The 144,179-nt window shown below is 35.5% G+C and overlaps 1 protein-coding gene across 5 annotated transcripts; it reads left to right on the top strand.

Annotated features, from left to right (window-relative positions):
- The first annotated feature begins 23,786 nt into the window (after nt 1-23,786).
- GABRG2 (gamma-aminobutyric acid type A receptor subunit gamma2) lies at nt 23,787-117,330 on the top strand. Of its 5 annotated transcripts, none has more exons than XM_034960920.3 (10): nt 23,787-24,007; nt 55,878-56,029; nt 57,546-57,613; nt 59,691-59,911; nt 63,289-63,371; nt 65,973-66,110; nt 104,230-104,382; nt 110,874-111,079; nt 113,535-113,558; nt 114,895-117,330. In XM_034960920.3, the coding sequence occupies exons 3-10, from the start codon at nt 57,572-57,574 to the stop codon at nt 115,168-115,170; spliced, it is 1,143 nt and encodes a 380-aa protein (XP_034816811.1). In that variant the 5' UTR covers nt 23,787-24,007; nt 55,878-56,029; nt 57,546-57,571; the 3' UTR covers nt 115,171-117,330. The 5 variants fall into 5 exon arrangements, with proteins under 5 accessions (XP_034816811.1, XP_063460765.1, XP_063460766.1 ...); XM_003808007.5 differs by lacking the exon at nt 23,787-24,007 and adding an exon at nt 29,547-30,157; XM_003808008.5 differs by lacking the exons at nt 23,787-24,007; nt 113,535-113,558 and adding an exon at nt 29,549-30,157.
- Nucleotides 117,331-144,179: the final 26,849 nt, after the last annotated feature.

Raw genomic sequence — 144,179 nt, forward strand, 5'->3', positions numbered from 1 at the left:
ATGTGTTTCATAAATTATAACCATATTATTTGATAATATATCACTACCATTGCATTGTAAATTATCAATTACAAGAAGAGTCAAGTCATCAGGCCCCCAAAATAGAGTTGTGGGAAGTAGAAAGCATTACAGTCAAAAACGCTTATGTTTCTCCTTTCTGTATTACATGTCATATGACCAAGGTCCACCTCACTATGTCTTCAACACTCTGTGTCTAGCCTAGGCTAGAGATTTAACCAAGCTCAGTTCATTAACTAATCGATTTCACTTAACACAAATTCTGCCAACATGTTTTCAGGGGCAAACAAATTTTGGAAATACCTTGTCAACCACAGGTAACAAGTTCCTTCACTACTGATTTAGAGGATGTAAAACAATAAACTGTATTTTGATTCTTCATTAAATGGGGAACATTATACACATTTTTTTCCAAATTCATTTGATTTTGATGGTTATTCCCCTCCCTCAAAGATCTACCTCAAAGGACTAGTGATTTTGTGGAATGGACTTTGGGAAATGCTGCTACAAGTTATTCTATTCTATTCTGTACCTGTCTCTAAAACGGTATGGTAATTAGAAAATCCAGGATGTGTTAATAGAATATTAGCATATATCATGGAGTAGCAGAATGGGCACAGAAGCTGCTATTGTTTTAATGTGTCCCACAGATAGTCATGTGTCGGAAACTGAATCCCTAATGTAATAGTGTTGGAAAGTGAGACCTAAAAGGATGTGTTTAGGTCATGAGGGCAGAACCCTCATGAATAGATTAATGTCATTATAAAAAAACAAGTTCAACCCCCTCTTGGGGTTTTGCCCTTCAGCCCTCCGTCATGTGATGGCACATCACAAAAGTCTTAGCCAGATGCAGATGTCTTGATCTTGAACTTCCCAGACTCCTGAAGTATGAACCAACAAATTTGTGTTTATTATGAATTACCCAGTGTCAAGTATTCCGTTATAGCAGTGCAAAACAGACTTAGACAGAAGTGAGCAGAAGTAAGCTGAAGCAAAAGTTTCAATATATATATATATATTTAAACTTTGAATATATAAATATATATAGTCTATAAAATATATAAAACTTTGAATATATGTAGTATATAAAATATTTAAAAAGTATTTTATAAAATGTAACTTCCCCCATGATCTTTGAGGATACTATTAAAGACAGCCTTTGCCTTTAATATTTACTTGTAGCTTTTTTCCCCTCTTCTAAATCCCCCAAAATTAATCTGGCATCTAATGGTTAAAAAAATGGTATTCTAGTTAGATTCAACTTCTCTTTAATCAGGCCAAAGAATTTTCACCTTAATTATAGAAGAAGGTCTCACTCAAGTTTCTCTACAAATATCATGTGACCCATATCCTACTTGGTTGTTTTTAGATTATTAGTCTCCATAAAAGAACAAGACCAAAAGGTGAGAAAAGTCAGGTGAATGTTCTGAATGGAATGTAATAAAAAGAATCTAACACTCCATATGGAACTAAGTTTTCCTTAAGTGTGAAAATGAGAGAAAAATAACGTATAATGTTGTTATGATTGCCTGTAGGATTTTAGAAGTTTCAACGCTAATTTACACATACCACTTTCCTCCAAAACTTTATGTAAATTGTACTTATACTTATGGGATTATAATTTTTTCCCACATAAGGATGATAAACGTCAAAACACAAAACATTTAGATTACCTGTATAAAGCCACAAGGAATACTATGACATTCATACAGTGAGAGAGCAGGATTAGATGTGTATCAGGAGCTGATCAAGATCTAACACTATTGGATTCTATAATGTGCCGATATTTCTTCCAGTCACATCTTGCTTTCAGCAACATGAAGGAGGATGACAACAGCAAACACATCAAGGTTATTTCTCATGAATAGTCTCAATACTAACCACACTCAACACCTTGATTAATTTCTAAATCAACCATTCATCTTTGGGTCAAATATGGTAGTATGGAGTGACTGAGCTGGAGTCCATTGCTTCTGCCCTACTTGCCTGCACGCAGGCAGACGGTGTAGCACTGCTGGTCTGCAATAGTGGTATGTAGAATTCTGCCTGTTACCAGTACATGAACGAAAATACAATGGCATGCAGGTGCTTAATAGATTAAATAAATATACAATATGTAAAACAAGCAAATATTTTTGGTTTGTTTGGTTCAATAATTGGAATGTTTGGTTCAATTATTCCTGGAATATCAATTGGGAAAGATTGATAGCTTTGTAGAACTGGAAAACTAACACACAAAATGACTCCTTGCCACTTATCCACCATCAGACCAAATATGTGCTCTAAAGTCTTTAGTAAATGAAGTTTGTTGGTAATGTCAGGCACCTGTTAACCTCAATTGGCATGGATATTTGATAATGTCTATTGCAATTTCTGCTTGAATTGTCTGTACAGATGAGCACCAGATAATCCGGTGTCAAGAAGGGAAAAGTATAAAAAATATAGGGGACTAACATGTCTCCATTTCTTAGCTTGTTCAGAAACTGCTCTGCAGAGTGAAAACTGGAAGCAAGTCTTTGGTTACAAAGTGCGTTTCTTGAAAAGATTGGGTAGATTTTGCCAAAATAAAAATGGAGAATAATACATCCCAATATTTTCATGTGTTTATGTTTTTTAGGCCTTTAAAACAGTTCTAAGCTATTATTCCCATTGTGTAGTACAGGAAGCCAAATCTGAGACAGGTTAAGTAACCTAGCCAAGATTTACAAACCAAAAATGGCAAATCCAGAATTCTAACTCAAATATTTCTTACTACAACACCCACTACCTTTTTTTTAAAATTTGTGTGGGTACATAGTAGGTATATATATTTATGGGATACATGAAATATTTTGATATGGGCATTCACAGTGAAATAAGCACATCATGAAGAATGAGGTTTCCATCCCCTCAAGCATTTATCCTTTGAGTTACAAACAATCCAATTACACTTTTTAAGTTATTTTTTAAATGCACAATTAAGTTATTATTAATTATAGTTACCGTGTTGTATGATAAAATAGTAGGTCTTATTCATTCTTTCTGGCTACTTCTTGTACCCATTAACTATACCTGCCTCTCCCCCACCTCCTACTACCCTCCCTAGTAACCATCCTGTTACTCTCTATCTTCATGAGTTGAATTGTTTTGAATTTTAGATCCCACAAATAAGTGAAAATATGTGATGTTTGTCTTTCTGTGCCTGGTTTATTTCACTTAGCATAAGCCCTCCAGTTCCATTCATGTTGTTGCAGATGACTGGATCTTATTCTTTTTTATGGCTGAATAGTACTTTATTGTGTATAAGTACTACATTTTCTTTATTCATTCATCTGCTGATGGACCAGGTTGCTTTCAAATTTTGAGTATTGTGAACATCGCTGCAACCTCAGTGTCTTAAGCACTAAGGTTTTTGCCCCTAAATAAATGAGAAGCCTCACATAATGTAGAGGAGGACTTTTCTGAAACTCTGAAATTGTATTATTCTAATTTGTACTAACTGAAAAGACAATTGTGTGTCACTCCCATTTTATCTCACATATCTCAAAATGCAGAGCAACTTAGCGATATATAGAGGTAAAATTCAGAATGTTGGATTCTTTTCTACCTGTGAGAACTGGGCAAGTCACATACCCCTTTCAGAACTCAGTTTCTGCCTTAATAAAATAAAAAGGCAGGAACTATGATCTTTAAGGTCCCTTTTATATTAAGCACTGTTCAAAATTCCATCATCATTTTTCCTTTATGCCTAAGAATATGATTTTAGAACTCTTCTAATACATAATTCTTTGGTAAAATGGAATTGTACTATGAATAAATACATAAATAAATTTGCATTGACATTAAAATAAGTCTTTCCAAGTTATGTATTATAGATCTGTCTTATCTATTTTAAACATGTCACAGTGCCTCAAGTTTATTTAGATATACTTCCATACAAGGGTATTTATTATTATTTCCAGTGTTTTATTTCTGTTTTTTTTTCTTTTTGCTTTTACAAGTAAGGCTGATGTGTGCATGTGTTGTGTGAAATTAGACCATATATATGCAATATATATATATGTATCAAATATATGACATAGATATATTCATCTATCTATTTATATGCACTATTTAATTTGGATAGATTCCTAAGATTCCTAGTATTAGTAGCTGGGTCAAAAGAGATGAACACTTTAATTTACTTACATTTATTTGCTGATAATTATCCAAAAATGTTGCAATAATTTACATTACCATCCACTGTTTGAGGTATTGTATCAGGTTACTTTGGGTTGCAAATAAAAGAAAATGTCAATTTAAGTTTATTTAAATGAGAAAATTCACTTTGTCATGTAACAGAAAGTTCAGAGGATGAAGAGGGCTGTGCTGTGGCCTATTTTTCCTCCTGTTATCCTATTCTCATAGAGCTCTCCAAGGTGATTTCAAGATGACAGCTGCAGCTTTTCCTGGTGTCCATGCTAGGCCTGACACCATTCAGAGACAGAAATGGGCCTCTTGACCTGTTTTTTAAGAGTGTGCAAATCTTCTGCAGAATTTTTTTTAGCAGATTTCTCCTCTCTTATTTCCCTGAATTATGTGAAAAATCCATGCTTAAACCAATTACTGGGAAAGGGAATGACTCATGAGGATTTAACCCAGATTCGGATCTATGGCCAGCATATTCTAAAGTGTATGAGTATACTAAGAGGAGAAAAAAACTGAACAAAATTTGTTGTTTTTAGAAACGATGTAGTTGGTTGTGGTTAGGCAAGCAATAATGTCTGCAACAGATATTTTTGGTCTTGAGGAAAGGATTTATAACTATATCATGGGCATAATGGTAGATGTTTTAATATGCATATCCCTGGTTACTAGTGTACTTGAGCCTTTTTTTCATATATTTATTGACCTTTATCAATTCTTCTCGGTTAAAATTCTTTTTGTATCCCTTTATCATTATATTAAAAAGAAACACTTGTCAATTAATAGGAGCTCTTTGAAGAATAATATTTTCAGACTTTTTGTGTTAAATATTTTGCAAAAAATTCATAGTCTGTAGTTAGACGTTGATTTCTTTTACATTTTTTTCATGAAGATTTCTATCTCATCATTTTCCTTTATGAATTTTGGATATGTGTCTTGCTTAAGAAACCATAAGTTATAAAAATATTTTCCTGTGACTGGGCAAGTAAAATCTAAGCTATTCATTTTTTGATCTTCATCTCTTTTGACATAAAAGTATTATGATAAATTTGAGGGAAGTTGCGTTAGCCAATTATTTATCAAGATATATGAAGGATTAGAAAGCAGGATTTGTTCAGGATTTAATAAGGCCTTTCCTGAGCCCAACTTCAATGTAAACATGTCTTCTACCATGTTACTAGTTTTCATTACAACTTAGTTTATTTAGTTCTTATAATAATTCTTTAGCTCATATTTATTTACTACTATGTGTTTTTCTGTTTAATATCTATCTCCCAAACTAGAAAATTAGACCAAAGAAGAAAATGACTACATTGCTTTATTCATTGCTCAGTCTTCAGGATACCTAGGGATTGTTGCCTAATGCACAGTAAATGTTCAATAGTGTGATGAAATGAATTAATTGAAACAAAGTTAAGTAAGGAAAGGTAAGAAAGGACAGTGAGCCCTGCATTGCAAGCAAATGCAAGAATGGAGATACTACTGTGGAGAGGCCTTTTGGTTTTTTTTTTTTTTTGAGACGGAGTCTTGCACTCTCGCGAGGTTGAAGTGCAGTGGTGCCATCTCGGCTGACTGCAAGCTCTGCTTCCCAGGTTCACGCCATTCTCCTGGGAGAGGCCTTTTCTGAGACCTAGTTGCCAAATTGTTGCAATTTGACAGTACAGCTTAAAAATGGAGAATTATAAAAATGCTTTTGTCCTTTGACTCAATAATTTGGTAACAATAAATTATCCTATGGGAATGAGTAGAGTGACAATCAAAGATTTGTGTATAATAAAATTTTTAAATTTTATTTTCCTTATATTTCCCAAATATTCCACCTGTATCATGGGTTCTTTTTGTAATCAGTAAAAAGTAAATATTATAAAATGTATGAAGACACATTTCTCAGAAATAACACTGGCATAGCCAGGTTTTTCTAAAGCAGGGAATTATATGTAATTGTTTTCCACTCCTGCCCACCCACTCAACTACATCCAGTTCACTCGAATCTCCCTAATCTCCTGCCAGTGAGTGGTATTGTTTCTCACATTCTGTTTGATATTTAATATAGATTTTTTATCACCCTACTTTCAATAACTGTATTTAATAAAGGAAAAGGAGAGAGAGAGAGAGAGAGAGAGAGATGAAGACCTCTGTCTAAATGCAGGCACACGAAGCAAGTAGAATATTTCACTCAATTAATTTTCTTCAAGATGTTCCACATAGTTCTGGGAAATTAAAATATGTATTATATATAAGTCTCCATTTTTTCTCACCTTTGATGCATAAAATAAAGATAAGAAACAACTAGTTAGATTTTAAAAGATTTGTGAATATTAGACCAAACACAAAGGAAGGCCCTCATAGGAGTAAGCCTCTAATCAGAACTGGACCAATTTCCTTTTGTTTTCACTTCTGAAATGTATCTTTCTAGTACTTATTTCTATTCTCTAACAACATAAAGCAGCAATGATATTTGCCACTTGTTAATCTTTATATAAAGATAAACATTCTGAGAAGGTAGTTATACAAATATAGACCTATTCAAAAAGACACAAAGTCAAAGAGTAATGAAATATACAATTTTATGAAAAAAAAAACCTCAAAATGTAAAAGATCTTAAGTGTACCAGTCTTTCTGTTATATGGATTGGAGAGTTAAAATATAATACTCTATTAAAATGTGTGGTACCCCTTAAGTATCAAGCTGAACGCTTTAGCACGTAAGTATCTTTCTAAAGAGTATTTATAGAATTTCTAGCAAAACATCTAAAGTACTAAATATAGTTAGCAGTAAAAAAATACCTTGATAAGGCCAGGCACAGTGGTTCAGGCCTGTAACTCCAGCACTTTGGGAGGCTGAGGCAGGTGGATCACGAGGTCAGGAATTCAAGGCAAGCCTGATCAAGATGGTGAAACCCCATCTCTACTAAAAATAAAAAAAAATTAGGTGGGCGTGGTGGCGGGCACCTGTAGTCCCAGCTACTCTGGAGGCTGAGGCAGAGAATTGCTTGAATCCGGGAGGTGGAGGTTTCAATGAGCAGAGAAAGTGCCACTGCACTCCAGCCTGGGTGACAGAGCAAGACTCTGTCTCAAAAAAACAAAACAAAACAAAACAAAACAAAAAAACCACACCTTGATGATTTCACTTAATCTTACAACTTTTGTTTATTAATGCATAGACGGTGTGAATGGATTAAATTATAAATGCAGGCAGTTTTTAGGCTAGTGTTTTTTCTTCAGGATCTAGCCGTAGAAACAACTTAAAGGGCAGAAGAAGGAGAGGGAAAGGAGTAATAGCGTGTGTGGCAAAGGATCTGAAATAATTTCTTCTAACAGTACGGAGTAGTGGTGAGGGACACAGTCTGACATCATGAAGATTTAGTTTCTCGGCCGACCTCTACTACTGTCTTGGCAATATAATCTGTCTAAACCTCAGTTTTCTATTCACTATTATATTAAATATAACACTGTTCCCTACTTCATTAAGTTGTGATGCTTAAATGAAACAGTGCATATGAATCAGTTAACCGAGTGATTGGCACAAAGCATTCTCCAATTCCTTCTCTGAGGCGGGTGATATTAAAAGTCTATGCCTGTGACTATTTCTGTATCTATGACCCAGTCATTTGGTCAAATGCCTTGATTTCACAATGACATATATCTTAGACATATTGTCTTATGTATTTCACTTTTCAGAAATTCGATTTTTAGAATAGAAACACAGCAACACGGAGCCATAGAAAGTATCATATTAAAGTGGGATCTAGCAAGCATTATGAGGTTTCCAGAACTGGTCTGTTTTCCTTTCTTTCTAGCTGTTAGTTATTCAAGTCTTTATATCTATAAGATGTATTAAGAGTCTTCTGCCGAGCATGGTGGCTCACACTTGTAACCCCAGCACTTTGGCAGGCTGAGGTGGGAGGATTGCTTAAGGCAAGAGTTCAGTAATAGCCTGGGGAAAATAACAAGACCCCCATCTATACAAAAAAAGAATAAAAAAAATATATTGGCCAGGTGTGGTGATGTGTACCTGTAGTGCCAGCTATTCAGGAGGCTGAGGTGGGAGGATCACTTGAGCCCAGAAGTTTGAGGCTGTAGTGAGCTATTATCACACTATTGTACACCAGCCTGAGCAACAGAAAGAGACCCCAACTCTTAAAAAAGAAAAGATCTTCTAATATTTTGTTTTAGGTAAGACAACAAGAGTTTGTAACTCAAAGAGGCTCAATTATTAATAGTATAAAACTGCTGTACATGCTAGTTACTGTAGCTTGTAACTAAAAGAACCTCAACTAGTAGTACAAGACTAAGAAAATGTTCCAGTTCTCATGTGCATATTCAAATTTCTATTTTTATCTAGAGTGGCAAACAAAATTAATGTTTTAAAGAACATGATATTGAGAAGTGAGACATGAGAAAGAAAGAGGAAGAAAATAAAATTCAGGAAGAGCAACATCTCAGAAGTTGGAGAATTGACTAAATGCATCCCCCAGCTAATTCCCTACTGCATGTTTTTCCTTCACTTTTCTTTCCTTTGTAAAGGATGAATAATAAATAACATACAAAATGGCTATTTTTAAACTTTTATTCCTTTCACCTTAGAGGATTTATAACAAATTGGCAGCTACAGGAAAAAAAAAGGATTCTTTTTAAATAAAATTTAAATGTTTTTTTAACTTTATAGCTTAGAAAAATTATTTGAGAATTACTGCACTATTATTAACCTCTTGTTACCTCTTTTTAAACATATTTTAATTTCTTAATTCCTTATCTCTGATTATAGCAAAAAATACCTTTTGGAAAGATTGCAAATAACAACTACTTGCAATTTTTTTTCATTGCATATTTGTGTGACAACACTCAAATATCCGTGTTGTGGAGGTTTACTATAGTGAAAAATGGAAAACAACCTAGGGGAAGAGGAGTTAAATAAATTATGATATATCCATTCCTTGTGATATTAGTCTGCACTTACCTAGAATAAGATAAATTTATATTTTGTCATGAAGCAATAGTGCTTTTAAGGCAAAAAAATTAAAAACTACAAAACAATATGTATAATATAATCAAAACTTTATATAAAAAATTAAAAAAGCTTTCCACTTCCTAATACCATCACATCGGGGATTCAAACTTTAACATATGAACTCTGAGAGGACACATGCATTTGGTCTATCACATTTTACCACTGGCCCTTACAAGCCCTCTCCTTCTCACATGCAAAATACCCTCATTTCATCTCAACAATCCCAAAAGTCTTAACTCATTTTGGCATCAACTCTAAAGTCTAAAGTCTCTTCTAAATACTGCTAAATAAGATATAGGTGAGACTCCAAGTATAATTCATATAATTCTTCCAGAGACAAAGATCCTCTTCATCTGTGAACCTGTGAAACCAGATTAGTTACCTGTTTCCAAAACCCCAAGGGCACGCACAGCAATTTGCCTCAAATGGCCTGCTAAAAAACAGCCTCCCTATTGCCATTGACACTTCAAGCATTACTGGATTTGCTAGATCATAAGGTCGAAGCAGTAACACATCTTTCACAGCAGCCTGAACCTCTTGCAGAGCCTTTTCTTGTTCTGGGTCCCACTCAAAACTAGCACCTTTTTGGATTACTTAGTAAATTGACCAGAGTAACACACCCAAATGTAGAATATGTTCAAAAATTCAAATAGGTCCCTAGACATTGTTCCTTTTTTTTTTTTTTTTTTTTATCTCAGCATGCCCTATATCATTGGACCCCAAGAAATTTTGCTGAGGTAGAAAGCCCCTGAATTTTTATCTGATTTATTTTCTACTCTTTACGTGCAGATGTCTTACCAATAAGTCCAGAATAGTTGCTACTTCTTGCACTCTAGGTCCAATCAGCATATATTATCAATATAAGGGACCAGTGTGATATCTTGCAGAAGGAAAAGGTGACCCACATCTCTGTGAAATAATTAGGACATAGGGCTGGAGGGTTAGTAGATTCTTAAGGGTTGTAACTGTGCCAGTCACAGTATGAGATGCTGCATGTAATTTTCAGTCACCTCAGACTTGTGGCTATAGAAGATGAGGATCTCCTCTAGAGCACTCAGAGAATCTTTCAGGTTAGTTATGTGGCACTCAAACTGGGAAACTGAATCCCTGAGCTCATCTTTTTCTGCCATCATTTTGTCCAGCAACACTAGGAGCAACCATTTTCACAATATTCCTTTTTTTCCGAAAAATGTCTAAATATAATATAGAGTCATTCTGATTCTTGCTTTTTATAAGTGGTGGTTGATTAGGAGTATCATTATCTATAGTTATTACTTTTATTTAATTACAATTTTTAGTGGGTTTTTTTTGGCTTAATACTCTTAAGTAAAAGGGAACAATTGCTTGCGAATAGTTGAGGTCACAAACAAGGTATCATATTGAACAATTTGCTCATAACTGGCAATATGGCTACCTCAGATAAAATATATTGAATACAAGAAGGAGAATTCTATTCTTATGACAATGAAAAATTGTAAAAACTATAAGGTACAATCCCTATTTTTAAGAAGCTTAAAGTTTCCTTAGTAAGATGAGAAACTATATTGACGCAGTAGTATTTCTTAAAAAATAATTTTAACAGTGTATTCAGGTTTCACACACACATGCACATATGTACACAAATGTACCCACACACAACTCTCTAGTCACAGAAACACATTATTATTATTATTATTATTATTATTACTATTATTTTGAGACAAAGTTTCGTTCTTGTTGCCCGGGCTGGAGTATAATGGCAGGATCTCAGCTCACTGCAACCTCCACCCCTGGGTTCAAGTGATTCTTCTGCCTCAGCCTCCCAAGTAGCTGGAATTACAGGTATGTGCCACCAAACCCGGCTAATTTTGTATTTTTAGTAGAGGCAGGGTTTCACCATGTTGGTCAGACTGGTCTTGAACTCCTAACCTCAGGTGATCCACCCACCTCGGTCTCTCAAAGTCCTGGGATTATAGGTGTGAACCACTGTGCCCGGCACATTGTTTTTTAATATTACTAACATGTTAAAGTTATCTTTGATATTACTGCTTGAAGATTTACAGACTGAGGTATTTAAATATGCAAAAAATATAATTTTCTGTAGGGTTCAAAGATACTTATTTTTCACTTCCGTGTATAGGTTAATATGAGAGAGACAGGCAGACAAAGGGATCTGAATGATATCTGCCATGAGGCAGTATAGTCCCAGAAGAGGGAAACTTTAAAATTATGAGAAGAAAGTAGGCATGGCTTCAAAGAAGAGGTACTCAAAGCATGGTATTAGAGAAAAATCAGAAGGCTGTTGTTTGCTTCTATCATGCTTTTATTGTGTAGTCTTTGGCAAATCATTTAGCATTTTCAGAATTCAAGTTGTTTCTTAGTATAATAAAAAAGGTTGAATTGAATTATCTGTCACTAGGATTCCTTCAACAAACAATCATGTGTGGGTGTATTCGAGAAAAAAGTATACATTTTACAATTCATTTTATTTAATTGTGGGGATAATAGGTTTTCAATTTTGCATGTAAGTTAAATTTTAAGAATGGTTAAAATAACCTTAAAAATACCAAAATTACCCATGAAATTTAAATATATATGCTGACATTAAATCAGGTAGAATGCTCACATTGTGAGCAGCATGTGGGAAATGAAGATAAATAAGGCAGTAAACAATTCACTTAATTCATTCTCTGCTTCCTCTTGGAATCAATGGCAGAGATTAAGGGAAAAATCTCCTGGACTCTACCTTCTCTTCTTTGATCTTTCACTATCTAACTCTTGAATTTGTACTCACCCTCTCTGGTTTGCACTTTTCACCCACTGTAATTAAACTTGCCTTCCTCTGTAACTTTATAAGTATCACAATACCTGCAGATGTCTGTATCTCTCTCACAAACCTACACATAGTTGGGGATTAATAAATGTTTATTGAAACAACAATCAAATTTAAAATTTAAAATTTTATGCTTACAATGAGGCGCAATTAAATATGTAATATAAAAATGTACGTATAAATCATATTAAATAAAATGCCTATACATGTATACATATAGATGGTAATAATAATACACAAGTGAACACTTACTGCTATGATATGGCTAGTTATGTACCTGCCAGTATGCTAAGCACTTGACTAGAATTACCTTATTTTATTCATAATAGCCTACGAACTAGTTATTGGTATTACCTACATTTTACAAATGGGAAAAATAAGGCTCAGAGAGACTTTATGTAACCATAATACACAATTAATTAACCTAGAACTAGTAAATTTTCAGCCAATATTCAAACAATCTGTGTAATTCTAGCAGCTACAATTTATTCTAAGTGTCAGTCTGTCTACCACCCATCCATCCATCTGTTCTTTATGTCTGCATCAGTTCATCTATCTATAATCTGTAACTTAATTAAAATCATGTAAGGTATATCTTCTAAATCCTGCTTACTTATTTAGCAATATACTATCAACATATTTTACATCATTAAGTATTTTAATATTGTCTTAATGACACATATATTTCCCTCTGTTTTTAACACTATCTACCTCCTTCTTTAAAAAAAAATCTTTATTTCCTTGCTACTTAATCTATATCTTAACACAACTTAAGCTTTTAGCTTCCTAAAAATACCCTAGAAAAATGGCATTTTACTCAAGAATATTTCATAAGATAAGTCAGATGTGTCCCTGAATTTAATTATGTACTCATGAGTTAATTATTATTCAAAAAGTCTAGTCAATTAGCTATGTATCACATTGGAGTTTGAATTCTCCAGCAATTTTTTATTCATTTAAAGTCTGAAGCCAAAAGTCTAAAATAAAATGCTAAATGACTACATGGGTTCTCTGTAAGGCAACTGGAGATGACAAGGCTAAGATGGTCTAAATGAAAATGAAAAATATTTGGAAAAATGAATTTTTGTGTTGAAAGGGAACATTTTGTTTTTCTTTCTTTTTTTTAGTTTTTTTTTTTTTTTTGCTCATACTAAATGCTTTATGCCAGCCTAGTTGAAACAAGCATATTTTTCTCAAATGAAAATAAAACTTAAAATCACCACTTATATTTTCGTACACTTCAGGTATATAAAGTACTGTTTAAAATTTGGCTAAAATAAAATGGTTGTCACTTGAGTAAGATTCCAAGAAATGCAATCAACATTCCAAGAAAGGAAAATAAAATGAAAGCTATCTTTCTGAAGAGATGAGTAAAAGAATGCCACCAGCTCAATGGTTCAAACCAATTCCATCATTAAACTTAATTCTTAGCCAAGCAAAACTCCCAAACTGAAAGCCCCACCCTATGCATTGCACTAATAAGCAATCCTTTGTTCTTCATCCCCAATACTGTAAAATGATAAATGGAATATTGTTACATTGAATAATTAAATATCATGACTTAACTAAAAGCATATCATCCTTTAAAGACTGAATTAAATAAACAAGAAACAGTTTTATGTATTTCAGAGTATTTAGTAAGAAGAATTGAATCACAAATACTTTATGACCATAATATTCACCTTTGTCTTAAACTATAAATTGAAGTCGTTTACAGGGATGTGAAGACAAAATGAGGCCTGGTAGTGAATTTGCATTTCCTATCTTAATTCTGTTATTAGTCATCTGGGTAATTTTCAATCAGTCATTTATCCTCTCTGGGCCAAATTTATATATTTTTTATTCACAGAGAAACTTTGGTCAGGCATTTTCCTAAGGTCACGTTCAGGTCTGGAATTACATTTGATAACTTTCACACTGAGTAATCCATTTGATATTGATTAAGGAAAATGAGCAGAAAGTAAGAAAGTTGATAAACTATCAAATTCTATAGGAATTATATTGATGGACTCCAGAATTTTTTTTAAAAGTTTTAGTTGCAATTCTATTTAATATCTAATCCCCACAATCTGCCATGAATAATCTCTTAGAATGCCAATAAATATTTCATCTTCTTAAATCATTTTTATAAAATGCAGTACCCCAAAAAATTTGTCACCACACTGCTTTTCTCATGTAATTATAAGGGACTTGAGGGCAAATGTCATGACTTACTCACCTCTGCATTCTCCAGCACCTGGCAGTGTCTGACACCTTAATGACAATTAACAGTATTTGTTAAATGAATGAATAAAAATGAATAAATGAATGAATGAATGAATGAATGATAACCTGACTTGAAAGCACACTGGTTTGCCCAGGTTTTTGGAGAACTAGGTTTGAAAAATTTTTCTGTTAGAAATTGAATATTAAAATAGTTTCTACTATTTTATTACAAAACTTATAATAACCCTATGATATATAATGTTCCTTGGTTTAAAATGTTCCATGTGTTAAGATTATTTGATATAACTACACATAAATCGTACAATATTTTGCCATTATCTTTTAAATGCGATCAACTTGAAACTTATTTAATGTGCAAATAAGAGCAGAAAATCAAGAAATTGGGGAAAACACAAGCAGTGAGATTTGGACATGAGTCACGCAGTCATTTAACTATTAGGCCACCAAGGAAACGCTACTAGACCATCTTTTGCAGAATGTATGTTTTAACTGGAGAGACAAGCATTAAATAAACATTTAATTAAGTATGGAATTATAATCATTTATATTTGAAATGATGATAAATCCAGGATGATATGAAGCATGTTTAATGGAGACGTAACCTAATTTGTGGGTGAGGGAAGGCTGCACTGAAGAAAATATGTTTCAGATGACATCTGCATAGTGTGTAGGAGACAACCAGGCAAATAGGAAAACATTATAATGCAGAGACAACAGCATGAGCCAAGGTCCAGGGCCTAGAAAAGCCTTTTGTACTGTAAAGTATCAGTGTGGTTAGAAAGCCATTACAAAATGGGTCTGAGAAAGCCATTACAAAAGAGGTCTAAAAATAGACAGATGGGTAGGGTTAGCTCATTCGGGACTTGGGCATGTTAAGAGTCCTTAATTTTATCTTACTATGGCAGAGGAGATGTATTAAATTAGCTTAGCAAAGTATGTGATTTCATACAATTTGTGTTTTTACAAGATCACACTAAGTATTCTAAGAGCAGCAATGGATATGTGGTCAATATATAAGGATATTGAACAATAATAGGTGAAAAAATGACGAGGATCCATATTAGGGGATTTGCAGAGGGAAGGAGAGTAGTATGGATTAAAGTTAAATTTAAAAACAATAATTGAGAAGACTGTGTTTGAATGTGAAGGATGAAGGAAAGAGTTATCAAAGATGACTCCAGGTTTATGCCTTGATTTGCTAGTTAATATTATATGAGCAATCATCTGTCTTGAAACTGGCTGAGGTCCCAAAGCTGATAAAATACAAAGAGTTTCAGACCTCCTTTGCAGAGTATACTGAAAAAAAAAAAGGGGGAGTAAAACTGATATTATAATCCTCAGTGAGTATTTTTCAAAGGGGCAATTTTGGAAATGTGTGGGATGATTCTGGCTATTACAACCATTTGAATGCCTCTATATATGCTGCTGTGTGCTAAATGATACAACCTTATGAAGAATCATTCTTCATCCCACAAAACTAAACTACTATATATATTGATAAAAGAAAAACTTCAGTCGAATTAAGTTTAAAGGAGTTTAAAGGAAGAATGAATTATTTGTGAATCCGGCAGCCCCCAGAATCACAGCAGATTCACAGAGACTCCAGGGGTGACTCGTGGTCAGAACATATTTATAGACAAAAAAGGTAAAGTGACGTACAGGAATCAACATGAGGTACAGAAACAGCGAGACTGGTTACAGCTCAGTGTTTGCCATATTTGAATGCAGTCTGAACGCTCAGAAGACTATGAGTGGTTGAAGTATGGCTGCTGGGATTGCCCAACACTCGACTATTGTTATAGGTGCACACTATTAAGTTAGGTTTTCAATTTTATCTGACTATTAAACTAGGTTACACAGTTCATCCACAAGGACTCAAATATGGAAGTATGGAGTCCTTCTCAGGCCATGTTTACTTTGCTTTAACAATAGAAATCATATTTCTTAATGTTAATACTAGAATCTCATCTGGGCATGGTGGCTCATGTTTGTGATCCTAGAACATTGGGAGGGCAAGATGAGAGGATTACTTGAGACCAGAAGTTTGAGAACAGCCTGGGCAACATAGGGAGACCTCCTCTCCAGAAAAAAATTTAAAAATTAGCACAGTGTGGTGGCACATGCCTGTAGTCCTAGCTACTTGGGAGGTCAGGAGGGAGGATTGTTTGAGCCCGGGATGTCAAGGCTGCAGTGAACCCTGATCACACCACTGCACTCCAGCTACAGCCTGGGCAACAGAGTAAGACCTTATCTCTAAAAAAGCAAAAAACTATAACCTTTTAGGTTACATGAAAAGCTAGCTATTAAACAAACAAATAACAAAAAAAATTTATTGAGATGGAAATTAATGGAAAGAAGATATGATGTAGAAAATTTGTTCATGGGGCATATTATTAATGCTGAAGACAATTTACAATATAACATTTCTAACTCCATATTTGCTTGGCAATATTGCAGCGCAATAGTGCAATAACTGTAAAAGGAAACTAATTGCATCGTTGCAAATATGACATCGATCCCCTAAAAGAAAATTAGATCCAATGATTAAGTTAGTAGTGACAAATGCAACATTTCAATCTTATTAGACTTTAGCAATATTTTTTTGTCTTAAAATTGTTTTATACTTTCTCACACAGTTAATTTTTGTGGACCCCCCAAAAACAAAAGATATGCATCACTAAAGTTACATGCTAAAATTCTATTTAAATATAATTTTGTTGTTGGTTTTTGCTTACTTTTAGTCTTACCTGCTCCTATCCTCACTGACACAATTTTTTTTTGTGTGTGTATGTGTGTTTTATGTTTCTTTCTTTTTTTATTATACTTTAAGTTCTAGGGTACATGTGCACAACATGCAGGTTTGTTACATATGTATACATGTGTCATGTTGGTGTGCTGCACCCATTAACTTGTCATTTACATTAGGTATATCTCCTAATGCTATCCCTGCCCCTCTCCTCACCCCACAACAGGCCCCAGTGTGTGATGTTCCCCTTCCTATGTCCAAGTGTTCTCATTGTTCAATTCCCACCTATGAGTGAGAACATGTGGTGTTGGTTTTTTTTGTCCTTGCGATAGCTTGCTGAGAATGATGGTTTCCAGCTTCATCCATGTCCCTACAAAGGACATTAACTCATCCTTTTTCATGGCTGCATAGTATTCCATGGTGTATATGTGCCACATTTTCTTAATCCCGTCTATCATTGATGGACATTTGGATTGGTGCCAAGTCTTTGTTATTGTGAATAGTGCTGCAATAAACGTACGTGTGCATGTGTCTTTATAGCAGCATGATTTATAATCCTTTGGGTACATACCCAGTAATGGGATGGCTGGGTCAAATGGTATTTCTAGTTCTAGATCCTTGAGGAATCGCCACACTGTCTTCCACAGAATTCTTACATGGTGTCTTAAGTTCTTTTCTTGTCAATCCTGTGTTTTTTGTTCTTTTCCTTTCTCTTTTCCCTTCTCTTCAATCAGACTGAAAAAAAATGGGCAAAAAATCTTAACAGACACCTCGCGAGTGAAGGTGTACAAATTCCAAGTAAGCATTTAAAAAGATGCTCAACACCATTAGGAATGTGCACACTAAAAACAGAATAAGATACTATCACTCCTATTAGAATGGTGAAAATCCAAATCCAAAACCCTGACAACACGAAGAAAGGCTGGTAAGGACGTGGAGCTGCAAGAATTCACATTCTTTGCCTGTGGGAATGAAAACTGGCACAGAGACTTTGGAAGAGAGTTTGACAGATTCTTATACAACAAAATGTACGATTAGTATATCATCCAGAAACTGTGTTCCTCAGCATTTACCCAAGTGAGTTGAAATTTATGTCCACACAAACCTGCACATCATTTTTAAACTAACTTTATTCATAATTGCCAAAACTTGGAAAAAACAAAATATTCTTCAGTATGTGAATGGATAAGTAACCTGCAGTACATCCATATGATGAAATAGTATTCAGTGCTAAAAAGAAATGAGCTATCATGCAGCAAAAAGGCATGGAGGAAACACATTTTACTAAGAAAAAGAAGCCCATCTGTAGGATTCCAACTATATGACTTTCTGGAAAAGGCAAAACTACAGAGACAGTGAAAGATCAGGGACTGCGGGAGTTTTGGGGGGAGAAAGGAATGAATAAGTAGAGCACAAGGAATTTTTATGACAGTGAAACACCTCTTATGATACTGTAATAGTGACTATATGCCATTATACATTTGTCAAAATCCATAGAATATACAACACAAAGAGTGAACCCTAATGTAAACTATGGACTTTGGTTAATAATGATATGGGCTGGGCACAGTGGCTCACACCTGTAATCCCGGCACTTTGGGATGCTGAGGCAGGCGGATCACCTGAGGTCAAAAGTTCAAGACCAACCTGGACAACACGGTGAAACCCCATCTCTACTAAAAATATAAAAATTAGCCTGGCGACAGAGGTTGCAGTGAGCCGATTTCAGCCACCACACTCCAGCCTAGGAAACGGAGCGAGACTCAGTCTCAAATAATAATAATAATAATACGTCGGCTGGGCACAGTGGCTCACGCCTGTAATCCCAACATTTTGCGAGGCTGAGGGGGGCAAATCACTTGAGGTCAGGAGTTTGAGACCAGCCTAGCCAACATGGCGAAACGCTGTCTCTAAAAATACAAACAATTGTTGGGTGTGGTGGCAGGCACCTGTAATCCTAGCTACTTGGGAGGCTGAGGCAGGAGAATCGCTCAAACCCAGGAGGTGGAGGTTGTAGTGAGCAGAGATTGCACCACTCCCCTCCAGCCTGGGTGGCAGAGCGAGACTCTGTCTCTAAATAAATAAATAATATGTCAATGTTGGTTCCTCAGTTGTAACAAATGTATCACACCGGTGCAGACTCTTGATGGTTGAGGAGGCTACCTGTGAAAGAGAAAGAAAGAAAAAGGGGTATGTGGGAACTATTTACTTCCTGGTCAATTTTACGGTGAACAAAAGGCTGCTGTAAAACATAAACCTATTATTTTTTACAAATATTGATTTCTTTATATCTTTTATGATAGTCATGCCTTGGTGTTTACAAGTTGGAAATATATTTGTATTATATATTACTTTACTTTTATTTTACATTATATTACTCTTAGGAAAGTATTTTTTAATTATTGGCTAGGTTGGGGTGGTTTTGAATTGTATTATAAGATAGTCCATGGATGAATAAAAAAAATTAGTTAACAGAAAAAGTGATTAGGTTTGATACAGTATCAAGCCATTAGAAAGGTAATTCACACTACAATTCCAGTGCCTGTCTGTCCCACAGGCACTTCTGTGACTCAAATGTCTACAAGGAAGTCCTTTGGAGGAATATCATTAGCAATAAGATGATAGCCTGGGAAAAATTTGCTTAAGTATGTAGTAATTGCCCAGAACATCTTAGAATCATTACAAGGTAATTCACAGCATTGATCAAGTTTTTACATTGTGTGCCATACCAAGTAAAATATTGAGAGTGGCTAGGAGTTTTCAGACTATATTTTTGGCATTTTAAAAAATGATAAACCTGGTGATTTCAAAAGAATAGTCAAATTGGCATTCACACATTTGTTTCAAATGTATATGGACAATATTTCTGGAGTATATTTTATGGGTCAACTTTTAGACTTCGACAAATATTCAGTGAGCATATGCAGTTTGTGCCAGGCCCTGCTGTAGGTGCTGCATTGAAGACAAGTAAAGCCCCTGTTGTCACAGAAGACTAACATTCTCACATGATGGCAGGAGCATGAGAACAAAGATGGAAGAGGCAATGGCCTTGGAGGCCCAGACTTCAGAACTTACATATCTGTATATTCTCTTGAACAAAGCAAATCATGAGGGCAGCCCAAGCTCAAAGCATGGAAAAAATGAGTCGACCTCTCAATCTGGCTCATCTAGTATTCTCCTGAGCCATGGGGAAGTACTTTGACTCTCCTATGAAATTTAAGAACACTAAGCTTAAGATGAGTAAGCAAAGCATTTTTTCCAGTTTTTCTTTTAGTGAAATAACGTGGACATTGACCCCATTAATGTCATGGTCTAATTAAACAAGCTAATTTATCTGGAGGAGTTATAGATATTTTGTCTCATGGTCAGTGAATGCTATAATTTTAAGGTTTGTGTCTATCTCCTATACCATCCCCTCATTGTATTGATGAGAAAATCATATCTGAAAAATGCAGTAATTTTTTCAACGTCACAGAGTTAATGACAGAATCAAGATTCCTGACTCTGAATTACATACTTTCTGTATCATAGCATCTTTTCACTAAAGTTTTGTTATAGCTAATGATTAGAGAAGTGAATTGACAAAAATGATATTTATTACAATCATATTATTAAAACACTGTATACATTTATGCTTAAGTGTGCAAATTTTAAAATCAGATTTTCCAGGTTTCAAACTTGCTCTACCATGAACTATATGAATTCTATGGGCAAGCAATTTAACCTTCATAAACTTTAATCTTCTCTATAGTAAACTTTAATAATAATAGTATCTGCTTTGTAGGAATTTTTAAATAAGGATCAAATAAGGTCTGTCACCTAGCACTCAGCCTGGCATAGAAAAAATGCTTAATGATTAAGATAATATTTATTAATCAAATTTGTAATCAAGACTAAATTGACACATAGTGAAAATGCTTAGATCTTAAGTATATAATTCAATTAGTTTATAAGTATTTAAACCTATTTATAACTTCCTATAAAAATGTGGACTATTACTTCACTCAATAAATTTCTCCTGTGCCTCAACCAGTGAATTGCTACCTATTATAGGCAACTTTTGTGCTGATTTTAATCACATAGACTTATTTTGCTACTCTTGAAGATTATATAAATGGAATTAGGCAATATGTACTGTTTTTGTTCTTTGTTTAACATAATATTTTTGATATTGAACAATGTGATTGAATGTGTAATATTAATGAGTTTTTCATAAGGTTATTGCTGAATGGTATTCCATTGTATACGTATCCTGGAATCTGATTATTTGGTTTCCTGTTGATGACATTTCCAGTTTGAATATATCTATACAAATCTTTATTAGAAGGGCTTTATTAGAGATATGTATTTTGACTTAAAAAATAAATATCTTGAAGTAGAATCACTTAGTTTTATGATAAATGAGTAATTAACATTGCTAGAAGCTCCAATATATTTTGCAATTTGTTGTACCATTTTACATTTTCACCAGAAGTGTTTCAGTTTTTGTTACTCTATATCCTCAAAATAAAATTGGTATTACCAGTTTTGTTCATTGTGACTATTATAGTGAATATAAAAAGCAAAAACTGAAAGCATTCCCTTTGAAAACTGGCACAAGACAAGGATGCCCTCTCTCACCATTCTTATTCAACATAGTATTGGAAGTTCTGGCCAGGGCAATCAGGCAAGAGAAGGAAACAAATTGTAGTCAAATAGGAAGAGAGGAAGTCAAATTGTCTCTGTTTGCAGATGACATGATTTTATATTTAAAAAATCCCATCGTCTCAGCCCAAAATCTTCTTAAGCTGATAAGCAACTTCAGCAAAGTCTCAGGATACAAAATCAATGTGCAAAAATCACAAGCATTCCTATACACCAATAACAGACAAATAGAGAGCCAAATCATGAGGCTTATTTTGTAAGAAGTTGAAAATAATGCACATTTTATAGTTTACTCTGCAATTATTGGATGTAGTATTCTATACATGTCAAGTCAGAAAACTTCTGTTAATAATTCCAAGTATGATTATGGGATTTGTCTATTTCTCCTGCTCTCACTGCTTTTACTGCCTTTACTTTGAAGCTCTATGATCAGACATATAATTTCTTATAATTTGTATGTCTCCTTGGTGAGTTAATCTTATCATTATAATAAACCTCTCATTATCTTTCATAATACCCCTTAGGTTCATATCTACTTTCAGCCACAATTTTGCTATTTGGATTTTGTTTGTCCCATTATTTTCCTCCTCTGCTCTGTACTTTCTGCCTTCTTTTTCATATATTAAATTATTTTTTAGTTTTTATGTTTTAATTTCTGTGTTTTTAAATATATCTTTTTTGTATTATTTTTATTGGTACTTTCAGGATTGCCATTTTCATATTTAATGTATCAAAGTCTATTTATAGTTACTATTGTATCACTTCATGAGATAAGCAAGAAACTTAAAACAGTAGAATTTTATTTGTCTCCAACTCCAGAAAATGTTAAGTACAAATTATAGGAGGCTATTATTTTGGACTAAGCTCTTACACTAGGCCCTAACAGACCAGAATAAAAATCAAATTGGAGTAATTTATGCTAAAGTTCCAGATTACCAAACCTAAACTAAGTTGTTATCTGACCTTTAGAGAAATGAGAAGAGACAGATAACAGCCAATTTCTCAAAGAGGCCAATTGAAATCTTCAGGTGACAAGATAATGACATTTTCTCTACTTTAATCTTTACACACACAAAAAGGTAACCAAGGCAGGATGTACTGGCTCATGTCTGTAATTCCAGCACTTTGGGAGGCTTAGGCAAAAGAATTGCTTGAGGCCAGGAGTATGACACCAGTCTGGGCGGCATAGTGAGGCTGTATCTCTTTAAAGAAAAATAAAAATTAGCCAGGTGTGGTGGTGCGTACCTATAGTCCCAGCTACTTGGGAGGCTGAAGTGGGAGGATCAACTGAGCCCAGGAGTTCTAGGCTGCAGTGAGTTATGATTATACCACTACACTGCAGCCTGGACAATAAAGTTAGACCTTGTCTCTAAAAAATAAAACAAAACAAAAGAGTTAGCTTCAAGTAATCTGATGTTAAATAATGTTATTTTTCTATTGTTTTTCCCCCTGTCCCCACCTTACAAGAAAAGTAAACTTTGAAAGGACTACGGACTCATTGTTCACTTCTGCTTCCTTCAGCCCCTCTCTATGAAACCAATCTCTTCTCATTGGAACAGATTCTACTTCATGAAATGAAGCATTGCCTAATTCTAGAATCACAATAAAACCAATTGACATCTTTAAATTCGTTGTAATTTCATCCTGTGGCACTACTTTGTGCTATTGTTAACATATATTTTATATGTGTTATAAACTCAAAAATGCACTGTTACGGTTTTTGCATTAAAAAGTCAGGTGCCTTTTAAAGATATCAAGATAAAATATATCCTCTTTTTCTGTTTTCTCACATATTAACCATTTTCAGTGCTCCTCACTCCTTTTTCTAGATCTGGGTTTCCATCTGGTCTCACTTGCAGCATAAAGAATTTCTGTAGCATTATTTTTAGTTCAGTTTCACTGGTGACAAATTCTCTCAGCCTTCATTTATTTGAAAATGTCTTTATTTTGCTTTTATTTTTGAAGGATTTATTTACTAGATATAGAATTCTATGTATACATTTTATTTCAGCACTTTAAAGTTGTTGTCATCCAAAAAGCCGGCATGGTGGTGCATGCCTGTCATCACTACTACTTGGGAAGCTGAGGCACAATCGCCTGAGCCCTGGAGTTCCAAGCTGTAGTGGGCAATGATTGTGCCTAAGAATAGCCACTGTGCTCCAGCCTGGAAAACATAGCAAGACAAAAAAAGAAAGAGAAAGAAAGAAAAAAAAGAAAGAAAAAGAAAGAAAGAAAGAAGAAAGAAAGAAAGAAAGAAAGAAAGAAAGAAAGAAAGAAAGAAAAGAGAAGAGAAAAGAAGGAAAAGACAGAAAAGAAAGAAAAGAAAAGAAAAGAAAAAGAAGAAAAAAGAAGTTGTCATCCACTATTTCCAGGGCTCACTTGTTTTGGTAAGTCACTATATTATTGGCCTCTCTAGCAATTGTAATGGTTCATGTTTCTCTGGGTACTTTCCAAAATTTCAATGTATCTTTAGTTTCTGGATGTGTGACTATAAAGTCCCTACATGTTGATTTTACAGTGTTGACTCTGCTTTGGGTCTACTAAGCTTCTTGGATCTATATGTTAATATTTTCCAGCAATTTGGGGAAAATTTTGCCCATTATTATGTTGAATATTTTTCTGCTTAATTCTTCCTTTCTTCTCCCTCTACACAACTTCATTAGGATGTTTGATGCTATCTCACAGCCAGTATCTCTTATTTTTGTTTTTCATATTTTTTTAATTGGATAATTTTTATTAATCTGTCTTCAAGTTTTGCTGATCTTTCTTCAACTGCTATTCTGTAATTGCCAACCTGCTATGAAAACTTATGCAGTGACTTGTTCCTTCCAGGCCTTATAAATTTCAGTTCTGCAATTTCTATTTTGCTTAAAAAAAAAACAACATTCCAACCAGTCTCAGTGGCTCAATCCTATAATCCCAGCACTTTGGGAGGCTAAGGCCGGCAGATCACCTGAGGTCAGGGGTTCAAGACCAGCCTGGCCAAGATGATGAAATCCCGTGTCTACTAAAAATACAAAAATTAGCTGGGCATGGTGGCATGCACTAATAGTCCCAGATGCTTGGGAGGCAGAGACAGGAGAATCACTTGAACTTGGAAGGAGAAGGTTACAGTGAGCCAAGATCATGCCACTGCACTCCAGTTTGGGTGACACAGCAAGACTCTGTAGTAATAATAACAATAATAATAATAATAATTTCCATTTATCTGCTGAGATTCACTACTGCTAACTTATTTGACCATAAAAACATCATTACCAAATTTTTCTTTAAGTTCTTTAACTACTTTATAGTGGCTGCTTGAATATCCTTATCTGCCAACTGCAGTATCTGGAACTTCTCAGGTTTTGCCTGTTTCTATTGACTGTATTAAAAAAATACATACCCACATATACAAATATATATGTATATGTATATATATTTATCCTATTATCTTATACTGTTTTGTGACTTTTTTAAACAATGTACAAGACATTTTGTATATCAATGACATTCTGATTTGTTATATTCCTCTGATTGATTCCTGTTGATTTTTATTATCAATATTATGAGTTAAATTATCGATAAATTAATCTTGGGGAGGATTCATTTTATACTCTTTTCAGGTTGGTCAATCTCATTTTCGTCCTTAGAGTAAATCCATTGTTATAGAACAGAGAAAAGTTATGGTCCTTCTAGGGTTTTGAAGGAATGTCAGAGAGGTTTATGAAGACCCCCTCACTTATTGGAATTCAAACTTCAAACTCTGTGTCTCCTGCAGTGAGTGGCAGCTGAAATATTTGCTCAACGTTTTAAGTCTCTCAATTTTTGCTTTCATCTGGACTTCTTGAAGTCTTTTCTCCTTTTCCACACAAAAGCAAACAAAATTTAAGGGAAGTTTACATACAGATGTGAAGTCTTATACTTCTGTCTGTGATTTTCCTGCTCAAGTGAGCAGCTCTGGTAGCCCCAAAGTTTCCTCTTAAACCTCAAGCCAATAAGATTGCTGCCTTCTGCTGATTCTAACCATCCTGCATTTTTGGGATGGAAGGACTTTCTGGATGTTGGACTTTCTGTGCTAAAAACCGGGAAGTTTCCACAGGGGAAAAGCCACAAAATCTTAGATCTCATCCAATTCAATTTATTTATTTATTTATTTATTTATTTATTTAGACAGAGTTTTGCTATTTTCGCCCAGGCTGGAGTGCAATGGCATGATCTCAGCTCACTGCAATCTCCCCCTCCCAGGTTCAAGCGTTGCTCTTGCCTCAGCCTCCCAAGTAGCTGGGACTACAGGCACGCACCACTACGCCCAGCTGATTTTTTGTATTTTTACGAGAGATGGGGTTTCACCATGCTGGCCAGGCTGGTCTTGAACCTCAGGGTATTCGCCCACCTCGGCCTCCCAAAGTGCTGGGATTACAGGCCTGAGCCACCTCACCCAGCCTCAATTTCGTCTCTTATTGGCCATATCGTCACACTTTCTGCCTGCTTTCAGTAGCATCCTACTACTTCACATATTTGCTTATTTAATATTTTGTCCAATAGTAATAATTATTACCTACAAAATGGTCAACTTTGTCACTACCAGAAGTAGAATATAAATAATATATTTTACTTTTCCAAGTAATGAGAGATTTGATATCAACAACCAAACTTGTCCAACTTATAACCTCATAATTCACTTCTGGGTGTAGTAACTATCACAAAAATAGTAGTAATAATACAATGTCAAATTATAAGCAAAAAAAAAAAACTTTATTCATAGAGAATTAACTTGTAAAACAATTTTCCAACATATTGGCAAGGCCTCTTTGGATGAGTGGATTTGGGTGGTAGTTTTCTTCTTTTACTTTCCAATGTTTTTCAAATGTTAGTATAATTAAATAAATACACACACATATACACATATATGCAGCAACTTGGCATACTGAGGATTTTAAACTGAAGGAAATTGAGAAGACCACAGAAGCAAGAAGGTCTTTCTGACCTTCTTCTGCACCCCTTCTCTCCTGAATCAGGCCATGGAAACTATAGAGAATTTCCTTCGCTCCTTTTCCCCTGCAGTGGGCCATAAAACCTAGTTGACCTTCCACTGAAAATAGGTCATAAGGCCCTCAACCAAGGGATGTCCTCCCTGTGCCTGGAGAAAAACAATGTCTTTATCTCTGAAGACACAGAGACATGGAGAAGAATCTGAACTAGCAGGCCTCTCTGAGTTCCCCCGTTTATGCCCTTTAGATCATATTTGTTTTTGTCCAATAATGTTTCTGCACAACTATCCACTTCTTTATTTGATTTAGCATAAAATATATAATTTTCCCTGTTTCTTTTGAGCTTTCATTTCTAAAGGCTCCCATGTCACATAAAATTTGTATGAAGTAAATATTTATGCCTTTCTATTGTTAATCTGTCATTTGTTATAGGGATCTCAGATATAAAATTTGTATCGGATAGGAAAATATATTATATATTTCCTCTATAATATATACATATATACTATGTGCAATGAGAAGGTAGCATCATGTTTATCAAATAAAGGTTACTTTATTGATTATAAGTATAATCTTAAAAAGGGGCAAGAGTATACCTCAAAGTTGATAACAGAAGTAATTACTAGATCTCTTATAAACACCATTGAATATAACACATGTTGTAAAATCTTAGGAAATATATTAAAATACTTTTTTTTCAGACAGCAGTCAGCAAATAAGAAAGATCCACAGAGGCATACTGACACCTACTAGCTATGAATGGCACAATTAAATTTGTACTCAGATACTATAAATAGTAAAATTACCTCTATGGTTTCTCTTAATATGCTGGGCAAAATTCCATCATTCAATAGCTTCTAATTGATAGGGGCCATTATAAGACTGATAAGGGATTAGTATATGAATCAGTTATTTGTGAATGTGACAGCATTCATTTTCACAGCTTCATTATGCTTGACAATAAATAAACTCACTTGAGAAACTTAACACAAAAAAATTGGAAATGTCATGTATGGTAGATATTTTATATAGTCTGCAAAAATTGCAACCTTGTGGCCTGGATGCCTACTTGGTTTGGCCTCCTTTGCATTTTAAAAATTAGAACATTTTATTCTGCAATTCTTATTTCCATTTCTTCTGGCAATTCTGACTGGAACTGAACAGTGGCAGCTCCATTTGGATGGAGTATTGGCACTTCAGTGTGCATGGTTTCCACCACTTTACTGATTCATAAACTGCCAATGTCTTCCATTTATCTCACTTGCTTGGGTTTTGTAGGCACTTAAGTAAATACACACATACACACACACACACATACATCTTAGCCTACAAAAGTGTGATTGAATAATTTCACTAAGAAAATATATACAGCTATAAACAAACTAGGCTCTTTGGAATAAAAATTGTGAACATAAGAAGGGGCATGACATTAGACAGGCATAGTGATGTAGTCCTATAGTCCCAGCTACTTAGGAGGTTGAAGTAGGAGGATTGCTTCAGCCCACGAGTTCGAGGCTGCAGTGAGCTATGATTGTCCCACTGTACTCCAGGCTGGGTAACAGAGCAAGACCTTGTCACTAAATTAAATAAATAAACAAATAAGTAAAAATCAAAGAAGGGGAAAATACCTTCACGGTGCAGCAAAGAACAAGAGCATTATATAAAAAGGGGATTATGTTTGCTCTGCCTCCATTTTAGTCACAATGGAAAGAAGTCAAAACTGCATTTGAACATGGTTTTCATTGGATTTTTGTCTAAATGCCTTAAGAATAACTCTGCCTAAGGCAGAATTATGAAGCCATGCAGGATTCCAGGTGGGTCTGTCAGGCCTTTTTTGCTTCATTGTCAGGATGCATCTCCTCAGCCCATGTGATGGGCAGCAGCCACTGGTAATTCTTTCTGCTCCTTGGATATACTTTAGTGTTAGTGATGGAGTGTGGACCTGATTTTCTCATGTTCTATTCCTATGTCTCCTGGACTCCTTACCCAAGTTCCGTTCCTGGAAGACTTTTTTCTTGCAAGAAAGGCACTTATTTTGAAACAACTCCTTGTCACTTTCCACAAAGGGCTAAGATTTTTCCTCATCACTACTACTGCTTCCTGCATACTTTCAATGTGGTATCTTGACTATAAAGAACCATGAAACACTCCCCCACTTTATTTTTCATGATTAATGAAAGGGATTTCCTCTGTGGTGGATGAACTGGTTTGGCATAAAGGGGGTATCTTCTACATATTAGTATCTATAGTAACATTCTAGGCAAGAAAGAAGCATACTAATACCACTCATCCAACCTAAAAACTTTCGGGATTATTACCAAGAACAAAAAATCAACCCGCCACATGACAAACAGAAATCCCTTTGCATTGTTAAATGACCTCCTGATTATACCCCTCTGCCCACCCTTCCTTCAAAAAACAGCCCTCCTATTTTGTGATGTGTAATCTTTATTCAAGCAGCTATCCCCACGCAATTACATTTGTCAAACTTCAAGCAGTTTTGTGTCTGTGCATTTTCACTGGGGTTGGAGAACTGACAAGGGAGGAATGAATCCTGAGTAGCATAGAATTTCTCCATGTCCTTTAATTCTATCAATGTTTTCTTCTCTCATTCAAATTGAATTCACCAAATCTGTCTGCCTACAGGATGACTTACTGAGACACTCACACCTCCCCCACTGTCTGCTCCCCCAGCTCTAACAATGCAACCATGATTTCTAAGACTGTACGAGTTTAAAATAAGGATTCTTGGCAGATCTGACGACCACAAACCTTCTGTCATTGATGATGTAGCTTCTGGGCTTGCTAAAGCATCTCTTGTCCCCATGAATGCCAGTCCTTGCATGCTGGTGTGTGCAGTAAAGGGTTAAAAAGCTTTGGAAAGACACCACGCATGTGTTAATTCGTGCTGCAGCAGCGTGCATCACTTCCACTTTGACCTCATAGTTAATCTGCGTGATAGTTAATCACACAGAGTCTCTAGTGATTTTTTTCCTATTTATTTTAAATACACACACCACAGGGTTCTGCCCCCTGTAAAAGAAAAAAAAATCAAAACAAACAAATAACCCCAAAGAGATGGACCCAGGGGAGAACGCGTAAGTGTGAGGGGCATGAGTATACACGAGTGTGCGTGTCTTTCCCTCTCCCTTATTTGTCTCCGTATGAGTCTCTCCTTGTACCCTCCCCCTGCCTCGATGATATTACTCCCCCAGACTTGGAAGCCGCTGCCAGAGTGACGCTTTGATGGTATCTGCAAGCGTTTGTGCTGATCTTATCTCTGCCCCCTGAATATTAATTCCCTAATCTGGTAGCAATCCATCTCCCCAGTGAAGGACCTACTAGAGGCAGGTGGGGGGAGCCACCATCAGATCATAAGCATAAGAATAATACAAAGGGGAGGGATTCTTCTGCAACCAAGAGGCAAGAGGCGAGAGAAGGAAAAAAAAAAAAAGCGATGAGTTCGCCAAATATATGGAGCACAGGAAGCTCAGTCTACTCGACTCCTGTATTTTCACAGAAAATGACGGTGTGGATTCTGCTCCTGCTGTCGCTCTACCCTGGGTAAGATGTGCCCTTTTTGGCGTCGTTTTGTTCTGAAGAGGTGGGGGGAAGGTGTGGGGAGGGGTAACTCGGGAGACCACCCAGATTTAAAACACTCTCCTAGGATGTGAGGCTTTACAATTTAGGGGAGAGCGAATATATGGGGCGGGGACTGGAGGGAGGAAAGTGGAAGGTCACTTTCGTTAATGTATTCATTTATTGGATTTTATTTTATTTTTTGTTTGGTTTTAGAGTGGAAAAGGTAACCTCATAAAGACTAAATATTTAGGGAGTAGCATTTTGACATTATTGCAATCTGATGTCGGAGTGGGCTGTGCTGATACACGCCGGCATTTGAGGCCGTGTTGCAAGCATTTTGGGTGGGGGTCTGATGGAGAAATTTACAAATGGGTCCTGGCGCACACCGGAGAGATATGTGTGAGGGAGTTGGGGGGAGGGGCGGCGGGCGGCCCTGTTCCTGTGTACTAAGGCATCGCATGCTTCTGCACCTGGCATTCTTAAGGTCAGTCAGCCAGGTTTTGCATCCAGTCCCATTGACCCAACAGCCAACTACCCGTGTGCAAACATGGTTCAGCACCAGGGACAGCAGTCCTGGTGAGGGCCAAAGGGATAGAGGCTTGTCTAACCTGATAGAACGTCTCTAAATATACTCGGGGCATCCACAGAGTCAGAGAGAAGGCCAATGAAGCCACGGGGCACTAATGAAATATAGAGATCCTGATCTGATTACCTCTACTCCCTCCTTGATATGGGAAGGGGACTATTGGGCATAGGGTGGAGAACGTAGTTAAATGATGGCATAGGGGAATATACGTGTGGAAAAGAGTTGGCCTTGCTGCAGTGTTGGAAAATATGCTGAACCAGGTGAATGTGATGCCAAAATCGTGAAGTACACATTAATGTTTTAAAACCTTGCTGCACTGAATAGAAAAAAGAGGTAAGGCTGGAGACTGGACTCCTGAAAACCCTGAGAATGTGTATGCCCTGAAGTGCCTAGCATTTAAATTTACTTGAACTTTCCTGAGCTAAGAGTATTAGAGGAGCAACCATCCATGCAGCCTAGCTGACTATTCGTCTACCTACCTAAGCACCTCCCCCGCTCTCCAAGCTTTCTAACTAGGACCAAAGCCATGTTAGAGGTCCACTATTTACATTACTTGCATTCTTCTATACTTTCATTTTGAAATAAAGTTCTATAAATATACCTCTCATATCCTACCAATATAAAGAAAGACACAAACAAAAACTAGCTATAGAAAATATCAAGACAGTGCCCTAACATTTTTTTGTGGGTCGACAATCTTACATGGTAGTTGTAACAAAAGCAGCTGAAAAGGATGGAGGTTAAACTAGTTTTTAAAAAAATTATTGAAACTAGGCAACTTCTCTGGCCCCCTCTTCTGTAAGATGGGTAATAAGACAGATAGATTTATGATAAAGAGACCCAGGCAAAACAAAGAGTGAAAGCCTCACTTTGGAGTTTCTAAACAGAGAGAGGGTCTGCTTAACTCTTCCAGCACTTTTTGTACCTTACTAATTTACTATAAAAATAGAATGTATTTTCACTAGGATTATAACATTTCAGTAGCTTTCTCAGAATATGAGAGGGCCTTTTACTGGAAACAGTCTTATATGTAATACAATTTGGTGAAATCCTGAAAAAAGTAATTTTTTGATTCAAAATTTGAACTCATTTTTATACTTAAGGTTGTGGATAGCTATTAATTTGTTTCAGAAATTAGAAAACAGTTACTTACTAAAAGAAAATATCTTTCCCCTATTTCTACCATTAATGAAACCTGTGGATTAAAATCTAGACAAGACACAAGGGAATGTCTTTCTTTTTGACTCGTCTCCATCTTAGTAAACAGTTGTCTAACTTAATAGATAAAATATTATGTGTTTTCTCTCCAGTAACCCTATTTTAACCTAAACATGTTTAACTTTACTATAGTTTATAAGAAAATAGTATTTAAGATGTCTTCTTGTTGCCACAGCCCCACCTTTTCCATTTCAATGTCTTATACAAAGTAAATTTGATGATACATTTTAATTTTCAATTTGTAACAGACTATCTTAGATGAGTTTTTTAAAAGAGCTCTATAAATATGAGCTATCTGTAATGGAAACTCCCAAAAGTGGTAATTTTTACATTCTCTCATAGTGACAGAGAATGGAGTCATTGCTGTTTGGTGCAGAGAATGTGATCAGAGTTTCAGTCTGCTGCAATCCCATAAAAAAAGTCATTTGAATCGTTGAGTAGGACTGGAGGTAAATAGAAGCTCTGATTTATAAAGTTGATCCTGAGGAAGGACAATAAATAACTGGGAAATATTTGAGACATGAGGAGCTCATAGGAAATGGTACTTATGAAATAATACTTTTGTGGTAGACAGTAGTAGCAGAACCACCTAGAAAGTTAAAGATAAATACAAAAAAATTGGTTTTCTATTTATGTAACTCAAAAGATTGTTTTCGCCCTCATTAAGTGACAAAATTTATTAGTCTATGTCTTTACAAAAGTGGAACAAAGAGAAAAATAAAGCATCGTAGTGAGAATATTAATAACTAATATCTCTTCTTATAAGTGAAATAGTTAATTTCTGAAACCCAAAATTTTTGAAACATTCACATAGCTTGTGCTGTCATAAAAAATAACCTGGGGAACTTACTAAAATGGAGATTCCTACACTATACACTGAATGCTTTTGAATCATTATGTCTGGGGAGAAAAGGAATATTCAACAGGAATATTTTCAACAAGTACCCTAGACCTCACTTTGAAGAAAAGTGGTCTATACTTTGCTGATTTCCAAAAGTTTATCATCATATTTAATATTTAAAGGTGTTTTGATTATTCATACTTTATTATTCAGTTGGGCAGAATGAATCAATTTAACATCAATAATCTTTTATTTGTATGTAAATCATTGAGAATATTATACATATAACAAAGCACAAGGAATAGTATAAAGAATACACCAACATTAGTTATAAGAAGATATTGGCTCCAAAAAAATAAAACATATATACACATATAAATGTGTATGTGATTATATTGAAAAACTATATATATATACCACATATATATGCATAGAGATTTTAAAACAAATCTTATAACTTTATAAACTTTTTCAGTGTAATTTTATTCCATCTCAGAGTAAAAATACCCTAAAGGGAAAAAAAATATATAGAAAAACATAAAAAATAATTTAGAGTAAATAAGAATAACTGAAACATAAAATGTTTTTATTTTATTAGAATAAAACAAGATTTTGTAATATACTTAGAGTGACAAATAATTATTTTTCAAGGATAAATTGAGCAGAAATAAAATGGACTGAATTTTTGATGATCTGTCTAAACTTTACTTTTAAGTGCTCATTCTGAATTTTTAAAAAGAAAATACAGTTAATGGTTTATACATATTTTCTATTTTTATCTGTTGCCTAAACAAAGATGCTTTTGATGATGTTTCTTATGAGCTGCTAAAGTGTTTGTATTCCATAATTTTATTTTACATGTTTCTTTAACTGGCTAGGACTATGCATGTAGAAAAAAATATTTTGATTCTTCAATATACCCTTATTTGTTTACAGAATTAATCTCTACAGACAAGCTTGTTATTCCCTATCTTTCTAAATGCCCCATCTGGTATCCACTAGAAAAATCTTTATTTCCTCAGCGTACTAAATTGCTTTAGTTGTAGACAAAACACTTCAAATAGTCTATCCTGAGGTAGACTGGGTAGACTATTTGAATGGTAGGGACTCTACCTTTCAAATTCAAAAGGTTACCCTGAGGCCATTAACCTGAAAAAAAAAATAAAGAAAAACAGAACGTAAATACTCATCACCCAGTATTTCCCAGAACCCAGTCGCCCACTACTACCTAAACAAAACACCTGAATTGTAGGCAGAAGTTGAAAATTGGCTTGTAATTTAAATAATGAGTTACATAAATGTCTCTTTCACGTCCTAGATTCATTTAGATCAGGTAATTTCCTCAAAATAATTGATTTAAAGCATATATATTTTAATGATAGAGGTCTCTGTTCTATACTTCAAAAAATTGTTTCATTCCAAGGATTTCCGTTCAAATTGGAAGGAAGTTAAGACTAATTTTAGATACTGTATCTCTTTGCTATAAATATTATGTTACTAGGGTCCTGGCTACCTCTCTACTACAATTTCCCAGCCATTCCAAGACAGGCTTTTCAGTTTAGGTACAAGTAGGCTTTACTGGAATTATACATACTTATTGTTCTCCAAACACTTCTGCCAAATTGGCTGATTAAGAAGATTGAATTATAACTAAAAGTTATAATCAGAGTAGTTTGGAGATTGTTTGACCACTATGGGTGTCAGCACAATTCAAATGCTTAAAGATTCATGATTTCAATTGAGATGAATATTCCAGATGTGATACTTTATTCAGGTAGACATGCAGAAGACAATACGTCTTTCTGCTGCCAGGGGATCAGACACCTATGTGACCTCTTCAAAGCCAGAAACCAAATAGCCATAAGATAATATCAATTTTATGCCCTGCTTGTGTCATGTTATACATACACGCTGAATCAAATAATACACACACACACAAACACACATACACAGACACAATCCTGTGACTCCGCAAAGTATTTATCATCAACCACATTTGAGAGACTAGGAAAACAAGATTATAGATAGATTAAATGACTTACTTAAACACAATAGATAATTAGAAGCAACATACTATAATAAGTATGAATGTGGATATAAGTAAACATGTATACATATATAATGATGTTTATATATGTGTATACATATGAATCATAACAACTCGGGTTTTTAGATCTGTCAATATTATCTTATGTGTTTTTATAATCAGTTTGGGGTCTCAATCCATCAATAGTGTTCCTAGAAGTGTAATAGGTAGACTGGATTATCTATAAGTTATTTACTAGTTTTAATATTCATGATTCTCTCATTCTGTCTTCAGTTAATAGAATCTACAACAGATAGTTTACATCCATTCAGCCCACTGAATAAATCAAAATGTCGAATCTATAGAAGGACATGGTTTAAGATACTCAGTCTCCACCAATAACATCACTATTACATTATGTTTTATTGTTTTGATTGAAAGGTCTAGACAGAAATGCTTAGCAGCAGTCTGAAATTAGGTTTTTTTTTTAACTTAAGAGCATATTAAATGGAATTATTTAGAGCTGAACAAATATTATGTTTAGAATATATATTTCCTCATTGTTTGTGTCTATGTAAGTAAAGCATAGTTTAATCTGCACTTAATTATTCATCCAGAAACTTAACTATAGCATGTCATTCCATTTTTAAAGAGGAGATCTTGCTTTTTATTGAGCAAATCTATAGGAAACTTGCTCAATGTTGTCCTCCAGTTTTCTTACAAAAATTCTTAGAAAAGTGGAAGACAAAAGTGAAGCAACGATACTCAATATTAAAGTAGAAATAATATTACAACTTCATATTTGGATATGTATAGTTTTAATATATAGATATTCAAAGATGACATATTTTTAATCACCCCAATCATACTAGCAACTGGTTAATCAATGTTACTATGTGGTAACAACAGAAAAGCTCTTATGTTTTAATTTCTAGAGTAATAAGAAGCTATAATTTCTAGAAAGTAATAGGGATTTTACAGTTTTACAGAAACATTTGCATTCACAGTTTTATTCTCTCAGTAGACTCATGAATTAGATGAAAAAGATAATATTTTCTTCTGACAACTGTAGAAAATGAGATATTGAGAGATTAAGGAACTTCTTCAAGGATCTTTTACTATTGGCTGTAGAACAGAGTTAAAACCCCCTCCTTGAATTCATAGCGCAATACATCACATTGCACAAGTATAGTCACCCCCTGGCTTTTTTTATCTAAATGTAAGAAAATACTTTGGTTGTTTAGAGATGTAAAAGTCCTCTCTAACTTGCATTACTAGGGACGGTTATTTCCCATTCATTTGTCCCCCATACTAGAGAATAAATTTCCTTTAAAAAATGAAATAAAAAGCTCCTTTTAAGTTACACATTAGTGGTTTAGGGTAAAAATAAAACTTAACTCTAAATCATATTAATCCCTACAGTATTATGATATAAGAGCACAAACTATGGCAATAATTCTATATTATTATAAAAATCATTGTATAACTCTCCATAGATAAAATACCATGTAAATGCTAAATAAGTAGCACTGATACAACACTCTCCACCCATTCATAAAGAAAACCATGTAAGTACCAAACAACATAATCGCGGAGAAAACAAGGGTTGTTTTAAAGCAAAGATCCTTTGTTATAATTGAAACCCTGCCATGAACCCAAGTGTTGCTGTAAAGCCAAAGTCTACCTAGTAAGACAAATATACAGTGTGTATTTGCTTAAATACATCTAAAGAAATTGCAGAACTTACTGTATATTTATATAAATAAAATGGCAAAAACAAGCTGAATATAATATGTCATTATAATCTTGATAGGAAAAAATGATTGATGCTTTCACGTGTTCTTTTTTTGTTGGTTATCAGTTCTTTTTTATAAATTGCTTTTGAAAACACACTTGAGATACATAATTGAGGAAAGTAACTCTAAACATAAAAGTAGAAATTAATGTATAATTTCTTAATTAATTTATGAAACGAATATCATTTGAGCCAATTCTGGGATTTTTGCATTATAGAGAATACAGGCCAAATTTCCCCAGGAATTTTCTAACCACTCTTGTTTAGAGAATGCTAAGAGGTTGTAAAAGTTTTTGTGTTTGTAGTAGAGATAAGAATTGGCCTCTTAGTCTTTTTTTATGGTGGACATTTAAGAGTGAATTACCTGATTTCCATAGGCAGAAGTGGAGCTACCTCCCACTATGGTAGGAGATAAGTAATTGAACAGTTCCTTCTATTGCTAAGCAAATAACCCTCTTCCACAAGTACTCCTCTGTCATTTAATCCTTAAACTTCTATCACCTAGCTGCGAGGAGGGGGAAGGAAAGAAAAGGCACTGAGAGCTGTTTTACTAATCTTTTATAGAAAGTTCTATTCCTTCTTAGCAGTGTACCACATCTATATTAAATGAGAATATGATGTTTGTCATCTTCTTTTCTCAGTATCGGGAAATTAGTCATGATAACATAGGGAAAATTTTGTATAATATTGTGTTGCCTGTGCAATGTGTTTCACATATCCACTGATTAACTCACCTTTTTGAAGTTTTTGCTCAGATCTCACCTTCTCAATAAAGCCTGCACCTACCACTCAGAGTAATATTGCAAACTCCACTCCACCCTGTACTCCTAAGTCCTCTAATCCTCTCTGCTTTACTTTGCCCTAGTACTTACTTATAGCCTTTAGTAATTAATCAGAAAAAAAATGTTATTTATTGGTTTATTCTTTTTACTTTTTTATTTTCTATCTCTCTCAGCTAGAAGCCAGGGCCCACAACAGAAGAGATGCCATTGATACAACTCACCTTTCATAGCATGCCTAGCCTCTAACGGATGTTCAATAATTATATGCTTAATTAAGTAATAAAAATTGCACTCATTTCCTCCCAAATTTTATTCTTTTCCTAAAAAGGATATATTTTCAACTTTTTTTTACAGTATCTCACTGTAAGTCAGCATATATGGCTGTCAGGAAAAAAAAAATAAAAGAAAATGAACAAACAAACCGTTTCCACAGCATAGTATACTTGTTAATAGCATAAGCTCTTCAGACACACTTGATCAGGGTTCGGTCTGATGACACTCAGTCAACCAGTTTCACTCTGTCTTTTCATATTAAAAAAGGAAGATTTGGGAAGCTGAGGCAGGAGGATCGCTTGTGCCCAGGCATTCCAAACTGGCCTGGGCAACATGGTGTGACCCTATTTCAAGAAAAAAAAAAAAAAATTAACTGGGTGTGGTAGTGCACGCCTGTGGTCCTAGCTTCTTGGGAGGCTAATTCAGGAGGATCACTTCAGCCCAGGAGTTCAAGTCTGCAGTGAGCCATGTTTGCACCACTGTACTCAAGCCTGGGTGACAGAGTGAGACCCCGTCTCAAATAAAAAGGAAGATAATAATTTTTCTTAAGTTTATTTTGAGTAGGAATTGATATAATACATATTAAGGGGCACATAGTTAGTGACCTTTACGTGGTGTTATTTTTGTTACTCTTATTGTTATTGTTTTTTGTTATTAATACAGGACATTATTTATCCCCTGATATATCACCAGAGGCACAAGTAGGCTCCCCATCCCTGCTAAACTCTGAACTTTGTGGGAGTGTAGAAGAGGGACTTTTTTAAATACAACTTTTCTAATTCTTCAGTTTCCTGCTTTGACTTGCATGAGATAAACAAATTGGGTAGAGGTCCCTGAATTTTGAGAATGCCTGTGTAAACATTGAACTTAATAATATCTCTAACAATGTGAAATAGCTTCTGTTTAAATGAGAAAATACATCCTGTCATACAAGACTCCTTCCTGAAGATAATTTTGTTACTGTATGTAAAGAAGGATATTTTCCCAAAGACATTGTAAAACATTATCCCTGAGTTGCTAGGCAAATTTATTCAACTCATTATTCAGAGCAAACTCAGGTTGCTACTCTTAATGGTCAGGTCTATATTGGACAGCATGAAGTGGAAGCAGTGGTTGTGGAATCTGGAGAGTAATGAGGAAGGAAACAATCTAAGCTGGTATTTTGCTATTCAGGGTCATGACTAACTTTTCATTTTTCTTTGTGCTTCATACATCTGATCATATAACAAAATTCAACATCATCTGTCACCTGGGTCACTACAACACTGCCCAAAATACCTTTCTGAATATGTTTTTGCTACCTTCCAATTCACTCACCACATAATAGACTTTTCCCCTGCAACTATTTTTAAATAAAGACATAATATAGATTCAATAAATTATTCAGAATTTAATATACAGTTAGATGAAGTGTTTTCCAAATGTATGCAGTATTATAACAACTACCCCTGTGTGTGTGTGTGTGTGTGTGTGATGTTTCTATCACATCAGTATATTTTATTGTGCTTCTTTAATAATCATCATTCTTCCTCTCTCCAATCCCTGCTTGCCCCTGGTAGCCTCTTTTCCAATTTCTTTCACCATAGATTATATTTTTCTGTTGCACAACTTCATAATAATGAAATTAACAATGTGCTTTACCTTTTTAACCCAGCTTCTTTTGCTCAACATAATATTTCTGAGATATAATACTTATGCATATGAGTTCTTATTATTATGAATTCCATGGTATGAATTACAGTGCATTTACCCAGTATCCCCTTGATGCTTCTAGTTTTAGGCTAATTGAAAACAAACTGTCATGAATGTTATTGTACAAGTGTTGCTGTAGGCATCTGTTATTATTCTTGATGAAATGTCTAGGATGTAGCATAGATGTATTTTATTATAAGAAACTTAGCAAAACACTATTTCAGTGTATGACAGTTTAAGTTACTTTAAGTCATTGCAACCTTACATATCATCTGTCTTTGCATTAGTTATCTATGTCTACATTACCAGTTATCCAAAAGTTAGCAGTTTAAAATAAGAAACATGTCTTATTTTGCAGTGTCTGAGGAGCAGGAATCCAATAATGGGTAGCTTGGTAATTGCAGTTTAGGATCTCTCATAAGATTGCAGTCAAGTTGTTTAGCAGGGTCCTGGCCATCTTAAGGTGCTAGAAAATCAACTTTCATGCTCACTCCAGTGTGGCTATTAAAAGGAAGTTCCCGTTTCTTGTCTTTTGAGCTCTACATGGGGTTGGAGAGTTGGAGAGAGGAGACAGAGAGGATTGGGGGAGGAAAGAAGGAGGGAGGAAGGGAGTGGGAGAGAGGGCTTTCAAGATGAAAGCCATAGTCTTTACAAGAAAGTGTCAAAAATTATACACCATCGCTTCTGTCATATGCTGTTGGTGATACAGACCTATCCTGATGCATAATGGGAGGGATCTACATGAAGCTGATTCCTACTTAGTAGGAAGTAGCTTCTGCTACTAAAACAAAACACCATAGAATACATGGCTTATAAACAACAGAAATGTGTTTCTCACAGTTCTAGAGGCTGGAAGTCTGAGATCAGGATGCCACCATGGCTGGGTTCTGGTGAGGGCCTTCCTCTGGTTTGCAAATTGCTCTTCTCATTGTATCCTCACAAATAGTATTATGCCACACTAAACTTAATCAGATCCCTTTAAACACTGGGTTTATTTTCCTGTCACCTTTACAGGCATTACTTTCAGAGCATCTTACCATACACACACACACACACACACGCATATATATATATATATATATATATATATATATATAATTTTTTTTTTTTTTTTTGAGACGGAGTCTCGCTCTGTCGCCCAGGCTGGAGTGCAGTGGCTTGATCTCCGCTCACTGCAAGCTGCGCCTCCCAGGTTCACGCATTCTCCCACTTCAGCCTCCTGAGTATCTGGGACTACAGGTGCCTGCCACCATGCCCGGATAATTTTTTATATTTTTAGTAGAGACGAGTTTTCACCATGTTAGCCAGGATGGTCTCAATCTCCTGACCTCATGATCCTCCCGCCTTCGCCTCCCAAAATGCTGGGATTACAGGTATGAGCCACCGTGCCCGGCCACTCCTGACCTATTATTTTTTAAGCATGTCATCTTCAATACAGAATTTTCATCAGTGTGATGGCTCAGGATTTGAGATATAATTTTGTTATAGATATTTTCCGTTTAAAGTTTAAAAAGCGAGGTCATACATGGAACGATATTTAACTAAGTGGATTATTGTATTTTAAAGCCTGAATAATAAAAGTGACTTTGTCTAGATAAACAAAAGTCTACAACCTTTCAGTCACATTGCATGTCACTTCATAAAAAATCTTTTATATATTAATAATTAAATTTATTTACTTTGTTTAAATTAAATAGATTAATATTATATAATTAATGATTTAAAATGAAATAAAATGAACTCAGTGTCATAAAAACAAAAATATGTGAGTACTCACATACTCCTCAAAACATCTATTACAGTTGATTGTAATTTTCCAGGTACTCTTGTGGTCAACAGGCCATTTACAGTTTCCATGGTCCATGATGGAAGTCCTCTTGGGAGACTGACTTCCCTTTGCACGTGCAGCTCAATTTCTCTGATGACCAAGCATCACAGTAAATTCTAGAAACTCATATGAAGATGGAGAGATTTCTTGATTCAATTTTAGTCTCCTTTACTTCAGGTTGTAAGTGATATATACCAAGCAGATTCTTAGCAGTTGTTTAAGTTTCAATAAAATATATCAGAAAAGTGCACATGCACGTAAAGCGCAAAATTAGAGGTTGTAGTTTATACTCTGATTCAGGTGACCTACACTGTATTATACTCTCCTGAATTCCTATTTATTTTGTTAATCACGTTTTATTAATTCCTACCCACTATGTTGCTAGCACCATGCCAGCTGCTGAAGATATAGTGCTGAACAAGGCAAACATAATCCTTGCTCTTTTAAAGCCTATATTCTAGGAGAAGGACATAATTAAAAAAAATAATATATTATATATAATGTGATAATATATAACACTGCTTTTATAAATTTACTTGTAGACAATGTCATACCTATATATTTATTTACTTCCCTTATTGATTCTGATACAAGGTAATTGTGTACCCAGATATATATCTTATACTCAAACATTATTTATTTTTATTTTATTTACTTATTTTTATTGAGACAGGGTCTCGCTCTGTCGCCCAGGCTGGAGTGCAGTGGTGCGATAGCTCACTGCAGCCTCTGTCTCCTGGGTTCAAGCAATTCTCCCACCTCAGCCTCCTGAGTAGCTGAGATTACAGGGGTGCACCAGCATGCTCAGCTAATTTTTGCATTTTTAAACCCATAAACGCCCATGATTCTGTTCATTTTTCCCCTGAAATAAGCTAACATAAGATACCATTTGGCCCTTGTTGAGCTCTGAAGTACTGTGTTAAATGTAGAATGAATATAAATGCAAGGTGGACAAATTCCTTCCCGCCTGCTTCCTATCTTCCTGTCTTCGATAAATGTTTATTGAGTTTCTAATACTTGCATGCCACTGTACTAGGAAATAGACCTTGATGTCTGGGGGAAAGCAGACAGTAAACAAACAAACTAAATAAGCTTCAAATTGTGATAGTGTTGAGGAAATAACTTACAAGTGTGGTGTGTTGAAAATAATCAAATAAATTTTACTTTGCATATACTGGCCAGGGAAGGCAATTATGAATAATGGATAAGAAGTTGAGACTATGAGAGAAGGAAAGGAGCCCAGCATGAAAATGTTGAAGGGAAGACCATTATCATCATAGGTAACAGCAGGTACAAGGATCCCCAAAGAAATAAGCACTTGGTGTAATTTAAGAATGAAAGGAAGGTCCAGGTGACTGGAAGATTGATTGAGAATGAAAAAGTCCGGGGGAAGAACTTGGGAGGCAGAAAGCTATTTCCTAATGTATGGTCTCAAAACCATTGTAAGTAATTTGAATTGCATTCTAGGTAAGGAGTTTGGATGAGGAGTAAGACTTCATATACTAATACCATCAATTTCATTCTCAGGGAAAAGTGTACCTATATGATCTGGGGAATGGTGAGGGTTGCATTTTACCTACCAGTTTTCAGTTGCTTGGCAATTAACTCAACTGCTGACTTGTAGCTTCATCAGAGTTATATAACGTGTTGTTCTACATCCTACTGCAAAATCTTAGCGAGACCAAGAACCAGTTATTGATTTTACTATTATGTCAATGATTTAAAACATACTTATTTTATGGCATTGTAATGAAATTATTGCATTATATTTAACTAATGTGTGTAAATAGATTTGTTTTTACAGAGCTAAATACTTTGCATCTAATAAATGGCAAAGACTTGCTAAATTCCAACTTAATTATTATGATTTGTGCATTAATTGAATGTTTAAAATTTTAAGGGATTCTCATAGAGACCATTGACAAAAGTATACTTATTTCCTACCGATAAAATTTGTTATTGAACTTAATCTGTGTATACATCCAGGCAAATAGTAAAAAAGAGATTAAAAATTGTATACAAAATTAATAGGAAACCAGAGTACTAGTTCATTAATGAAATTTTATTTCTCCCAAAAAAGTTTTTAAAATTTTAAGCCCAATTATCTCATACTTTATTATTAGGAAATTTCCACAAATATCTAATGGCAGAGAATATTTTTTAAAGTTTAATGATTAGGTTACAGAATAATAGTTGTATTTTTAAGTTATCATACAGCATAATTGACCTCTTAGTATATACTTACATATATTTTAACACATATATTAGTTCTCTTGAGTACCATAAGCACAGCCCAAATCAGTATTCTTGGTTTGAGTGGTACTTATGGTACTCACAAGAACAAAACAAAAGCAAACAACAACAACAACTACAAAATCCTTTACTCCTTAAAACTGATCTGTTACTCATCATTGAAGATTTTTCTTTCAAGAATATAATTAGAGACACATACAGTTCATTTAGCATAATACTTTTGAGATTCATCTAAGTTGTTGAGGTGTCAAATAAGCACAGGAAAAGAGGTTCAACATCATTAGCCATTACCCATTATGCAAATGCAAATTAAAATCATAATATGATATCACTACACATCTATTAGAATGGGCAAAATAAAAACCACTCTAGCAAGACCAAGTATGGTGAGGATGTGAAGCAACTCGAACTACATAGCTAGTGTGAATGAAAATGGTATAGCTACTCAGGAAAACAGTTTAGGATTTTCTTATAAGGTTAAACATACACCTAACATATTACACAGTAATTCCATGCCTAAATATTTACATGGGATAATTAAAAACTTGTCTTACAGAATAACAGATTTTAAAACACAGTGACTATCTAGCTAAGTTTTTTTCCAGAAACGCTAACATAAAAAATGATCACATTCAGTTTTCTAGACAAAATGGAGTTTTTTTCCCCTTGAGAGTACATACTTGATTGAATTAATTATGAACTTTTCAGTGCTTATGTGTTCTGCCTTGATACTACTGGTGATTATGTACCCAATGGATATTAGAAAGACTAGAGAAAGTAATAATAGGGAAGGTGGGGGAAGAAACATTGATTCTATAAGAGCCTAATTTTACAATATGCACATTAGTGTTGCAGCCGTTTGTAAGAGATGATAATATACTGCCAGAAAAGACAGTACTTTATTTTGTTATTTCATTAAGGAACTCTCATTTTGTAATATGAATTCATAATAATTTAAGGCTTTTAGCCTTATTGTGTGTTGAAAGATCTAAACTTGTAAATCTGTAAATTACACAAACAGCCCTCTTCTATTATATAAACCTTTTTGACGTAACACATGCTTAAAATTGGTGTGAAGTTAGAATGTTTTCAGATTTCATTGGGGATTTTTTATATTGTTCCAGAATTCCAGGAACAAATGTAATTTTGGACTTTCCAAAATGGGTTCATGAAGAACTAATTTGTTCACTCTCAATATGGAACTTTTTAAAAAAAGTAATAATTCTAAGTGCTAAGAATAGTGCTTAGCTCATAAGAGATGTCTGTGAATAAACACAAATGAGTGAATGAACACAAATTTCTATAATCTGGAGTATTCATAATTCCTAGTTATGTAAATTCATATTATATAGAGATAAAAATAAGCTATTTATATAACGAGAGTAGGAGGAAGGAGGAACAAGAACAGTACTAACAACAAGAAGAAAAAATTAGAAAAGACTTGATTAACTTTTAAAGCGAACAATAAAACCTTGATTTTGAGAAAATATTTTATCTATAAAGAGTCGATGAAAACTTAGTAGTAGTCTTCTAGAATTGGCCATGACCACGAGGGCAGATTTGGCATTTGTTTACCTTGAATCTAAAGATGAATTTTTAGCACAATTTTAGAAAAGAAAGAAACAAACAGAAAAGTATAAAAAAAGACGAACAAGAAAAATTTCCAGAATTGTGGTCATTCAGATGTATGTACACATGTTGTTAAAACTAGTGTATGAAAATGAAAATTTAATCAACTATCTGAAAAATTTTGCTCCACCATTTCAAATATCTAAACATGAAAATAAAATTGGAATATTTCATTTCCTGTCACCATAGATCAATATGAATTTTCAAATACATTCGATACATTTGAATATCTGCCTAAATATGGAACCAGCCTTCATTTTCATACACTTGTTCTCAGTGACCTTTAAATGATTCTAAATCTGAGACAGTTTAATCTTTTGTTCATGTGTCATGTCAAAGTGCACAGAAAATCTCCTATCCATCTGTGGACTCCTTGCAAATATTTAAAAAATTATGCATGTTTGTATATATGAACGTTTTTGCTACAGAAAAAATCAAAAGTTTTATCGGTTCCTCAAAATATTTTGTATTCCAGAAGAAAACTTTCTTCTTACCCACGTAAATTGAGATTTGAAAATGAATTAAGAAAAACATTGATAGAAATAACCTCAATATCAAGTTGGAGATCCTGACAGAGCTAAGTCATATTCTACATTGTGAGAACGCTTTTAGTATTGTCTTGCATTGTTATTTAAGCGTTGTTTTTTTCCTAGCTGTTCAGGTATTTGTCTCCTTAAATAGATGAGGAGTGTTTTGATATCAGCATTATACTTTGTACTTCTTTCCATCTGCACTGTTTTCAAAAAAGAGTCTCAAATATAAGCCGTTTAATGAAGGATCAAGAAATCTAAATCTGTAAGTCACTGTTTCCCAAGTTCAACGTTTTTTGCCACATCTAAGTAATACGTGGTTATTTATGACTGAACTTTTTTCATAAAACAAAGTATTTTTTCAGTAAAATTATTTTATTTAATGCATTTAATAAAAACAATACAAACTGGAAATCAGTGTCACTTTTCATATTAGAAGACAACTGCAAATAAATTCAATGGTACCAGAACAATGTAATCAAATTTTAATTATGTATTTTGTCTCCCAGATATGCCAAGCTTGCTCTTGCTCTCTTCAGAAGGCAGATTAGCAAATTGAAAAGAGTGGCTAAAGACAAATTAGAAATAAACTGAGACTTTGCCCTCAATATAATTAGATATGCTGAAGGAAAATTAAAAAGGGAAAAACTTTCTAATTATATGTTTCAATGTCTTTTAATACCGTACCTATGTGACACTTAATTAAAATTGTCTGTGTACTAGAGCAGATGTCCCAAGCTTTAGGAAATGCTAATACGGGGCTATCTTAATGTCACAAAAATATTGAAGATGATGCTATTTTGAATTTTCAGTTTACCATGAAACACTATAGCAAGTGACATCTGACTTACCTAAAAGCAGTTACCAAAGTAATTATTTACTCTAAGAAAAGAAAGTCCAGGTGGTTCTATCATATTCTCTTGCAGAAGCTCTTAATTACGGCTGCACCTTAGAATTAGCTGAATACCAAAGTCTTGGTCTCATAGAGACCAATTAAATCAGTATAAAATGTAGGATTTCAGACTGGCATTTCTTTAAAGCCCTCCACTTAATATTAACGTACAGCCAGGGATAAGAATGACTAGCGTATGTCTTATTTTGAAAACTCAGTATATGCCGCACCTTGCATATTTGTAATATGTTAGTCATCATATAAATGAAGAAATACAAAGTATTTCCTACTTGATACATTTCTTGATGGTAAATAATTATGTCCTTCTCTTTTATGGTTTGCATGTCTTCTCTGGTTAAAATTGGTCTTGGATTTTCACAGAACATGGCAAGAAATGCAGTCCATGTGTGTTTCTGGAGTGAAGGAGAGGAAGCCTTCTTTATTACACTGACTTTGTCACCATGTTATCATTACAGTCCAATAACAAGTATAGTGTATAAGTTCTACCATTTGATAAAAAAAAATGCTGCATGAGACTAACGTATTTATGAACCCACTTCAGGTTACTGCCTTTAAAACTTCCATGTTAGTGTGTAGTGTGCAAGACAAGCTGTCCCAGTTTTCCCAAGGTCATGCAGGTTATGAGGCCGTCAATATTGTATGTAGCGATATTTCACAAATTTGCATTGTTGTACGATATTTCATTATATGTACATGCCATATTTTATTTACCCATTTTACTGTTGATTTGAGTTTTATTTCTGTATGTGACAAATAATGCAACTGTGAGCTTCCTTGTACATATATTAAGTGGAACGAGGTCATCTTAGCTTTTATTCTGTAGCAAGGTATACACAAATGAGAAAGTGAAAATACTATTTTTAACATGTTGTAAATAATTCTACTGAAGTGCTTTATAAAGAGATAAATGAGAAATATTCCAGTTTAATAATCATTTGTTAACATTTCTTTCTAACCACAATTTAACATGCACATTTTTCTTTGTGTCCTACCCAGCAGCCATGGACAGTTGACATGACTTTAGGATTTGTTCTTGTGTTAACCTTGGCTTGCTTTGTTTCTTTTTTTTTAGTACTTTTTTTTCTTCTTTTTTTACATTTATTTTGAGTTCAGTGATACAAATGCAGGTTTCTTACATAGGTAAACTTGTGTTATGGGGGTTTGTTGTACAGATTATTTCATCACACAGGTATTAAGTTGGTGCCCATCAGTTATTTTTCCTGATCCTCTCCCTCCTCCTACCCTTCACTCTCTGAAAGGCCCCAGTGTGTGTTGCTCCTCTCTATTTGTCCATGTGTCCTCATTGTTTAGCTCCCACTTATAAGTAAGAATATGTGGTATTTGGTTTTCTGTTCCTGTGTTAGTTTGATAAGGATAGTGGTCTCCAGCTCCATTCATGTCCCTGCAAAGGACATGATCTCATTGTTTTTTTATGGCTGCATACTATTCCATGGTGTATACGTACCACATTTTTTTTTTTTATCCAGTCTATCACTGATGGGCATTTAGGTTGATTCCATGTCTTTGCCATTGTGAATAGTGCTACAATAAACATACTCGTGCATGCTTTGTTTCATTATGGTCTAAAAAATATTTTAAATACATGTCATTTGAGTTTTCCCATGCAGAGAATCATCAGCACTTGAAGAGAGCAATGGCAACCATACAATAGCATGTTACATAGGCATCTCCTTTTAGTATTAACTGTAATTGTTACATGGGCACATATATAAAGAGAGTGAGCCACTTACTAAGTTAATTTCTACAAATATTGAATCTTCTTTTAAAAAATTCATACTCATGTTTTGAAAACTATTCATTGGGTGTCTTGCCAAATGCCCAACACTTACAAAGTTTTAGAAAACAACACCTTTGAAGACAGAAGCAGTTCTTGTCCTTAGGTGCTTAATGCTCTGCTTTTAACCTCCATAGCTAAACTTGATTAGTTTGTTTTCTTATGAAGTATTAATGTTATAAAAAGCATATAAGATTAAAATATAACTCAATGCATTATCAAAAATTGAAATAAAAACCCATGTAATTGCAAAATGTGTCTGAAAATAAAATATTGCCAATGTCCCAGAAAACGTCTTCTTTCCTTCCTAGTTTCTGTCCTCTTTCTCTTACCTCAAATAACTGCTGTCCTAACTTTGAGCACTACAGATAATTTTTCTTGTCATTAAATTTCATGTAACAGAAGTGTTACATATTTGTCCATGTATATAATGTCTAGACATCTTTTGCTTAGATTTTTATTTTTCAAATTTATTTAGCTGCATGTAGCAATATTTCACAAATTTGAACTGTTGTACAATATTTCATTATGTGCATAAGCCATATTTTATTTATCAATTTTACTGTTGACTTGAGTTCTATTTTTTCCTGTATGTGACAAATAATGCAACCGTGTACTTTCTTGTACATGTCTTTAAGTAGACGTGTGAATGCATTTTCTTTTGGAAATAATCAATAGATTAAATTTCTGGGTTATAGAGTACAGAAAATGTTCATTATTAGCAGATAATGCCAAAATATTTTCCCTCCAGCAGTATAGAGTCCTAGTTTCTCTACTTCTTTTCCCTTTTATTTAAGAAGGGTTGAAGCAAAGAATAAAAACAATAAACTATGATAGGGAGGTGTAATCCATAGAAAATGGACTCTAATGATAATTTCAGAACATAACCTGACATTGATTATTTTTTTCTGTTCTGTTCCCCACAATGAGCATAGTCACTGCCTCTCCACGTTTTCCCTCCTCACCTTCTGAACTACCATAATTTTAATTTGGTATCTGTGAAGCTCATGCGCTTTTGGGGAAGCTGTTTTCATATTTTATGCTAGTGGTAGGTTTATATAATGAAGGTTAAATATTTATCATTTTCTCATTCTCTAGCCACTGATATCAGTTTCATGTGGCTGATCTCATTTAGGCTAGTGATATTAGAAAACAGGAGGCTTTTGGGAGGCTTTTAGAAAAGTGGCTATTTTCCTCTTTTAGAGAGAGCTTTTGGAAAAGTTTATCTTTCTGTTTTTGTGGATACATACAAAGAAGCATAGAAGTGAAAAGTTGTTGCCAGAATCTTGTGACCACATAGATACTTCTTTGGGTTGAAGTCAATGCCATGGAAGATAGAAGAGAGAGATAGAAAAAATTCTAAGGTTTTGAATACATAGTTAAGGAACTGAGTCGAAACTCCCAGAAGCTCATCTTACCTTAGGATTTACAATTATAACTGTCAGTGTCTCCCAATTTAGTTTGAATGTTGTGATACTTACAATTGAATTCATCTTAGCTAATAAAATCCCACAGACATTTATTTGATATGCATCATTTGTGGCTGTTAATAAAGTAAACAATTTGCATTTTATATATTGCAAACTAAGTTTCTGTTAATTGATTCAGCCAAACACACCAACAGCTGTTAGCCTAATATAAAAAAAATTAAACAGGATGTGAGGTGAGAAAGTAATTTTAAGTAGGACAATTTGTTAGCAGAATGGTTTACTTTCCTGCTCTAATTCTACCCTCTTTGCATGTATACACTCATATGTACACACTCATGCATAGAGCACCCTCTGAACAGGTTCTGCATAGAGAATTTGCATGTCCTTACTGGGAGGAATAAAATCCCACAGGCCATTGAAGGACCTATATGAAGGAGCAACTAGCGCCCCAATGGCCCCATCCATTGAACACCACTATGTCTCTAAACAGTAGCCAGTCCTCCTAGATAGTACTGAGTGGAGTCCCCCTTCCCATGATCATATACTGAGTTCCCTTTGCCTTCTGAGGATGTACACTCACCTACTCTGCCTGTTCCTACACTGTTTACCAAAGCCCACCTTTTGCAGTGGCTGAAGGACATCCTTTAAATTGAACTAGCTTATATGTGTGCCTTGTCTCTGTTATATACATTGCTGTCCAAACAGAGGAAAGAGTTTAAATGAGGCAGATGATCACATCCATTACGTTAAATTGCAAGCTTTCCTTTTATTCCTCAGTGTGGGGAGATCAAATCATTTGTATCTGCAGTGGCAAGTTTATGAAACCTGAATGTTATTAACCTTGTGCTAAAGGCATCATGTCTTTTATTGGACTCAGGCATAAATTAATTTATTGTCCTAAGGGAAAATGAGCTGGAACAATCATTTATTTTGGATGATCTTATTGTTTAATGCATGTATAGCTGTAGATTCTTTGGTCCTAATTTCTTTCTCAAAGCCATGAAGAATAATGGTTAAATGTTTAGTTTTGGCCAACTAAAGTGACTATTATAACAGTGCTTCTTTACCTGTAAAACAGGAATAATTATGGGAATATCAGTGTTTTGAGGATTAAGTGAGAGAATGTATGTGAAATCTTTAAAGTTATACCTAGAACATAGCGAATATTTTTAATATTATGACTTCTCCGAGGAAAACTGGTGAGCAAAAAATTATTCCCACAAATCTTCATTGAGCACATACTCATGAAATTTATAGTTTAGTAATGAAGACAGACAATAGAGAAGTCAACAAATGCATATTGTGATAAATTCTATGAAACAATCTCTTGGTAGAACATGTGATGGGTGAGTGGGCAACAAATGTAGATAAGATAGTCAGAAATGGTCTCTATGATGGGATGTTTGTATTGAAACATGCTAATTAGTAGATTGAGGAGTGGAGCAGAGGAAAGGTTGAAGGCAGAAAGGACAGTTACATGCAAAGGTTCTGGAGTTTGGCCTGATTTCCAGAACTTAATTAATTCTCGGGTAACATGATGATGTACAGAACAAGAAATTCCTGTATTAATGATACTTTTGGGGCATGGGATTCCCAGTGGACCCTACAGCCTTGTGAGAATCTAGAGTAGCAGTGAGTCCCTGTGCATGCGGTAAAGGAAGGAATATTTATGAGATATAAGTAGTGGATATTCACAATTTAGAGGTGACAATGGAGCAGAAAATCCAATGCATGGGAATTTTTATTAGAAAAGGTCAAAGATATCATTTTCCCGCATGTATGTCTTGATAGATTTATTTTGACCTATAAAATACTTTGCATATGAACTCATTGCACTTATAAAAAAGTAAACCAAAAATTGTACCAAGAAAATATTAGTGACACCAATGTTATGAAAGGAAACATTAAAAATATAAAAATAGTTTAAAAACACAAATAATTAATTTTTAAAATCCAACTACTTACCTGCGTTAGAGAAGGATAAATATATATTCAGTCTTTATTATGTCAAACATCAATAGATTTAAGGACACCTGAACAAACAGACAAATGCCTTTATTTCTCATCCAAATATTTGCTGTTCTACTATCCTGGGCAATGACTAGATTTTCCTCCTCTACCCCTAAACTTAGAGCTTTATTAAATATATCGAAATCTGAAATACCTAGGTGGAAATTTAAAATTCCAGAAACTGCATGACTAATCTTCACAATGGCAAATATCCAGAATATGTACCAAAATTAAAATGTCTAGAATCTTGTTAAAATTGTGAGCAACCTCTCATTGAACAGTCTCTATGCAGTATTTGTTGTGTTTTATAAGCCACTTTTATTCTTCTAAATAAGATTGATTTTTACTTCTAATTACAAGTGTGAATTCCTGTTTGTAATCATGCCTAAATTCAAATTATGCATAAAACTGTAATGATGAGAATAAAAGTGAATAATCTAATATACAACATGGAGATTCAGATTTAGATCTAAAGCAGGAACGTGAGAATTTTTATTTAAAAAAAACCCATCCCAACACATACACATACACATACACATACACGTACACGTACACGTACATTTACAGGTACATATACACATAGACATACACATACACATACACATACCATACACATACACATACACATACATACAGGACCAGGAATATGTGCCACTGGTCTAACCACTCTATAACTGAGATCCTCAAATATTAATATGTATATGAATCATTTGTGAAACTTGTTAAAGTAGCAATTCTGATTCCGGGGTCTGGGTGGGTCCCAGAGCTCTACATTTCTGGCAAGCTCCCATGCGATGTTGCTGCTGTGGCCCCAGGCTCTCACTAAGGTGATTTTATAACCATGAATATTTACAAAGATGAAAACTTCACATTCTTTTCTGACACTATCACTCAGAAACTCTCACTCAGATGACAAAAATGTTTTTATTATGGTTAGTTAATTGAAGGATAAGTTTAATTTCAGTTATTTTCCTCTGTAAAAAAGTATTTTTAATTATATGGTACCAGGAGGAGTAATAACTTCTAAAGGCCATTCCATGTAGATAGGCACCTTTAGCCAGAAGATCAAATATGTTTGCTCTCTATCCACTCAACTGTTGAGTGAATTCCTCAAATCATTATCAATCTGTTTCTGCCCAGACATTCTTATGGAGTCTACAGTTCCATAGAATGTCTCATCTAATGGTAAGACTTCATTATTCCTAGATAGCCTACCTGTGAATGTAGGGGTTTTTATGTCCAAAGCACTCTAGAGAAAGAAACAGCATAGCTTTAATAAAAGAAGTTCCTTTTTTTAAAGACAAATCTGGAAACAGTCCCAGGTTATGCATCAGCTCCTTTAATTTAGACCTCAGCTAGAAAAGCTGAGGAAAAGAAAAAGTTCATTTATTTATAATGTAGATGGCCATTATTTTTCTTCCTGAAAAACATTTGTTTTTAGTTCTCCTCAGCCCATATTGCATTAAAAGCCTTGAAGCAGCATACATAGATGTAGGTTTTTGTTACATGTTTGAAGCTGGTGTTATAAATCTATCAGTGGTCACTTTATAAAATGATTAATATAATATTTATAATAATATTTGTTCCATTATTAAGGAATTTTGCTATTGATTAATTAATAATATAATAATTGTCATGGACTTATTTTCAGTACTGTGTGTTAGGCACTGTGGTAAGCACTTAAACGTTGTCTTAACCTTACACGGGAATGTAATATGAGAACTAATATTAAGCCTATTATAAGATGAAAACGTTGAGGCTTATCAAGGTTAAATAACTTCCCCAAAGTTGTTAACAGTAAGTTCCAGGCAAGCCACAAATCCAGAAAGCAGAACTAGCATTTCCTGATTCCCAAACAGGTAATCTTAAGTACTCTATTTTACCTCTGGATGGCTAAGTAGACTCCTGAAGTGTGAAAAAAAAACTAGGTGATGACTCTGAGGGAATTGTTGGAGCAATTCTGGAAATTAGTCTTACTTCTAAAAAAGTATCCCTTATCTTTTCACTTTATGTATTTTCCCTCCTGGTCTGCCAGATAATAGTAATAACGGTAATACAGCACCATTATACTTGACTCATTTATTTGTTGGCATAAGGAGGTGCCATAAACAAACAAACTAAGCAATTTAGTACATATTCCCTTTTCTTGAAGAAAATTTAATAGGGTGCATGTGTCTTGAGAGAGAAAGAGAAAGAGAGAGAGAGATTTTTTGAAAAGGCACTTTTGCAAGAACAATTTAAACCGTAATGTATTCTATTATGGCATCTGACGAAACTACCATATGCTTTTCTCATGAGTTATTGAAGGGATTTGAAAATTACTTTACCAGAGAGCTTTTTTATTTTCTTTCCCTAAACCAGTAAGATTTGGGTCAGAGGATTAAAGCTCTATTAGGCAGAGTTTAGCAGTGCTCTGGAGAAATGATGAATTGAAGCCCAAGAGGGATTTTTTTTCTAGTAGTACACTGGCCTCTGCTTGCGTGGAGGCTTTTCTCTCTGAGAGCTGACAGAAGCATTGCCCAGCCCATTATACCCACTATGGGCACTCTGTGAAATTAATGCTCCTTTAAACTTCCTATGCTCTCTAAAGTGCGAGATGTAAGACACTGGGTATGTTAGGCCTTTTGCAGATGTATTTTTATGATGTTTCCTAGTCATACAGCTTTAAAGGAATGAAAAAAGAGGTTACTGTAATCATTAAGTTGACCCATGACAATAATTACTCTTAAGACTTCATCCTCTATCCTTATTCTCAAACCAGATTAATTACATAATCATCTTCTGCAATATTTAGTCATCAAGATCTATATATATGATGTACATAAAACATATGTGCATTCATGTGTACACACATACATACACACACAGGTATGTATATTTAACTACATTGTACATGTATATATACTTGATGACCGAGTATGACTGAAGAAAGGTGATAAATCTGGCTTGAGAATATATGAATATATATATTTATTTATTCAAGGTAAGTGTGGCAATTATGTCATAGCTGACAAAATTCATTCTATACTATATGTTTAGAAAAATAAGGTAAAGATGGGGGCAGGGGTGGGAAATGTTATATTTTAAGTTTGTATTTTTAAAAAATTTTACTCTAAACTACAAAAGTAACCAATATTCATTCAGTGCTGATAAAAATGGAAATGGCAGCTTTTGCACGGGTGTGTGTGTTGCCCCTGGATCTGGAAAATATCATCATCTTGGCGGGGTTGCCTTGGGACTTGGGTTAGGGGGAGAGGTAAGCTATAGGAATTCCAGTCCCCTTCCAGAGTCATTCTCAGGTGGCTTCCAGCCCAATTGCTGAAAGGGTTTCTGATAGGTTTGGGCATAGCGAATATAATGAAAGAATATTATGTGGCTTTTTGATCTGTTATAACAAGTCATTTCATTTCTATGATTATAGCACATTAACCATTGCGTTTGCCATGATAAAGGGTGGTTTAAAGTCTGTAACATTTTTCTTCATAGTACCAGGTTCTTAACAACCAAAGATAAATGATCCACCTTTGCCTTCAGTGCAAGTGAGGGGAAAAAATACACATAAACACACCCTGGGGGAAGCAAAAGCAAAGAGATTGAGCTCTCTCCTTAGTGTTCAAGTTAGCGGGGAGAGGCACGTCTGGCAGTTCGTGGGAGGGAATCTAATTATCAGTCTCTTACTTTCATTAATAAGTTGGGGCAAGTGAACTCCTCAAAGAAGGAAAGAGCAGACATTATACCTGAATTCTTAGACTACATATGATCCTTTAACCACCATTTTCACACAAATAGTTTTCTTATAATTCCTTCAGGAGACTGGGAAGTAGGCAGAAAGAACATCAAATATGGGAAAAGTAAAAATAACTGGCAAAACATGGTTTATTTGTCCATGGGAGGGCAAAGAATTCTGAAAACCTGAAGCGTACACTTGAATACAGTTAGTCTCCATCTATGCAGTTTAATTAGAACAACCCTCAAGGGAGAATTTTCAGTTTAAACATTGCTTTTATCCTGTTTTATTTCTTCTTTTCCACTGGTGGTCTGTGGATAAAAGTCAACTTGTGTGTAATCTATGTGTTTTTTGACCAATATGTTTTTTCTTAGCTTCACTAGCCAGAAATCTGATGATGACTATGAAGATTATGCTTCTAACAAAACATGGGTCTTGACTCCAAAAGTTCCTGAGGGTGATGTCACTGTCATCTTAAACAACCTCCTGGAAGGATATGACAATAAACTTCGGCCTGATATAGGAGGTTTGTTAAAGTCTTTTGTGTTGTGCTATAGATAGGAGCACATAAACATGTCTACTTTATTAGATAAAACATCAGTGTAGTTCAAGAGCAAGGAAGATTTAAATTATACTTTTTTATATGTTGTAAAAGTAGTGTTTAAGTAGCATTCAGGCCTATGAGTGGGAGAGGTGTCAATACATGCAAAACGAAGAAATATTATTTTCAAGTGAAGCTTGAGAGCTAGAGTTAGAAATTCACATATTGCTAGATATCTCAGATAGAAGCTGTAGGAAAAAAAAAAACAATGACCCCTTTATGAAGCAATATAAACAAATCAAACAAGACAATAATAGTAAAGAGAGGATATATTGTTTGCCTGTTTTTGTGTAACAAACAACCAGAAAATCTCAATGACATATGACAGTAAACATGTATATAATACTCCCCTCAGAGATATACTAATCTAGGCTAAAGCAAGCTGGAGCTGCTTATTTAGGACAACTGTACTTTATGTGTTCCTCGTTCTACTCTTGGGACCAGCAGGTAGCTAGGACAACCCTTCTCACAGTGGTAGAAAACAGCCAGAGAGTAAGTAGAAGCTCATGAGGCTGAATGCTTAGGCCTAGCACTGGCACACTCGCTTTTGTATATATATTGTTAGCCGAAGCCAATCAGATGATCCAGCCCAAAGTTGAGAGGCAGAGGAATAGCCTTATCCAGGAGAAGGCAAGGATGTGAATGCCGGTTATAGAGAATTCAGTCCACCACAGTGAGTTAGGACATGACACTTTCAAGGAAAAAAATAAAGAAAAGACTAATGCTCTTGTTGTTCATTAAGAGTTAAATAAAGATGGAGACCATGCATTTGGTCATGGATATTATACTACAGATTTTTAATATCAGTCTTCTCTGAAAAATAGGTACATAATGGGTTGCCATATGGTTTTCTCATAGTATCTGTGGTATCACAGGGTACAATAAATCATCAGGGAAGATTAATTTTGTGTTGGTGAGAGGAGTGTGAGGATAATGTGGTCATTAAAGGAATCAACAGGGAACTGTGATCCAAAACCAATTTATATTACCAGTTTGCTGTTTATGTTCACTTCATGTTCTGAATGCATATTTTTTTCTGAGTTATTAAGCAATTATTTTTCTATATGGGTCCAGTCAGGGACATGCTCAAGTCAATTTCAGAGCTTGAAGGAAACATGGTAAAATTCAAGATATCTGAGAGAAAGATGGAGAAAAGCTAAGAGCAGCATTTTCTAATTTATTCATTTTTATGTTAGTTTTAAAAGGATAATTGGTTTCAAAACTGTACTATGCGTGCTTGGTGCATGTGCATGCTTAAAAAAGATATTTCTTTGAAAACAAAATAGTTATTCAAATGTGGTGAATTAGTAACTGGTACCAAATTAGTTGTGAATAAATTACTTCTAATGTAGCTAAATAAATCTATTCTAGAAAACAAAGATTAAAACATTAAAATCTTGCACCTCTCTATGTGCACACATTTCTATGTTTCTCTTTACAGTGAAGCCAACATTAATTCACACAGACATGTATGTGAATAGCATTGGTCCAGTGAACGCTATCAATATGGTGAGTTTCCAAATAAAATTCTTTGTCTATTTTATTAGCATGTTTGAGAGAAAATGTGATGTCATGGAAATAGCAAAAGACATGCCAGCAAAAAATTTAAGTTTAAAACTTTAGAAGTGAAAGATAGTCTTCCAGATCCTTTTTTTCTTGTAATATGAAGATAATTAAATGTTAAGTATTTTTATGAGAATTAAATAGGACCATATATATAATTAATTTGTGTAAATATGCTATGCTGTTGAAATTCAACAATCGGTGTTTACTTGCCAAGTGCTACTTACTACAAAATAGGATATAGTACTCAACTACTTATTAGAACGTTGATAGTTTGGTTCAAATCAGAAATGTTTCTCAGATAAAATAGTGTGTCAGATGTAATAATAAATATAATTCTGTTCTTATGTAACACTTTCTACCCAAATGTGAAATACAAAACTAGACTGGAGTCCAAAATATGATATAATAGAGAATGTAAAATAGAGTAGAGCAGAATGGAGTACAACATAACATAAGGTAATATAGTATTCTATATTATACAATATTATATATGATATAATATAGTAAAACTATAAGTTTAAAATCATGTTTACCAAGCTAGCAATAAAGATGCTCTGCTAAGTGAGAGATTGATGTGCCAATTGAGGTGATATATCATCACCTGCATACTCCAAGCTAATAAGTTTGCTTGTTTAGTCATTAAACAAATTCTAACTTCCTTATAACCGTAATTCTCAGAATATTTAGAGTTCTGAAATAAATTCTAAATATCTAAGAAGTAGAGGCTATATAGATAGTTTATTTAAATGCAGAACTTTCTTGTTTTAGGAATAACAGTCCCCAGAACTGTTCTAGGATCAAAGTTTGTGAAATAATAGTTTTAAGAATCAAAGTTTTTTATTCATGGCTTTTCTTGCCAAAATGGAGAATATAAATTAATTAATTTTTCTTTCTACTGGCACATCACTAATTGGTTGACAAAGGATTTCATAAAACAGGCTCTCTTCTCATTACTTGTAGACTGTAAAAATGAAACTAAATGATGAACAAGGGTGGAATGACTTACAGGGTAGAAATGTAGCTAATCACAGTGACACCCAGTGGGAGGTGGTGCAAGGAAAGAAAACAGAACAATGTAATTGAGGCAAAAGACTCAGGCCTAATGGTCTGAATTTCACACCATATCTGCTTTTTTTTTACTGAAGTCAACCACTCTCCAGTTTAGTGATATGTATACTTGATGGAAATAATTACAGTAATTTGTCACTATAGCATTTAAGAATGCATTTTATGATAGAGATTAGCAGAGTATTATAAATTATTTTTAATTGTTAATTTCATCTTGTTTAGAGAAAAGAACAAGTAAATAGTGTAAGTAAATAGTGAAAAAAACCCTCTTCTTGGGGGTTTGTTCTCTGCCAGGCATGATGCAAAGCACCTTTTGTTGATTGCCCTTTTCTATCCTAACACGGCCGACCCAGTTAGATTCTTCATGATCCCTATTTTAATATAGGCCAACTGACTTTCCAGATCTCCTGCTTATGACTTTTTTGCATATTCTGTACTTTGTTTCACTCTACAGTGGTGGTTCTGAATCTGGACTTCTTTTTCCCTCTCAGGGGATGTTTGACTGTGTCTGGAGGCAATTTTAGTTGTCATTACTTGGCAGGATTGAGTATGGGTTTGGGGTTTGCTACTGTCATCTAATGAGTAGAGGCCAGGGATGGTTCTAAACATCCCACAATGCCCAGGACAGCCCTCATGGCAAGAAACTAGCTGGCTCAAAACAACACAATGCTCTGCTCTATAGACATGGAAAGTAAAGGATTGTATCAAGGCTATGCTCTTTTGCCAGAACTCACTTAGACAGATCTACTTTTTCATAAAAGTATCAAACATAGCTACAAAAGATGGGTGAGACAGTAACCTCCTCAGCAAAACTCTAGGTTTCTTTTGGACTATTCAAAGCCAAGATAGCTTTGCTTCATATTGGCAAAGAAAACAGGAATGAAATATACCAATATTTAAAAAGATAATCTTACTGTGTACAAATTTTCTGTTTATCATTTTATTAAAACAGGAATACACTATTGATATATTTTTTGCGCAAACATGGTATGACAGACGTTTGAAATTTAACAGCACCATTAAAGTCCTCCGATTGAATAGCAACATGGTGGGGAAAATCTGGATTCCAGACACTTTCTTCAGAAATTCCAAAAAAGCTGATGCACACTGGATCACCACCCCCAACAGGATGCTGAGAATTTGGAATGATGGTCGAGTGCTCTACACCCTAAGGTATTCTTTTGCAAAAGGAAAGGAGTAATTGTTAGGAAGAAAACAAACAAACACAAAAATCAACCATAAGTCTCTAAAAGAAAAAAAAAAGGAAATAAATTTCAAGACTGCATCAGGGTTGGCATGCTATCAATTAGTATATGACATCAAAACATTAGTTTTTTCTTTTTGTTATCAATGAGCTTTTTCAAAGCACTAATTATAGACAAAGCTTATTTTCCACAACTGCTATGAAAACTATTTTTTGTCACAACTGACCTGAAATTTCCTTTGTCTTGCAAGATCATCTGACCTTTGCACCTACGCTTTGCACTCTTATGCTTGGGAATATCTTCATTTCCAAGGAAATAGTTGCTAAAAGAGAATTTTTGAGGTGTATGTCTCCATACATCCTTCTCTTTTTAGCTTCACAATAGCAGGCACCTAGAATCTATTATCTTTCATCTCCTGGCACCCCACTTCCCATTATGTTAATAGGCTATTTAAATTAATTTATTGTCTATCTTGGGAATAGACATGGGAGAAAGTTGAAGGAGCTATGGTTCAGCCTCTGAAATTAAATTCTGAAATTAAATTGTGAAATTAGAGTAAAATGCTACCTTAATAAAATAATTATTTTATGCCATTATCTTAGCACTTCATATTTTGCATTTAAAACATTTTTACATTGAAGTTTCTCATTGGTGGGAGTACATTATTAGACAGAATAATAGATAAGTACATAGTCTTACGAATCAGACATCTGACTTTGGTTCTTAGCTCTCTCTTTTACTATCTGTAGGAACTAGGGCAACGCTCCAGCATTTCTATATAAAGGGACTTAGGGGCAGCTATCTGGTAGCAGGACTTTTAGTGTTAGAAGCTTTGTTTGCATAGTAAGCATGATGTTTTTACATGGTTATGTTTTTATTTAGAAAAATTAAGTGAGAACTGATGGAAATTATTGGGAAAGAAAGCACAACCATGCTGTCCCACCCTGTACTGCCTCTCCCCTCACCTTGACATCACAACTGAGCAAACTCTTTTACCTTTCATTTCTTTAATTTCTATAAAACAGATATAGTTCTTCTGACCTTACGGAGTTGCTATAAGGACAAAATAGGGTGATAAGTAAAGTGATTAACATAGAGCCTGATATATAGTAAATATAGAAAATATTAAAATTATTTATACATTTTCAATCAAAATAAGAATAATGCAATTCTAAATCTTCATATCAAATGATTCATGTTAAATGTGCTTGCTCAACATACAAAATATAATACTTGAATAGGCTCCAAAATCTTTATTAATTATATCAGTTATTAGAAAAAGCCACAATTCCAAAATAAATTCATTCCAGGCATTTTATATTTATCATGGCTTTTGTAAACTTAGAGATATAGTAATAACTGAATTTATTTTTATTTATTTATTTATTTATTTTGAGACAGGGTCTCACTGTGTCACCCGCTGGAGTGCAGTGGCATGATCTGGGCTCACTGCAACCTCTACCTCCCAGAGGTTCAAGTCATGTTCCCACCTCAGCCTCCCGAGTAGCTGGGACCACAGGCACGTGCCACTACACCCTGCTAAGAATTTTTTTGTATTTTTTTGTAGATATAGTCTTACTATGTTGCCCATGTGGTCTTGAACTCCTAGGTTCAAGCAGTCCGCAACTCAGCCTCCCAAAGTCTGGGGATTATAGGCGCCAGCCAAGGCATCTGGCCAATGCCTGAATGTAGAATCTAGTGGGTACAAAATTCGCCTGATACGTCAGAGCTCAGTCCAGCTTTTGAAATATGAAGCCAATCATACTATCTCAAGTGTCTTTATTGTTCTTATAACATTGTAGTCATTTTGGGACTTAATGTATGGAATCATTACATTAGTTAATTATGAAAGCCACCTCAAAAGTGTCACTAATGGAGATTCAATCAAAGCTTGAATGGTTACCAGTCTACATAGAGAGATGATTTTGTTCTGGCTATCTAAAATGAGCTATGAGTGTGTTTGTGTGTTTTTGTGCATGCCCAAAGACATTTAGATCTGTATGTATGTTTGTATCTGCAATTATATTATTTTCAATTTTAATAATTCCAGTTTAATTTGGAGTAATAATACTAATAAAATATCAAGTTTAATTGTAGCTTCCTTTATGAATAAAACTATTCTTCCCTTTGAAGAGCATATAAATATATAGTAACAATGATTAAAACCTCCAGCTTTGAAGGTAGATAATCCTGGGTCCAAATTTCAGCTGTGCCTCTTGTTACGTGACTTTGGACAAGTTCAGGTACAATAAATGCATAACAATACTTATTAAATGAGGAAACAATTCACTCTACCCAGTGCTTCATAGTTAATTAAGGGCTCAATAATTATTAGATACATTTTAACATCAGTAATTGCTCCGTTATATCATAGAATGATAGATTCTTAATTCTGTTCAATTAAAAATTATACTAATTAGAAAATCTCTTAAAAATAAATTTTCCTAAAATAATACTTTCCTCACATCAACAATATCTCTACAATGTAAGAAATATAGCTAAAAATATGAAATTTTAAAAATCATCAACCCATTACCATTACAATTTGAGATTATATTCATATTTACCCAAAGGTGGTCAAGACATTTGACTTTCAAATCTTCTCCCTCCTGGAGTTCCAGCCCAGGACTTGAGACTGAGAAAATCTGTATACTTTAATAAGAACTAACTAATAAGACATAAACTAATTAAGATTTACTGGCAAACATTTTTCAAATATGTCTGCGTATGTGCTTTTAACATTTCTTGTTTTCCATTAGATATTCTTCTACTCTGTAATATCCTATTTAATGACATCCTCTGGAAGATCCTATTTAGTGACAGTGTAGTGTAGAATTAATGCCACACCATTGTGCAACACAGGTATTTTTACACTCACCTTTAGCAATTAAGGCTAACAGCTAAGAAGTTCTTACAAACAGAAGGTCCTGCTTTAATTAGCAGTTAAGATCTTAGAATTATCAACATTCATTTACATGCAAACAGTAAACGAGCTTAAGTTCTTAAAACAGTTGGCTCTGTTAAATATATTCACTGAGTGGTTTCACTTGAGCAATTAATTTGCAAAGAGAAAAACCAAACCAAAAACTTAAGTGATCATAAATTTTCAATAAATATAGTTGAGGTAAGTGAGGTGCTATTATTTGGTCTGTGAAAATGAACAGACTACATTAAGTCTTACGTAATTTTTTCCTGGACTTGGTGGATTTCTTCATTGGGGATCACTCTGTGTTTTCAATCAGAATGTGAGATATTCTCTAGAAAAAAAATCATTTAAAATTGTGCAAATTTACAATTTAAAATTATGTCTAAAATCCATCTTATGTTTAATATCTTTCTACTTAGGTTGACAATTGATGCTGAGTGCCAATTACAATTGCACAACTTTCCAATGGATGAACACTCCTGCCCCTTGGAGTTCTCCAGTTGTAAGTAATATTCCTTCTCCATTTGTATCCTCCCTCACCTACAGTCTTTCTGATTGCCATGTTAATTAATTGAAAGAAGCATAACAAATTTCAAAGTTGTATTAAGTTATGTTACTGACTTCGATGATTTTGACCATCTCTTTCATCTTAATCCCAGCTTGCTCCGATTAGGGTGATTCCTGCAAAAGAAGGGCTGATTTTATTAAGAATTACAATAGGTTTCCTTGAGTTGCAAACTTTTAATATATTGGTTGCATAGAGCCTTTTTTTTTTTTTTTTTTTTTTCTGTAAGGGATTGTAAAGCCAACCCTGGACTCAATAGAAAAGGTGCAGTCTTTAATTATATATCCACTTCCTTTCTCTCCTATGGGCCTAGGAAGGGACTATAGCAGCACATTGCTAGTTAAGGCCTGCCCCACAGGACAATTATTTCATTGATAAAATATATGTGAACTACTACTTGACACACATAAGATCAAATATAAAACCATTATTTTTACATTTATTATTTTTATCAGATAGATAATAGAATGTAGCAAGAAGATCCATGATGATCTAACACAGATTATGCTTTAGTAACCTTTACAAATATTTCCTGCCTGAATCAAAGCCAAGCAAACCTAAATTTCCCAAAACATTTTCCTTACTATTTGTTCAGCATCCATGAAAGGTCAATTGCTTCTTTTACGTTTTTTGTCTGCCAGTTGTACATATTGGACAGAATAAAAATCTGATTATAGATTTTAAAAGTATGTTTGTAGAAATGTAATTTCTCAACCAGGGAGTCCACCAAGTCATAGTATTCACAGTTTGAAAAACGTTGATGATCAGAGAAGTAATCACCTGTTTATCACTTCATCAATACCAGAGGAAACCAGAGGAAAAATATCACTGGACATCATATTTACCTAGAAAAATTCTCATTATAAAACTTATTTCATGTTTTCCTGAATCCAAGAATGAAATATGTTTAATTATAAAGTTAAAGCTTCCCTGTGCTTTAGAGAGATAAGCCTTCCTTTCTTTTAATACTCCAATTGGGACTACTTCTTTCTTGCGTCAGCTAAAATTCAAGAACTGTTGATTTCTCTGCCATCAGGTGGCCAGTTGAAAATGGTCCTCTGAACCCAAACACAATTTAATATTACTCATTGCTATCAGAATAATTCAGTCACCAGCACATTCTCTGCCTCATATCATCATTGGTTTTTTTGTTGTTGTTGTTTTGTTTTGTTTTGTTTTGGACAGGGTCTCGTTCTGTTGCCCAGGCTGGAATGTGCAGTGGTGTGATCTCGGCTCACTACAGCCTTTGCTTCTGGGGCTCAACTGATCCTCCCACCTCGGCCTCCAGAGTAGCTGGGATTTCAGGCACGCACCACCATACCCAGCTAATTTCTGTATTTTTTGTAGAGATGGGGCGTCGCCATGTTGCCTAATCTGGATATTATCACTGTTTTCCTCAATTTTCATCACATACTATCATATCTCTCTCCATCCCCTCCATCTCTTCTAGGGACTCTCTCTTTTTTTTCCTCCCTCTTTAATTAATATAAACATATAATAGATAAAGCTGCATCAAAAGGAACAGAAAGGGGAAACTATGTGGGATTTTATTCCAAGTACTCAATCAGTGTTCATAATCAAACTAATCTTTAAATGGCATTATTATTTATTATCACATAATAATTAGTATTATTAGTAGACAAACTGTTAAAATGATTTCTGATTTTTATTTATTTTCTTGAAAAAGTTAATTCTGCAGTTGACTTCATAATAATGTTTATCCATTCAACAAATATACATTGACCATCAATTCCGTGAGATAAGTACTATTATCCTCCCTATAAGAGGACAAACAATTTAGGAGGAAAAATATACACTTGTCTAGGGTAGAATGGCTGGGAAATGGTACTCATAACCACTACTTTATCTCACCTCCCCAGTGTGATGTCTTCAATGAATACTCTCTGTTCTATTAGTACAAGCTCATTGATGTCTTCCTCTTAGCATTTCTACCTACTACTGCTTTGAATTGTGTATTTCTGTGTATATTAAAATGGAGTCCCAACAAATTGAGAAAGAAAGATAATAAATAATTTAGGTTATTTTTTCCAACTATCTTCCACTTCAAATGCATTCTTTGGAGAAGTTTTGAGTCTGTACTGTCTTATTATTTTCTATTTCTGTGTGACTCAAAATCTTGCTCTGTTAACTGCCTTTCACTGTGATACAAGACTTTGTATTTCTACTATTTATTATAGACTGGTCACTTGGTATGCACTATTCCAGATGATGTAAAGTATGCATATGGCATATATAAAATCACATGTAGTATACCTTCTATGTCATTTAAATTATTTTCAAGAGTATATTTGACCTTTGGATTTTTGAATCTAACTTTCCATTAGGATGCAATGTCATTGTAATTTATGTCCTCATTGCAATGCCCTTTTGTAACTGGGGGAGAATATTGCCAAGATCCTCATTTAGCTTGTAACTATCTTTCTCAGTCTTTACCTCAGTGTCATGTTCATAGAAGATGGTTGCTACATATGCTAATTTATAATCATTTTTAATGTGAGCTTTCCTATCTCACGGCAGATGGCTATCCACGTGAAGAAATTGTTTATCAATGGAAGCGAAGTTCTGTTGAAGTGGGCGACACAAGATCCTGGAGGCTTTATCAATTCTCATTTGTTGGTCTAAGAAATACCACCGAAGTAGTGAAGACAACTTCCGGTAAGATGCACTTGCGAAGAATTTCAAGTGACCCTTCCAGAGTTGAAATTTTGGTATATATGAATTAGAAGGTTTTTCAATACCTCTCAATGAATGATAATCAGAAAATTAAATGAAGTGTTTTAACTTTCTAGAGAAAATTATAATTGAAATTCAAGTAGAATAGATAAATATAAATATATTCTACCAATTTGGGAAAATTGGATTCAAATTGGATTAGTAAATTATTCCCTAATTTATTAAAGGAAAAATGAATATAATTATGAAAAAATAAAATATTTATTAGATGTACCTGTTTTAGAAAGTACGTTTCATAATGTAGTGAAATCGCTACATTTCACACAGGAAGAGTGAATTTTTTACAAATGCAGAAAAGTAAGCATAGTGGATATGGATCCATTCTCCATTCAGTAGTTTAATATTTTAAACTTATCCATCAGTGGATAATAGAACAAGCCTTGAGTATCAGACAGGATTGGGTTCAAATTCCAATTGCATCAGTTATAAGCTATAGACATTGGGCAAATGTATTGAATCTCTGAGATCAGCTTTTCCAGATACCTAATGTGCATTAAAAAAAAAAAATTGCATCACAGGAAGACAGTGTGTATGCAAAATATAAATGAAATGACATGCTTAGAATGATAGCTGGCACACAGTGAGCACTTGGTCAATAGTAGCTCTTACTAATATTAATTGTGATTATCAGATGTGCATGATAATATGGTCAGGAATTGAGATTTATTTTAAGACAAGCTAAAAGTAAATATTTTTATATTAAATCTCATGATTTGTAATAGTATCAATTATTGATTTAAAACCCTTTGTCGGGCAAGTTAGATATGTTTCCAGACCAGATCTGTCTCATGGGTGGCCAGTTTGAACTCTCAGCAATGTTGGTTATATCCTCTATGTAGATTAATCCAACTACACCTTTTAAAATTATGTTAATTTACATATGTTCGAATTTCAAATACAAACATTGTGTTCTCAGCTTACCAACTATTAAGATGTCATTTGAAACGTATTTCCAAGAGTTGAGCTGTTTGCTGTTGATTTAGTCACAAACACCTGATTATTATCTAGAATTCATAGGAAATATTTTTTGCGTGTGGAATAATTTGGAATCAGACCTTCATCTACTTTACAGAGAGAAGCAAATAAAGGACCTACACAAAGATGGAAATTTATGATTCGATTCTACTTTCAAAAGTACCATCCTTCAAATCAAAGAATTATCTGGCTGTAACATTGTTTTGAGCATTTGCAACTGTCTCCTAAAGGTCCTTTTATTTGGAAAAAAGAATCTGAAAGAAGGTCATAGTAATGCTTGAGTATATTATTTTAAAGTGGCTTTCTGTTCCATTATTCGCAAGAAACCTGACCATCAAGTATTAGTAGAACAATCTTTTTTTTTTTTTTTTTTTTTTTTGAGAAGAAGTCTCGCTCTGTCTCCCAGGCTGGAGTGCAGTGGCGAGATCTCTGCTCACTGCAAGCTCTGCCTCCCAAGTTCATGCCATTCTCCTGCCTCAGCCTCCCCAGTAGCTGGGACTACAGGCGCCTGCCACCACGCCTGGCTAATTTTTTGTATTTTTTAGTAGAGACGGGGTTTCACCTTGTTAGCCAGGATGGTCTCGATCTCCTGACCTTGTGATCCGCCTGCCTCGGCCTCTCAAACTGCTGGGATTACAGGCAAGAGCCACCGCGCCCGGCCTAGAACAATCTTTCATCTGGTTCAAAAAGGAAAAGTTCAGGATTGCCTTAGAACTGAAGTCTTCCATCGGCGAAAGAAAACACATACACACACACACATGCCACGTAAAATTAATCTCCAGTTCTTCATGCTTCCAGAATGAGAAATTGGGCATTAAGTTCTGTTGTATATTCATATTTCTATAATTATTCCAGCACTCTAAAACAGAACCCACAAACTCGTGACTAGAAGATTTCTTGTTTAGTTGTTTTGAGCCCAAGAGTGGTATGAAGAACTAATGGTGGAGACAGAAGGGTTGATTTTACATCACAGAGCCTAACATTACCACCTCCCCAATGTCTCATGTGGAGGATGATCTAGGGGATTTACTATCTATTAGGAGACACTTGTGGGAGAAAATTATCTACTTACTTTAAGCATAGCAAAAATAATTAACAAGGTCTCACAAGGCTATTAATCTTCCTAAGGAAATCACAGCAAAACAGTATTGAAAAGATACTACATTTCACACTGAGTACCATCATGTAACTGATCTCATCAACTCCTTTGTGCGTCCTAATATTGTGAATAGCCTTCACAGTTGGCCTTCTCTCCCACTCCTCACCCTGCTGGTTTGTATTTTGTGTGTAGTACTATTTCAACGGGCTCGGTGACGAGAAAGGGCTGAATTGAACATTAGTGTTGATAACGAAAGGCAGCCTGATTTCTGTGACAGCTGATTTTTTAATGATTGGAAGTTTTTGCTCGATATTTGCTTGATTTTTTTTTTTGATGCTGTTCTTATCTTCAAAGCATAGCTGTGTAACTAATGAATGTCTACAAGGAAGTTATGTTTACAACTTTCTTGGGAAATTATCAGGAGCTCAATCTTAGCCAATTATAATGTGACTTTCTTTTAGACTTGTGGTAAATGTATCTCCCTTTAAGATGCCTCTTTTGTAACTGGGGGAGAATATTGCCAAATTGCGACATAGCTTAGTGAAGGATTTTCCAACCTTTATTCATTCAAGCTTTGTTATATCCAAGTAGTGACTGTACTTCTGATTCCTAATTTTTTTCTTTAAATTGATTCATGTGGGTTTTTTTCTTGAATGCGTAATGAATTTTATTATTTTGTTTTAACTTTTCAGTTTGGGGGTACATGTACAGGTTTGTTATACAGGCAAACTTGTGTCATGGCGGGGGTTGTTGTATGGATTATTTTGTCACTCAGGTATTGAGCCGAGTACCTATTAGTTATTTTTCCTGATCCTCTCCTTCCTCCCAACCTCTACCTTCCCAAAGACCTCGGTGTCTGTTGTTCCCTTCTATATGTCCATGTGTTATCATCATTTAGCCCCCACTTACAAGTGAGAACATGCAGTATTTGGTTTTCTTGTCCTGTGTCAGCTTGATAGGGATAGTGGCTTCCAACTCCATCCATGTTCTTGCAAAGAACATGTTCTCATTTTGTGTGGCTGCATAGTATTCCTTGATACATGGTTTTTTAATGAAGTTAATTTTTTAAAGGAAAGTTAATATAAGGACCATAATTGGAAAACCAGGACATTTAACAAAAATATAAGTGATATAAAAATATGATTAAAAAACAAGTGAATACTCTTACACTTTAAGTGCATATATTTGTGTTCCCTAGACTTTGAATATGTTGAAAAAGAGAGAGAGAGAAAAGGATATTAGAGCTTGAGTAAAGAGCAATTAGTACCAAATCCAGACATTCTCTTTGATATAAACAGAAGAATAGAAGCATTTCATATGAGAGAATTTGCTCACCAGGAAATTTAATGCTGCTATGGGAGAGTCCTTGCATCCACCACCTGAATCATCTCCTTTATTACTACTTTATTTGTACTACAGCTGAGAAAAATATTTCCCCTGTAGTGGGTCGATAAGATTTGAAGAATATTTTTAATTCATTGTCAATATGCTAGAACAGATTCTGGATCCATGATTTCTTCTTCAAACTATAATTCCTTCCTGATTGTTCTATATCTGGTAGAAGAACAACCATTGCCCCAGTGAGCCAGGCGTGAACACTCAGAGTCATGTCTCTGCCTCCCACATCTAATGAATCATGAAGGCACTTATGCTTCTGAAATATCTTGTGTAACTGTCCTCTTTTCAGTTGCCATTGCCACTGTCCTAGTTCATGATTTTGTCTGTTCTCATCTGGAATGTGTCAGTAGCTTATTAAGTTATGTGCCTGCTGTCAATTTCTCTCTCATCTCCAGTCTATGCTTTTCACCTTAATTATAAAAGCTAGCACTTACTAAGCACTAACTACATGCACCATAGCAAGCACTATATGTAAATGATCTGCTTTCTCATAACCATAGTTAACATTTACTATTAACACAGATGGTATCACTGCAGATGAGAAAATTGAGACTTCGAGGGGTTCATTTTCCTGCAGAAATCAAGGGCAAGCACTGGGACAGAAACTCAAGTGGTCTGCTCTGACATTCATACTCTTAATCACAACACTATTTGACTCCCATCATGGCCCAGTGAGCTCCTGATATATCCCTTCATCATGTCTCAATAATTCAGTAGGTTCAATTGAGCACAAGCTATTGTTTCTAGTATATAAGAATCTAGTCTCAGGAATTTTCCAGTCTTGTTTTCTACAATTTCCCAGCTTGTGAGAGAACCGAACTATTAATATGTTTCTGTGTTTAACTAACCAGTCTTACACTCACATTGAATCTCAATCTCTTTCTGTTTTGAATGACTTCTTAATGCATCACTACCATCTCATCTCTATGACTTTAAGGCTTAAATCAGTGGCATCTCTTCAACAGTGCCTTTGCTGATCTTAATACCAAAACAACTTGAAGCGATTTTTAAGAATGTTCACCACGGGAGTCAGACAGCTCAGGTTTTAACTCCAGCTTTGCCATTTACTAGTGGTGTGACTTTATATAAATCATTTAATATATCCGAGCCCAATATCACCAGTATCAACAGGGTTGCTCCAAGGATTAAGAAACATACTGCATTAAAAATCTGCCTGACAAGTGGGAAGGACTTGGCAAATGGAAGGCAACAATATTACTATTATTATCACTATCATTATTATTCCATTAACTCCTCCAAGAGCATTTTCACCCACCTTAAGAAAACATGATTTCTATGTGCCACATTTTCTTAATCCAGTCTATCATTGTTGGACATTTGGGTTGGTTCCAAGTCTTTGCTATTGTGAGTAGTGCCACAATAAACATACATGTGCATGTGTCTTTATAGCAGCATGATTTATATTTCTTTGGGTATATACCCAGTAATGGGATGGCTGGGCACATATACACCATGGAATACTATGCAGCCATAAAAAATGATGAGTTTATGTCCTTTGTAGGGACATGGATGAAGCTGGAAACCATCATTCTCAGCAAACTATCGCAAGGACAAAAAATCAAACACCGCATGTTCTCCCTCATAGGTGGGAATTGAACAATGAGAACACTTGGACACAGGAAGGGGAACATCACACACTGGGGCCTGTTGTGGGGTGGGGGGAGGGGAGAGGGATAGGATTAGGAAATATACCTAATGTAAATTACGAGTTAGTTGTTGCAGCACACCAACATGGCACATGTATACATATGTAACAAACCTGCACGTTGTGCACATGTACCCTAGAACTTAAAGTGTAATAAAATATATATATATATATTTATATTTATATAAAATGAAAACATGATTTCTGCCTTGTGTTGCTTGGGCACTTGCTTTACTCCTCAGTCCCTGACCCCTTACTCCACTACATAAGCTTCACAACAGAAACCTTCTTTTAATCATCTCTAAGCCAGTCACCAGACTAATAGTCATCATGGACTATTAACCTGGTGGCTGACTTAAAGGTGATTATAGATAATGGTGGTATTAATCACTTGTGACAATTACATTGATACAACAGTATATCATTCATCAATGAAATACATAATGTGGAATGCTATTATATATATTTTCCATGGCTCATTGTGTACTCTAAGCTAGAAGAGATTATTCTTTTTGTCATGTTGCCACGGCCAGCTCATCAAATTCTATCCATAATTTTTGACTCTTTTTTCTTCTCTGTTGTCATCCTGAGATGTAGGCTAGAAAAGTGGACAAATGGGTTTCTTACGGGAAACTTACATTGGTGGGATCCTCCTGCCATCATAATGAATCACAAGGAAATATACCACATTTCTCCCAAATCAGAATACCATTAAATCTGTCATATTGTCTTTAGCAATGCATCCAAAACACCAAGGTTTCATGAAACAACTTCATAATTATTTTTGGCATAACCATGTAAATTATTTTCTGTTTTTGTTGTTTTTAATCCCAATTTTTTCTTAGATTCCATGTTCTAGTTATATTTTCCTGATTTTTATCACAAGGAATATATAACTAGGAAAATGAAAAATCTGTGTACCACTAAATTTATCTTCCTTTCCACCAGTGACATGCAGATCACAATTTCAAAACATCAGCTCCATGGATGAAGTTCATGCTTGTTGCCTGATTTCTAAAGTATACATATACTGTATCTTTAAGTGTTGGGCATCATTCTCCCATCATACTGTTCCCTTCCCTGAGATTTTCTTACTATGTTACACCTATCCCAAAGTCTCTGCTCCTATTTATTTTATTATTTAATACCAAGTTCAAGTCCAAACTTCTCTGTCTACATTAATGTTTACATATGAATAAAATGCTTCCTGAAATAGAGAACAATAGCTTCCACCTTTTAGGCTGTTTTAATTTAAATGTCCTTGGTAAACTAAGGAGACATGCGTAAAACTTGACTCATGATTTAGATGATATATTTTGGCAGAAAAAAAGGAAAGTTAAAAAACTACAAGTTAATGGTACTTTTTAAATTGAAGAGGTTGGAAGGGAAACAACAACAACAACAACAACAAAAACTAAATGAAAATAAAACCTAAATGAAAAAAGAGAAATAAACAACTACAGCACCAATCCTACAGTCTCTTGTTACTCCTGAGTCTCAGTGAGTTGTGAGCCTATTTTAGTCAATACTAAATTTTTCAAACTACTTGAAGCAGCGTAATATCTTAAAATAAACCAGTGGATGATTGCACAGTAATAGATTTTAATTTTATTTTTAAGCTTCAATTTAGAAAGTTAGCTTTGGTCTCAGGAGAGAAAAGTGTATGAATTATGTAAATAGAGCTGGGCCTAGAGCAGCCATGGGGAAGTCACTTTCCCTCCTTGGGATGAAAGTTCCTTATCTATAAAAGGAGTACATTTGATTAGATGCTTCTCTAAAGTCCTCGTCCTCAGTATTTATTCATAATCCCTGATATAACCAAGGTTACACTGTCAATGTCCTAATCTAAGAGCCACTTTCTTTATAAATGAATATTTTTCTAGAATGTTTTTCCTTGATCAAGTTTTCAATAAAATTTCAAAACAAATACAAAAACACACTGCTTGGGGTTTAGGTTTTTAATTTAGAGGAAGCAGTTTTCCCCCCTATCTATTTTGTTCTTAGTGATATGTTATTATACACATTAAACAAAAATGTTAACCAAAAATGATAACCTATTTTCTTTCCATTGTGATTCTGGAACATTTGTATGCTGTGTTAAAAATCATACATTTGGATTTTAAATTCCAAGGTTGTGTTCACACTATCTAGCAGGGAGATAGTTTTTAAGGGGCAGAGGGAGACGGCATAGAGAAGTTCTGTGAAATCAAAGGAAAATTGTCTGGTTTCAAGGTGACACATGTCATTTCTGCTTATGTTCCATTGGCGAGAACTAGTTGCATATTCCTATAGAGATGAACTGAGGTTGGTAAATGCAGCTCAATTTTGGGTTAGGAAAGGACAATGGATTTTATGACTTTCTAGCATCTATGCAATATACACAATGGTATTTTATTTCTCACAAGAAGCTTCTGAGAAAGATATTCTTTTTCCATTTGATAGATGAGGAAACTAAAGTTTAGATGGGCTAAGTTATTTGTTCAAGGATATTCAATGGGTAGAGTTATTTATTCAGATCCACAATTTTTACTCCATAAAGAAATGAACTAAAATAAAAACTATTCCTAAGCTTGATTATAGCTATTTTTACAGAGACATGCAACAATGAAGTATTAGCACTTAATATGGTAGCCATATATATGAATCAACAATATGTTAACCTGTAGGAATACCAATTATATTTAGATACAGCAAAAGTATAAAGTGAGAAACTTAATTTAGCAATTATATCATTTCATTTTTCATAAAAGTTATTTACTGCTTATGAGATAGTATTATTTACTAGTTAAGTGGTCATTACTACTCACAAGTTAAGTGGATCTGCACATGACCATTCAAATCTGACTGTAATTCAAAAATTGTTGAATCCAGTGTATTTGTGAAAACTTGTTCTTTGAAAAAAATCAATTTGAGAGAATATATAATGAAAGGTTTGCATGACTACTATTTACGATAAATTTTAAGATTAATATTTTTGACAGTCTATCAAAACCAACCAGATCAAAAAAGCATTATTTTTTTTAATCCAAGTTGTTGGTATTTTCTAACCCAGCTGAAAATCCTATTTTGCTACATTTAAGAGACATTTACATCAGTGTGACTGATATAACTAATAGATCTCTAATAAACAGCTACTGCCCCAAAATAAATTTGAAAGACATTTTTTTTGAAAATGCAAAAATGTGAGAGAATGAAGACTGAGCCTTCAGAGATGATACTCTACACATAAACTAATTGAAGATTACTTTTACCCTATTTGATGTAAGTGAATGATTCCTTCATCTTATTCTTGCAGTTTCAGAAAATAATGCTATTCAGCATTGCAGATACGCACTTTTAAGCATATCACAGACTGGAAATGGGCAGCAAATAGCAATAAGGAAAATGTATTCTTTTTAAAATATTTTACCTTCTTTTCTTTAAAAGGAGATTTTTATGAAGGCCACAACATTGTGTTGCACAACATTCTAGAAAAGAATTTGCTGGGCATACAGATGAGGGGCTGACTAGAGTTTATTTACCATTTTCACCTGCCATTCATGTAATATATTTCATTTAAGAGATCAAGAACATCTAATTTTAGTAGTACATCCAGCAAAACAGAAACAGATAGTAAAACCCCAAGGAAAAAGGATTGACCAATATGTTAAACATGGTTTACAATGTCACTTTTTTGTTTGCTTTTATTTTTTATTTTATTTTATTATTATTATTATTTTGAGACAGAGTCTCGCTCTGTTACCCAGGCCGGAGTGCAGTGGTGAGATCTCGACTCATGCAACCTCCACCTCCCAGTTCGTGCCTCAGCCTCCCAAGTAGCTGGGATTGCACACGCACGCCACTATGCCCGGCTAATTTTTGTATTTTTAATAGAGACGGGGTTTCACCATGTTGGCCAGTTTGGTCTCAAACTCCTGACCTCAGGTGATCCATCTGCCTAGGCCTCCCAAAGTTCTGGGGTTAAATGCATGAGCCACCATGCCCAGCCTGGTTTGTTTTTGTATAAGGGTATCTCTGCTGTTCAAGAAATTGACAGTGCTTTACAGTTAACATAGAAAAACACATCATAGATGTCTAATTTTTCACATTTCTCTGTTTTCCAATTTATCCACTCCAAAATTAACTACTCTTTGCAGTGCACCATGTTCCACAATGATGACAAGAAGATATACTAAAAAGTTCTATTCTCTTAAAATTAGTTCTTCTTCCATGCCCACTACAAACCTAATTGTTTTGCCCATAAGCACTTCACTAGCAGCTTTATAAGATGATATCTTTCTTTAGAAACACTGGAGTACAATAAATAAGTTACATTGCCAACAAGACTCAAAGATGAAAGCTTCAGTTTAGACAAGTGAGTTTACTGGATTAGTTTCCAAACATAATTTGTAATCTGCCTATACTCACATGACTAATAGCACCATGTACCAATGATATACTTTCATCATTACATCTATTGTTCATTGCTAAGTGGTGAAGAGTTATGTAGTATCAAAGACAATGTGTAATTCACAAACTGGGTAACGGTTCCTTGTTAAAGAGGTAATGCAATCATGGACACCAATTGTAATCGCCTACTGATCACATTTCCTTATGGGTGGTTTCTTGTTACCAGTATTAGTGACTAAGAGTGAAGTAGAATTGGTATAAAAATAAAATTTTAGGGCTAAATCTTAAAGACCAAGCCCAGTTGTAATTTCACTCACAGGGAAATTACTCCAAAGAGGTAAAGTCAGAGCTTCTGAATTGACAGCCCGTTATTTGACTCCTGCCTATAGCAGGGTCTTTAGGATGGACAGAGTTAAATTTCATTTTATTTCTCAACTAATATTAAACAACTGATAATTTTCATGGGAAATTTAAAAGATTCTTATATCCTAAACATCTGAGAAAGCCCTCATTCCCATGTAAAAATATTTATGTAGAGCTGAATTATCACCTGTCTCAACATGTGGGTAATACAATCTCCAGTTTACCAAAGTCTCTACTACTCCCTGTCCTATTTCCTATTTTTGGAGTTATGTTTTCTTTTTGAGTTACTGTTTTCATATTTTGGAAAGCAATGTGTAGGTGTATCGCTATAAAAATGGGGAAAATTAGAGATAATTAATATGAGATAGCGTATGTATCTGTAGAGATGAAAAATATTATTTTATCTTTTAAAATAAAAGATAATGGGAGGCTGAGGCAGGAGAATCACTTGAACCCAGGAGGCAGAGGTTGTGGTGAGCTGAGATAGCGCCATTTGTACCCCAGCCTAGGCAACAAGAGCGAAATTCCGTCTCAAAAATAAATAAATAAATAAGATAAATAAAGGGCAAAGAGGATTTTTCTATCACAAAATGACACTCTAAAAAATGAATGCTAAAACCATGACTCAACCAAAGTTTGCCTGAAAATAAAGATTAGGTGAATTGCAAAGAAGTGCCAGAATTTTGTCAATCTAGATCTCACCTTTTGACATTCTGCAACTGGGCTTATGTATCATAAATATCTAACATAAGCAATGCTAAGTTCATTCAGTTTATCTCTACTGTCCACTTTCATGGAAGATGGATTTTGAATAAAAATAAAATTGCAAAGTTCTATATATGGACATCTGTGCCTGTAGTCTTCACTGTCTTTTAGTTTCTTTTCCAACTCACATGTAAGCAGCTAAAAGCTTTGTTGCCATTTTTGGTTTGTTGCCGTTTTGCTTTGTTGTCGTTTTGCTTTGTTGTCATTTTGCTTTGTTGCCATTTTCTTGCACATGAGCAGTCTTGCATTGTCAATCAAACTGATACTTTGTCCCTTTGTAGTTTTCTGAAGATCTACATAGTTAATGTTCTGCAATAAAATCCTATTCTTTACTTACTTTGATAAAATGAGGCAGCTGTGTATAGAGCTCTGCATACCCTATGATTCCTATTTAAAGGTTTCCATTTTGGTTGTGGTATCATGTAGCTGAATGACCTTAAGGAAGACATTTTCTCTTTGAACCTGCAATTTCTTCATCTCAAAATAAATAAAAATCAGACTAGACTGATTTTGAAGGTTTACTTCACTCCTAAAACACTGTGTCATATTTCCTGGTATTTAACATCTCTGTTATGAAGCAAACATATGGTGGGTATTTGCGTTCTCTATGTCCCCTAGAATTCCTAACAAAACTTTTATCATGTTTTCTTATTATGTCACATTCAGAAATTAACAGATTTACTTTGTCGGTCCCGTGTGGAGATCTTAGGTGAGGGAAGGGGACCAGGGTGTTGCCATAGAGATGGTTGATAAGTTAGCTAAGGTCTGATAAAATGAATTCAGCATGAAAACATAGACCTGCCATGAGTGGGAGGAGCAAGGGTGGATGCTAACTGAATTTACTGTGAATGAGAAATTGGGGATGGAGTGAAGGTAGGACAGTGGCTGTGACATGGCTTTCAGAGAGGAAGGAAAAGATACTCAGGTCTTCAAACAGGAAGAAGATTTGCAATCAAGAGTGCATAAAAGGACCTTAATTTATTAGCCTATTATTTTGTTTTTAATATCTTAATTGTATAAATTGGCTGAACTTGTATAGTCCTGTGAGTCGGCAGTCAACATAATAATGACACCACTACCTCTAAAATAATAATAATAATGATAATAATAACAATATGTGCTAACATTGTGAAGCACTTTCTATACATCAGCTCATTCATTTTTCACAGCCATTCCATAATATGATGCTCATTTTCCAGATGAAATTTCCAGGTACAATCAACCTTGTAGAAAAGTTGACAGAGAGGGTAAGAACCTTGTGCAATATCATGGTGTAAGTTACTGAATAGACACTCATCTTTCCTGACTGACAGTCTGATTCCAATTATGAATTAAACACCAAGGGGTGTGCGTGTGTGTGTGTGTGTGTGTGTGTGTGTGTTTCCAGAAAGGCTTACTCTTGGCCCTATTTCTTTATCTAGTGTGTAATTTATGTTCCTGTTATTGTTTTGGCATCTATCCATCTACCAATCTATCTATCTATCTAATCTATCCTTTATCTATTTATCTTAAGCTGATTGCATATAAGTATGGTACAGTCAGTCTGTATTGGTCAGCTTAATCTAGACAATGCTATGGTAACAAATAACCCTCAAAATCTCAGTGGATTAAAGTAAGAACAATCTCAATTGTTCTACCTCCAGTGTTTCTTTATTCTGTGGTATATCATTCTCATAGCCAAAAGGGGAAATAATAGAAGAGTAAAATTGTCCTTAAAACCTCTGCTTTGCGGGTCTTAAGTAATTTTGACTCACATTCTACTGACCAAAGCAAATCCCAAGAACAAGCCTGATGTCCATGGAATGAGATGCACAATGCTTTCACACAAAGGGGCACCAGGGAAGGCCTCTATAGGGATGGACTTTGTAGGCAGGGGAAGCAAATATCTGGATTACAAAACTGTCACCAGCAATTAACAATAGTATAATCCTTTATACTATACATGACTCACCTACCTGGCCATGTCGGAGGGGCCCAGTCACCAGATCTCATGGAGTCTTCTCTAGAAGTAGTGGAGCAGGCAATACTCTGTGACATTTAATTCTGCAGTATGGGACCATAACTTTGACAAAGACCTTAGGGAGGTTGAAAGGAATTCCTAATCATGTGAATGGGGAATAGAGTCCCAGGATTGTGATTTGCCAGTTTTAGTTTCTGTTGGTTTTCAGATCCCAAGATCATGTGCCAGGATAAGTTACTTTTAAAAAGAGAAAGGAATACCATACTCTCAGAGAAAATATTGCCCAAGCATGAAAATGTCTGTCTGAGAATTATCCTCTCAAAAAGAGATTGTTTTGGGTCAAGACTGTCTCACTCTGTCAGTGACCTATAGCATGATTTCTAATTTATGTAAAATTGGTTTCAGAAGAGCAGGTGAGAACACATGATATTAACATGAAAATGATTGTAGGGTGATGGGAACTGTCACATTTTATAAACATAAGCAAAATTTTCTTTGTTGTACTGCTGGGACAGCTTTATTAATTACAAGTCCAAAATATTGGTCCTGTACTAAATTCAATTTTACAGTTATTAGTCGGTGTTAACTTCTAAGAAGCAATAAACCAGAATCATCTCCTTGTCAGTAGGAGGAAGTAATTGAAAACGATTTAATAAAGAATGGCTACAAAATAATGTAAAGGTCAGATTGTCTTGATTGTTATTATTCTTTGCATGGAAAAAAAAAATCCTTAATGTCTCTAACAGTCCTGTGTAAGAGGAAGATATTGTCAAAAAGAGTAGTTTCAAGCAACTTTTAAAATCTTTTCCTGTATTTAATCTTAACAATTGAGCTACGATTTAACCATTTCTTTAATGAAGCATTCTTAATTTTGTTCCTCTGTTTTATAGATAAAGTACATGAAGCATAGTGCTAACAATAATTTAAAACATTGCCATATGGCTAGTTATGAGTAGAACTAAAGCTAATTAACAAGTGTAGGGGACCCCAAGCAACTGTTCTCTCCTCTACCCAAGACTGAATTAGTACAAAACAGAATTGCCGTTTCATTGGTTGACATTGAATAATTGAGTACTAATAGATATTTTGGTCCTAAAAATCTGCCACTGTTAATATATGCACAGATAAGTAGTGTTGGCAATGATATGGTGATGATAATGATGATGGTGATGACACAGATGCTAAAGCCAACTTTTGTTGAGCATTTCACATATGAAAGACACCGTGTTATGCGCTTCACTAGAACTGTAAACTTGTGACAAATTTTTGCAGGTTTTTGAATTATGGATTCAAATCCTGAGCCAGTATTTGATTTTAGACTCAGCCCCAGAATTTTTGTTGAGTCTTATTTGTAGGTAGTGGTGATTTGGTATAGCAGTTTTGTTTATTTTTTCTCCTCAACTCTTTTTCTGCCATCCATAGTAGTTTTATCAAGGAAAAAAAACCCAAACTATTGATGTTCATAGAGGTTCTGATGGAGTGTGTGTGTGTGTGTGTGTGTGTGTGTGTATCTGTAATAAACATAATAAAAACACGTATTTTCAAGGTACTCATGCCAATTATATACTGTAACAGCCTGATAGGTTTTATTGATTGCAGTTAATGGCAAGAGTTTTGATAATTAACTCTAACCTAATATGTCTAGTTTTCTTTTTATAGAAACAAGAATGAGGCGGTAACAGGTGTATCTTGATCAAGGACATTTAAAATCCTTCCCATAACTGGACATATTATCTCTGTCTCAAAGGAAAACTCTGGGTATAATTACATAGGTGCTGTAATAGCAAAACTAGGCCAGAAGTAAAAAGATCTGGCTTTAAGTCCCAGGTAAACTTATAAACATGTGAATATATTTGAGCAAAACTCTCTCTACATATCTATATCTATGCCAGTAAGCAAATTGACACACGAAATAAATGAATCATTTCTCCCAACTCCACAAGGAACAAGGCTGAGATTGTGACTCAAGTTCCTACTTCTCACTCCTGGGTTCCTGTGATCAGATTTTGTCATTGGGACTTAAGAAGGATGACAAGCTGATAACAATCTAGGGTATTATTAAAGCGACACAAAAGGCAAAATTCTGACTTTTCTGCAACTTTGGTGGAAAATTGCTATTAAAAGATGGAGGCTAAATGTGGAAAGGAAAGGATAAAGAATGCTATACTCAGAGGAAGACAGAGGAAGGTGGTATTGGGATGGCCCCTAGGATTAATGCACTTTAATGTAAAGTGAAAAGGGGACTTGTAGCATTGGACCGTTTTGAAGTCCCCAGGGGCATTTGAGAATGCTGGACCCAGTTAAACGCAGTCCTTTAAGTCATTTGGGAATTGAAAATTAAACTTTCAGATAAGAAATATAAGATGAAAGTCAATTTGAAATTAGACTCCACACAGAGATATAGAGAAATATTTAAGAGAATTATCCTTTCATATTAAAACATTCAGTGCATTCTCTTGTCTATATGTAGGGACGCAAGGAGAATTACAAAACTCTGCATTGCCTCTAGTCTCTATTCTGTCTGGGGCTGAGAGAAACAAATGCTTATTTCCTCCAGAAAACTGATAACCTATTTTCAACTTTCCAAATTTCTCTCCAGATAATTTCTGTTTACTTCAAGAGTTCATAGTTACCCAATGTTGTAATAATTATTAACATATTTTATTTGTTGAAAACTACTGTGTGCAGCAAACTACCCATAGCAATTCATTTATAGTATATCATAATTCTCTTAAGAACTTTGAAGTAGATATATGATCACTACCCTCCTTTTAGAGATAAGTTTCTTGATTATTTATTCTGGGCCTCCCATGTTCCCAAATAGGGTTCAAGAAGGTAAATTTTCCTTGAGCAGCCCACAGTCCAATGAAATGACAATGATCGAGATGTAACTGAACTTTAAATAATTTTTATATGAATCTCTATGTGCTGAGACTGATGAAGCACCTACCTTACACCAAAGTCTATGCTTTTTACTACAACGGAGCACATCAATGCCTACGTGCTTCAATAGCATGTCATTCCCATTTTTATTTTTTTCTGAATGAAGAAATCATTGTCCTAAATATACCTTAACTTCTCAAAATACCTTAGGATATGTTTGGAATATAATTTGAAGGTATTGGTACAGTCATAATGCGGTTTAAGAGCTATTGTAGTTCTTAATTGTGACGGTTTCAGGGGCTTTCTTTAGCAAGTTGCCTACTTCCACCCACTCCTCTTCCTGGCATTTGGAATGATCGCCCCCATGCTTGCCATGCCTAGTGCCTCTCAGACAGAGGCTGGTGGGAGAAATGTATCTGCAGCGTCCATCTGCCAGCTCCATGCTGAAATAACTGGGGTTTACTTGAGCAGCCTTTGCTGAAACCTCAGACAGTGGTAAAGGTGGTGTTTCCATAGCTGTGCCAACTTAACATTAAATCAGGTGCTATATGTTTTATACTTGCCTTTCCCTGTCTTTTACATTCAATTTTTGGCCCATGGAAGTACCAGGCACAACCTTTGCACCCATACATCTGTCATCTGTCTGTAATTCTAGATATGATAGTCATTTGATGTTGTGTCCAACAATTCCATCTTCCCTCATTCTCTCAGGGGTTCTTTCTGAGGCCTAGGAGAATATAATATAGTAGATCACACTCAAAGGGAATATTATGCTCTTTTTGAGATTATTACTCTAGCATTGAAGTTTCATGTCTAAACCTGAGGTTATGCCTACTTGAATTCTCTGTACAGTGGAGATATTAGAGAGTTGCAGTTAGGACTCAAGAACTATAGCTTTTTCTTGACTATTCATCTTTCAACTTAAGATGTAGACTTGGGAGGATTCTGGATGCAGCATCAGATAATAGAGATGGCATGTGAACTCTCATGCCACCTCTGCAAGCTGCATGAACTCAGGCAGTTTCTAATCTACCTTAGCCACAGTTTACATGCCTATAAATAGAAAATAAGTATTCAATTTCTCTGACTATATAGGATCCTTGCAATTATTAAATGAGATTAAAGTATATGAAAATGGCTCTGCAATTGCAAAGCACTATATAACTTTACAGGACCATTTAAACTGCATTATACAAGAAGAGAACTAGCCAGTTTAGATTAAGAATTCCCATTAAAACCTGGTAGTAAAAGCCAGCATTGCTTTCTTTAACCAAGATATTATTCAATTAGATACTTTGTTCATTATTTGTTTAGTATTTGCTGAGCACATATTGTATATAAAAGACTGTATCAAGGGATATCAAGTTCAAAGTTAAACAAGGCAAGGATTCCACTGTTAATAAGTTTAAATTCTTACTTATTCATGCGAATCATTATAAACTGTAGAAGCTCTACGCTTTTTACAGAAACCTCCCTCTGTCAAAAGTATGGACCAATGTCTGTGGCAATTTGAACAGTAGATGCTCGTGAGTCATTCCATTGCATGTCCACATACTTCTGCTGAGTTTAATATTCATCTACAGTCAGTTGTGTTTCTGTCCAAACCTGTTAATGAATGTTGAACTATTATTTCAATGATACAATTTAAATATTACATAAGGCCATATAATTAGGTGTGAGCTAATTATTTGTAAATGCTTATAAAACAGTGCATATTAGAAAGAATGTTTACACTTGATCTTTTTAAAATTGATGAATTTGAGTGTGATTTGTATATGAATGATGACACTTGGATAACCAGTTGGCAGACTCTAGTTCAAAGCAAAGGAGCTTTGGATCTATTTTTTTTAAATGGTGGACAAAGTGCGCATTTTGTAGATTTTTAGTTAAAATGCATTTTGAAACATTGTATAAATTATATTCATTAATAACTTATAAAAGACTCCTTTTCACCAACTGACCTAGTACAAGCTCTTTTTGTATTTGATAAGAAGGTTTCTCCTTTATAAGACTGACTGTAGATATAATGCCATGAACATCCAATTTTATGTTTATCTCCTTAGCAACTAGCTTAGTGCCTGGCACATAGTAGGTGCTTTTTAAAGACATGCTGGAGTTGAAGGAGGTAACTAGAAGAAAGATCATGAAGTGGAAGCATTTGAAATGAATCTTGCAAATAGGGAGAAATTGGGTTTGATAGTGTTGTGGACAGAACAGAAAGAGCATCAATGTGTCCTCTTAAGATCAAGGGATTATCATTTAATGTAATTGAAGGCATTTGAATTTCTATATCTATAAAATGTAGAATAGCTAGCAGTCAAAGGGTCATATAGAAACTATGCATGCATAAATAAATCAGTGCTGTCATTAACTTTCCAATGTCTTAGTGTCACTGAAGGCAAAAGTCAGGTTTAAAAACATTCTTAACTTTAAATTACGTAAGAAGCATAAGAAAATTTGTGAAATTGGAAGAGTTTCAGACATATATTTCTTAATTCCTCTAGAATACACACAAACACATAAAAATAAATGCTTACTTTAAAATTTGACAAGATATATATTTATGTAACTTGAACTAATTTTAAATTATTTAGAACCAAAACAAAAGTTGCATTGGCTAAACTTAGGGAGGAAGTTGAATACTTAAACGCAATTCATAGAACCTATATCCTAATAACTATGAGTTAGGCCTCTGCTGCGGTGTTGCACCTATTAAAAGCAAATCAAAACAAGCCAAAAATAAACAAATTGGACAAATGAAAACACACATACACAAATTTTAAAACAGACAAAAATAACCGAATACATTTAAGAAATTAAATGATTATAGAATTTACTTCCACTGAGTATATTAAAGGAATAGATAATCTATATAAACCATTTGTTACACATATTATTGAAGGGTTCCATCACTAGTATTGAGACATTCAGGAATAGTCTGTTTTATACTTCAGATTATTTAATGTTTTTTATCTTCATGACAGACCACCCATTATATTTCAATTGTCTTGAAATATAATTTTAAAAAGAGAGAAAAGATGAAAGATCAAATAAAGCAAAAAAGAAAGACTTTCACAAAAATATCTCCAGATAAATGGCTTCATCAGTAAATATATTTAAACATTAAAGAAAAATATTATTCTTATACAAACTACTTGAGAATGGAAAAGATAGAGCATGAATTTTGAGCCCATTAAAACCTAACATAATAGTCAAAGACTTTGTAAAGCAAATAAGAAAATTTAAAAAAAAGGAAGGAAAGGAAAGAAAAGAAAACATTAAAATTACCTTATTTTGTTGATTCTTAAGTTTATGTTTATTTTTCATTTTAATAACTCTAAAATTTAGACATTTAAGAATAAATGCTATAATATCTTGCACTATATATCTGGGAGTAGCTTCTGGCACAGTCAAGAAAGTACCAATATGAAAACAGCTTAGAATATATTCAACAGGAAAATCATTGTGTATTTGAAAACAAAGTGTTTAATGATAATTAAAAGATGACTAAATGTTTTAATATTCTATAAAGAGTTAACTAATCATATCTGAGAAAAAAGAAGGGATAGATATTATTTGCTTTCTATCAATAAAATCTGAAAATCATCCTCCTGATATTATTTTTTTCTAATTTCTGTTTCTTCACACTTCAAACATTAAAAGTCAAAGATGCATTTGTTTGGAATTAGTCATGGATAAGATATAATCATCTTTATTGGACTCTAATAATGTTCTAGGCATATGAAACCTTTATTTATCTAATGATTATTATTTATCTAATTATTTTTGCATGATGATGGTATTGTCATAGCACACATCTATATTTAAACAAATTTTCATGTGGAACTTGATAAGCATTAACCAATAAAAAATAATTATGCATTCTCAAAACAAATAAAAAAATTTAGTTGAGCTCAACCTGTCTTGGGAGTTACAGCAAAAAGAAAAAAGTAACATACTTGTGTAAGTGTGTGTCTGTTTACATATAATCACATGTATATTTTTAAAGACTGACAGTAGCTTCTTTTCATTGGGTATTTACTATGTGTCAGGATCTGAGCTAAGTGTTTTATGGCATTACTCTATTGATCATTGTAGTAGCTATGAGGACTTGTGTTATTATTATTCTATAGGAGAGAAGCAGATTTAGAGAAGTTAAGAAATGTACCAGTGGGTCACATAGTGTGTAGCAAAGCCAAGACTTGTAAATGGGCCTGTCTACCTCCAAAGAATGTGTCCATAACCACTGTGTTAATGTTTATGTTTGTGTGTGAAACATTTAAAATAATTATAACTATAGAAGCAACATCTTCAAATGACTGGTCATCAGGAAATCTGGAAGAAAAGTGATTCTCTTTTATCCATATAAGCAAAATGCAGCAATGAATGATGAATCAAGGTGAGGAATAACTAGGGTTAAAGCAATGCTCAGTAGAGGGCCTGAGAGGCATGAGGAAACAAAGAAGCTTCCTCAAAGAGAAAGTGTTTGAGCTGGGTCTTATCATGAGATTTCAAATAGCTAAAGAGAAAAAAGGGGCATTTAGGCCAGGATAGTAGTATAAATAAAGGCTATATGGCGGAATGACCAAGTGTTTTCAAGTGATTGTGAATGTTTTTGTTTAAGAGTCCAATTGGCAACACCGTCTTCTTGCCTCCCATGTTCTAAAACAATAGAAAAATACAACAAATAAAGTGAGTAGAAAGTGACCAAAGCATCATCTTTGTTACTGATATTCCTGATACTGAAACATTTTGCATATACCTATGAGAGAAATTGCTTTATAATATTAAACTCCAGAACTAGAATTACCTATCTAGCAGAATCAGAGTTACTCACCCCTAGAAAAACAGCACAGAATAGGTATGCCCTTTAGAGAGGCCCTCCCGAGAAAAAGGAATAGGAAGGAATGCGGCAATGCACATTCAGTTTTGTTTTGTTTTGTTTTGTTTTGTTTTTTGATTTTGTTTGTTTATTTGTTTGTTTTCCTCGAGGGTGGAGTTAAAGGACAGAGAGAGGCTGGTAGTGTTATTCTAATGAAGTTCCTTCACAGGGAAGGAAACATGAGGAGTGAAGAAAAAGCATCCCTCCACCTAGGCCAGACTTGAAAATCTGCATTTAGAATCTCAAAAAAGCACTATTTCTTAATGTGCCGCATGACACACAGTGCTGGAGATCCAGTCCTTTATACCTAGCTCTTTCTAAATATTCCTAATAGCTAATAAATAGAAGAATTAAAATACGCTTCTGCAAAATGATGCAAGGAATCTCATAAGTCACCAAGAAAGGGCATTACCTACACATAAGAGCAGTCTCAAAATAAATAAGATGCAGTTTTTGCTGTTCTTTCTGGTATAAAGAGATGTGTGTGTGTGTGTGTGTGTGTGTGTATTTGCAACTAAGCATATCAAAAACAGAATAGAATGAAAGGTTTCTCAGCTTAGATGATGTCTCTTTGACCATACCTCATCTGTCTTCAATAGTTCATATAATTATGTCGGAAAAAATAAAACCCTGGGACAAATATGCTATATTCTGAGAAAACAGAAACTTTCACTTTCTGATAGAGAAACAACTAGATAAATCTATTGCCTATTTTTTCTCTTAATTTCCAACATTTATATTTATTTATTTCCAGTTGAATCATTGAGCAAACTCTATTTGGTGTGAGTGTTCTGTTTAATCTTCTGGATATTCATTTTTACCCTGTTGCTTGCTCATCTCTCCTTTCTGTAGTGTCTGATTTTAATATACGTTTTAAAATTTTATCATGAAATATAATCAAAGAGTGTCTGGATTCTAGTGGCTAAGTCATTTCCCACCAAGATTTTGGGTGATATAATCATTGAGGTCTCAAGGCAAATGTAGATAGCAGCTTCACTTTAAGGCATGATGCATAAGGTTTGAGGTCTTGTGCCATTTTTGATAGTTAGGATTCCCAGTTTTTAAACACTACTTGCTAATTGCTGAAAAGTTATTAAGGCAAGAAGACACGTCAATTGTCCAAAGAACAGCAAGAAGTTCAGGTTGGTTGAGAGTAGGCATTAAGCAGAAGAAAATTTTGGTTTAATCAAAGTGGTGGTTTTGTCAGATGAACGTAATGAAAGACAAGATAATTGAGGGAGTGGTTGTAATGACCAACCAAAGAACTTACACAGAGTAAGGAAGGAGAGACCACTGAGGGGATGAGGGAAGGTTATAAGGTCATAGAATCAATAGACAAAGGTCTCCATAAAGTAAAAAGATTTGGAATGCTAGAGTATAAGAGTATAAGAGGGGCTTAATTGGAAACAAATAAGAGATGTTGTTCCATAGTAAGATTCATGAAATAGACATTATGGAAAGGTTACAGTTATTAATTTAAAGATAGTAATGTCTTGAGTATGCCATTGAAGAGGGTGAATGAAATAGTATTGAGGTCAACCTCATACACCATCCATCTAGAGAAATTTAAGAAACTTAGAAGACAGAGATTTGTGGGTCATATTTTTGAAACCTCAAGAATTAATACGAAAGATGTGGAGTATGTGATAGTGAGCCAGTAGTTAAAATCTTCAAGAAATGAGGGGGTAATGACATTTCATATTAAGATTAGACATGGTAGATTCAAGTCAGCTAGTGTTGGTGCAGCTATTGAGAGTATGACTGAAGAAGTCGTACTTGTGATTTCATCTTCACCCCTACAGATGAGGGAAGGCATTCTAGAGGATTGGATGTTTATCACAGTGTGCAATCCAGTGTTCCACCCACCAGTGGGTCCCTGATAAATGGAAAAGCCTATGGAAATCATTGTCTTAGAGTAGTGTGTGAACTCACTTTTGACCTCTATTGTGGGGGGATGGAATTATATTAAGTGTGAGACTCCACTTGACATCTTTAGATAGAGTTAAAACTTTGGGAAAGGCAGATGTTATCCCAGCATGAGGTTTCCCTCTGCACACCAAAGGTGGTAGATGGCCTAAGAAATGCTTCACATCGTCCCCAGGAGTAATTCCAAATACCTTAGCATGACATACATGACACTTCACACTCAATTCTCCGAGCCCATCTTTCTCCACCTTCCCCTTCACCTAATTCTGGCAGTCAACATTATAGCCACATGAACTGTTTGTAGTTTTTCAAATAACTCAGGCTGCCACATGCCCAAGGGACTTTTCACTTGTTTCCTCTCCCTGAAACGTTCTTCACTTGAAAACTCCTGTTTGTCCTTGAAGTCTCTCATTGTACATGCAAGGCACTTTGCAATCTGGAACTCTCTTATTTATCCTGTATCTACATTTCCTACCACTGGGAGTGGCTTATAGCAGGTGATCAACAAACTCTGGTTGTTATAAGTTCATTTAATTTCCCATAGTAATTAATCATCCTGAACATTTTAAAATTTACAATTAGAAAATTCCAGAGGTAATTTCCAGGCACCATTACCTCTGCAAACCTACCATCATTAGAATTCAACCGTGGCATTCTTAAGGATGAAAAGAAAGATAATAAAAGTCTTAAGTACAGACACGTAAGTAATGGAGATTAAGATAGCAGGATTGCCGGAAGCTCATAACTCTTGTTAAGAATTTTTAAAGCAAAGTTATCAAATCTCTGCACAGTGGAAAACCTATGTGTTTTGAATATAAATGTAGTTTTTTTCATGAAAATCATCTTTTCACTAGTGCCTGTACTTTAGATATTTGTGGCTAATGGCCTTTCCCCAAAATTAAAAGTATGCTAGAAAAAAACTAAGATCATTCTAGGTTTATATTGGATTGTTCTAGTTTGTTTTCTTCATCTAATCACCTATATGGTATGCTCTAATATATGACTAAATCTAAGATTTATGTAAGATTATAAAATTTGGGGTATCTATATTTGTATCATAGTTCAACCATCACTGGAAGCTCATATCTCCATATGTGAGCAACACTGAGATAGGGTATTTAGGGCAGATTAGAGATTCTGTTTTGTCAATGAATGAATGAATGACAATGAATTTGAGGGCTCTGGATATGATCCTATCCTCCTATGCACCATGATACCAAAACCCCATTATTAAATATGTTGTCTCCTGAATTCACAGTATTTTGTCTTCAGGAATCCCCTCCACAATGCAAATGCCCAAGAAAGGTAATCATTAGACAACTAGTATATTATGCTTTCTATCAGATCAGTCAAAGGGAGGGAATGCAACACAAAAAGATTTGAGCATAGACGTGAGGAAACTGACGATCCAAGGATTTCAGTAACTTAAAGTCATACACTTAGTAAGAACCAGAGTCAGGGTGTGAATCCAGATTTGTTCTGAAAACCACATGGACGTAGTGAGAGCACAGAGTGCTGCTCAGGGTAAATGGTCTGTCAGGTGCCGTGTGTGAAGTCATGCAGGAGGTGGAAAGCAAGGCTTTGGTCACATGGGACAGAGAGTATCAAGAGACCATTTCCCAGAGAAATGGAAAGCATGTGTGATATATAAATTCAGTATTTATCATGCTTTTATTTCAAATTATTCAGAAGAAGGGAAACTCCTCTTTTCTTTTGCCTGCTGGCCCAATTTCCTGAATACCCTCCCTTTCCTGGAGATCACAGAAGGTGGCTGCACGCCAAGCCAAACATCTCTTCTGCTTAAGTTTTCCCCAGTCCTCTTTTCTGGCTGAGATACAGTGAGGAGGTGTGTTGATTTCAGCTCAGATTCTCATCTGGGTCATTCAACCCGCATTCAGCAAGTGGCATTCTTTCACTGCTGGAGGCAGAGAGACACTGTCAGTCTCTCCCTGGAGGACAGTTGACTAAGTGTGGTAAGACTGTTTGCTGGCATCCCTTCCCTTGTCTGGGTTTGTTTTACATAACAGCATGCCACAGCTCTTCAAGGAACAATGCTGGAAATGCCCCTGGCTTCCCTTCTCCTGATATGTAGGAGGGAAACATGAGCATTTGCAAAATGCTGTTGCTCCAAACTCAGCTTTCAGCAGGCAGATAATAAATATTCCTCCATGCTGAGCTCCTTCCTCTCCTCTCCTCTCCCTCTTCTATCATATGGTTATCTATGACAGTGAAGCTCTGATACTGTACTTCGACTTTTTGAGGAGGCAGGATGAAAAGCAAGGGGCTTCAGTTTCATCATTTCTAAGATGGAAGAATTGAAGAAGTTGGTATCTAAATGTGCATAATTCTGTGGTCATGGTTATCCTGTTATTATTTCAGTATCATGAACCAAAATCTCTGTGCATGTCTTTTAATGGAATGCCATTGTGAGAAATTTTTAAATTAAGAATCAAGCAACTAAAATTCTACATCTAGATCTGGTACTAATTATGTGACCCTGGGTATGTAATTTCAACTCTGAGTCGCAGTTACAGCTGGATTAGGTGATCCTTGATATTCTTTCTAACTGCAAATAGTCTATTATATACTTTCTTTTTTCCAGTTGGCATATCTTTTATTTACTTTAAAGTGATAATATTTTAGAGAAATAATTTTAGAACTAAAAACACAAGAAGCCTTTTCAAATTTTATTAGTTGTTGATCGGTGTATTTTCTTAACAAGAACAATAGCCAAACTGGCATAGGAAAGCAAGAAAGTTTGTGATCAATGTTTATGTCACCAGAATTTTCTTTGCCTTTCTGCAGAAGATAAGCTACATGAAATCTTGGTGAATTTGACATTGGGTAAGGTTACAGATTTTCCGCAAAAGTTGATACATGGCAAACAAGAAAAGGGAGAGTTTGTTTTTCTCCTTGTTCTTAAAACATCACTAAGGGTATCTTTCCTAACGTGAAAAAGATTAGAATGCAAACCCAAACAAAGAACTGAAATACACAACTAGATTCTCAAGATTATAAGACCCTATGAGTTATGTGAAAACATTTAAAAAGTGAAAAAAAAATGATAGTAACATTCAATAACATTTGTTAAGCACCCGGTCTGAGTCCTTGTGCTAAAACACCATAGGAATCATTTATTTAATCCATTCAACAAATCTATGAGGTACAGATGATAATTTTTTCTGTTTTCATCTGCGAAAAAAACAGACCGGACAAGTAAAGTAACATTTCTTGCTCAATATTTTAAAGCAAATAAAGGTCAAACTAAGAAATAACAGGTTTTTTTTAAATTTTTCATCAAATGTTGTATTCCTTAAATTTCAAAAATAAATTTTAGAGCTTCCACTGTTAAAATTTGACACATATATTACATATGTCAATTTAAATAACAACACTATGAATTTTTAAATATTAAAATTATATTTAATGTTTACATAGGGTTTTCAGAGATCTATCATTTAATTGAATTTGTTATAATTTATAGGGAAGAGAAAGAGAATTAGAGAAGATATTGGATTCACCCAAGATCACACAAAGTCACATATAGGCAGGAATTGGAAGCTAGGTCTGCTGACTTTGAATCTAGTACTTTGCCCACCAACACAGAAAGTTTCCTTTTTCAGAGAAGTTGAGCTTTTTCGAACCAACTCTATATAGTATGGTAAAATGTACAGAGGTTTTAAAATATATATTGGCAATGATTTTTAACAGATATCTTAAAAATATCCTTGAATTTCACAAAATGAAAAACTTCCTGGGTGAAAGAATTCCATGGGGGCAGGGGTGTGATAGTTTAAAATCGAGTGCTTGAGAATAAAGAGCAAGTAAGGTCAAGTTTTTAAACCTATAATTTTGCAGAATATTCTCAGGAGTGATTTGACATCTTGGGGAACATTTTGTGATTTGACCTTTTGCAACCACTGCCTGCAGTTGCCTGAATTTGAACAATTATTTTTTTTCTAGCTGCTTTCAAAGCCATTTTAGAAAGCTTGGTATTCTGATAACATTAGGTTTCTCTACCTCTGTGGAGCCTTTTCTTTAAGAAAATGTCAGTGCCTGGGTTAGATTAATCAGGTCCGGCTTCAAATGCAAAGTTACCCAGGCTCATCAAAAGTGTGAAAATGACAAGAAAAATAAAGCGCTTCTACTAATACGCTTATTTCTCCAAAATAGGTTTCTGGGTTTGGGGTTATATTTATTAATGACATTTCTCTCTTTATCTCTTGATTTTGACCCATTCGTGAGATAGAATTGTAAATTGAAGAGATAGTATTCAAATATCATCTTGATTGCAGGTAACCTTGGTTTGTAGGACTCGTTTTTATTTACAGCTGGGATTCTTACTTTTTCTCCTCCAAGGCTAATATTTGGTATTAACCAGCTCAAGAGAGATGTGGATGTGGTAGGGCATACACTTGCTTGGAATAGCTGGCTGACACCCACTGAGTCCCCATAGAAGGCATGGAGAGAGACCATGAGGTCATCATCTAAACAGTGATCTATGCCTTGATTCAAGAGAGCTTATCAAATGAAGGACAAGAGCAAGGAATTATGAGATCCATTCAATAAGAAAACACCTAAGTGATGAAGTGTCTTAATTTCACCAATTAGATAACCAAAATGAGTAAAGTGAGAGGAGAAGCAGTGGAATCTTTTCTTTCCAATACTTCTAAAAGGGTGTATATTTCTGTTCACAGGTCAGGAAAAAATGAGGGAAGACAAAGGACATTATGACTCCTAAAGAGGAGTGTCCCCCACAGCAAGTCCAGCTGAATATGTGTACTATAGACTGTAGTAAATGTTTCCTAAAAGCCTAGTTTCGTGACAATATATCTTTGGAAAATGCTAAGTTAAAGGCAAACATCTTCTAGTGCAGAAGCACATATGTGCTAATGTGCATGGTGAACCTCCAGTGGTATCGCACGCTGTTCCACAAAAATCAAATGTTCCTGATTGAAGAAGTCATTATTTTTAGCATATTATGAAACCAATCAATGTTCAATAAAAAATATTACTTAGAAACATCACTTTAAGAGTATTCCCAACTATACTCTTCTTCTTTCTCCTCCACTGTATTCTCTTCTTTCTTTTTTGTAATATTTTAAATTCTGGTGGTTCTCAAACTTTGGTAGGAATATTAAACAAGGAATGAAATAAGCTATGAGCTGAAAGAACAAAAATTTGCAAGATTTATAATTATTAAAGAATACAAATTATTTATAAAGACTAAACTTATATAGAATAAATATTTATAAAGACTTTTAACATGCATACTATCAATCCACAAGATAGCATCCATCTGAATATAATCTGAATCCACGTGCCATGATTCAAATGTCCCCCAGTGTTCGTACTGCCCTTCCAAACTTTGCAGCTGTTAACTTGTTAGAATTATTGAAAAATAATTGGTAAGCCTTGGATTTAGGGTCAAAATGTGGTGAGACACCTACTCCAATATTAGTAGCTATAAGGAAGTTACCACAAATTTGAATCTGTGTATACTAGTCAGTGAAATATTTCTAATAGTAAAACTTACGTTTTGGGTGGCATTCAGAGTTCCTAGTAGAGCCTTCGGCACCTAGGAGAAAATAAAAAATGGTGGTAATTACAACAAGTATTGATTAATTACAACCAGTTATTGCAACAGGTATTGCAAGAACTCTGTCAGGTTGCTATGGAGAATTTTGTCATCTCTATTTTACAAAATAGGAAACTGAGTCTCAGATTGGTTACTTAAAATAACCTCTTAATATCACAAATTAGTTTTTGACCAATTTGGGACACGAACTTGGTTCTTACTAAATATACTGTCCTGTTTTTATAAATTGATGGATACCAAGCAATTTTTAAGGAGAACAAGATTCTATCTCCAGAGTAGATAGAAAAAGTTGTTCCCCGTGGATAAGGCATCTGTTTTTCAGGACAGACCTGTGGACCAGGCATTTTTCTGTCAAGAATTCTTTGTTCTTTCAACACATCACAAATAGAATTTCTACTCATTTTCTCTGTGAAATGCAGTCTCATCATTTCTATGTCAGAAGGGCAAAATGTAACATATCAACCCCAACTCTGTGGCTCTGGGATTACAACTCTGACAAATCAATTATACTCTCTTACTCAAAGGAGCATATCTAGCACTTACCTAACTATATATGGTTGAGTAGAAGTAAATGACTGCAACATTTCTCAGAATTTTTCAGGTCTTCACTGACACCTCTGTAGATCCCATTTTCTCTATTAAAGCTAATTTTCTCATCAAAGTTAATAGATGCAACTAGACTATTATATCTGCTTCTTATTGGCACCTCTCTTCTGAAGTGCTGAAACTATTTCCATTGAACCATGAGAGCTAAGAATGGAATATGAATTCACATTTTAAAATTTCTCCTGAAATGGGACTTCTGCAAAAGGTAAATTAGATCTGTTAGTGTCACAACCATACTCTATACAAACATTAACTACATATAAAAGAATATTTTGTTACCTTCTGACAAAACCTGTTGGTATGTAATTAGTCTGTTCCTCAGAATCTGAGTTGAACAAAACAGCATAATTTTACTAATGCAAATATGTGAGCTCTAATAATGTATTACTGGCTCTAACAGTGGGTGACTGTAATAGTGTATTACTGGCTTTCATGGATGCATTAATATTAGTAGAAACAAGCATAAGATTGGCTACTTTACTATTACTCCTGAAGGCTGAAGGTAGCCTTTTAACAAAGGAAAAAAAAATCACTCAACAGGAATATCACCTACCAATGTCACAGAAGTTATTCTTCAAATCGACTATCCTCAAAAAGCTCTATGTACCACTTTTTCTATACTCTGTGTTCAAAAGATGACAAAACACTTTGCCTACTATTAGCAAATGTGTTTCTCACAATAGCCTTAGCAATAAGTTTGTTTATTCCTACTTTAGTGGGAGAATTTAAACAACTTACCCGCATTTCTGTACCTTACTATCATGATTGCATGTGCTTTAATCCTGGGACTAGATCTGCTACTGTGAATTGCCCTGCGTTTATGTAAAACATGTTTTAATATCTAGTTAGATGTTTGCAGGAGTTACAGTTAATTATACTGGGAAATTGCTGTCTCTTTTGATGGATCAAAGTAGCAAATATATTCATTTGTAGCTGTAGTTTTAGATTTCTGAGCTGGAGTTGTTTTATTTATGTATATCCCAAGGTGAACATATTTGCTGCATTTTTTTGAACTGGATTATGGACTCAGACAAATGAATTGCATTTCAAAATTCCACATTGGGCTAGGCATCTGTGGTAGCTTTTTTGGAGGGTGAGAAAGGGATCCTCTTGCATAAAGAGAATTTTCTAGTAAAGGAAGGCAGAAAACTGGGATATTAGCAAAGACCTAGCTCCGTGAACCTAGAGAAAACCACTACATTTGGAGGCTTTGCAAATACTGAGCTTGCTTTCATCTAAAGCTATCCGCCAAGAGAAAATGTCTGCTTTTGTTGAGTCAGAGGCAGGCTGGTATTCCAGACAAATGAGTTTTCAGCTTCCTAAAGCTAATACGTGCATTATATAATGTTCAAGAGTAAATGAAGGCTCTGTTTGTCATTGAGGGCCCCAGTTATCCAAACCAGCTTTCTATATTAACCACATTCTTGACATTCAACAATTAGTCAGTTTTCCACATTGTTTTTGTTTGTTTTTTTGGATTTATCATCATAGTCCTAACCACTGATTTAGAACGCAGAGGCTATTTTCTACAGAAGGAGTATGGGTTTATAAGGCAGGATTCTTGGGCCTGCCAGTAGGTAGCTCTGTCTCTTTGGATAAAGCATCCTTCTTTGATGAACGTCAACTGCTTAATCTTTAAGAGGATAGAATTGGTTGGTATAGATTTATTCTAAGACACTTTCTAACTCTCTCTTTTGAATATTTAGTAAGTTTCTCCTATGTTTATTATGGGTCGGAACAGTGTTTAATCATATTTCATAGATTACTCTGCTTTGTCATAACTGACATTAACGTACCATCCTATGTGCCAGGAATTGTACCAAGAATGGTATGTATATTAACTCTTTTTATGTTCACAATATCACTGTGAAGTGGATTCTATTATTATTCTTACTTTACAGATAAATAAGTTGAGACTTAGAGACATAGAAAAGTTGCCTGAAATCACACAACCAGTTAGTGACAGGATTCAAATTTTGAACCCAGTTAATCTGATATTTGCCCTTGCAGTGGACACTGTTGATGCCCCTGCCACCCTATCACCTTCGTTGAACTCACACACCCATCTCTCAGATGCTTAGGGGTTGGCTGCTGACAGCTCACTACTTGCCACTTTTTCTAGAGAAATACCATTGGCCAAAATAAAGCCATCTCAGCTAAGAGACTAAGACCATCCCTCCTCAGCAGCCTGCAGGGAACACATTACTGCTCTCCTTCTAGGGAAAATGATTCAAACCAGTTCCCATTCTTCAGTATAGTTCTCCACTCCTGCCCTCGGTGGATATTCAGATGGAGTCTTTAAAGGATAAATTTAAACCAGAAAAATTATGTGAATGCACTTTTTAAAATTATATTTCCCTCAATTGCTATTTTGTTCTTCACGAACTTAATAGATGAAATCAGAACGGCAAAGTTTTTAAACAAAAACACACCTAGTAGACTTGGCACACTGTGGTGCTTGTGTTTTAGCAGCCAAACCCATTTGTTCTCTTCTTTCACTAATTGGATCTGGCTGAGAATCTCAAATCACTAAATAATACTTTACTAAACATAATGCAGCCACTCTGATAAAGCTGATTTCCCTTCTCTCTTTTTTTTTTTCTTGGCAAGCAGTTAGGATTGCTAACAGCTCACTGTGACCTTTTATCCATTGACATTAAGTTCAGCAAAAATTTTTCCAGAAGCAATAATTTGTAATGTAAAAGTTTAATATCTTAAAAGCCAATGTTGATCTCCACTTTGGTCTTAAAGACTTTTGGTGTATAGCTCATCTAGAATTTTCTTCATGTCATACAGAGCTAAAGCATTTATTTATGTAACAAATAATTGTGGAATTCCCTCTATGTCCCAGGCACTGTGCTAGATGCTCAGAATAAAATAGTGAGCAAAATAGCTAGAGCTACATCCCTTATGGAACTCATAAAATAATTATAATCTAGAGTATAATCCAGTATTCACCATCATATATTTTTATTGTGATCTTACTGAGCTCTTACTATGATGTCTTACTGAGGACATTTGATGTAATAAGAGCTTCTTTCACGATGAGATACATTAATTGACGTTTGAAAAATAAATGGAGTTAAGTGAGTAAAGAAAGATGGGATATTAGAGTTGAGGCCAGAGGAGGCAGCAGGTGAAAGAACCCTGTGGGAAGAGGAAGCAGGGTGAGGAAGGCATGTAAAGAACTACAAGAACCCCAATCAGTGAAGAATCACTATTTAATATGAGTCCGGGAATATAGTGAGGGAAAAACAAAACAAAACAAAACAACATATGAAGCCCTAGAGAACAAGTTAAAGAATTTTAGTGTGTCCTGATATCAATGGGCAATTATTGAAGAGTCTGGAGGTATTTATATGTATAGGCATGATCAGAGGGTAGAGAACATTTCAGAAGTTGAGAGCAACATATTGCAAACAAGGTCAAAATAATGAGAAGTTTCCCCTTGGAAAAGCAGAAAATAAATCATATGGCTGAGCTAAAAGTGGGGAGATTATAAAGCTGGGATGGTTCAGGATGGATCAAGCAAACTGGGCCAGAATCACATGTTAAGCAGTGCAAATTTCATACTGAGGTGCTCAAGGGGAATGACCTGAACAAATATGTACTCTAGAAAGAAACGCTTGGTTTAGCACTGTCCAATTGAATGTTCCATGATGAAGGAACTCTATAATCTGTACCATCCAATACACCAGTCACTAGCTACATGTAGCTCTCGCGCACTTGAAATGTGGTTTGTGTAACTAAGAAAGTAAATTTAATTTTTTAAAGTGTGTTTAATATGGCTACCATTTTAGATAGGACAGGTGTAGTCGCATTGTGGAATATATGTGTGTGGGGTGGCGGTGGTGGTGGTGGTCAGAAAGTTGGAATGAAGAAAAGGGGTAAAGAGATTATTCAGCAATCTAGAAGAGAGATGATGGCAGGAAGAATAAAGATGGAAAAATCATAGAGGCAAGAAATAAAAACATTTAATTTACTTGTCTAGGGCTCAGAGGACACAAATAGAATAATAAGAAAGAAAGACCTAGGTTAAATTTAGATTACCCATAGCCTTGATGCCAGGTTTAGAAGACTGGGCTTTCTCTGAAGAGGAGCGTGGACCTATTTAAGTTTAGTGAACATAGGTTTCTTTACTCAGAATTTTCAAAAATGTGCCTGTCAGAAAGTTTAATTGTGGTGTGTAAGATAAATTAGCATGTATCTGTTATATGAGAACTCTTGTGCCATTATGCAGCAGTGACTTTCTTGGCCTGACAACTCCTTGATGGCAAAAGCTAGAGCTTAGCTATATATGTTTTCCCTCTCTTGACCTCACAGGACCTGGTTGGCAGGAGATATTGAATGTACTCCAGAAGAGTTAATGAGAGAATAAACAACCCCGAGAATGGTGGGCAGGTGATGAATGCAGAAACTGCTTGAGAGTAGCCTTTATAGAAGTTTGCAACTGATTAATTTGGAAATCTTTTATCCACAAAAATGTTCTGGATCCCTTAAGCTCAGGGATTGGGATTCTGCCAAAAGATTGAGTATTCTACCTAGACTTCTAGGCACATAAAAAACCATGAGAAAATTTTGGTGCCAATTGCATGGAAATATTTGAAAACTTTTTGTTTCTGTAGTGTTTATCCAAGAAATTTTAAAGTAAAATATGTTTTTTATATACTTTCAGATTATCTTCCTAAAAGTTCACATCATTGTGTATCCCCACCAACAGTGTGTACCTCTGATCCCTGTCCACATCTTTTCAGGACCAAACATTACCAAGGAATTTATTTTTTCCTCAATCTGCCAGGCTAAAAATGAAATACTATTATTTGACTTTGGATTTCACTGATCCCTTCTGAAGTTGAGTTTTCAAATATTTTGTATTTATAAGTTCTTCATTCCTTTTTTTAGCTTAGTTAAAAATTTAGGGTTTTTTTTCTCAATGACAAATGGGAATTCTTTATGTACTGGTGATATTAGCCTTTGAATTCTTATTTATTTTGGAAATATCTCACCACACTCAAATGCGGTGTTTTGCCCTTTAAAACTAGTTAGAGCACTCTTTCTTTTTCTTTTCTTTTCTTTCTTTCTTTCTTTTTTTTTTTTTTTTTTTTGAAACAAAGTCTCACTCTGTCACCCACACTGGAGTGCAGGAGTCTGAGGTGAAGTAGAAAGATCTCCACCCACCCACTGCAACCTGCAACCTCCACGTCCCAGGCTCAAGGGATCCTCCCACCTCAGTCCCTGGAGTAGCTGGGACTACAGGTGCATGCCACCACGCCCGGCTAATTTTTGGTATTTTTTTTTTTTTTGTAGTGATAGATTTTCACTATGTTGCCCAGGCTGGTGTTGAACTCCTGGACTCAAGCAATCCATGTGCCTCTTGCTCCCCAAGTGAGGGGATTACAAGTGCGAGCCACCGTGCCCTCACTGCAGTCTTGATAACACAGAAGTCTTACATTTTACACAGTCAACCCCATAACTTTTTTCCTTTATGCCTTTTAAATTTTATGTTATACTTGACAAAGCTTTTTCCACACTAAGATTATATAGATATTCTATAGTTTTCATTCTGTAGTATTTATATTCGCTCATAAATTTGGATCTTTGTTCCATCTTAAATTTATTTTGTGTATTAGAGTGAGGTACAGATCTAATTTCAGAAAACAATTTTCCCAAATGAAAACTCAATCAACTGTCCTGCAAGCCTTTGGTCAAAATCAGCCTCATGGAATTATGTCCCCAATTCAAGTGTTTAATGAGGGATGCAAAAGCTAGATAAAATGCATTGTCCCAGAACATCTCTCTGTCTATCTGGGTTTAGAAAAAGAATAATCTTATGTCCTTTTAACACATTTAATTTAGAATCAGTTATGAGGCCCCCTATGTCTTAATCTCCGCATTACCTAATACACTGCTCTATGCATAGCAGTGATTCAAAATATCTGTGGACTTAAAAAAGGAGCTAGAAAAAGGAATGTAAAGAAGAGTACAACACTATTTATGCCTTCAAAGTGAACCTAGTAGAATAAGATACACTTTATTCAACTATCTTTTAGTTGAATAAGAGTGACGAGAGAGGCACAAAGTGAAGATATATTTGATACTTCATTTTTTCACCATCCTGATAAAGCATTTAGGATATTTACAGATAATATATGCAAACCATTCAGCCCTGTGTCTACACATAGTAGGCTTTCATGACTGGTAACTTGAAAATTATTTTCTATTATTTCAGGGGTTCAATAGAGGGAAAGACTTCTTTACCATGGAATCTTCAAGTTTTTAAGATGAGATAGTTTCATGTGGAAAATGAGAACCTAAACGCACCACTAAATATTAAATTTTAAAACTATCGTATGGTTATTTACCACTACAACTTAAAAAAAAAACCTGCCATTGATAGCCTTTTCCTAAAACTAGACATAAGAATCTCACACACAAAAAAGATAAACATTAATGGATGTTGTTTCAAATTATATGTCTCCGCTCTTCAATCATAGCCTTCATCTATAAACTCTAAATTAAGACCAAAGCAGGAATGAAACTCATACATAAAATACTGTAACTTTAATGTCATATGTTAGGATAAATCAATAGGAGGAATAAATCTGAAGTGGCAGAAGTAACCACCTTTGACATGCTTGGCATTTAAACCTTTTGGGCTTGGGAAATCCACTGATGCGGCACTTTAAGGGGATTTGATTTTATAGGCTCTTTAGCCCAAGAGTTTTCAGGAATACAAAAAGCGACGTGGCCTTGGAGATATGACAGGTATCAGGCTGTCACTGTGAAGCTGCTTTGCTTTTAATGGCTTGTTCTCAAATTTGAATCCATAATCCACTGGTAGAAAAGCTGTAGACTTGCTGGCAAAGATGAGAGATGCTCAGAAGCCATTACCTTATAATAGAAATTGGTAGATAAGTGGACCATGGAAGTTTAGACTCTGACCTAAAGGGAAGTGGAGAATTGAATTGAGGTAATTATCTTGTTAACTTTGGACAAAATTAAAGTTCACCTTTAAAAGTGCCAGATCATTAATACCCAAGTGCAGATCTTCATTCACTTACATGATAAGGTAAAAAGAAGTTACTAAAATTGTCTAGCTTTATTTAAAACATGATAATTCGTAATTTTTTTTATTTAAACACATTTAAAATGTGCAGAAAGTTCAAGGACTGGGAAAATAGGAGAAAAGGTACCCCTGAATATTATTATTTAAATGAAAAACCTTCCTTTATTACTTTGCTTTTCCTATCTGGAATAAGAGAGGATGCATTTGCCTTTAATATTCTGATCAAAGAAATGAGAAAGAAAAAGATGGATGTTAATAGAGGTCATCTCAAATTAAATCTTTTTACTCTTCAGTCATAGCCTGTGCCTGTTATATTCTAAATTAGGACAAAAGCAGGGACCAAACTGTTTATGAAATGCTATGGTTTTAAATAGCTTATGTTCAATAAATTAACACAGAGAAGCATATGCTGTGGGAATTAGATAAAATCTATTATCATTGATAAAAAATTTCTACCTTCAAGTCTTTAGGCACAGTTGCTAGATAATTGCTACTTATTGATCTCTGGGAGGAAACTGATGTCCCATTGGAAGCCTAATTCCCTGATCAGTGCTAGGTCATGATCACTACCTCAGCCAGGTCTGACTTAAACAAGTAACTGTATGCCAATCTAACAAAAGGCAGTGTTAAGAGGCATTCAAAACCCCACTTAGGAAATATTGCAAGGTTAGGGGACAGTCTACTCCCTCAAAGAGCAGCCAATAAAGGCCTTTCTATTTCAGCAGCTTTGAGGGGTATGGGGTGAAGCTTGAGAGTGGGAAAGAAAAACTAGACTGAGTAGTAATAACTCACCCTGCTAATTCAATCTTCTCTGCATGAGGCTTCTAGGGCACCTTATTTTCAAATCAGATTAAATCAGCCAAGTAAGTAGGGAAACGTAGGCACAAAGCCAACTAATCAAGCTAAAAGATATGATTTGAATTTAATTATCTATGTATTTTAAAGCAAAATATAATTTAGCAAAGAAAAAAGAAGCAATATTTGAAAAGCTATCTCATTTATTCATCTCACATTGTGAGTGCAGATACAATATTTGAAACGGATATTCCCTAAGAATATTTTTAAAAGGTGTAGTAACTGGGATGTGTTTCTGTAATATATTTTCTGATTTTAAAAACTAAAATGCTTTAAAATTTTACTTGGGATGATTCAAAATGAATGACGTGAAATTTTAAGAGCAACTTATGCATCATGACTTTAAAAAGAGACTTCAAATTGTGTCACAATAAATTGTTCTCATGCATTGCTACATGGTTATTCCTTTATTCTTTAGGTAGTTTTTCTTAATATATTCTCTGGATTATTTACATAAATTTTGCTTCTTTTTTTTGTTTGTTTCTTTTCTTTTTTTAGAAGGAGTTTCGCTGGGTTGCCCAGGCTGTAGTGCGGTGGCACAATCTCGGCTCACTGCAAGCTCTGCCTCCTGGGTTCACGCCATTCTCCTGCCTCAGCCTCCCGAGTAGCTGGGACTACAGGCGCCCGCCACAACACCACGCTAATTTTTTGTATTTTTTAGTAGAGACGGGGTTTCACCGTGTTAGCCAGGATGGTCTCGATTTCCTGACCTCATGATCCGCCTGCCTCGGCCTCCCAAAGTGCTGGGATTACAGGCGTGAGCCACCGCGCCCAGCCAAATTTTGCTTTTTAATTCAAATGTTCCATAATATATCTTCTTGATTTTTAGAGAATTTTATGTGTACGATTTATAAAGGCATTAATTCATTTGCACAATTACTTGACAAATGTTACTGAATGCCTGTTTGGAGTCATGCAGAATGCTAAGTACTAGTTTGCAATGGTGAGCTTAAATGGGAACTGTTTGTAGACTCATGCAGATAAAGTCCAGTAGGGGGAAAGATACTGCAAAAATCACCACACAAATGAATATACACTTAAAATTTAAAGTAACTGCCATAAAGGAAAACCATGTGATTCAATGAACATGTGAAAAAATGTCTCATCATAGGAATTTAGTTATAAATTCTGAGTAAAATATTCATTTATTAGTGTCAAGCACCAGGATATCCTTGTATGTTTTTTATAGATAAAGATTTCGTCCTAAGAAATGAGAGGAAATTGTTACAAAACCTAGAATGAATTGCAGACAAGATACGCACAATGTAGAAATACTGTTCCCTACCCTCCTCACCAAACATTTTTATAACGTTTGTGAAGTAGGAAGAGAGGACGTCAGAAAGCACAGAAAGAAGAAAATATGATCAGTATGCTAAAAATGTTTCCTTCCATCTAGTAGACAAATTGCTTCTAAAAGAGTTGGGATTCAGTTCAGGTTGTGTTTCATTTTTGTTTTTTAACCCAAGCGGGCAAAAATAGTTTTCAACATACCACTTGTAGAAAACTCTTAATTTAAATGTGTGTGCATGACCATTAAATACATGCTTAGTTTTAATGCTTTCCAGTGATTGATAAAGGGTTGTATGGTGTTATCTTTGGTCTGTTCCAGGAGATTATGTGGTCATGTCTGTCTACTTTGATCTGAGCAGAAGAATGGGATACTTTACCATCCAGACCTATATCCCCTGCACACTCATTGTCGTCCTATCCTGGGTGTCTTTCTGGATCAATAAGGATGCTGTTCCAGCCAGAACATCTTTAGGTGAGACACCTTTGTTTATGTTGCAGTTTCTCAAGATAAGTACCAAATACAAGTAATTTTTATGTCCATTTCTATGTTGATCTGCTTGAAATTTAGCCTGCAATTGCATAGAAATACCATTTGTTTCATATTCAAGAGAACTGGCATTTTTAATTCACAATAGCAAAGACTTGGAACCAACCCAAATGTCCATCAATGATAGACTGGATTAAGAAAATGTGGCACATATACACCGTGGAATACTATGCAGCCATAAAAAATGATGAGTTCATGTCCTTTGTAGGGACATGGATGAAGCTGGAAACCATCATTCTCAGCAAACTATCGCAAGGACAAAAAACCAAACACTGCATGTTCTCACTCATAGGTGGGAATTGAACAATGAGAACACATGCACATAGGAAGGGGAACATCACACACCGGGGCTTGTTGTAGGGTGGAGGGAGTGGGGAGGAAAAGCATTAGGAGATATACCTAATGTAAATGATGAGTTAATGGGTGCAGCACACCAGCATGGCACATGTATACATATGTAACAAACCTGCACGTTGTGCACATGTACCCTAAAACTTAAAGCATAATAAAAAAAAAAAAGATTTTTTTACTTCTATAGTTGGGTTCTCCTTAGTTACCTTGATAGGTTTTCTTGAGTAACTTTTCTTAAGAAATTTTAGTTAACTATTTTTTAAAAACCGTTTTAATATTAACAGATGTGTTTGTTTAGTTCTCTGGGTAATATGCTGAAGCTGCTTGCACCAGCTCGTGAAAGTTGATTGTGTTTATCTCTTCCCAACTTGGTATTCGGTGATGCCACATTGTTAATGTGAAATCACCCAAGGAGGAAATATTAACAACATGGAAACAAAAGTCAGGGCCTTCTTTTTTCTATAGTTAATTGTTACACATTCACTAGCACGCCATTGGCTGTTGGCTATTCCCCACATGAGTAATTATTGGGATAACATTTGAAGTAATTGGCTCTTTACAGAACAGCCATGGAAAAAATTATTTTTGAGAAAACATATTTACCTGTGAAATTTTTGGGGGAAAAGCGACTCTTAAGATTATTTGCAGTTTGCTCAGTCTAATATATATGGTGATCTTTGTCTTGAATTTTCACATCTGTTTCTTCACATGGGGAAGAAGACTCACACAGACTAAAACAAAGCCCAACACATGAAACTTTTTAAAACCTTAACTAAAAATAAAGCTAGTGAGACGTGAACAAAATTCAACACCCTTTCATCAGCTATGTAAAACCTAGAACCACATCCCTTGCTAACTGTCTAAAGAGTCAGTAGGGTGTAATAGCTAGGAAATTGGGTTTTGGAGTCCCACAAATATGGGTTTGACATCACACATTTAGGATAACATTAGAATGTCGTTTAATCTCTAATTCACAGTTTCCTCATATATAAAACAAGTATAATTTCCTGTACCTAACTTATTGGGTTCTACTAGGGTTAAATAAAGTATTCGATGCAAATTGCACATAAATAGTAAAGCCTCAGAGACGTTGGCTACTATAGTCATTTTCTGACAAAATGGTCTGTACTAAGTTATTAAGCTGAGGGCAGAAGTGATTACTGGGGGAAAAGACATCATTTGCATATCTGTCCTCTTCCAAACCTAATTTAGTTTCCCATCTGTTTCAAAAGAAAGTTATTTTGATTTTTCCTGTTATATGTGGTACTTTGTGTTACAAGTCCTTCTCAAAAATTAAAATATCTTGTCTAATGCTACACGCTGAAACAAACCCCAAATATGTTTAGCCTATTACTTTAGGACTATTACTTGTCACTATGAACAGATACATACTGCATTACAAGCTTCTATGTCTGTCATCAGAATGTCAGTCTTGTACATCTCTAGTACAGTGCCTGGAACATGGCTGGTACCTCAAATAATTGTTCAATTGATGTATACACTTATGTATGGCTGGAGCAAATACCTTGATGTATTCTAATCCACCCTCTTCCCAAAAACATTTTAAGGAAGAGATTTCCAATCAATCTCTCCTCTTGAAGCCTGGATTCTTGCTGGCCAAAATCTCTCTCATGACTTCTTGGGTAACTCATTTAACCCACTCAGTAAATAAGTATTCACTGGCAAAGGATCATGGTGGAAGAAGGGATCAAAGTGAGTGAGTTTTGGAATGAGCGAGAGGCCCTTGAGCAAATAGCAGATAGGTGCTTCTACTTGTTTGTAATTTGTAAGTCAGGAATGCTCAATATGGTCTCTATGTCTTTTCTATTCTTCACAACACCTGCATGTAGAAGTTGCTGTAATGATCATTATTATCACAATTTTTAGAGCTGAGCTAAGGAAGTAGAGGTGCTACAAGGTTAGATGACATACACAAAGTCACAGCATAAGGAGGTAGTAGATCTGCACCTCAGCTGATGAGACATAGGTTTGCTCTGGGTAGGAGGCCTTGGTGAAGACCAATTGTAGGTACAGGTGAGGAGCGGAGCGGAGCCAGTTTCTCTATTTTAACTTTGCTGTCTCACTTTTCTAGATCAGTGCTCCTTAAATTTAATTGAACATTTAAGTCACTAGAGGACTTTTTGAAGTGCAGATTCCTTAGTTCAACCCCAAGAAATGCTTATCTAATGTGTCTAGAACGTGACTTAGGTGTTAGGATTGAAAAACAAACAAACAAAAAATCCACAGGTGATTCAAATGTGCAGTCACCTTTTAGAACCCTGCTCTAGACTTCATTGAGTCCCATTACTTTTCCCAATGTTTACAATCCAGAGTTAAATGAGAGGACCTTAAGCACACGCAGACCTTAAGCTTCTTGCCACAGAACAGTTAGGCCATGTTGTTTGATGAGCAAGATAAATTTATCCACGTTGACTCAGAGATACTGGCTGTTTTCTGAGCACAGAGTCCTAGAGTATGGGCAGCCACCATCTTGGAGCATATAAAAGTGAATGTAGTTTGGTGCCCAGGTGGTAGTTGGTGAGGCTTATTTCTGGTGTAGTGACGATGAATGAAATGAAAATACCATTTGGTACTTTTCACCTAACTGCTTTGAGGTGAGGTAACATCCCTGAAGAGCTTACTTCATGCCAAGACTGGAGGAACTGTTAAAAGCTATGGATATATTTCATCTACCCAGGTAAGCTAAGTCTAACTTATTTACTTATCAAAATGGAAGCTGTCTTATTGTTGGTTGAGGAGACAATATAAACCATGCCTACTCTGCCTCTCACTATTGATGTCGTTGCAGTCTCTTTCCTGTGGCTCCAGGCAGAGCCCTGAAAATATCATGAGGCAATTCTTCAAGAGTCTACTTCTACATGGCTTTGATGAATGCCTATGTAGCCTAAATAACATTTTCCCAATTTGCTGGAACAGTATTTAACTTGCATGTCAAAATTTGTTTCTCCCAAATTATCACATGCCACATTTTTAAAAAATTAACTCATCTACAGTACCTACCATAAATACTGACATTTTCACTTGTCGAGGGTCAAGTATAGCCTCAGGCCTGATTGTAAAATGAAGTCCACAGTGCCAATTTAGTTTTTCAGTCCTCTGCAAAAATATCAGTTGTGATTAGGCACAATGAGAAACTTACATGAATTAATGCATAGACAACCGAATTAAATGTTTTTTAGTTAAGAAATAGAACTTTCTTTTCTAAAATAAAAACTATCAATACCTAATATTTATTAGGATTTTACTAGGTATTGGTACCTTAGGCACATTTTTAAATTTAATCTTCACTGGAGACTTATAAGGTTCCCCATCATTACCACCACCACTCCCAGTTTGTAGATGAGGATCTCAAACCTCCCTAAGGTTCTACCATGATAATATGGAAGACGCCAGACCCATATCACCTCCCCAGTCAGGAATCTACAATAGGTCCCATCTGTCTGGCACTTCATGCCATGTATTTTTCATGTATTTATGGAGCTAAAATACTGTGGTTCAGAGCACAGCATTTGAAGTTGGGCTGCCTAGGTTTGTATCTCATCTCTACCACTTACTATCTTGAACAAGTTTTTATTCCTCCAATGCTCAGTGTTTGTCACCTGTAAAAATAATAATAATAGTAATAATAATACTTTCATTATAGAATCATTATGAGGATCTTGTGAGATAATAGAAAGTGCTTGGCACAGTATCTGGTCAAAGAAAAAGATCAATAAATCATCTCTTTCCTGTATTAAAGGCTACTCTTCCTCCATAGCTGTTTAAACCAACACCAGTCTTTCCACTGTCTGAAATTTCATAACAAGTACGTATTTAGGAAACTTTCATACTAAGCTACAACTAAATGACCCAAGAGAACCACATCGTTCTTGGAAATGTAGCTGAACTCTTCAAAAATGGCTTGGACAAAGACTTGAACTGATTAGGAAGATAACAGTAATTTTATTTCCTCTTACTTATCCTTTATTCAAGAGTGTTTTTGCTTTTCTCAATTTTCTTCTAAGCATGTTCTACCAGTTACCTACTTATTAGAGAATAACAGCTTTACATCTTTTCCTGTATGACACTGGTGCTTTTCTCAGTATCTTCCTCTTCTCTTGCCCTCCAAGTCTCTCTACCTCTTTCTTTCTCTTTCTTTCTTCCTTCTTTCTTTCTCTTTCTTTCTTCTTTCTTTCTTTCATTCTTTCTTTTTTCTTTTTCTTTCTCCTTTCTTTCTTTCTTTCTTTTTCCTTCCTTCCTTCCTTCCTTCCTTCCTTCCTTCCTTCCTTTCCTTCCCTCCTTCCTTCCTCTCTCTCTCTTTCTGTCTGTCTGTCTTTCTTTTTGACAGAGTTTTTACTCTTGTCACCCAGGCTGGAGTGCAACGCCACGATTTCAGCTCATTGCAAGCCCCACCTCCCGGGTTCAAGTGATTCTCCTGTCTCAGCCCCTTGAGTAGCTGGGATTACAGGCACCCACCACCAAGCCCAGCTAATTTTTTGTATTTTTAGTAGAGACAAGGTTTCACCATGTTGGTCAGGCTGGTCTCAAATTCCTGACCTCCTGATCCACCCACCTCGGCCTCCCAAAGTACTGGGATTTCAGGTGTGAGCCACCATGCCTGGCCCGACCTGTTTCGAAGTTTCCCTAGCACTTCCTTTTGACAGAGGAGAATCTGGCTGTCCCCTAGAAGTCTCTTGGTTAGCAGTAATAGTCAGAATTGCACATCATTAAATGATGCAAACTTTATTTTTCTTTTCTGTCCCCCGTAAGAAATATAAATAACAAAACCTGGTAAAAGTTGGGATTATTGCTTTTAGAGTACAGAAAGATGCCTCCACTCAGGATTAGAAATGCCAAACTAGAATCGTAGAATGGTAAGATAGGTGGACCTTCAAAGAGTTAGTCCCACAGATGAGAAAACTGACGCCTAGAGTGTTAAGATAACTTAAGTTCCTATAGCAAGAGCTAGAACCTATTTGAATACTGAATCCATTTTGCCTTTAGTATAAATTACACAACTTTTACATAAGAGAGCTCCTCATCCTTCTCTGGTTGATAAATATAGGTTGTCTTGACATTGTTCCCTGTCACTAAACAACCGCTGGAGAGGACAGGTTTGGATAGGTGCTGTTGTATAATTAGTAAAGTATGAGCTTTGAAATCACTCATGTAATTTCTGTGTTCAATTCTGTCTGCTACTTACCAACTATTGGATGTGGTACTGGTCCTTTAGCCTTGTTCTTCTTATCTATAAATTCAGAATGAAAATACCTGCTGTGAAGATTCAAAGAAACAATGTATATGAAGCACTTATCATTGCCCTTGGCAGAAGGAAGTTTTCAGTAAATATTACCTATTATGTTACTTCTGAGATACTTATTTTAATCCTATAATAATCTAAAAAGAATCCATCAATCAGAGCATGCCACTTACACATAACCCACCTCCTCTATTTAGCATCTTTGAATAATTTCTCCCTGCAATTGGAATAAAATGTGAACTTTCTGCATGTGCCACATTTTATAACTTCCTTTTTATCAAAATAATTTTAATCCCCTTGTCCCTTCCCAGGTGCCAGGTCTTCTAAAAATTTAAATAACAGACAAGATTTCTCTTTCTCAGAACCCTCCCTTAATTTAATAATGATCAAAAGGTTAGTTTCTTACATTTTAAGCTTTACTTTAAACATCAACTCCTCAAAAAGGTCTTCTCTGAGCATTCCATCTAACTAGCTTCTCACCATCCCTATATTCTCCATGGCACATACCATAATGTAACATTATACTTTTCTCTGCTGACATGATTCACAGTATATCTCTCTCACTAAAATATAAGGTACACAAAGGCCAGACCAAATCTATTCATCAGTGTTTGTCATTTCAACTGATACATAGTAGACAGGCAATAAATATTTGTAAATAGAGTGAATTAAATCCACTTATACCTCCTTTCCCATTGCTGAAACTGCCCATCAGAAGTCATGAAACAATGTAGTCTCATGAGTGACTCAGTTACCCAACTTGCTTATGCAATCACATGACCTGTATTATCACACCTCTCTTCAGGTATCACCACTGTCCTGACAATGACTACCCTCAGCACCATTGCCCGGAAATCGCTCCCCAAGGTCTCCTATGTCACAGCGATGGATCTCTTTGTATCTGTTTGTTTCATCTTTGTCTTCTCTGCTCTGGTGGAGTATGGCACCTTGCATTATTTTGTCAGCAACCGGAAACCAAGCAAGGACAAAGATAAAAAGAAGAAAAACCCTGTATGTATCATTTTCCATTGGGACCATTGAAATTTTTATGATTTCAGTTTAGTTTGTTTTCATTAGCCTATCTGCAGGCTAAGGCTCAGCAGTTTGGGCTCCAAGATGAAAACAGCATGTATGAGTTTAGCCAGGCCATAATGATTCATTTATGGTCATTAGTTACTTGAGAGAGACTCAAGTCTGTTTCTATTTTCTATGTCAGAGTTCTTATGCAAATATAATTACCTGCTCTCTTTATTTTGTGGAGACTAAAGCCATTTTTGAGAAATGTGACCTTCTTCTTGTTGCTATTATTCCAGGTTTCACTGATTTTTTGAGATGGAGTGTCACTCTGTTGCTCAGGCTGGAGTGCAGTGGCGGGATCTCGGCTTACTGCAACCTCCGCCTCCTGGGTTCAAGCAATTCTCCTGCCTCAGCCCCCTGAGTAGCTGGGACTATAGGCACATGCCACCAAGCCTGGTTAATTTTTGTATTTTTAGTACAGATGGGGTTTCACCATATTGGTCAGGCTGGTCTCAAACTCCTGACCTCAGGTGATCCACCTGTCTTGGCCTCCCAAAGTGCTGAGATTAGATGCGTGAGCCACTGCGCCTGGCCATGATAATATTATTAAATTACTGATGTTTTAAATTAAAACTTCCATTTAAGGCATTCCACTAGGAAGCTATAAGGTCCTTGAAGTTTCAAGGCTGACTACATTTTTGCAAATGATTTAGTGTGTGTATGGAGGTGGAGTGTGGGTATTGTCACCAGATAATTTCTATTGATTTCATTCTTGAAATGTATCTTTTTGTTTTTAAAACAAATGATTTACTATTATATGGGCAAGTTAGTTAGCCTCCTTGTGTGTGATATATATATATATATATATATATATATATATATATATATATATATATATACATAGTGTATTATTTAAAAACACTCGTCTTATGGGGCTGCTATGAGAAATAAATGTGGCAATGAAGGGCAAAACAAAAAATCCCAAAATATTACATAGTACTGTACACATGAATGTACTTAACATTAGTAGTTGGTGATGATAGTTGATTTTGATGATTTATACGGTTTCCAGCCTGGATTGACTTCAGTGCCACAATTTGAAAACAGGGAGGATGACTTCTACTTGCAACCAAACTTTAAATAGTGAGGATGAGGCATAAACACAAATGCCTAAAGCAACTGTTTTTTATTGTGAGTGTTGAGGAGAGCACATAGTTACCCATTTACACACCTGAACAAAGTGGCTGGCTCATAGAAATCCCCATGAAAGTTAAGGTCCATTCCCTTCCAGGATATGGGCAAAGAAAATCACCTGACAATCCTGGATCATGGCCTTCTGCTTTGAGAGCCATAATACGCTCTACCTATCCAACCCAGAGACTTTGGAGGTTGAATTGTAAGGAAGGAATTTAGCTGATTCTAGGTTGTATTCTGATGCAGCTGCAGAAACCCAAGTGAAGTACTACAAGAGTAATGTGTTTATTTGAATGTAAGACTTTGGAACATGGAAAGAAAGAAACATCATTATTCTTGATTTAAAAAATGCTTTCTTTAATTGCTCAAATATTTACAATGCTTTATGCAGTCCTTCCCTTCCCTGTCTGTTTTGCCTCTCTCTGACTTTCCATTTTCTTTATCCTTGTTTTATTTTCCTTGTTGTGTTGTTTTTGTTTGCTCCCTCTTGTTCACTTTCCATTTCACTCTCCCTCAAGAAGGTGGTTCTATTGAGAGTTGGCATATTACCTGCGAGCTATAACAAGGACATGAGGAGTGGCTTTCAAACAAGTTCTGATGAGTCCTTTGGAAAAAGCCCCTTGGCCCTCTCTGTCAGCTACGCCATTGCAGAGTAGATTTTGTTGCAAAGATAGAGGCAGATTCCCTTATTCAGGGTCATGGAAATGGCAGAAGAAGAAAAGGCAGAGGAGAACAGGATAAAAATTTGAGAAAATGAAATTACCTGAGAATTTCATGCACTTCTTTTTAGGCAATTAGATGATTTATCAGAACTAGCAAGAAAATAAACAAGGAATGAGAAGCTGAAAGTTTATTTTCCTGTTTAATATGCCTTTTGGATAATTGTGTCAAGACTCACCTATTAAGTTATCCTTGATGATAATTAGAAAATAGAATCATGATATTTTTAAACAGGGGAACCAGGCAATAGAAAACTTCCTCGCAATTGAACAACTCTGGCTTCTTCAGTCAAATAATTGTAGATTAATTTATTAAAAATTTCACTAGTAATTACAAAATTACACTTAACTTTAAGCAAATACTTTATCCCAAGCTCAGAACTCTCCTTCTGTGTTTATAATTTCAGTTCATTTCACTTACTGTGTTTTCAAAATGTATTTTTAATTTATCTTGTCTCTCTCTTTTTTTTCGTTTCTTTTTTTCTCCTTTTTATTAAAAACAAATGCAATTCTCTTTTCTGTCTACAAACCCAAAGCTTCTTCGGATGTTTTCCTTCAAGGTATAATGTTTTTGGAATGGAAATTCACTGCATGCAACTGCTAAATTTAACTATTAATGCTTACATGGTGTTTTATTTTGTTTTATGAGTAGACATTTAAGCATTCTACTAGAGATAATATGTTGGAGAAAGTTCTACAGACTTCTAGAGTTGATTCAGCAACTATACGCTAATTCACATAGGTTTTAATCTTACACCAAGCTCAAAAGCTATAATCCCTGTGAGATGTCATAGGTAAAGAAGGCTGCTTTATCCATCAAAGCCAAAATGAGCTTCCTCTTTTCAGATGAAAATGGGATTGAGTCTTACTGATTACGACTACCAAGTTTGTACTCTTTTAAAACTAAAATTTAACTCTGTAAATCTTAATTCAAAATGTATTGGTTCATTATTGTTTGTAAACTTAATGATTTCTGTTTTTCTGAACACTACCTGTAAGTTCTGTAAGAACAATATTCTTTTTGAAAGGCTTTGAGTTAAAATATCCATTCCTTATTTCCAGAGTGATCCCTAAGCCTGTTGGCTCTACTATAATGTGTTGCAATGAGATTTCTATTCAAATATAATAGCTGATCCTGAGACGTTAGAATTTCTGTTTAGATTATCCTAAAATGAAATCATCCAAATTAACATTAAATATATCATTTAGTTGTATAGAAATTTACCAACTGGTCTAGCAGGAAATTTGACAAGTAGTAACCTTCTTTTCTCAATTTCCGTTCACATGTAGGTAAACATTGTTGACATTCTTAAGCTTATAGATGGTGAATATTAGAAAAAGAATCATCCTTTAAAACATAAGCCATACCATTGTGGTATACAATCAGGAAAATTCTGTATTTATATAGATTTTAACATTTTCTATTAACATTTAATACATTTGCTCAGTGTAATGGGTTTTCTATTTGCCTATAACTAAGCATGACACAATATTTGATTTCAGAATTGATGCATTTTTATTTCTCTGTTCCACTCACATGCAGCACCATCAAATGCCTTCATGTAACCAACGTCACATCTAATACTTACTAGAATAAGATTCCATGTAATTTGATTTAAATATTTAACTTTGAGTTCTTTTGGTGTTCAATCTCCTTGCTATAGCTATTAGCTTGATGATATTATTTTCAGCTGCACTGCTTAAGCTCAAAATTTGAAATCTGCAAATGTGCTATCTTTCTAAGTTCAATTTTACCATTGTAGATCATGATGTCATAGCAATTTCCTGAGTACCCATTTTCAGATTCATCATCACATTGGTGACATTGTGGAAAAACAGCCTAGGATCTCTCGAGAACAACTAACTGATCCCTCTCCTTCCCTACCCTCGTCCCAGGCCCCTACCATTGATATCCGCCCAAGATCAGCAACCATTCAAATGAATAATGCTACACACCTTCAAGAGAGAGATGAAGAGTACGGCTATGAGTGTCTGGATGGCAAGGACTGTGCCAGTTTTTTCTGCTGTTTTGAAGATTGTCGAACAGGAGCTTGGAGACATGGGAGGATACATATCCGCATTGCCAAAATGGACTCCTATGCTCGGATCTTCTTCCCCACTGCCTTCTGCCTGTTTAATCTGGTCTATTGGGTCTCCTACCTCTACCTGTGAGGAGGTATGGGTTTTACTGATATGGGTCTTATTCACTGAGTCTCATGGAGAGATGTCTGTTCTAAGTCCACTTAAATAATCCTCTATGTGGTTGATAATGATCTGAATCTGTTTCTATGTCCAAACCTGGTAAATTTTATAATGTCATATTGTTTGTGCCCAGCCCTCCTTTGGTTAGTGTACTTTGAACTTCGATGTTTGCTGTGTTTCAAACCTGCAAGGCAAAGTAAAATTAGAGCAAGAACATTCAAACCAAATAAGATATTTTTCAGCTACAGCAAATGAAACAGTGAAAGCCCTGACTATTTACAGTAGTGGTATCCTTACTAGATTCATAATGCAATTAGATAGAAAAGGTCCAAAACTGTACCCTATGTTCACTCCGGGTCAAGTTGTGATAAATTTGATCCCAGTAGAATACCTCCCTCATTTAAGAAAAATCATAACTCACTTTAAATATGAAAGCCTAGTCCAGAAATCTATTACACCTTTATCTCAAGATAGGAAGAAAATTTCCTCCACATTCATGTACAATGATGTAAATATTTCAATAACTTAGAATGCTTCAAGTTTAGTGCATGCATCTCTTTAGATCCAAAATAAATGGATTGAAGTTATCATCCTATTGTCTTTTATTTTGTGTCCTTGGGCTATAAAAGAATCCTGAATGTAATTATAAGGATTTGGGTTTGGAAATGGAGGGAGGAATTTTCATTGCCTTCTCCCTCATGCATGAAGATTCGAACGCTTATTTTTTCCTTGTATGACATATTACAACACTTTAAGTAAAATATAGACTGGATAATCAACATTTGCCACCTCTAAATATGCCCAATTTCATAACTAGAGTATAAAGTAATTGTATGTGCTTGCCGCTATTTTTTTCTTCCTTTTAGGATGATAGATCATAACAGAACTTATTCTCCATCTCAAGATCTGCTTCTAGTGATTGTGAGTGCCTTGTGGGCAGAATCCTTGTCATTTCCTCTTTGGGTCCGTAGCACCTTGCATAGTGCCTGGCACATAGTTGGTGCTCAATAAATATGGTTTGAAGTGAATTGCCCTCACATGCTTCTGGCAAATCTCTGTGCTGGCCTGAAACCAGTGATTCATCTTCTCACATAGGTGTTGTCAAGTGATATTTGATTTTGTAAAAATAACCAGTAGGATCCAAAGAACTTTAGCTATTTATGTTCATCTTCAAAAAATTATTTTAGGCAAAGTCCATACTCCTTTTAAAACAATATTTATGTCCTATGTTTGTGTATAGAAATGACTCTACTAGGGCATAATTAGAGTTTGTGTATTATTTTTCCAGGTTTGGGGATGAGTCAGTCCTTGCCCATCCACAATTTTGTTTGTGAACTTATAACAGGAATAAGCAAAATTCATACCTGACTAGTGTTCAGAATGTAGCATTCTGTGTGAAAAAGTATTGAAGATTAGCTTTTAAAAACTGAAAAAAAAAAAAAATGAATGACTCACATAGAGGTTGAGCCAATGACTGTGGCCTCATTAGATTACATTGTAGTTAAACAAAGCAATTTCTCCAGACTTAAAACATGATGAGTTGAGCTCTATCTTCATGTACTCATCCTGAATCCTTATTTTTCTAAAATAGCACCCTTTGTTAATTATTTTTATGGAAATTATTACTCTGTCATAATTAAATCATAGCTAGTATAACTTTACAGATAACCTAAAAAGAATAGAAAAGAAGAGAGAGCGGCTTTGTCAATATAAAACCATGTAAAGTCATCATCAAGTCATCTGGATGAATCTTGAAACACATTTAGCTGCCAGTTTTACAAACCTTTAATATATCAGTGCTCCAGTATATAACCTCAAACAAATGTAAATAGAATGAATTATTTTCTTGTTTTGAATTGTCAGTATATTAAATGTTGACTCTTTGGGAGAGTTGTTGGCAAGTTTCAATGGTGAGAAACATATTATTGTCAACTTGAAATGTGTTCTGTAATGGGGACACTACAAAAAGCTAGCTTTCCAATGTGTGCATAGTATTGGCAATATGAATATATATTATATATAATCTAATAATTATTATAAGCTGCTCCCTGTCTATGTATTTGGAAACCTTTTCACAAAGGGAATTGCCTAACGTGGACTTTTACAATAAAAATGCTGCATTCTAATCCATGGTGGCATCTCAGTAGTCTGGTGGGATTGTTTGTCTTAGAGATTGTGACCTCTCTTTCTTGTCTCATTTCCCCAAATCCCCTCTCAGTGAGATTTATCTGTGAGCTGTGTGACTGTGTTTTGCATGGTGGTACTCTTCACCTCAAAAAAATTAAGAGAGGCATGTGGGTTGTAGAGTGAAGAAGAAAGGCAGACATGTAATAAAGTAAGTAAAAATTCAAGTCTTTTCTACCTCAAGAATTTTGGTGTGGTTAACATTAATTCCAGTGCCAGACAAAGTTGGGATCCCAGCTTTACTATTTACCAGTTGTTAGACAATTGTCAATTCAGACTTTAGAATCCTGCATTAAAAATAATTTGTGTATTTGTTTATTTGTTTAGAGATGGGGTCTCCCTCTGTCACTCAGTCTGAAGTATAGTGGCACAGTCATAGCTCACTGAAGCCTCAAACTTTTAAGCTAAAGCATTCCTCCTGCCTCAGCCTCCTGAATAGCTGGAACTACAGATGCATGCCACCATGCCCAGCTAGAAGTCTCCATTTTAGCAGCTATAAATTAGATATACCAATGCTAACCTATGTAGTGACACTCAACAAATGGTCAAAAGCTCTCTCCCTCACTTCCGACGCCTTCCATGCACTGCTGTCATGCTCCCTTCATCCTATCAAACTAGCTTCCCTGATAGAATCCAGCATTAGGCATATAAGCCTTTAAGTGACTCTACATCACTTTATTTTTATTTTTAGGAAATATTTGCATTGCAAGTCTTTTAAACTATATGTGGGAAATTTCTGTCTCATTGGAAAAAAAACTTACACATTACATTAGTTATTTTTAAGGCCAAAGAACTGTTATTTGTACCCTCAAAATTTACAAACATACGAAGTTGATTAGCCCTACTCCAGAGACAATGTCATGTTTTCTTGAAGTCTTTTGAAATTCTCCCAGGAATATAATATTATCTTCACAACACAGCTGCCCTAACCATCCTCGTCCCCATTCTCTTGGCCCCTCATATCTTCCTGCATCTAATTTAATCATCTATTTCTCACCTTCCAAACCTATAAAAATATAGTTTTCACTTAGATGTTGTCTGCTGTCTAACTCAATGCCCTGAACTTTAGCTGAGTTCATATCTTTATATGGCCTTCATTCCTTGCATTAAGTCTCAATATTATTCTGACTAGTAGCAAAAATTTTTGTCTGCAATGAAGGTCAAATTAAGTTAACCAAATGATGTGCTCTTCAGGGATTATGTCAAAAATTGCTATCTCTATGCTTTGTCACTATGAATCTTTGTCAAAGGTGTAGAATATGGGGGAATGACATAGACCAAGAGCTCGGCTATGTTTTCCTCTGCTCAGTGAACTGCCAAAGGTCACACAGCTAGTTAATGACAGACCAGGGGGTCATCTAAGCATTGCTCTTTCCACTGTGTCTCACAGTATTTCAGAATTTAGAAGTAAAATTCTGGAATACTTTATCTTTCTGTTAATATTTTAGGATCTGCCAAACTGCAGGATGCTTTCCTTCTTTGATCTAAGCCTCACTTTGACTCATTTTATTGCAATGAGACAGGAATTTGAGAATACCTAGTAACAGAGGGAAGTCAGTGGGTTTTGTATTTATTTTATTCCTTCTCATGTGAAATGACCAATTGATATTTAATATTACCCATACTGCTTTCAGAATGCTGTTTCAAAGAAACATCTAAACAACTCCAGACCTAGAGTTAGCCTTTGTCCTTTGGGGTATGTGGCAGTAGACAACCAAAAAGTTTCCATGGCTAGGATCTGCAGGCTCATTCTTTCTACTATTTAAGCAAAGTGGTGGGGAATGACCTAACTATTATGATTCTTTCTAAGGTTACAGATTATAAGCCAATTGCAAAATCCAGTTGTAACTTTCTTTTGCCACATTTTGGATAATAAAGAAATAGTTTCCTCTAATTATGGTTTGTGTAACTAATTGGAAAAGCAGAGGCTCTTGCTCCAGATTAACTAGGTTCAAATATCAGCCCTGTCAACTTTTGTCTGCCTTAGTTTTATCACCTGAAAAATGGAGATAATATTGGCATGTATCTCAGACTTTATTATAAGGAGAAACTTAGTTAATACCAAAGAATTACTGGATGCTAGTAATTTTCCTCAGTAAGGATATAAAGTTTCAGAAAATACAGGGTACAAGAACCATATCTACTTTGCTTAAAAATATTGATCATCATTTGTGAAGACTCTCTTTTCTCATAAAAAAAAAAAAGTCACTGGACCAGGGATAGAAATTTCATTTAACATCTGGGGATTTCCAAATATTTCTATCTTGATGATATTCAGTTTCTTACGTAAACAAGGGAATTTGGCCCCTTTTTCTCCAGCAGACTTTTATTCGATCACTTCTCTGCTATTTGCTATGGCCTGATGTGATTGATTACCATCTAACATTCTGACTCTATTAAACTCTGTCTTACCTCCATACAGGTATCTTGGCTCATTTATCTTATTTCCACCCTGAGACTTCTCTAAAAAAGCACAGTTTTCCTAGAATGTCATCCTCTGCTCAACAGATTCAACAGTCTCTAATTAAAGACTCTACCTGGTCTGTAAGGTCTTCCCAGTTTCACTAAAGTTCAATATGCTATTTTCTTTTATCTCTTCCAGTTCTTGATGTGACTTTTGAATGGCTTAATCCTAATGTTTATCTTAGCTAAATACTTACATTCATCCAATCCTCTTTGTAAACAAACATTAAATGTACAATGCTGTGACAAGAATATATTATAAATAATTCACTATCAATTGGCATCTTAAATCAGGTTGTTTATCTTCTATCTCCATGCTCTATAAATTTGCCTCGCAGTTTTTTTTTTCTGAGACTTGTGTGTTTTATGGGTGTGGAATTAAGTTCCTCATCAAATAAGTTTTAATTAAGCATCTATACATTCAGCTTAATATAAAGTTTTCAGTAAATTCATGCCATGGGCCTAATATAGGGCCCTGTGAGTGCAGGAAGAGGTAAATTTCAGGTATGCTTTGCCCTGAAATGCCCATAATATGATAGAGGAGTCAGAAAAGAATACAAATAACTCTAATGGAGCTTCACACAAGTAGTTGTAGATAGAATAAGTCATATTCTAACTGTGAGTGAAGTCAGAAAAGGGTTTCTCTGTATAAAAAGCATTCCTCTACATGTAAGGAGGTCCCATCACTGCTCAAAATCCCCCTTTCTATAATTAATAATAAAAATCCTATAGACTATTTGAAAACTATGTACATGTACATAACAATATTGTTCTTAATCCATTAGCAAGAGTTAATCACTAAAATAGTATTTATCTTTCTATTTTTGTTTTCCTTCATATGTATTTACAGCTGAGGGTTTTTTCCCCACATATATTTAAACACACAGATTAGACAGATGAATAGAAGTATAGATATGGACATACATCTGCTTTGAAGTCTGATTTTTCCACACTATTATATATGTGTGTGTGAGTATATTTAACATAACATTTTCTGGCTTTCTATTATTATATCACAGGACTGTGTCATAATTTATTTAGTCAATCCTTTATTTCTGAAAATTTGCATTATTTCTTATTTTTGTTGCTGTAAGTAATATTACAAAACTGTTTTTGTTGCTATAAGTAATATTACAAAAATATTTTTGTCACAGGCATATATATATATATATATATATATATATATATATATTCCTCTATTTTCATAGAATATATCCCTAAAACATGAGCTTTGCTGAATTAAAATGTATAAGCATTTAACAATTAGAGTCCTGGCAGAAAACAAATGGTATACTCCAAGGAGTAATTGAAGAAAAATTAATGAAGGGTTACTTACAAAGATTAGGCAAGGTTAAAGTCTACCAATTATAGGATGGTTTAGTACAACAGGTCTAGCAGTTATCAACTGAACTAGTTACCTATATCCATCGTACAAATTTCAATGAACTCAGTGACTTAGAACAACACAAATTCATTATCATAATTAATTTCAGAAGGTGAGAAATTTCAGTGGCTGAAGTCAAGATGTGAGCAAGGCTGCATTCCTTCTGAAGGATCTAGGGGAGAATTAATTTCTTGACTTTTCCATGTTCTAGAGGCCTCTTGAATTCCTTGGCTTGTGGCTCATCTTCACCTTTAAAGCAAGCAACTGCATCACTCAATCCCTTTCCTTCATCTTTCCTCTGGCTCTGACCTCAAGCCTCCTACTTACAAAGACCCTTGAGATTACATTGGACCCACCCAAATAATCCAAGATGATCTTGTCTTCAGATCCTTAACCATGCCTGCAAACTCCCTTTTACCATGTAAGATATCATATGTACAGTTTGCAGGGATTCGAACAAGGACATTTTTGGGGACCTATTATTTTGCCTACCACACTACCCTAGTCATTAAAGCACAAAAGGAAGGGACAGTTACAGGACCTAGAAAGAGCTATAGAACAGGAGCCGTGACTTTAAACTAATACAACCACTGCCCAAGAGCGGCCAGTCAAGGAGGGAGAGTAGGAATAAGTAATCAGAATTCTCTCTTCTCCTACCTAAAGTATATCTAATTGGTCAAAGCAAATGGAAACTAGTGGACAGGGAAATGCAGATAGGGTGGGCCAGAGGTCAGCCTTATGGGGCACACCATGTGGTGAAGAACTCTGAAGAATGGATCCAGAGAAATGACTGGAAATTATCCAGAAAACCTCTCCAAAAATCAGCATAAGTGGTACAAAAGAAAGCTTCTTTACTTGTACCCTACTTAACATAAATTTCTGAAATAAAGAAGAAATTTAGGGTTTTCAAATAGATTTCTATGCCATGGAAAAAGTAGTCTTTAAAAGTTATTACACTGGAATATTACAGATCCATATATTTTATATTGGGTAATCTGTTCAACCTGAACAACTTTTCAATAGGCTTTAAAACTATAAAGCAAATGCCTTTATACAACACTTTCTGGGAGTTAATGTGGGTTAATAGACATGCCCTTCTGGTGAGTCCTGTGGCAAGGGTGCCAATTCAGTCAGTGATTTGCAGGCCATAGCACCCTCGAGCTATTTTCACAAAGGGTGGACCTTCTGAGCCAATATTTCTCATCTGTTATTGCGGAACTTAAAAAGGGACAGGGCTTCTGAGTCACTGAGAGCCCAAGGGTACAATTCTATACTGGGTTCAAGGCTGAAAATAGCAAAACCACAGATCTATTTCTGTAAACACAATGACTGTAAGGACAATTACGACTTAATTTGGACAACTTAAACTAAAGTGACTAAAGCAAACCATTTGGAAAACAGACTAGCTTAGTACGGACACTCTGAACATAGCCTCTTATAGTGTACAAGACTATGACTTTCTCATTGACAGCCTTCCCATCCTCTTAAAGTCATGGGGGAAACTGAGTCCTTATTAGGGCTAGATTGTGAACCCCGCTGAACAAAAAAGAAGGACAATTTTACATGGCACTTAAATTTAGCTATTCTCTTCTAAACCTCCATTGATTCTGTATCTCCCCTTTCATTCTTTCAATCTCTTTTTTTCTTCAAAAAGACTTGATGTCATTGTGAGGCAATGAAGATGTGATTCAATTCAATAAGTATGTTGAGTGCCTACCATATGCCAAGAACTGCCCTATGCATTGGAGATATCTTGGTAAAAATTATTGGCTCAGGCCCTATCCTTACAGAATTTACAATATAATGCAAAAAGAGGTGAGAAATGTGAAATTCAGTGGGTGGTTAGTATTATTAATGCAGAGGTAAACATCTGATCACAAAAGCCTCACCCTTCCCCAAATTCTGTATATATAAATGTATGGGGTAGGCTTAAGCTGATATTCTTCAATTAATATTAATAGATTTATTTCTTAGATATAGAAAATAAACCTATAAAGTAGTGGATTGTGGGGTTTCTTTAGGATAATACTTTTTTCATTTTTAAAAATTGCTAGTATCTGCTAGAGGATTGAATCAGGTTTTTTTTCATTATAAATGTCTTTTCAGGTATGTATATGAAATTACACAGGCAACATGTATTTCTTTTGAAAACACATTGGTTTTCAGGCATAGTGATCTTTTACCAAGGGACTAAATGATAGAGAATCTTAAAGTGCTCTCAATGGTGTTTTATATTAAATAGTTGACTTCCCTAGTTTGGCATTGTGGAATTAGTACCTATTATTAAAGTAATAAATTCTTGCTGCTACCATGAAAGTTGGGGCTTTCAAACTTGTATTGATCTATGATAAGCAATAATTGTACATTTTAAGCTAATATACATGCACCATGCATATCCATGCATTTGCAATATACATACTTGATGCAACATTTCTTGTAAAGCTATAGCTTCTCAAAGTGAGGGCCAAAGTGTACACTTCTAAATCTTTATTGCCTAACACAGTGCCTGACCCATAATAGCCACTTGAGAGATGAAGTTTTTAAAATACAGTTTGTCAAATGGATGCTGCTGGACTATTATTTGTAAAGTTTTTGTTTAAAATACCCATTCTATTTTTTTATTTTTAAGGAGGAATATATATATATAAATATATATACATATATGTGTGTGTATATATATAAATATATATACATATATGTGTGTGTATATATATAAATATATATACATATATATGTGTGTGTATATATATGTGTGTGTGTGTAATCACAACATTCTAAAGCATCCTTTCACAAATCTTCCCCCAGAAGAGTACAATTAACTTGATGAACATAATCAAAAGTAATCCTCAGATGTTAATGTGAGAGTATCATCAAAGGCAGTATCTACTGAATATCCCCATGAAATTTGAGACAACTTACCGAGATTTGTTATTTAGCAATTAACTATCAATGGTAACCAATCAACTCAATTAGTTTTGGGGAGAAACAAGAAACACATTTCCTTAAATGAGATTTTGCCAGGTAAAATTCTAACAAGGGTCAAGACTAAAATTACTTTCTTTCTTGATAAATAATATGGTTTGGATGTTTGTTCTCTACAAATCTCATGTGGAAATGTGAACCCCAGTGTTGGATATGGGGCCTGGTGGGAGACTATTGGATCATAAGGCAAATGTCTCATGAATGCTTTAGCACCATCCTCCTAATGGTAAGTGAGTTCTCGCTCAGCTACTTCACAAAATATCTGGTTGTTGTAAAGATTCTGGGACTTCCTCCTTCTGTATCTTGCTCCCTTTCTCATCATGTGGCGTGCTGCTCCTGCTTCACCTTCTTCTATGAGTGAAAGCTCCCTGAGGCCTCACCAGAAGCCAAGCAGATATCAGCACCATGCTTCCTGTATAGCCTGCAGAACCATGAGCCAATTAAACTCTTTTCCTTCATATATTACCCAGCCTCAGGTATTCCTTTGTAACAACACAAAATGGACTAATACAACAAGTTAGCAATTATTCGTAATTGTCTTAACTTCTTTAAGCCCTCACTGAACCCAATTTGGAAAGTTTATTGTAATTTTTTGCATAATGTCTTAATACTTAATCCAAGGTAGAAAAATAAAAGGATGATAATTTTCTGGTTATTCTGTTTAATGTCTACATCCTTCAAAAACTTATTTTGATGGTTTTATATACATTATATAAAATGAAAGAAATAGGTCATTTTTACATGTTTAGAGTGGGTGAGAGTAAGAGCAAGACCAAGGCCAAGAGCAAGATGAGATAATGAGGAATAAATAACACAGTGGGGAAAGGATATAGGAATTTACACTTCTCTGACCATTAATTCATTACTATTAGAAATAATTTAACTAGAATTCCAAATGTAATAATTTCTTCATATTGGGATACAACATTCTTATTTGCAAAAGTTACATTAGTCTTTATATTATCACTAGTAACACTTTGAGCACTTATATTTATATTTGTATATTGAGTAGAAAATACTATTTATAATTTTCTAAATGTTCTGTTGTTTATGACAAAGTTTAATCACAACATGTTGCTCATCACTGGTACTCAATAAATATCTGCTTTAATTACAATAATGGCAAAATTATATGCTAAGAAAGATGTGACGGGAGGATCAAGATGACTGATTAGAAGCAGCTACAGTGCATGGCACTCATGGAGGGGAAAGAAAGGGCCAAGAAAATACAGCACCTTCAACTGAAATATCCAGGTACTCTTATTGGGACTGATAGGGTAAACAACTCAACCCATGGAGAATGATGAAAAGCAGGGCAGGATAATGGCCTACCTGGGAGCAACATGGAGTCAAGTGAACCCCTACCTCCTGTCAAGAGAAGCGGTGAGTGAATGTGCAACCCTGGAAAATCACACTTCTCTCATGGATCTTTGCAACCCTCAGATCAGGAGATCACCTCATGTGCCATTCCACCAGGGCCTTTGGTCCGACACACAAAGCTGGGAGGAGTCTCAGCAGAGCAGCTAATCAGGCATGCACATACTGTGGCCCTAGGGTTCCGACAAAGGTGACTGCAACTCAGGCAAGGCAGGAGGTGTGTGAAGCAGAGTCATTTGTTTGGGGTAATACTCGAGGTTACTTCCCTCATGCCAAGGAAATGAAGGATGTGGAAAAACCCAGGGAGTGAGTATAAGAGCAGAAGTTTCATAGGCGAAAGAAAGAGAAAAGAGAAAAGCTCTCACTCCTGCAGACAGAGAGGAGTTTTCGAGTGGGTCTTCTGGTTCCGTGGTGAAATGCACAGGGTTTTATAGTTGAGCTTGAGGAGGCAGTGTCTGATTTACATAGGGTACAACAAATTGGTCAGACCAGGGGGGAGGAGCCAAGATGGCCGAATAGGAACAGCTCCGGTCTACAGCTCCCAGCGTGAGCGACGCAGAAGACGGTTATTTCTGCATTTCCATCTGAGGTACCGGGTTCATCTCACTAGGGAGTGCCAGACAGTGGGCGCAGGCCAGTGGGTGTGCGCACGGTGCGCGAGCCGAAGCAGGGCGAGGCATTGCCTCACCTGGGAAGCGCAAGTGGTCAGGGAGTTCCCTTTCCGAGTCAAAGAAAGGGGTGACAGACGCACCTGGAAAATCGGGTCACTCCCACCCCAATACTGCGCTTTTCCGACTGGCTTAAAAAACGGCGCACCACGAGACTATATCCCACACCTGGCTCGGAGGGTCCTACGCCCACAGAATCTCGCTGATTGCTAGCACAGCAGTCTGAGATCAAACTGCAAGGCGGCAGCGAGGCTGGGGGAGGGGCGCCCGCCATTGCCCAGGCTTGCTTAGGTAAACAAAGCAGCCAGGAAGCTCGAACTGGGTGGAGCCCACCACAGCTCAAGGAGGCCTGCCTGCCTCTGTAGGCTCCACCTCTGGGGGCAGGGCACAGACAAACAAAAAGACAGCAGTAACCTCTGCAGACTTAAATGTCCCTGTCTCACAGCTTTGAAGAGAGCAGTGGTTCTCCCAGCACGCAGCTGGAGATCTGAGAACGGGCAGACTGCCTCCTCAAGTGGGTCCCTGACTCCTGACCCCCGAGCAGCCTAACTGGGAGGCACCCCCCAGCAGGGGCACACTGACACCTCACACGGCAGGGTATTCAAACAGACCTGCAGCTGAGGGTCCTGTCTGTTAGAAGGAAAACTAACAAACAGAAAGGACATCCACACCGAAAACCCATCTGTACATCACCATCATCAAAGACCAAAAGTAGATAAAACCACAAAGATGGGGAAAAAACAGAACAGAAAAACTGGAAACTCTAAAACGCAGATCGCCTCTCCACCTCCAAAGGAACGCAGTTCCTCACCAGCAACGGAATGAAGCTGGATGGAGAATGATTTTGACGAGCTGAGAGAAGAAGGCTTCAGACGATCAAATTACTCTGAGCTATGGGAGGACATTCAAACCAAGGGCAAAGAAGTTGAAAACTTTGAAAAAAATTTAGACGAATGTATAACTAGAATAACCAATACAGAGAAGTGCTTAAAGGAGCTGATGGAGCTGAAAACCAAGGCTCGAGAACTACGTGAAGAATGCAGAAGCCTCAGGAGCCGATGCGATCAACTGGAAGAAAGGGTATCAGCAATGGAAGATGAAATGAATGAAATGAAGTGAGAAGGGAAGTTTAGAGAAAAAAGAATAAAAAGAAACGAGCAAAGCCTCCAAGAAATATGGGACTATGTGAAAAGACCAAATCTACATCTGATTGGTGTACCTGAAAGTGATGGGGAGAATGGAACCAAGTTGGAAAACACTCTGCAGGATATTATCCAGGAGAACTTCCCCAATCTAGCAAGGCAGGCCAACGTTCAGATTCAGGAAATACAGGGAACGCCACAAAGATACTCCTCGAGAAGAGCAACTCCAAGACACATAATTGTCAGATTCAACAAAGTTGAAATGAAGGAAAAAATATTAAGGGCAGCCAGAGAGAAAGGTCGGGTTACCCTCAAAGGGAAGCCCATCAGACTAACAGCAGATCTCTTGGCAGAAACCCTACAAGCCAGAAGAGAGTGGGGGCCAATATTCAACATTCTTAAAGAAAAGAATTTTCAACCCAGAATTTCATATCCAGCCAAACTAAGCTTCATAAGTGAAGGAGAAATAAAATACTTTACAGACAAGCAAATGCTGACCGATTTTGTCACCACCAGGCCTGCCCTAAAAGAGCTCCTGAAGGAAGCGCTAAACATGGAAAGGAACAACCGGTACCAGCCGCTGCAAAATCATACCAAAATGTAAAGACCATCGAGACTAGGAAGAAACTGCATCAACTAACGTGAAAAATAACCAGCTAACATCATCATGACAGGATCAAATTCACACATAACAATATTAACTTTAAATGTAAATGGACTAAATTCTCCAATTAAAAGACACAGACTGGCAAGTTGGATAAAGAGTCAAGACCCATCAGTGTGCTGTATTCAGGAAACCCATCTCACGTGCAGAGACACACATAGGCTCAAAATAAAAGGATGGAGGAAGATCTACCAAGCAAATGGAAAACAAAAAAAGGCAGGGGTTGCAATCCTAGTCTCGGATAAAACAGACTTTAAACCAACAAAGATCAAAAAAGACAAAGAAGGCCATTACATAGTGGTAAAGGGATCAATTCAACAAGAGGAGCTAACTATCCTAAATATATATGCACCCAATACAGGAGCACCAAGATTCATAAAGCAAGTCCTGAGTGACCTACAAAGAGACTTAGACTCCCACACATTAATAATGGGAGACCTTAACACCCCACTGTCAACATTAGACAGATCAACGAGACAGAAAGTCAACAAGGATACCCAGGAATTGAACTCAGCTCTGCACCAAGCGGACCTAATAGACATCTACAGAACTCTCCACCCCAAATCAACAGAATATACATTTTTTTCAGCACCACACCACACCTATTCCAAAATTGACCACATACTTGGAAGTAAAGCTCTCCTCAGCAAATGTAAAAGAACAGAAATTATAACAAACTATCTCTCAGACCACAGTGCAATCAAACTAGAACTCAGGATTAAGAATCTCACTCAAAGCCGCTCAACTACATGGAAACTGAACAACCTGCTCCTGAATGACTACTGGGTACATAACGAAATGAAGGCAGAAATAAAGATGTTCTTTGAAACCAACGAGAACAAAGACACAAAATACCAGAATCTCTGGGACGCATTCAAAGCAGTGTGTAGAGGGAAATTTATAGCACTAAATGCCCACAAGAGAAAGCAGGAAAGATCCAAAATTGACACCCTAACATCACAATGAAAAGAACTAGAAAAGCAAGAGCAAACACATTCAAAAGCTAGCAGAAGGCAAGAAATAACTAAAATCAGAGCAGAACTGAAGGAAATAGAGACACAAAAAACCCTTCAAAAAATCAATGAATCCAGGAGCTGGTTTTTTGAAAGGATCAATAAAATTGATAGACCACTAGCAAGACTAATAAAGAAAAAAAGAGAGAAGAATCAAATAGACACAATAAAAAATGATAAAGGGGATATCACCACCGATCCCACAGAAATACAAACTACCATCAGAGAATACTACAAACACCTCTATGCAAATAAACTAGAAAATCTAGAAGAAATGGATACATTCCTCGACACATACACTCTCCCAAGACTAAACCAGGAAGAAGTTGAATCGCTGAATAGACCAATAACAGGAGCTGAAATTGTGGCAATAATCAATAGTTTACCAACCAAAAAGAGTCCAGGACCAGATGGATTCACAGCTGAATTCTACCAGAGGTACAAGGAGGAACTGGTACCATTCCTTCTGAAACTATTCCAATCAATAGAAAAAGAGGGAATCCTCCCTAACTCATTTTATGAGGCCAGCATCATTCTGATACCAAAGCCGGGCAGAGACACAACCAAAAAAGAGAATTTTAGACCAATATCCTTGATGAACATTGATGCAAAAATCCTCAATAAAATACTGGCAAACCGAATCCAGCAACACATCAAAAAGCTTATCCACCATGATCAAGTGGGCTTCATCCCTGGGATGCAAGGCTGGCTCAATATACACAAATCAATAAATGTAATCCAGCATATAAACAGAGCCAAAGACAAAAACCACATGATTATCTCAATAGATGCAGAAAAGGCCTTTGACAAAATTCAACAACCCTTCATGCTAAAAACTCTCAATAAATTAGGTATTGATGAGACGTATTTCAAAATAATAAGAGCTATCTATGACAAACCCACAGCCAATATCATACTGAATGGGCAAAAACTGGAAGCATTCCCTTTGAAAACTGGCACAAGACAGGGATGCCCTCTCTCACCGCTCCTATTCAACATAGTGTTGGAAGTTCTGGCCAGGGCAATCAGGCAGGAGAAGGAAATAAAGGGTATTCAATTAGGAAAAGAGGAAGTCAAATTGTCCCTGTTTGCAGACGACATGATTGTTTATCTAGAAAACCCCATCGTCTCAGCCCAAAATCTCCTTAAGCTGATAAGCAACTTCAGCAAAGTCTCAGGATACAAAATCAATGTGCAAAAATCACAAGCATTCCTATACACCAACAACAGACAAACAGAGAGCCAAATCATGAGTGAACTCCCATTCACAATTGCTTCAAAGAGAATAAAATACATAGGAATCCAACTTACAAGGTATGTGAAGGACTTCTTCAAGGAGAACTACAAACCACTGCTCAAGGAAATAAAAGAGGATACAAACAAATGGAAGAACATTCCATGCTCATGGGTAGGAAGAATCAATATCGTGAAAATGGCCATACTGCCCAAGGTAATTTACAGATTCAATGCCATCCCCATCAAGCTACCAATGACTTTCTTCACAGAATTGGAAAAAACTACTTTAAAGTTCATATGGAACCAAAAAAGAGCCCGCATCGCCAAGTCAATCCTAAGCCAAAAGAACAAAGCTGGAGGCATCACACTACCTGACTTCAAACTATACTACAAGGCTAGAGTAACCAAAACAGCATGGTACTGGTACCAAAACAGAGATATAGATCAATGGAACAGAACAGAGCCCTCAGAAATAACGCCACTTACCTACAGCTATCTGATCTTTGACAAACCTGAGATAAACAAGAAATGGGGAAAGGATTCCCTATTTAATAAATGGTGCTGGGAAAACTGGCTAGCCATATGTAGAAAGCTGAAACTGGATCCCTTCCTTACACCTTATACAAAAATCAATTCAAGATGGATTAAAGATTTAAACGTTAGACCTAAAACCATAAAAACCCTAGAAGAAAACCTAGGCATTACCATTCAGGACATAGGCATGGGCAAGGACTTCATGTCTAAAACACCAAAAGCAATGGCAACAAAAGCCAAAATTGACAAATGGGATCTAATTAAACTAAAGAGCTTCTGCACAGCAAAAGAAACTACCATCAGAATGAACAGGCAACCTACAACATGGGAGAAAATTTTCGCAACCTACTCATCTGACAAAGGGCTAATATCCAGAATCTACAATGAACTCAAACAAATTTACAAGAAAAAAACAAACAACCCCGTCAAAAAGTGGGCGAGGGACATGAACAGACACTTCTCAAAAGAAGACATTTATGCAGCCAAAAAACACATGAAAAAATGCTCATCATCACTGGCCATCAGAGAAATGCAAATCAAAACCACTATGAGATATCATCTCACACCAGTTAGAATGGCAATCATTAAAAAGTCAGGAAACAACAGGTGCTGGAGAGGATGTGGAGAAATAGGAACACTTTTACACTGTTGGTGGGACTGTAAACTAGTTCAACCATTGTGAAAGTCAGTGTGGCGATTCCTCAGGGATCTAGAACTAGAAATACCATTTGACCCAGCCATCCCATTACTGGGTGTATACCCAAATGACTATAAATCATGCTGCTATAAAGACACATGCACACGTATGTTTATTGCGACATTATTCACAATAGCAAAGACTTGGAACCAACCCAAATGTCCAACAATGATAGACTGGATTAAGAAAATGTGGCACATATACACCATGGAATACTATGCAGCCATAAAAAATGATGAGTTCATGTCCTTTGTAGGGACATGGATGAAATTGGAAACCATCATTCTCAGTAAACTATCGCAAGAACAAAAAACCAAACACCGCATATTCTCACTCATAGGTGGGAATTGAACAATGAGATCACATGGACACAGGAAGGGGAATATCACACTCTGGGGACTGTGGTGGGGAGGGGGGAGGGGGGAGGCATAGCATTGGGAGATATACCTAATGCTAGATGACGAGTTAGTGGGTGCAGCGCACCAACATGGCACATGTATACATATGTAACTAACCTGCACAATGTGCACATGTACCCTAAAACTTAAATTATAATAAATAAAAAAAAAACAAATTGGTCAGACCAGGTGTACCATTTGCATTGCACGTGAAGAAGCTGTCCATTTCACCCCAATCTTTTATTATGCAGAGGGGGTCTCTACCTGGCTGGTGTCATGTTGCCTGCTTTTTTTTTTTTTTTTAATAATTTTTTTTTTTTATTATACTTTAAGTTTTAGGGTACATGTGCACATTGTGCAGGTTGGTTACATATGTATACACGTGCCATGCTGGTGCACTGCACCCACTGACTCATCATCTAGCATTAGGTATATCTCCCGATGCTATCCCTCCCCCCTCCCCACACCCCACAACAGTCCCCAGAGTGTGATATTCCCCTTCCTGTGTCCATGTGATCTCATTGTTCAATTCCCACCTATGAGTGAGAATATGCGGTGTTATGTTGCCTGCTTTTTTACTGCACACACAGCAACAAAGAAAACAGAAGAGAAAACCTCCATATTGAATATACCTGGCTTCCAGCTATCCCTTTTCTATTGCCACAGCTGCTAGCATTTACCTATGCAAGATTTTGGCTTGCTTATCCATGCTTGCAGCCTGATTTTTCAGGCAACTTCTTGTTAGAAAAGAAATGATTTGCGGGCTGTTTTTATTAAAAAGAAACCTTGCTGAGGACTCTCTTACCCTTGCTATCTGCCTAAATCATTTCTAGGTCTTGTATCATCTGTACGTACTCCTAGGAAGGGGGCTGAATCCAGGGCCTGGGCAGGATTGGTCTGCAGGCCCCATTTCCATGGCACCACACAAGATAAGACCCATTATCTTGAAATTCCAGCCAGCCACTGGCAACAGGGTAGAACCTGCCTGAGACCTGAGATGGGACAGAGCCCCCAAGGGGAGGGGTGGGCCACCGTCTTTGCTGTTTGCACGACTCAGCCATTCCAGTCTGCAAGCTTTGGAGAGTCCAAACGATCCTGACAAGGAAGGAACTCCCCAGTGTAGCACAGCCTCTTTACCAAAATGTCGACAGACTGCTCCTTTAAGCAGGACCCTGATCCATTCCTCACTGTGATGCGCCTCCTAGACAGGGCCTCCAGCCAACCCTGCCTGCCTGTATTCTACAGACGGAGCTCTGAACTCTCCCTGGGATGGAGAGCCAGAGGAGAGGCAGGCCACCAGCTTGTTGTTTGGATGACTTCAGTCATTCCAGTCTCTGGGCTTTGGTGAGTCCAAACAGTTTAGACAAGGAAGGGACCCCCCCACCACCTCTGCACAGCACAACTGCTTTACCAAAACATGGCTAGACTGCTACTTTAAGTGGGATCCCAATTCATCCCTCTTCTGGGTGGGACCTCCCTGCTGGGGCCTCCAGCCACACCCTCCCCCTCTCCTGTATTCTATGAACAGAGCTCTGATCTCTTCTTGGGATAGAGTACCCTGGGGAAGGGGCAGGCTGTGACTTTGCTGTTTGGATGACTCCATCATTCCAGTCTGCAGGTTTTGGAAAGTCCAAGCTGACTTGGTCAGAGGCAGTTCCCCAGCATGGCATGGCTGTTTTGTCAAGGCATGGCCAGACTACTTTTTTAAATGAGACCCTGATCCATTCCTCCTCACTGGGCAAGTCCTCCTAGCTGGGGCCTCTGGCAACCCCTGCCTGTGTTCTATGGCAAACAGAGTTCTAATTTCTCTCTGGGACAGAGGGCATAAAGTGGGCCACCACCTTTGCTGTTTGGGCATATCAGCCTGTCCAGACTTTGGGCCTTGGAGAGCCCAGACTGATCAGGGGCTGAAGAGATTTCCTACACAGCACAGCTGCTCTACCAAAATGTAGCCAGACTACTTCTTTAAGCAGGTCCCTGATCCCATTCCTCCTGACTGGGGAGACCTCCAACCTGGGGTCTCCAGCCACCTCCTATAGGTGTGTTCAAGCCAACAATGGATCAGTCCCTTCCTGGGGTGAAGTTCCAAGATGAAGGGGCAGACTACCATCTTTGCTGTTTCACAGCCTTTACTGGTGATACCTCCAGATACTGGAAGAGCCAAGACAACTCAGGTCTGGAGCAAACCCCCAGCAAACCATAGCAGCCTTACAGAACAGTGGCCAGACTCTTAAAAGAAAAACAAACAAAACAACAACGACAACAACAACAAAACACACACAAAAACCCCATCTGAATGTCAGCAACCTCAAAGATAGAAGGTAAATAAGCCCACAAAGATGAGAAAGAATTATTACAAAAATTCTATAAACTCAAAGAGCCAGAGTGCCCCCTTTCCTTCAAATGAACACAACACATCTCCAGCAAAGGTTCATAACTGAGCTGTGGCTGAGACGGCTGAAATGACAGAAGTGGGCTTTAGAATGTGTCTAAAAGCAAACATCATTGAGTTCAAGGAGCACTTTGTAACCAAATGCAAGGAAGCTAAGAATCATGATAAAACAATGCAGGAGCTGACAGCCAAAATATCCAGTGTAGAGAGGAACATAACTGATTTGATAGAGCTAAAAACACACTACAAGAATTTCACAATGCATTCATAAGTATTAATAGCAGAATGGACAAAGTGGAGGGAAGAATTTCTGAGTAAATGGGCTAAATGCCCCAATTAACAGGCATAAAGTGGCAAGCTGGATAAAGAACCAAGACCCATTGGTATGCTGTCTTCAAGAGACCCATCTCACATGTGAAGACATACATAGGCTCAAAATAAAGGGATGGAGAAAATTTGCCAAGCAAAAGGAAAACAGAAAAAAGCAGGGGTTGCAATCCGAGTTTCTGACAAAACAAACTTTAAACCAACAAAGATCAATAAAGAGAAAGAAGGGTATTACATAATGGTAAAGTGTTCAATTCAACAAGAGGGGATAATTATCCTAAATATATATGCACCCAATACAGGACCATCCAGATTCAGAAAGCAAGTTCTTAAAGACCTTCAAAGAGGCTTAGACTCCCACACAGTAATAATGGGAGACTTTAACACCCCACTGACAATATTAGACAGATTATCAGGACAGAAAATTAACAAAGATATTCAGAATCTGAACTCAGCTCTGAATCAAACAGAGCAGATAGATATCTATAGAACTCTCTCCCCTAAAACAACAGAATATACATTCTTCTCATCACCACATCATTTATTCTGAAATTTATCACATAATTGAAAGTAAAACACTCTGCAGCAAATGCAAAATAACTGAAATCATAACAAACAGTCTCTCAGACCACAGAAAAATCAAACTGAATTCAAGATTGAGAAATTCACTCAAAGCCATACAACTACATAGAAATTGAATAACCTGCTCCTGAATGACTTTTAGGTAAATGATACAATTAAGGAAGATATCAAGATGTTCTTTGAAACTAATGAGAACAAAAAGATAATGTACCACAATCTCTGGGATGCAGCTAAAGCAGTGTTAAGAGAGAAATTTAGGCCAGGAGCAGTGGCTCATGCCTGTAATCCCAGCACTTTGGGAGGCTGAGGTGGGCATCTTATGAGGTCAAGAGATTGAGACCATCCTTGCCAACATGGTGAAACCCGTCTCTACTAAAAATACAAACATTAGCTGGGTGTGCTGGCACATGCCTGTAGTCCCAGCTACTCGGGAGGCTGAGACAGAAGAACCGCTTGAACCAGGGAGGTGGAGGTTGCAGTAAGCAAATCATGCCGCTGCACTCCAGCCTGGCAACAAAGTGAGAATCTGTCTCAAAAAAAAAAAAAAAGAGGGACACATTTATAACACTAAATTCCCATATCGAAAAGCTAAAAAATTCTCAAGTTAACAACCTAATATCACAACTAAAAGAACTAGAGAAACAAGAGCAAACAATCCCTAAAGTTAGCAGAAGACCAGAAATAACCAAGATCATGGTTGAACTGAAGGAGATAGAGACACAAAACAACCCTTCAAAAGATCAATAACTCACAGAGCTGATTTTTTGAAAAAAATTAATAAAATAGATAGACTGCTAACTAGGCTAATAAAGAAGAGAGAAGATTCAAATAAACATAATCAGAAATGATAAGGGCAATATTACTACTGACCTCACAGAAATAGAAACAATCATCAAAGAATATTATAGACACCTCTATGCACATAAACTAGAAAAAAATCTAGAATAAATGGACAAATTCCTGGACACAAACACCCTACTAAGACTGAACCAGAAAAATATTGAATCCCTGAATAGACCAACAACAAGTTTGGAATTTGAGGCAGGAATAAATAGCCTTCAAACTGAAAAGAAAAAAAAAAAAAGCACAGGACCAGAAAATTCACTGTTGAATTCTACCAGAGTTACAAAGAAGAGTTGGTACTATTCCTACTGAAACTATTCCAAACAATGGAAAAGGAGGGACTCCTCCCTAACTCATTCTATGAGGGAAGCATCATCCTGACACCAAAATCTGGCAGAGATACAACAATAAAAGAAATCTTCAGGTCAATATTCTTGATGAACATCAATGCAAAAACCCTCAACAAAATATTGGCAAATCAAATCCAGCAAAACATCAAAAAGCTCATCTACCACAATCAAGTAGGCATCATCCCCAGAATGAAAGGTTTGTTCAACATATGCAAATCAATAAACGTGATTCATTACATAAAGAAAACAAATGACAAAAAGCACATTATTATCTCAATAGATTCAAAAAAGGCCTTTGATAAATTCAACATCACTTTATGTTAAAAGCTCTCAATAAACTAGATATTGAAGGAACATAACTCAAAATAAGAACCATTTATGACAAACCCACAGCCAGGATCAAACTGAATGGGCAAAAGCTGGAAGCATTTCCCTTGAAAAGCAGCACAAGACAAGGATGCCCTCTCTCATCACTCTTATTTAGTATAGTATTGGAAGTTCTGGCAAAGGCAACCAGGCAAGATAAAAAAATGAAGCGCATTCAAATAGGAAGAGAGGAAATCAAACTATCTTTGTTTGAAGATGACATAATCCTGTATCTAGAAAACCCTATTAACTAAACCTAAAAGCTTCTTATGCTGATAAGCAACTCCAACAAAATCTCAGGATACAAAATCAATATGCAAAAATCACTAGCATATCTACCAAAAAGCAAGCCAAGAACCAAATCAGGAATGAACTCCCATTTACAGTTGCCACAAAAAGTATAAAACACCTAGGAAGACAGCTAAGAAGGGAAGTTAAAGACCTTTTCAAGAACTACAAACCATGGCTCAAAGAAATTTAGAGATGATACAAACAAATGGAAAAACATTCCATGCTCACGGATAGGAAGAATCAATATGAAAAATGGCCATACTACCCAAATCAACTTACAGATTCAATGCTATTCCCATTAAACTATCATTGACATTCTTCACAGAATTAGAAAAAAGTTAAAATTCATATGGAATCAAAAAAGAGCCCAAATAGCCAATACAATCCTAAGCACAAAGAACAAAGCTGGAGACATTGTGCAACCTGACTTTAAACTGTACTATAGGGCTACAGTAACCCCATCACCACTGTACTGGTACAAGAATCAACAAAGAGCCAACTAGCCAAGGCAATCCTAAGCAAAAATAATAAAGCTAGAGGCATCACGCTACCTGACTTCAGACTGTACTACAGGGCTATAGTAACCAAAACACCACTGTACTAGTACTAAAACAGACACATAGACCAATGCAACAGAATAAAGAGCCCAGAAATAAAGCTGCACAACTACAACCATCTGATTTTCAATAAAGGTAACAAAAACAAGCAATAGGGAAAGGATTTCCTATTTAATAAATGGTTCTGGGAGAACCAGCTAGCCATATGCCAAAAATTAAAACTGGACCCCTTCCTTACATGATATACAAAAATCAAATCAAGATGGATTAAAGACATAAATGTAAAACCCCAAACTATAAAAACCATAGAAGAAAACTTAGGCAATACCATTCAGGACACAGACATGGGCAAAGATTTCATGATGAAGATGCCAAAAGCAATTGCAACAAAAGCAAAAATTGACAAATGAGATCTAATTAAACTAAAGAGCTTTTGCACAGCAAAAGAAACTATCAACAGAATACATAGACAACCTACAGAATGGAAGAAAATTTTTGCAAACTATGCATCTGACAAAGGTCTAATATCCAGCATCTATAAGGAAGTTAAACAAATTTACAAGAAAAAAAACAACCTTATTAAAAAGAGAGCAAAGTACATGAACAGTCACTTCTCAAAAGAAGACGTACATGAGGTCAACAAACATGTAAAAAAGCTCAACATCACTGATCATAAGAGAAACGCAAAACCACAAACCACAATTAGATACCATCTCACACCAGTCAGAATGGCTATTATTAGAAAGTGAAAAAATAACAGATGCTGGTGAGGTTGTGCAGAAAAAGGAACACTTTTACACTGTTGATTGAAGTGTAAATGAGTTCAACCATTGTGTAAGACAGTGTGGTGATTCCTCAAAGACCTAGAGGCAAACTTATCATGTGACCCAGCGATCTCATTACTGGATATATACCTAAAGGAATAGAAATCATTTTATGACAAAAATGCACATGTTCACATGTATGTTCATTGCAGCACTTTTCACAATAGCCAAAATACGGAATCAACCTAAATGCCCATCAGTGATGGTCTGGATAAAGAAAATGTAGTACATACACACCATGGAATACTACATAGCCATAAAAATGAATGAGATCATGTTCTTTGCAGGGGCATGGATGGAGCTGGAGGCCATTATCCTTACTTAGCAAACTAGCTCAGAAACAGAAAACAAAACACCATATGTTCTTGCTCATAAGTGGGAGCTGAACAATGAGAACACATGGACTCAGGGAAGGTAACAACACACACTGAGGCCTATCAAAGGGTGGGATTGGGAGGAGGGAGAGGATGAAGAAGAACAGCTAGTGAATTCTGGGCTTAATACCTGCGTGTTGGGATAACCTGTGCAGCAAACAACCATAGCACACGTTTACCTGTGTAACAAACCTGCACATCCCACACGTGTACTCCTAAACTTAAAAGTTGAAAATAAAAAAGAAAAGATGTTTCTCTATATGTTTATACACATTTTTCCAATAAATTTTATTTCGTGGACATTGATATTTTAGATATTTGCCATATTTCAAGATTATTCAATTTTTCTCCTAACACTTTTTTTCTTTCAAAGCTATGTTGTTATATAACTTATAAAAACTTAAAAAATGTAAGAAGTACTTGAAGGAGAAAAGAGTTCTTACTCAAGACATACCAAAAAAAATGCTAAACATAATGTTAACAAGTGATAAATTGGATTATTTATTTTCTTCAAAAGACACATTAAAGAAAGCAACACACAGAGGATCTAGGAGTTATTTTTGATACATATGTAGGAAAAGGTCTCACTAAAATTGTATGATGAACTCCTACAAATAAATAATAAGAAGAAAACCCAATAAAAAATTGGCAAATATTAAGTGAGTTCTTTACACATGAGATACCAACTAATCTATTTAACTATCATGAATGCATATTAAAACTGTAATGCCAAATCAATGTACAACTACTGAAACCAGTTTGAAAAAGAAAAAATTTCAAGTGTTGCAAACATGTGAAGTAATATAAATCCTCAAACTCTACTTGTGGAAATGTAAATTGCACAATATTTTTGAAGAGTGTTGGAAAAATTGACTAAACTATTCATATCCAATGACCTATAAATTCCCCTAATGAAAGCATAAACATATTCACCAAAAATATGGTTACACAAATATTCGTCAGAGCACAATTTTTATCAGCTTGTACATTCAAGACAAGGAATACTATTTTTTTAATTACTCAAATACCAAAAACACTAAAATGCCTATCAAATACAGAGTGGGTAAAAAAGCTGTGGTGTATTCTTATAATAACATTCTGTAATATAGAATGTACAGCAAGCAGCTAAAATGTGCATGAATCTCACATCTGTAATGTAGAGCAAAATGAACATCGTATTTGCACTACACTAAATATTTGTGTGCCCCCAAAATTCATAAGTTGAAACCTTAATCTCAATGTGATAATATTAGGAGATGGGGCCTTTGGGAAGTAAGTAATGAGGGTGAAGCTTTCATGAATGGGATTAGTACTTTTATAAGGCTAAAAAGCCAGGTTGTTCTCCTTCTTTCACATAGGATACAATGAGAAATTGGCAATCTGCAATCCAGAGAGGGTGTTCATCAGAACCTGACTATCCTAGTGCCGAGATCTCAGAATTCCATTCTTCAGAACTATGAGAAATGTATTCCTATCATTATCACCCAGGTTATATTTTGTTATAACAACCTGATCTAAGACACTAAGATTCCATTCATATAAAACTGAGAAAGAGCCAGGCATGGTGGCTCACGCCTGTAATCTCAGCACTTTGGGAGGCCGAAGTAGGAGGATCACTTGAGGCAAGGAGTTTAAGACCACCTGGGCAAAATTGTGAGGCCCTGTCTCTACTTAAAAAAAAAAAAAAATTAGCAAAGTCTTGGAGGGGTGTGCCTATATTCCCAGCTACTCAGGAGGCAAAGGGAAGAGAACCATTTGAGCCCAGGAGGCTCCAGTGAGCTATGATCATGCCACTGCTCCAGATCAGGTGATGGAGAAAGACCTGTAGATGTGAGGAGAATTCTTGTGTGTGTGTGTTGTGGAGGAGAGCAGGGAGGGAAGGGCTGAGCATGAGAAGGACTTTGGGATGTTGATAACACCATTAAACTCTTTCTTGATCTGGGTTCTGCATAGGTGGATAGGTTGCACCTATTTTGTGAAAAATATATGATAAGTACCCTTTTCAATACATATACATATTTCAATAGAAACTTCAAAAATACATAAAGGTGGCTTGGCATGGTGGCTCACTCCTGTAATCCCAGAATTTTGGGAGGGCAAGGAGGGCGCATCACCTGACGTCAGGAGTTTGAGACCAGCCTAGCCAACATGGTGAAATCCCATCTCTAGTTTAAAAAAAAAAAAAAATACAAAAATTAGCCAGGTGTGGTGGGAGGGACTTGTAATCCCAGCTACTCGGGAGGCTGAAGCAGAAGAATCATTTGAACCTGGGAGGCAGAGGTTGCAGTGAGCTGAGATCACACCGCTGCACTGCAGCCTGGGAAACAGAGCGAGATTCTGTCTGAAAAAAAAATGCATAAAGGTGTATGTTTGCATATATACATATTATATATTTCTTTATATCTATCAACAAACAATATACATCTATAATAAATTAAAGTACATACCTTAGTTGTGAAGCCATGAGGCATAATATAAGGGATCTTAAAGAAAATCAGATTAGTTTTATTTTAAATATTGGTTTTTCAAAAAAAAGCATTGTGACCTCAGGAAAAAGTATAGCATATCCAGAGTTTTCTCATGAGGGGCTTGAACTATATTAACTCCAATTTTAACTTTTGTTCCTTATATTCCATAAGCTATATGTGAAATTTCATATCGATCTCCCAGGTATTGATACTGCCTTTGAAAGAGGGTAAAGATAATGAGCGCAGTTTCTAGAGTATCAGTAGATCATTGTTATGTTTATTTAGATTTATGCTCGTTCACTTTACAAAATGCATGTTATAAGTTGACCACATGTTTTAACTATATAACTAGAAGTCAAATAAATTGCATTATTATTTCAGTAGTTGGAAAAGTTGTATGAACAGAATAATTCAAATGTTGTGAAAATTATGCCTATATGTATATCCATGGAGAATCATTAACTCTTACCAAATGAGAAAATCTTTCATGCTATTTACACTCATCTGTGTAATAGTCACTGGCCAATCAAGAACTAGGCACATAAAAACTGGTTATATTTGTGACAGATGACCTGAAATCACTGTTTTATGAATGGTAAGCCTGTCTTTCCTGACCAGAGTCACATGGTTTGCTAAACTGTGCCTAGATCTTAGCTATTTTGAAGGTCAACTCCCAAAGAGAGTTCTGCAAGGAAAACATCAAGCCTTTACCATCCGAGAATGAACTACAAAAAATCACTCATGTTCAAAACAAATCATTATTTGCAACTTCTCTGGGAACCTAACTGTGGGTCCCCGAAGTAAATTTTGAGTACACCACGTAGCATATTTTCAATCAGAAAATCAAATTTTGTGGATAGATTAGATAGAGAGATGATAGATAGCCAGATCGACAGAAAAAAAGATACTAATAATATTTATGCTGTTTGGAACATTAGAGACCATTAGTGATTTTTATTTTTAAAAATATCCCTCCGAGTTTTCTAAAATCTTTAATTGTGCACACGAATTAATTTTATAAGCAGAAAATGGATATATTCTTAAATTATAAAATGACTATGATAAAAATCTGGATTTTTAAAAATACATGTGGTCAGTGTGGGAAAGATTGTTCTCAGCAAATCAAAAATTATACAAACAACAAACCTGCACGTTGTTCACATGTACCCTAGAACTTAAAGTATAATAAAAATATATATATATAAAGAAAAAAATTACAAAAAGTCACTACCAGCAAAGTAGACCGCAGTGCTACGTATACAATTCAACAAAAAATAAATAAAATTTTTTTAAAATGTCAAATGTTCTAAAAACCAGAAGTTGAGTGCATTTACTTTCCGTTGTTGTTTAAACACATTCCCTTTGTCCTTTCCTCCAAACCCTTCCTGTTTCAGATGGCATTTCAGGGAGCTATTTGAAGGCTCAGCCCCTCCCACACCCACACCTCCGCTTTTAGTTCCTTTTTTTTTTTTTTTTTTTTCCTGAAAAATACAGAAAGTGCTCATGAGAAGCAAGAGAGAAATAGCTCTAGAGACTGGAGTTGTCTCTACATTTCCATTATTGGAGGAGGTCAGGTGGCATTGGTCAATATGTTCCACCATCCCACAGTGATATTTTAAACGTTGCAGAAGTGCCAGGGCTCCAAAACTGGGTCATGGTGGCCCTCCTCCAATTAGTCACAGCTATTCTGCTGTGAGGCTGATGAAAGAAAGTTGCAACATTCCTGTCTCCTAATGTGGATTAAGAATGATTAAATAGTGTGTTTGCTGTCCACAGCACCCATGCATGAGATAATAGAGGACACTGTGGAAAGGGGGTATATATACCTGTACATATGATTAAAAACATATATATATTATAATATATTATATATATTATTGCTTGCTAAATAATATATATTTAGCAATATTATATATATATTTAGCAATAATAATATATATTATTATATATTATAATATATAATTATATATTATATAATATAATATATAATAATATATTATTAATATTATAATATATAATAATATATTATTAATATTATAATATATATTATAATATATATTATTAATATTAATAATATATATTATAATATATAATAATATATATATAATACATATCTATAATATAGATAAATTCTATGATCAGGGTAATGATTATATCCTCTGGGAGATCATAGGGAGACCTTGGGGAGGGAGAGAAGGCTTACAAGAGGAAGTTAACATCTAAGCTGAATCATGAAGGATGATGTGCAGTTAGCCTACTGAATGAGAGAGAAGGTCACATTGTTAGGTAGTAGAAAAGAACCTTTTTGTAAATTTTAAAGGTGAAATAAAGTGCAGCCTGCTTGGAGATCTACAAATAGTGTCCGATGGTTGGAACTTAGAATGAAATGAGTAGTTTGGATAGAAGAAGCCACAGATTTAGACAAATGCTGGGTCATGAATGACCTTGCATGCCTTACTAAGGAGTTTGGATCTTATCCTGAAGGCAGTGGAATGACATTGACAGGCTTTAAGTAAGCAAGAAAGGGACATGACCAGATTTAACTTGAGAAAATCACTCAGGGTGCATTGTGAAAAATGGTTTGGAAGTGTCATGAGCTGGAACAGAGACACCAGTTAGGAAGTTGCTGCAGTGATTATGGGGCAGTTTAATGTGTTTTGAACAGTAGGGATAGAGAGATAGGGCTGTACATTTCAGGTATTAAGAAAGGATAAGCTACAAAACTTATGATTTATTACATATGATCTGCAAGAGAAAATGTCCAATTTCTTGAGTGTATAAATTGATGAATAATTGCAAATTATTGCAATAACAAATCAAATGGAAAATTTCAATTTAGGTTCTGTTGGATTTGAGTTTTTGT

The sequence above is a fragment of the Pan paniscus genome, chromosome 4, assembly GCF_029289425.2.
Source record: "Pan paniscus chromosome 4, NHGRI_mPanPan1-v2.0_pri, whole genome shotgun sequence".
In the NCBI taxonomy this organism is placed as follows: Eukaryota; Metazoa; Chordata; class Mammalia; order Primates; family Hominidae; genus Pan; species Pan paniscus.

What these genes read in the sequence shown, in the direction of transcription:
- GABRG2 (XM_003808007.5), top strand. Translation starts at nt 30,051, where the DNA reads ATGAGTTCGCCAAATATATGGAGCACAGGAAGCTCAGTCTACTCGACT. An exon ending in ACTTCGGCCTGATATAGGAG is followed by an intron (nt 56,030 to 57,545) that starts GTTTGTTAAAGT and finishes TTCTCTTTACAG; the next exon opens with TGAAGCCAACATTAATTCAC. An exon ending in CCCCTTGGAGTTCTCCAGTT is followed by an intron (nt 63,372 to 65,972) that starts GTAAGTAATATT and finishes ATCTCACGGCAG; the next exon opens with ATGGCTATCCACGTGAAGAA.